This window comes from Malania oleifera, chromosome 6 (assembly GCF_029873635.1).
Source record: "Malania oleifera isolate guangnan ecotype guangnan chromosome 6, ASM2987363v1, whole genome shotgun sequence".
Lineage (NCBI taxonomy): Eukaryota > Viridiplantae > Streptophyta > Magnoliopsida > Santalales > Ximeniaceae > Malania > Malania oleifera.
Window position 1 is genome coordinate 26,555,999 of NC_080422.1, and position 108,824 is coordinate 26,664,822.

The following is a 108,824-nucleotide window of genomic DNA, read 5'->3' on the forward strand; positions in this document are numbered from 1 at the left end:
AAGACATGAATGGGTTGAAAGCCAAGGAATATTAAAAGATCCAAAGAAAGGTAAAGTGATAAAGCTCAAAGAATATGAAAGTTTGAAGAAAAGATGGAAGCTTGAAGAAACAAAGCATGAAGACTCAGGAACCTAAAATGAGAAAAGTTTTAGAAGTTTTCATGTAAGTACTTTAATGTTTAAAATATCGTTTGAAATATTTTCAAGCTCTTAGGTTAACTTAGACCTAGATACTTTTTAAAATACCTGGAACATATTTTTATAAGGTCAAAAATTATTTTAAAAAGGTTAGAGTCATTTTTGGAATGAAAAGCATCAAAAAGAGTTCTTCCATTTGCTGTCAGTTTTTCTATAGCCGTATTCAGGTGAATTTTTTACTATCAAAACCTCATTATTTTGAAAAGTGGTCAACATGAAAGTTATAGGATTTTATCTTAGATTTCATTTGATACTAAGAAAACTTAATTTGGAGTTACACAAAAAAAGTTATGGTAAAAACACTGAAGCGGGGTCACTGCAGACAAAGAACAAGACAGAACAGGCAGAGAGTTGCAGCAGCAAGTTCTAACGACTGAACTTGCGACTTCAGTCATCTGAACCTGCGACATCAAATGATTGAACCCTGATTTCAGTCAACTGAATCCTGTTCTATTTTTTAAGGGGTTAAGGAACTTCAGACGACTGACCTCGACACTTCAAATGACTGAACACTGTTCAACGGGAAAATTTTTTTAATTCTAATGATTTAAAATATAGTCGTTTGAGCTTCAAATTTTCTAAAAACTTGGGAAACTCTCTAAGGAAACTTTTGCAACATGGAAAAAGGTTTGAAAGCCTATAAATACATGGTTTTGCAAATCAAAACCCATCCAAGAATTGAAAAATCTGCTTGTAAAGATGAAAGCCCTCTTGTTCTTCCAAAGCTCTCTTGTTCACTCATTGAAAAATTCTTTTGCTAAGAATTCTGAAGTGCTGATCCTTCTTTCTCTGAGTTCCTACTGCTAATCCTGTTCTAAGAAGGATATTGGTGAATTCTACACTTGAGCTTCATTGTGTTTCATATTGATATTTTACATTCAAAGTATATAGTGCTGAAATTGTACTAACTTGCTCTTTGAGAGAGTATACTTCTACGCAGATCTTATCTTGTGTTTTTTATAGTTCTTTGACGTACCAAGGGTTGTTTGGATTGTTAGCTAAGTAAGGGAACATTGCTTAGAGAGGCGGGCTCGTAAGGAGTGACCGAACGAAGGAATATCGTTTGGAGAAGGCGGGCTCTAACCTTAACCAAGGAGTGTTATAATCGGTATTGTTCCACCAGTCAATGGAACTGAACTAGTGAATCCTTTGGTGGTTTGCCAAAGGTGAGGACGTAGGCTGGGTATAAGCCGAACCTCGTAAAAATCTCCATCTCACTCTCTCTTTCCCTATTCTTTATTTTCAGTGCATATTCAAATTGCATGTATGGTTTAAATTTGAAAATCATATAAACTACGTATATTTGGAAATCAAACAAACTTAAGGTTTAATTTTGATTTGGGTTGCGGAAACCGAAAAGGAGTACGTTAGTTACACCATATCTTGCGGAAACCATACAGGAGTACGTTACTTGGTTAACATCCCAAAGATAAATTTGCCAACAGTTTATTTGAGTTCTAAATATTTCGAAAGAGTGATTGGATTCATCTATACGGGGCTTTACATCAGCAAGCATAAATTCTCATTCAACTACAAGGCTTACAAATTCATAATCACAGGGCTTATATAAACAAACAAACTATCTCAAGATCTTATATTACCAAAGTGCTGAATACTTTATATATTGGTTTGGTTGTTTGTTGTTTAACTTGTACTTGACAAATAAATTGATTGGTTGGCTTGAAGATATTGTTTAATTGATTGGTTGTTTAATTGTGTTGTTGATTGGATAAAAGAATTAAGTTCTCGATTGATTAAAGAATTAAACAAACAAGGCAAGAATTGGTTAAAAGAAATAAAGGAAGTTTAAGGTATCTCAAAGGAATTAAAAGAAATTTTTGAAAGTCAATTCACTCCCCCCTCTTGGGAAGCTATTTCTAATTTCAATAGCAATATCTCACTCCCCCATTACCCCATTACATTGTCACTCCCTAACACTTAGCTTTTTCTCTTCTCAACATCATTTTGAAGGTGACTTCTTAGCTTTATCAACCAATTCAAAAATAATAATTACTCCTTCCTCTATTCATTGCTAATCCATCTGGCATGGAATAAGACATTCTGAAGGTGAAATTTGAGAAAATATATTTTTTTATCTATTTCTTTATGAATTCATTAAAAAAAAAAAAAAAAAACTCCTTAAATGTTTGCCAAGCAACCATGTAATGATCTTTAGATATCATCCCTTCCTCAACAACTTGTAAGGCTCGTCTATGTAACTGGTCAAACCATTGAACAGGATTTGTAATATCTACATTGTTGTAGCCAGATCTGGTATGTATAGGCATTTAAAATCCTTCCTCCATACTGAATTGGGATTTCCTCCACACCATTGTAGTTAAGAATACATAATGCATGTCGGCATAATAGCCTTTGAAGTTAAAGCAATTGCAAATGTAGCGAACGTTCACTCCTACGTTGTGTTTTGTTATTTTGGATTGTAATATAAGGACAGGGAGCTTTGTAATTGTGTTTGGGACAATTAGATCTCTAGTAATGTATTTTGAGATGGTTTGTCTTCCGTTACATAATTATATTTTCAGTTATGGACAGGAATTCCCAGGACCCCAATATGGACAGGAATTCCCAGGACCCCAATATGGACAGACGGGTTGTGTATTTATGGTATTAGAGATTATTATAGGAATTTAGGCAGGTTTTCTACGTGCACCCCGGGCCCCACGTGGCAGGTTCGGGGCGCCACTCTCTCTCTCTCTCTCTCTCTTCTTTAATCTCTATTTACTCTATACCTTCCCTGTTTCCTCTAACACGAGTCTATTAATTCATTGCCCAACCTCACCCACACTTTTCACTCCTTCTATAATTTTCTACAATGTCTATGATTCTAATATCCTATTTCACAAGGTATTATTTTGTGAGATAGAATAATAATTTCCCTTAAATATCTTATATTGGCAAGAATAAGATCTCAAACACTCCACTTTTACCATCTTTTCATAATCAATCATATCCATACCTTAAAGAAAAGGTCTAATAAGGATATTGTGGACATGTTTGCACATTAAAGTACAAAAAGCATTATTTTCCTTTTAAGTAGCATAATAATAATATAGTAAATTTAAAAAGTCAAATTGATAAACTAAAACAACTAACTAGAAGGGTATATATTTAATGAATATATATATATATATATATATATATAGAGAGAGAGAGAGAGAGAGAGAGAGAGAGAGAGAGAGAGGGAGAGGGAGAGATGGATGGTGGATGTGAAGTCTACAATGACGTGTACAAAACCAGCTTGAGATGCTAAGGGGTAATGAAGACTTTCGAATGGAGTTTTTTTTCTGTTTTATCTTTATTTTAAAATAACATATTAAATAATATCTTGTTTGAGAAAATATTTTTTAAAATAATTTTAACATAATCTTACTGGACCAAATAACGAAATTTAAAAAATCATGACAGTTGAAATGACAACACGTGACAAGCAAATCTCGTTGGACCATTGCACTTTGATCATCTGTCACACGTTGCATAGCCTTATCGGAAAGACCCGGCAACGGCAAAACCAGCGAACTCACTGGATTCAAAATTAATCTTCAAAATCTACGGCTCCTCCACTTTCACTGTATATATCTTTTACACATCCTCATGGGCTCTCAGGAAAGGTGCTTCAATTTCTTTGTTTTTTGGCTATTCAATTCCTACCTTGCAATCAAACCACCTGTCTCAGAATAAAAAAAAATCTTCAATATTTTTTAGAAGCAGGAAAATTGACATATATATATGGGTGTTTCCCTTTCTGGGGGTGTCTTCCGTTTTGCTTCTCTTCTCTCTCCTTCTTCTCCCTTTCCTGTTTTACTGCTGTAGCTCAAAAACAGAGGCTGAAGTCGTCACCATGGATGTTCATGACGTCCAGTGAGTACTCAGGCCGACCCCAACTATATATATATATATTGAATTGGGTTTCAAAATTTTTTGTGAGAACCTGGAGTCAATTTCAGCAAGTCTCGTTCGATCAGGTCAATTGTTTTCACCCTTTAAATCTCACCGCTTCATTTAGTGAGATTATGTCAAAATTATTTTGAAAAATATTTTTTCAAACAGATATTATGATAAAAAAAGAAAAAAACGCCTTTTGAATAAATTTTCATGCTAGCCCTCTAATCTAAAGAATGCATGTGTGATGTATCAAAGTTTCATGAACGCATCATTTTAACCAGTAGATTACCAATACAACCAACTACATTATTCATCTCTCTCTCTTCTTTTAATCTCTATTTCCTCTCCCCTTTGTTTTCTCTAATATGAGTCTATTCATTGCCCCCCTCCAGCTCCACTTCTCTCTCCTTCTATGATACAATTTTTTTTGTAATTTTTATGATTCTAATATCCTATTTCACAAGGTATTGTTTCATAAAATAGGTTAATTTTCCTTACACGTCTTATGGTGGCAGGTATACCAAACAATATCACCCACCCCCCAAGAAAAGGTTTAAGGAGAAGTTTTGAACATTCTAAGGAGTAGTATCCTGTATACAGAGAGACAGAGACAGAGAGAGAGAGAGAGAGAGAGAGAGAGAAGGAGGAGGGAGATGGAAGGCGGAGGGGATAAGGGCGCAGTTTGTGTGACAGGGGGCACTGGATTCGTAGCATCATGGCTGATCATGAAGCTCCTTCAGCATGGCTACTCTGTTCGAGCTACTGTTCGGTCTCCCCCACCAGGTACCCCCTCTGTTTAATTTCTTCTTCTCAATTCCTAATCTCACCCCTCACCTCTCACTCAGCCCGAGAGTCCCATATTCACATCTAGCTGAAAACAGAGGATACCCCTTCATCATTTGCATGTTTCTTCATGGATTCTGTGGTGAGATGGACAAAACGCTGTGTCAAATGTTATCATTTCATCAGAATAAATGATCGGAAAAATTGAACCTTTTTGAGAATTAAAAATGCAGTCATTGAAAATTGAATCTTTTGGGGATGTATCATGCATGTTCCATGATCGATCCTGTTTGGAATCTGGGACATATTGGCCTGCTTTGTTTTGGGTTTCATGTTTGATACACAGACAAGCTGCGAAAACAATTCTTCTTTTTTTATTTCTCTCTTTTGGGAAAATTTTATCCACAGAGTGCCCTGTTCATGGCACCATATATCCTAAAATTTATGTTAATTTATGTTAACAAGGAGGCAAGAAAGACATCAGCTTCCTCACAAGCCTGCCAGGCGCAACAGAAAAGCTTCAAATCTTCAATGCAGACATGAGCAAACCAGACAGCTTCGACGCGGCCATCGAAGGCTGCGTGGGCGTTTTCCACGTCGCTCACACCACGGATTTCGAGAGCAAAGAACCCGAAGATAAAGCCACAGAAAGAGCCATCAATGGGACTTTGGGCATCCTAAATGCGTGCCTGAATTCAAACACAGTAAAAAGAGTTGTGTACACTTCCAGCGCAGCAGCTGTGGAGTTCAAACGTGACAGCAACGGTGTTAATGAGGAGGAGGAGGTGTTGGATGAGAGTGCATGGAGTGATGTAGAGTTTCTCAGAGGCTGGAATTCTAAAGCGGCTGCTTACATGATTTCCAAGACCTTGACTGAGAGAGCAGCTCTGGAGTTTGCAGAGAAGCATGGGTTGGATTTGGTGACTGTGATTCCTTCTTTTATTGTTGGCCCTTTCCTCTGTCCTCGCATTCCTAGCTCTGTCTACACTTCTCTGTCTATGATTTTGGGTACGTGTTCTTCGTTTCCAACGCAAAGTGATACCTTAATTTTTCGCAAAATATGTTATAGTTATTTGGATATGCATCATTTTAATGTATGGAATAGAAAGCAAAATTCTTCAAATATTAGATTTAGATTTGGATGGATTTGAATAAATTTTAATATAATTTTGTATTATGTTTTATCCAAATCAAATACAAAGCTAAATTCGAAATCTCTTCAAACATGGAGTTACTCTATGTGTGGGAGAAAATTTGGATTTGAATTTGTATAAATTTATATAAAATATAATATAATATTATATTAAAATTTATCCAATCCACTCAAATCAAATCTAACCCTCAAAATCTATGCTCCCAACCACGTTGTTAAGTAGCATTTAAGGGCATGGATTTCAAGTCTTGACTTTTGATTTGTATGGATTTAGATTTTGTTGGTGTATTTTAATATTATTATTTTATGTATTATCTTGGAAAAGAGCATATATCCTCGAATGGATTATGTATCTACTTTTAATTAGGTCTTCATTCATGTATTTCATAAATTCATAAGATTAATTATGTGAGTGTATCTTAAAATTGAGTGTATACCTATTTAATATCTATACGTCTTATTTATTAAGTGTATTGAAAATGAAAAGTCATTTTGTGCATATAAATAAACTCTTAAGGCATTGACACTATACGTCAATCTTTTCATATCATTCTCATCGTGTCATCCTCCTTTCGAGTCTAGAGAGTTTGAAAGGCAAAGAAAGTTCCTTTTTGTGGAGCTTTGGAGTCCTCCATTTGTATAAAATTGGAGAGAGTCATATGATTCAGTTCGGGTTGTTGTATCCGGGGAGAGGCAAGTCTTGAGGAGTTTCATTGCACCGGTTCGTGGGGTAAGCCAAAAACCACAAAGGGCTTGAATCTCCTTAAAGAGAGCGAGATATCTGGGTCTCAATCTATTTGTGAATCGTGTTTATATCTGTATTTATATTTGTGTTCAAGTTTAATGTTTATTTGATTTTATTTTATATTAAATTTCCTAATATTTTTAAGGAGAATCAAAATATGGAGCCTACAATTGATAAACCGAATAAAAATGTTGGAGATCTCAACAAGCCTTTTCGGTTTAAAGGAGCCTACTCCAAGAGATGGAAAAAAAAAAGGTACTCTTCTACCTTAGTCTCCTCAAAGTTACTTATGTTCTCACCGAAAATGAAGATGAGTTGGTCGATCACCACGAAAAATTAGAACAATGCGAAAAAGATGAGTATAAATAATAAGTATAATAGCCAATTTTTTCGCTATCAAATGATGGACAAAAAATCAATTGTGGAGCAAGCACAAGACTTTCAAATGATAGTGGCAGAGCTTACATCAGAAGGGATCAAGATTGGAGACAATCTCATTGTGGTTGGAATTATTGACAAGTTACCCCATCTTGGAGAGAATTCCATATCAGCGTGCACCACAAATAAAGAGGTGTGTCTCTTGAAACCTTGATCACTCGAATTCACATAGAAGATGAGGTAAGAGGACAAGATGCAATATGCAATAAAATGGTAATACAAACAACGGTAATACCACAAAGGTAAATTTAATTTTTTCTGAACATAATACTTTGCTCAAAGATCTTTTTCCTAAAATAAAATATATAAAAAAAAAACCCGCTTAACTAAAGCCTAAGAGGAGAAATATGAAAAATAATAGTAGACCTCAAAAAATGAATTGGGGCAACCCTAATCAAAAGAACTTGAACCAAGGACCCCCTTACAATCAAAACAAATAAAATAACAATGTTTATTATGTTTGTGGCGAAAGTGGGCATATTGCTCGAATTTGCAAATTTTGAAAACATGGGTCTATTCCTCAATCTAATATAGTTAAAGAACCATTTGTGATGATGCTTATTGATATAAATATGGTCCACAGTATTGAGGGCTGATGGGTAGACTCAGGTGCTAATAGACATGTCTGTTATGATAAATCTTGATTCAAAGTGTACACTCCTTTTAAGGAAACCAAAACCATGCTCCAAAAAAGATTAGATGAAAGATTTAAGTGACCTAATGTTGTTTTAGGCATGAAAATTACAAGATTGTGTGATGGTATATTTCTTTATCAGTCACATTACATTGAAATTTTTTTTGAATAAATATGGCTATAATAATTGCAAGTATGTTACTACTTCTTTTGATTCAAGTGATCACTTATTTCCTGTTAAGAATGAAAATGAAGTGGTTAATCAAGAGAAATATAATAGCATTATTAGTAGCTCGAGATATGTAACTGATTTAACCAGACTTAACATTGCATATGCAGTAGGAATACTTAGTAGATTTTCGAGCAAGTCAGGTAGAGAACATTGGAATGCTCTTGAGTGTGATGAAATACTTAGTTAATACAAAAAATTATGGCTTATTTTTTTTACTAAGTATCCTGTTGTACTTGAAGGTTTTTGTGATATTGTTTGGAATACTTTGTCAGGTGATTCTCTCTCTATTACTGGTAATATTTTTACTTTAAATGGTGGTGCTATTTGCTAGAAATATAAAAAATAAAGAATAATTGCTAACTCAACTATGGAAGCTGAACTTATTGCTTTAGCATCAACTAGTGAAGAAGCAATTGGTCAAGATGTTGTATAAAATTTCATTTTGAGAAAAATCAATACCACCTATCCTAATTAATTGTGATAGTACTGCGGCAATTGGTAGAGTAAATAACTGTTATTATAATGGTAAATCTAAACGCATAAGAAGAAAACACAGTACTGTGAGGTCATATTTGAGCAATGACATCATTAATGTGAGTTATATAAAATCTTCTGAAAATCTTACGGATCCATTAATTAAAGCCTTAGTAAGAGAAAGGGTCTGGAATATATCCAAGGGATGGGATTAAAGCCCATAAAATCATGAATCACGTATGAAGATACCCAACCTAAGGACTAGAGATCCTATAATTGGGTTTAATGGGAAGAATGAGTCATATGGTGATCGTAAGAAATGCACTATTATTTTTAAACACATCCTTATGTTGTAAGTGCATATATCCTGTAATGGAAGAGGTTAAGTTTTTAAAACTCATAATGATAATATGTGTCTCTTATGAGTGGGGTGTTAGAGTTACAGGAGCACTCTTGACAGATTTCACCTATGTGAGCATGAGAGTAGAGTCGCTCTCTATGAGAATTAGGCTTATTCTCAAATATGCTCATGAAACTGGGATTAACACAAGGCCGAAACGTGTTGGTTGTTAAAGCTCATGTCAACAACTGAATGATTATGTGTGAGCAGTAATACTTTATTTCCCTTAAGTAGTCATAGTTCAATTCTAAGACCACTAATGATTCTAGAGTAAAGGTTATTGTTCACTAAGTGAATATTTAATGCAGAGCACACCTTCATTATGCATAATTGTTGATATTTGATTGTTAAACTCTTTACGTGCATGGTACATACATAATATTAAAATGAGAGGGGAATTTTTAGTATATTTTAATATTATTATTTTATTTATTATCTTTGAAAAGACCATGTATCTTGGAATGAGTTATGTATCTACATTTAATTAGGTGTTGTGATATGTGGCTCATATAAGTGAGTGGAAGGCATGCACAAAGAGAAAACATGGTGAAAATCAAGATGCTGAGGAAACCGTCGATGATAGCATTGTAAACGTCAATGATTTGGCCCAGTTTCCGATAGATTTTTCTCTCTGGCTAAAATCACCAATAGTATGTTTACAAACCATCGACGATTTAGCTTGAGAACCCGATGCATATTTTCAAATTTTGAATTAGAACGTTAATTTGGTTGGGTTTTGGAGGGAGAACCTCCAAAAACTTTATATATATGTTGTGTATGATGTATTTGTAGATGATTGATGTATTGTTCATGTTATTTGGACAAGAAGATAGTGAAATTGTTGTCATTTGCTCCCATGGATGTAGGCATTGCCGAATCTTTTAATTCCTTGTGTATCTGTTGTTATTACTTTCATATAATTGTTGTGGATTGTTTCTGTATAGTTTACCAATGAATGTTGTGTTTGTATGATGATATATTCCGTTGTGCAAATTCAATTTACAACAATTGGTATTAGAGCTTTGCTGTAATGGCCTCTAGAACTTCGTCTACAAAATTTGATTTTGTCAAATTTGATGGAACCAAAAATTTCGGTTTATGGCAAACGGTTCCGAGCCGTGCACATCCCCATCTGATAATCACCACCGTCATAATACGAGCCATGGAACATCTAGTTGATAATGTGGTAAATTTTAGTGGAATCATAATGGGCCATGGGATGTCATCTATCTCACCATACAGCCAGGCCCTATCGATCATCTCAGCCGTCATCTTAAACATGATCCCCTAAACCACAGTGCTCTAGGTGCTAGTAGAGGGATCATGCTTCACATTTTTATAGAATTCCCGCACCAGCTCTGGATGAATAGAAGTGGTCAGCGGGGTCATATAATCATCGAACTTCCTTTTTTAAGGACATCGATGCAGCACTTCTTCCTCAGATGGGCTCGAGTCTCATCAAACTGGAATGTGTACATCGGCTTGAAATCGTAATCATCGAGGTTCATCCTCTGAGCCCTTTTCCCTTTGCCCTTCCTCTACTATTTTTTCTAGGCCGCTTAACCCTTCTTCTTCAGTTGGATCGGTGGATTTCGATCAAAATCGAAAGTAGACTCATCCACGGGCTGATCCTCAACCCTCTTTCACTTGGCAGTGGCACGAGAATATTGGAGCTGCGTAGAAGCAACTCGAGAATCAGTGCGGCGTATCAAGGTTCAAAGCTTCCTAGAAGGAGATGATACGGATGTGGCGAGGGTAGAAGATGAACAGACAACGCCTCCTAGAAGAGCCCTCGATGTGTAGACGAGTGAAACAAAGAGCAGGGATGGAAGGAGGCACACTAGAGAAGATCACCAAAGCTAGGAGAGACACTAGCCAGGGTCTCCGGAGGTGATTAAAGATGGTGGTGGCTTGGGTGACTAGGTTTAGGGTGATGCGATGAAGGGTAGTGCAAAGAAACGAGGGAGGAAAGTGTTAGGGCTTCGGGGGTGAAAAGGGATTTAAAATGACTTTTATAGTCCTGAACAGGTTGCACCAGCTTGGTACTAGTTGACCACTTGATCAACCCCCAACTTAGCTAGGAAAATGGGTTGTCGACCAGGTCACGCCAGAGTGGAGTGCTGGTTGCGCCCAAGTTGAACTCTTTTGGAATTTAGAGGGTCAATAGGAACTCACATACTCAACTAGGTCACACTTTGTGACTTGCTAGTTGAGCCCTGGTCAACTTATTTTGTGAAAAGGGCTATATTTCCCTAAATAAAGAACATGAAGGGTGGGCTTGGTTGCACCCACGGAAGCCCTAGTCACACCTCAGACTAAGACATTAACCTAAGACCTACTCTAAGGACCCTAGACTCTAACATACCCTATAATGTACAACCTAAAGACTCAAGGACTAAAGAAAACAAGAAAAACAAGTGGATTGCCTCCCAGAAACATTAAGTTTATTGTCTTTAGCCAGACACAATGAATTCTCATGTCAAACTCACCCAGGTTTGATAATAGGAATCTCCTCCACCATTCCCTCACTAACCCTCTTCTCACATGTCCAAAGCCTATTCTCTAGGCTAGAGGTTAAGTCATAAATAGCTGAGATATGCTTATACAGGTCCTCTAGACCAAAGAAGGAGGGGTAATCAAGCTGCAGCATAGCCTCAAGCAGATCCTTCAAAAGAATCGAAGGGGAAACCTCCTCAACACACTCATCGATCATATCCACGTCCACACATTGGACGTCTTAGGATAGGTGTTGGGAGGCATGAAACACATTCAGCTGGAGCTTCATGTTGCCAAAGGATACATCCATAATCTTGATCCGAAACTAGATTTAAGCATTGGTCGTAGCTAAGAATGGTCGACCTAGAAGGACAGGGATCGGATTATTGGTCGGGTCGGTAGGTTCCATGTCTAATACAATGAAATCAACTGGATCATAGAACTTATCGACCTTTACTAGGACATTCTCAACAACACCCCGAGGCCTTTTCATAGATCGGTCAGCAAAAATCAAGGTGACCAGGGTACACTTAAGCTCTCCTAGACCAAATTGCTTGTAGATCGAGTAGGGAAGTAGGTTCACACTCGCTCCTAAATCTAAAAGGGCCCTATCCATGGTGTAATCACCGATTTCACATGAGATGGTGGCAGCGCCAGAGTCCTTAAGCTTTGGGGGAATATGACCTAAAAGAATGGAGCTCACACTCTCAGTCAACCTGACTCTTTTTTTCATGTGTACCCGAGATTTGCGCTTTTGGATGCACAAGTCTTTGAGGAATTCGGCATACGCAGGCACTTGCTTAATGGTATCTAAGAGGAGAAGATTAACCTTTGCTTGCCTAAACATGTACCTGAAGAGCTGCAGGATATGGCACTGTAGGGACATAATGGGGTAATGCTCCTTCATCGGAGGAGGTGAGCATCATGAGATTACTCACCGAATTTGAGAAAAAGAGGATGCATGGTTCAACACAAAGGGCTGACTCGACAACTTGCCCTCATCCTGCCTACTTAAAGATCTAGCTAGTTGGCCCATGGTGACCTCTAACTTCGTTATGGATTGAGAGTGGGAATGGAGTAATTGCCGATCAACCTGGCGATTGGTGTAACACCCCAACCCGCCACGTGGGGCTCGAGGTGCTACTTTAGTAGCATTTGTATTCCTGATACCATATTCATCAAATAAAAGCAACGGAAATAAATGAAACATTCTCCAAAACATTGCCGGAGTTCTAAACTAATATTATACATAGGGGTTCCCAGATACCTATATCACCATCTAGAACTAAAGGTACACTATCTCAGTCCATACAACCATATTATATATCCAATTACTTATGACATAACTTACATACAATAAAGTTCTTACAAACACTCACACAAAAACTAGCTACCGCCCTGCCCCAGAGCTTACTAAGCTCGATCTCGAGATGGTCCTGAAAAATGATTTGTATATTAAGGTGAGACACTTCTCAGTAAGGCAGATTAAGTTTATATTAGTGTGTGGCCAGCATGAGTTTTAGTGTATATAGAAACATCCCATTCTCCATTTAACCAACAATAGCATTTTTTTCAAAAATATACTCACACCTATACCTCTGAAGATATGCATTTGTTTCACAGTATAAAACAGTTCAATGACTAGAAATACCACTTACATAAATTAATATATATGCGTAAAAGACACTTCCTAAGACTAAACGACATGCTTAACCCCCATGACGGGTTGTGCAGCCTGAAGGCCAGACTTAGCCTTGGGGGATCAACCCATATAAAGTCAAAGTAACCATATGCTAATACGTCTATAAACATCCACAACCCAATTGCAGTTCTGATTGCCTTACCACTTCCTGGTCCGGACACTAAGGAAAGTACAACACCTCTATGTAGGCCAATCGGCTGAAACCACCCTACACTTCCACTACAGTGTGGGCGCACATGACCAAATAATTCCCTAGCAACGGTATCGTGCTCACAATACAACTAGTCCTCAGGGTTCTTATACCATATCATGCAATTTAAGTAATGAAAACTGTAGTATAAATCTCATTTCGTATAAAATATGTCATTTCACAATAAAACCCGACTCTTAGCTGTCAAATAAAACTCGGCTCTCAACTGTCAAATAAAACCCGGCTCTTAGCCGTCAAATACAACTCGTCTCTCAGCCGTCAAATAAAACCCGACCCTCGGCCAGCAAACACAACCAAACCCTCGACCGTCACATAAAACCCGGCCCTCGGCCATCAAGTAAAACTTTGCTTGCAACCATAATATCAAAATCTAGTATTTTACATCAACAGTTCTAGTATTTTTCATAAACAGTCCAACATTTTCACAACCATATACAAATTTGGTTATACAATAAACCATACCAATTATTCACCCTCCACACGATTTCCGTATTTGAACGTAGTCATTTAAACAACCAAGAAGCACAGCATATGAAGTTCGTATGATAAAACCAAACTTTCCATCATTCATTTTATTCAAAATACCGTATCATATATCCTATGTCTGTAAAGTTTATTTTGAACGGTTGATTTTCGAAATAACCTTTGAAATCATAAGTATACATATATATAAAGCAGTTTAATTAGTTCAAATTTAATAAAAAACTGACTTAACTTAATCCCCTTACCTTTTTCCGGAAATTACACCTAAATGGTTCGGAAACGGCAAAACCCTAGCTTTTCCAACCAATAGAAATACGAGTATTAACTAGCCTTGAGGAGGGATAGACAATCGGGAGTAAGAGAGAACTCGAAAGAGCTTTTTAGTGAAGAAAATACGAAACCTTAGTAGAGCAAAAGAGAGAGAACTTGGATTTTCTCAAAAAAAAAAATGAGCTCACATCTATTTATAGGTGAGCAGCACAGGACAAAACTATCGACAGTTTTCCTGGGCTCCAAAAAACTATCGACGTTTTGGCCCTGCCAAACTGCCCTTCTCTTTTTTTTCCCCCTTTCCTTTACTTCTCCCTACTTTATTTATTTTCTTTTATTTTTCAGGTTCAGGTTCTTACAATTAGCCTCGATACCCTTAAGGGCTTTCAACACCGTCTCCTGAAAAGAACGATCATATTGGGATTGCTGAGAAGGTGGTTGTTGATAAGCTGATTGATGAGGAGCAGGCATGGAAGGATTCTAAGGATTTGAATTCTTAAATGGTCGAGGAGGTGCCGCATTGGGTGATTGCTGAGGTCTTTGGGCTGGAAAACCCAAAGCTTATGGCCTCCAGGAGAAGTTAGGATGTCTACTTCACCCAGGATTGTACTTATTGGAGTATAGATCATTGGTAGGCATGTCGTACCAATTATGGGTAGATTTAACTTCCTCCTGAACAAACTCAGATGTGGGAGGCGCATGGGGGAAATTATAGCAGGTATGGGATGGGTTTGAGCATATGGCGCACAACTCTACACGCGTTACCTGCTGAGGTGGTTGTTTTAGGGACAAGACCTGATCGAGTTTCTTAACAATGGTGTGCAGAGTGGGTCTAAGGTCATGGCCGACTGCTAACTCATAAAGTACCTCAACATGATGCATCGACCATGGATCTATCGCACTCAGCTCACCCCTCATAGAAGGTTGAACTAACTACCACCTAGGGACTTGATGGTGTGGGCATTTACACAAAAGGTCCCTAAAACGCTCCCATGTCTCAAAAAATTGCTCACCATCTATATATGAGAAACTGGAAATAGTCTTCCTAAGCTGGTTAGTCTTCCCGATGAGGAAGTACATTTTGAGAAATTCGTGTTGCATGATGGCCCAGGTGGTTATAGAGTTTGGCTCTAAAGAATTCAGCCAATACTTGGTTTTGTCCTTAAGAGAGAAGGGACATAGCCTTAAACAGAGGGCATCATCACCGAAATCAGGTATGCGGATGGTGGAGCAAATTTCATGGAACTCATCCAAATGCTTATATGGATTTTCATTTGAATTCCTACAAAATTTGGGAAGCATGGAGATAGTTGAGGCCTTGATTTTGATGTGCGTCGCCTCAACATCCGAGAATCAGATGCAAGACGGCAACGTGTATGCATTGGGTGTGAAATAATCCCTAAGAGGCTGAAGAGGTTGCTCCTCTACCACAAATTAATGGGGAGCAAGAGGTTTCGGGTTTTGGTTTTGATTATGGAAAGTGGGAACCGATTGGCATTTGACCATGATTTTAGGTTCGGAGGACTCAACTAACTCTGGACTAGAAGTGGATTTCCTAACCGACTTATGAGATCTCCCTATATCAAAGTCTATAGGAACTAATTCGGGATCCAAAGATCTCAAACCCTGCATGCACAATTTAGCACAAAATCCAAAACTTGAAATACAAACAAAAATAAAAACAAAATAAAAAATAAAAATCATGTAGTAAACTAACTAATCCCAAGTTCAGTAGAACAAGGAATGAATTTGGTGTCGATCTCAGGGACTTAGTGCAGCTGTTTACCAATTTAATCTAGTTTACTACGCTTGAACAATAATAAAAGAGTGAATTTTGGTTTTTCTATTAAACTATGAAAGCAATTAAATTTGAATTAAAGTTCTTATGAAAAAGCAAGTCCTTGGTTATAAATCCACCCTGGTTGATACGCGATAACTAGGTTCGGTCAATTATCCATACTAGGGTTTCAACGGTCAAGCAATCTGCTCAAGTAGCATAGCATAGCCAGGTTCGCACCAATCGTCTGGAGCATGATCGGGAGAATGGGGTATACCCTATCCAGCGAACACAAATTCCTCTCAAGCAATCATACCCTATTATACACAATTGACTGAATCCTAGCTATGTTGTGCTTACCTAGGGTTTCATCACAGCCAGAAAACTAAAGAAATTAGCTACTCATAACAGTCGACCTAGTCACACCCTACATTCTCTTGGTTGTGCCTTGGTCGAACCATTCTGGAAAATCTTCAATTTATTCTTTGTTTAGTTGATGGCTTCGACGACCTGGTCACACGTCTAAAGTCTCTTGGTCGCGCAATGGTCGAAGCATTCTATGAATCTACTTGTTAATCAGCACTTTGGAGTCTCCTTATCTTGACCTGGTCGCCCCTTATGACTACTTGGTCGCACCACATGGTCGAGAATAGGGTTATGCTGCTTTAGCTGAATCAAGGCCTTGGAGACCTAGTCGAGCACTTGGTCGAGCCTTGTGCTTCTAAGTTGCTTCATTGACTCCTTGCACTGCTTAACTCTTTAGTTTAAACTCCAATTTCCTGAAACTTGAAACATACCAAGTGTAACTTCGAACAATAATAAGAAGGGATAATTACAAAGTAAATAAGAACATCACATAGGTAAATGGGGGCCTAAAATATCATATTTGAGGAACACATCAGGGACCGGTGAAGATAACATCACGGGGTGGACATATGGATTTCTTGGGTTTATCATGAAAGGTCTCGGTGTATCTCATGTGGCACAAGTCAGAAATGTTTACCAAGTTTAACTTGTGGTTAAGGTGGAAAACTAGATGAGGAGAGAGATCCTCAGGTCAGACATTGGGACTGGGTACGCTAGTTTTGTTCTAGGAGTTTTGTGAGCATGGCAGGTTGTATGCAGGGCTTGCAAGGAACTTCTTAGTGAAGTCCGTGAGTATGGTGTGTTTCTCATTTAACTGATCACCAAATGTATCACTAGAGGGAGAGTGGCAGGAAAATTATCGGCAAGTTTTGTAGTTGACTATTATGGTTTGAGTGGATGTTCACAGGTGCACGTTTCTAGCGAGGTGAGATCTAGATTTGGTGTAATGTCCGGACAATACATCTTTCTAGTGTAGAAGAAAAGTGGGTTCAAGATGAGTGATCTAATGACAAACAGGGTGGCGATCAATGGAGACATGGTTTTTGGTGAGAAAGTCATGGTACAGTATACTCAAGTAAAGGAAAAAAAAAAAAATAGATGCCAGAAAACTGCAGCAGTAATGAACAAGTGTTGCGGGTGAAGTTACAGACTCAAGGTAGAGATGACATTGTTCATAATGTGAGATATTAGCAAGAAAACAACGGGTCCAGATGCACTATCAAACCATCATTCAGGTATAAATTTGATGTTCTAGTGTTTTATGCATTCATTTCTACCAGCAAGGTTCTTACTATTTTTCAAGATGCGGTGCACAACAAATGGAAAAATAGATTGATGAGTGCTATGGTGGAGGAGATAAAGTCATTGAACTGAACCAAATGTAGGAGTTGGTAGAACTTCTAAGATGGCAGAGGGTGATAGGATGCAAGGGGGTGATGTATCTGTTGTCTGTGGATAACATATTATTTGCTAGAAAGGCTTTGATTAAGGCTAATCAGTTGGAAACTCTGTTGAGAAAAGGTTTTGACATTAAGGTTTTGGGTACGATCAAAAAGGGTCTTGATTTGAAAATTCGAAAAGACAGAGCTGCAGGGAGATTGGTGTTATCTCATGGTGGCTTTGTGAACTGAGGTGCATGGAAATTGGGGTTATCTCAGGGTGGGTTTGTGGGCAGAACTGCAGGGAGATTTTGTTTATTATCTTAGGGTGGTTTTGTTTACAAACAATATAAATTGTCTACCGCTCGGTACCCAAGGATGAATGGTGATGTCCAGGATATGTCAAAGGTCCCCTATTCTGGTGCAATAGGGTGTTTCGGTAGACAACAGAGCGGTTTATTAGTTGTGAGATTTGTTGATGCAGACTATGCAGGGGGCTTTGATGACAAAAAGTTTACAACAAGGTTTATGTTTACTGTTGTGGGAAGGCTTACTTATTGAAAGTCTAGGGTACAGTCTCTGGTTGTAAGATCTACAATTGAATCGGGGTTCATGGCAGAAGGCGAAGCTGTCACTGACAAGTTCAAGCATTGCTTGGACTTAGTTTTTGTCTCCAATTGCTAGAAAGGAGACGGTCTCAACCTAATGTCCCAAGATCAAGGTGGAGCAACGGGTTCATGTTTTCGATTTTCTCCTAAGGGGTATATATTCGCCAAGGTGGATATTTTTGTGATATGTGGCTCATATAAGTGAGTGGCAGGCATGCATAAATAGAAAACATGGTGAAAATCAGGATGCTAGTGTCAACAGGGGAAACCGTCGATGGCAGCCCTGTAACCGTCGACGGTATGTCTACAAATCTTCGACGATTTGGTTTGATAACCTAGCACAGATTTTCAAATTTTGAATTGGGACGTTAATTTGGTTGGATTTTGGAGGGAGAACCTACGGAAACTTTATATATACGTTGTGTATGATGTATTTTTAGATGGTTAATGTATTGTTTATATTATTTGGGCAAGAAGATAGTGAAATCGTTGTAATTTGCTCCCGTAAATGTAGGCATTACCGAACCATGTAATTCCTTGTGTATTTGTTATTGTTGCTTTCATATAATTGCCATGGATTGTTTTTGTATTGTTTACCATTGAGTGCTGCCTTTGTATGATCATATATTCCACTATGCAAATTTAATTTACACAATATTAGGTCTTCATTGATGTATTTCATAAATTCATAAGATTAATTATGTGAGTGTATCTTAAAACTAGGTGTGTACTTATTTAATATATATACATCTTATTTATCATGTGCATGGAGAATGAAAGGTCATTTGTGCCTATAAATAAATCCTTAAGGCATTGACACTACACACCAATCTCTTCATATCATTCTCATCGTGTCATCCTCCTTTCAAGTCTAGAGAGTTTGACAAATGAAGAAAAGTATTTTATTTTTTTTTCTTTTTTTTTTTGTGGACCTTTGGACTCCTCCATTTGTGTAGAATTGGAGAGAGTCACACAATTCAAATCGGACTGGGAGACAAGTTTTGAGGAACTCTACTGTACGGGTTTGTGGGCTAAGTCAAAAATGGCAAAGGGTTTGAATCTCCTTAAAGAGAGCGAGATGTCGATATCTCAGCTTATTTGTGAATCATGTTTATATTTGTATATTTATTTGGATTTAAGTTTAATATTTTTTTTTATTTATATTAAATTTCCTAACATATTTAGATGAAACTTAATACAATTTATATTGAGTTTTGTCTAAATTCACATAAATTTAAATTTAACACATAAAATCCAAGTTCTGAAACGTCGAATTTATCTTCATTGGAAACCATTTTCTCTTCATAATTTGCTTTAATATATATGTATGCATGCATGCAGGAGACCAGGATCACTATACATATCTCATTAGTGTAAGTATGGTGCACATAGATGATGTGGCCGCTGCACATATCTTCCTCTTTGAACATCCTCATGCCAAAGGGAGGTACAATTGTTCTTCCCATGACATAACAATTCATGGATTGTCTGAATTTCTTTCTACCAGATACCCAGAATTCAAAATCCCAACTGCAGAGTGAGTCCTGTTTCGCCTTTCCCATTCTCTGCACGGTTTTTTTTTTTTCCTTCTTTTTTGCCTTTTAATAGTCTTCCAAGTTACTGAAAAATACATGGTTAACCTTTTCTGGGTCTTTCTCTTTTTTGGTTTATTCACAGTTATTTAAAAGATATTGATGGTTACAGAACAAAAGGGCTCTCATCCAAGAAGCTATTGGATTCTGGGTTCAACTTTGAGTATGGCCTCAATGAGATGTATGATGGAGCCATCCAATGCTGCAGAGAAAAGGGGTTTCTGTAGTTGTTGTTTAGCTCATGTTCTATCTTTTGAATCGCTATCGTGTTTATAATGTTGTGGACTAAGCTCTCTCTCTCTCTCTCTCTCTCTCCCCTTTTTTAATCTTTTTTCTCTTTCCAATGCTTGAAAACAGACTGGAAATTGGACAAATGTATGGATGAATCAATTAATGTGCGGGTTGAGCAATGATCAATGGATTGGTTTTTGACCCACTGATTCTAATTGTTTAATGGAATTAGGATACCTAACAAATGGAGGTAAAGGAACTCGCATTAAAGAACTGTAGATAGGAAAAGAAGAGTTGCTGTTTGAATTTAAATTTATATAAATTTAAATTCATGTTTGTTTTGATCTTTGGAGCATAAATTTTGGATCCTTAATTTGAATTCGTGTAAATTTGAACAGAACTCAATACATTTTTTTATTACATTTTTCCAAGCTAGTATTTGGGAGTATGAATTTAAAAGGTTAGGTTTAGATTTATAAGGATTTGAAAAAAAAGTTAATATAATTTTATATTATATTTTATTAAATCCACACAACTTCTAAATTTCCGCTCCTAAATATAAGAAAAATTTATACAAACTTAAATTTAGTATCGAATTCCTAGTCCCAAAAAAAAAATAAGATTGTGTTGTGGTTTTTTATTGGATATTTTGTCTGCGGACTTGGTTAATTTTGATGGTGCTGTTGGAGAATCAACTAATGTGGGTGGAGTTGGAGTTACTGCTGGTGAACACAATGGGATTGTCTTAAAAATTGTAAACATCTTCTCACCTGCTTGCAACAATTGCTAGAGTAGCAGTAGAGTTTGCTTTGGAGCTTAGCTTTTTTTCTTCTCAACATCATTTTGAAGGTGACTTCTTAGCTTTATCAACCAATTCAAAAATAATAATTACTCCTTCCTCTATTCCTTGCTAATCCATCTGAAGGTGAAATTTGAGAATAGATATTTTTTTATCTATTTCTTGTTATGAATTCATTAAAAATATATATATATTTATGTTGTCGTTATAATATTTTTTTAAATATCAAGATCTAATCATTCATTCTTAAGAAAGTGTTATGCAAACCAAGCATGATTGACGACGTTGTCGGTGCACATAATTAATTTTTTTTCAAAAAATTTTATTTCCCTTCATTTCCGGCAGTATTGATAAGCTGTACCTTCCCATCTGGCAAAGCCCACACAACCAATCCATCTTCTGCTTTTTCTAACCAAAAACTGGTTCAGCTGGCTATTTATGTTTCTGAAAAAGATTGTCACTAACATATACAATAGAGAGTTCTAATTTTGACAGCAGCCATGTGACATGAGCCATTTACAAACTCAGAAAGAGCTTAATGGATGAACTGAAAAATAAAAAATGCTACAAAGAATTTACAGCTGAATGTTACCATTTATAAAGGCTTGTCTGCCGCAAGACGAACTTTGTTCAAAGACTCCTTAAATGCTTGCCAAGCAACCATGTAATGATCTTGAGATATGATCCCTTCCTCAACAACTTGTAAGGCTCGTCTATGTAAGTGATCAAACCATTGAACAGGATTTGTAATATCGACATTGTTGCAGCCAAGATCTGGTATGTATAGGCGTTTAAAATCCTTCCTCCATCGCGACAAAATATTCTGAATTGGGATTTCCTCCACACCATTGTAGTTAAGAATACATAATGCCTGCCGGCATAGATAGCCTTTGAAATTAAAGCAACTGCAAATGCAGCGAACTTCCACACCCACGTTGTGTTTTTTGTTTTTTGGATTGTAATATAAGGACAGGGAGCTTTGAAATTGTGTTTTGACAATTAGAACTCTAATAATATATTTTGAGGTAATTTGTCTTCCATTGCATAATTATATTTTTAGTTATGGACAGGAACATTCAGGACCCCAATATGGCCGGACAGGTTGTGCATTTATGGTATCAAAGATTATTATAGGAATTTATGAAGGTTTTCCTATGTGGCACCCCGGGCCTCACGTGGTGGGTTCGGGGCTTCACTCTCTCTCTCTCTCTCTCTCTCTCTCTCTTCTTTTAATCTCTATTTACTCTATCTTTTCCTTGTTTCCTAGTCTATTAATTCAATACCCAACCCCACCCACACTTTTCACTCCTTCTATTATTTTCTACAATGTCTATGATTCTAATATCCTATTTCACAAGGTATTATTTCGTGAAATGGAATAATTTCCCTTAAATATCATATATTGGCAAGAATAAGATCTCAAACACTTCACTTTGACCATCTATTCATAACCAATCATACCCACACCTTAAAGAAAAGGTCTAATAAGGATATTGTGGACATGTTTGCACATTAAAGCACATAAAAAGAATTTTAAAATCAAAATAAATAGCACTCTAAGGATGGCTTGAGAATTTTAAAACTTACCACATAAGGGTATACAAAAAGCATTATTTTTCCTTTTAAGTAGTATAATAATGATATAGTAAATTTAAAAAGTCAAATTGATAAACTAAAAAAACTAACTAGAAGGGTATATATTTAATGAATATATATATATATATATATATATATATATAGAGAGAGAGAGAGAGAGAGAGAGAGAGAGAGAGAGAGATGGAAGGTGGACGGGATAAGGGCGAAGTAGATTCAGTAGCAAAAATCATGTCTTGAGCTTCATGGATAAGCATTTGGGCTATAACCAAATATTTACATATGGCCTACAATGACGTACACAAAACAGCCAGCTTGAGATGCTTAGGGGTAATGGAGACTTTCGAATGGAGTTTTTTTTTTTTTTTTTTCTATTTTATCTTTATTTTAAAATAATATCCTATTTAAAAATATATTTTCAAAATAATTATAACGTACACTCCCTGGACCAAACAACGAAATTTAAAGGGGCTGGACAATTGGGATAACAATAGGTGGCAAGCAAATATCGTTCGACCCAGCGAGACTTGCCTCAAACTGATTGCATCCATTGGTCATCTGTCACACGAGACCACGTTGCATAGCCTTATTGGAAGGACCCGGCAACGGCAAAACCAGCGAACTCACCGGATTCGAAATTAATCTTCAAAATCTACGGCTCCTCCACTTTCACTATATATATATATATATATATATAGAGAGAGAGAGAGAGAGAGCTTCAATTTCTTTGTTTTTTGGCTATTCAATTACTACCTGGCAATCAAACCATCTGTCTCTCAGAATAAAAAAAAATCTTCAATATTTTTAGCAGCAGGAAAATTGACATATATATGGGTGTTTCACTTTCTGGGGGTGTCTTCCGTTTTGCTTCTCTCTCCTTCTTCTCCCTTTCCTGTTTTACTGTTGTAGCTCAAAAACAGAGGCTGAAGTCGTCACCGTGGGTGTTCATGCTGTCAAGGATCTCGTCCGTTCCGGCCACCACCGTTACCTGGACGTCCGGTGAGTACTCAGCCCGGCCCCAACTATATATTTATATATATATATATATATATATATATATTGAATTGGGTTTCAGAATTTTTGTGAGAACCTGAAGTCAGCAAATCTCGCTGGATGTATTTTCCTAAACAAGGTATTATGATAAAATGGGAAAAAGCTCCTTTTAAATGGATTGTCACGCTAGCCCGCATGTATGATGTATCAAAGCTTCATGAACACTTCATTTTAACCAGTAGATTGCTAGTACAACCATATTTGGACTGCATGTATTCATCTCTCTCTCTCTCTATTCTTTTAATCTCTATTTCCTCTCTCCTTTATTTTCTCTAATATGAGTCCATTCATTGCCCCCCTCCAGCCTCACTTCTCTCTCCTTCTATGATACAATTTTTTTGTAATTTTTATGATTCTAATATCCTATTTCACAAGGTATTGTTTCATAAAATAGGGTAATTTTTCTTATTGTTTCATAAAATAGGATAATTTTCCTTGCACGTCTTATGCACCCTATATCGAATGGCACCACCCGAATACATTAAGATAGACTTTTTAAATGAAATTCAATTGGTTTCGCACGAACGTGCATATGTGCATTGGAAAGCAAAGCGAATTTAACCCTGCGTTTTTCCAACTTGAAATGCACAGAGCAGAGCAAAGAAATGGATATCCCCACAAAACAAAAGCTAACCATCTGTATACTCTCCTAGTTTAAACACACTGACTGCCGAAAGGCTAAATCTTCTTCATTAATGCATGTACAAGACTAGACAAGACTCCCTCCCAAAAACCGAACAAGTCTGCAAAGAGGATCAAGTGCACAGCTGCCATGATTAAGGTTTGAAGCTTTCTGCCAGCAGAAGACGATTCAACTTCTCAATCCAGTAGTTCTAACAACTCCCCTAATTAACGTTGCCAGGAAGAAGATGATTCAGACTCCACCCATGGTGGGATCTAAGATATGAGAATTTAACCAATTATGGGAGAGAGAGAGAGAGAGAGAGAGAGAGAGAGAGAGAGAGAGGGAGAGCTCACCGAAGAGAACGAGAGTGGAAACGAAGACAACTCCTCATATTTTCCGTTCAGGTTCACAAGGGGTGAGATCGAAAAAACTCTCCCACATCGGACAAATGAAAGAAAGAGAGGAGGAGGTCAGTGTATAAAATGCGCGGGAAGCAGAAAGGTCAACATACTTACCTGGACGGGGTCTATGGCAGATCAAGAAGGGTCGTGGCCTCCATTGCACTCGGGAGGGGCGTTAACCTAACATCTCCCCGAGTGGGAGAGTGTACGTCATGATTTGTTTAAGTGGGGGTCTGCGTCCGTACGGAAGGCGATTTTCTTTTAACATACCAATTTTTAATTAAAGAGGATGAAATTGAGAATTTGGACACACAAATTTACATAAAACATAACACAAAATTGTATTAAAAATTTTTAAATTATATAAATTTAAATCTAAATTTCAAATTATGTGCTCATAATTGTATTTGTGATGTGATTGAGGAGAGCCTGTTAACAACTTTTAACGCTTGGTCCGGAGTGAAAGGGTAAAATGTTGAATAGGACAGCTGCATTATTGAAGTCAGGATGTGGCATCCGATGTAGACTTTATGTAAAGGTGTTAACAAAGTGAAAAAAATTTAGGCATGCAAAGGATTACTGAAAATTCAGCTTTGGAAGCTCCTCTTTCTTTAGTACCTAAGTGGGAAGCTCACAACCATCGTGCATGTTGCCCAATATTTGATAGGGATATTTTGGAGAAGTTTTGAACATTCTGAGGAGTAGTATCGTAGAGAGAGAGAGAGAGAGAAACGGAGGGAAATGGAAGGCGGAGGGGATAAGGGCGCAGTTTGTGTGACAGGCTGCACTGGATTCGTAGCATCATGGCTGATCATGAGGCTCCTTCAGCATGGCTACTCTGTTCGAGCTACTGTTCGGTCTCCCCCACCAGGTACCCCCTCTGTTTAATCTCTTCTTCTCATTTCCTAATCTCACCCCTCACCTCTCATCCAGCCCGAGAGTCCCATATTCACATCTAGCTGAAAACAGAGGACACCACCATCATTTGCATGTTTTTTCATGGATTCTGTGGTGAGATGGACAATACGCTGTGTCAAATGTTATCATTTCATCAGAATAAATTATCGTAAAAATTGAACTTTTTTGAGAATTAAAAATGCAATCATTGAAAATTGAATCTTTTGGGGATGTATCATGCATGTTCCATGATCGATCCTGTTTGGAATCTGGGACATATTGGCCTGCTTTGTTTTGGGTTTCATGTTTGATACACAGACAAGCTGCGAAAACAATTCTTCTTTTTTTATTTCTCTCTCTTTTGGGAAAATTTTATCCATAGAGTGCCCTGTTCATGGCACCATATATCCTTAAATTTATGTTAATTTATGTTAACAAGGAGGCAAGAAAGACATCAGCTTCCTCACAAGCCTGCCAGGCGCAACAGAAAAGCTTCAAATCTTCAATGCAGACATGAGCCAACCAGACAGCTTCGACGCGGCCATCGAAGGCTGCGTGGGCGTTTTCCATGTCGCTCACACCACGGATTTCGAGAGCAAAGAACCCGAAGATAAAGCCACAGAAAGAGCCATCAATGGGACTCTGGGCATCCTAAATGCGTGCCTGAATTCAAACACAGTAAAAAGAGTTGTGTACACTTCCAGCGCAGCAGCTGTGGTGTTCAAACGTGACAGCAACGGTGTTAATGAGGAGGAGGAGGTGTTGGATGAGAGTGCATGGAGTGATGTAGAGTTTCTCAGAGGCTGGAATTCTAAAGCGGCTGCTTACATGATTTCCAAGACCTTGACTGAGAGAGCAGCTCTTGAGTTCGCAGAGAAGCATGGGTTAGATTTGGTGACTGTGATTCCTTCTTTGATTGTTGGCCCTTTCCTCTGTCCTCGCATTCCTGGCTCTGTCTACACTTCTCTGTCTATGATTTTGGGTATGTGTTCTTCGTTTCCAACGTCAAAAGTGATACCTTAATTTTTCGCGAAATATGTTGTAGTTATTTGGATATGCATCATGTTAATGTATGGAATAGAAAGTAAAATTCTTCTATGAGAGCATGCATTTCGAATATTAGATTTAGATTTGAAAAGATTTGAATAAATTTTAATATAATTTTGTATTATATTTTATCCAAATCAAATACAAATCTAAATTCAAATCTCTTCAAACATGGAGTTACTCTACATGTGGGAGAAAATTTAAATTTGAATTTGTATAAATTTATATAAAATATAATACAAATTTATATTAAAATTTATACAATCCACTCAAATCAAATCTAACCCTCAAAATCTATGCTCCCAACCACGTCGTTAAGTAGCATTTAAGGCCATGGATTTCAAGTCTTGACTTTTGATTTGTATGGATTTAGATTTTGTTCGTGTATTTTAATATTATTATTTCATTTATTATCTTGGAAAGGAGCATGTATCTTGGAATGGATTATGTATCTACTTTTAATTAGGTCTTCATTCATGTATTTCATAAATTCATAAGATTAATTATGTGAGTGTATCTTAAAATTGAGTGTATACCTATTTAATATATATACGTCTTATTTATTAAGTGTATTGAGAATGAAAGGTCATTTTGTGCATACAAATAAACTCTTAAGGCATTGGCACTATACATCAATCTCTTCATATCATTCTCATCGTGTCATCCTCCTTTCAAGTCTAGAGAATTTGAAAAGCAAAGAAAGTTATTTTTTGTGGAGCTTTGGAGTCCTCCATTTGTGTAAAATTGGAGAGAGTCATACGATTCAGTTCGGGCTGTTGTATCCGGCGAGAGGCAAGTCTTGAGGAGTTTCGTTGCACCGGTTCGTGGGGTAAGCCAAAAACCACAAAGGGTTTGAATCTCCTTAAAGGGAGCGAGATATCTAGGTCTCAACCTATTTGTGAATCGTGTTTATATCTGTATTTTTATTTGTGTTCAAGTTTAATGTTTATTTTATTTTATATTAAATTTCCTAATATTTTTAAGGAGAATCAAAATATAGAGTCTACAGTTGATAAACCGAATAAAAATGTTGGAGATCTCAACAAGCCTTTTCGGTTTAAAGGAGACTTTAAGAGATGGAAAAAAAAGGTACTCTTCTATATTAGCATGCACCACAAATAGAGAGGTATGTCTCTTGAAACCTTGATCACTCGAATTCACATTGAAGATGAGGCAAGAGGGCAAGATGTGATTATGCAATAAAATGGTAATACAAACAACGGTAATACCACAAAGGTAAATTTATTTTGTTTTCTAAACATAATACTTTGCTCAGAGATCTTTTTCCTAAACCCCCCCCCCCCTTTTAATTAAAGCCTAAGAGGAGAAATATAAAAAATAATAGTAGACCTTAAAAAATGAATAGGGGCAATCCTAATCAAAAGAACTTGAACCAAGGACCCCCTTACAATCAAAACAAATAAAATAACAATGTTTGTTATGTTTGTGGTAAAAGTGGGCATATTGCTCAAATTTGAAAATTTTGAAAACATGGGTCGATTCCTCAATCTAATATAGTTAAGGAACCATTTGTGATGATGCTTATTGATATAAATATGGTCCATAGTATTGAGGGGTGATAAGTAGGCTCAGGTGCTAATAAGCATGTCTGTTATGATAAATCTTGATTCAAAGTGTACACTTTTAAGGAAACCAAAACCATGCTCAAAAAAAAAATTTAGATGAAAGATTTAAGTGACCTAATGTTATTTTAAGCATGAAAATTACAAGATTGTGTGGTGGTATATTTCTTTATCAATCACATTACATTGAATTTTTTTTTTTTGAATAAATATGGCTATAATAATTGTAAGCATGTTACTACTTCTTTTGATTCAAGTAATCACTTATTTCCTGTTAAGAATGAAAATTGAGTGGTTAATCAAGAGGAATATAATAGCATTATTAGTAGCTCGAGATATGTAACTGATTTAACCAGACTTAACATTGCATATGCAGTAGGAATACTTAGTAGATTTTCGAGCAAGTCAGGTAGAGAACATTGGAATGCTCTTGAGTGTGATGAAATACTTAGTTAATACAAAAAATTATGGCTTATTTTTTTTACTAAGTATCTTGTTGTACTTGAAGGTTTTTGTGATATTGTTTGGAATACTTTGTCAGGTGATTCTCTCTCTATTACTGGTAATATTTTTACTTTAAATGGTGGTGCTATTTGCTAGAAATATAAAAAATAAAGAATAATTGCTAACTCAACTATGGAAGCTGAACTTATTGCTTTAGCATCAACTAGTGAAGAAGCAATTGGTCAAGATGTTGTATAAAATTTCATTTTGAGAAAAATCAATACCACCTATCCTAATTAATTGTGATAGTACTGCGGCAATTGGTAGAGTAAATAACTGTTATTATAATGGTAAATCTAAACGCATAAGAAGAAAACACAGTACTGTGAGGTCATATTTGAGCAATGACATCATTAATGTGAGTTATATAAAATCTTCTAAAAATCTTGCTGATCCATTAATTAAAGCCTTAGCAAGACAAAGGGTCTGGAATATATCGAAGGGGATGGGATTAAAGCCCATAAAATCATGAACAACGTATGAGGATACCCAACCTAAGGACTAGAGATCCTGTAATTGGGTTTAATGGGAAGAACGAGTCATATGGTGATCATAAGAAATGCACTATTATTTTTAAACTCATCCTTAAGGTGTAAGTGCATATTTCCTGTAACGGAAGAGGTTAAGTTTTTAAAACTCATAATGATAATATTTGTCTTTTATGAGTGGGGTGTTAGAGTTATAGGAGCGCTCTTGACAGATTTCACCTATGTGAGCATAAGAGTGGAGCTGCTCTCTGAGAATTAAGCTTATTCTCAAGTATGCTCATGAAACTGGGATTAACACAAGGCCGAAACGTGTTGGTTGTTAAAGCTCATGTCAACAATTAAATGATTATGTGTCAGCAGTAATAATTTATTTTCCTTAAGCAGTCATAGTTCAAGTCTAAGACCATTAATGACTCTAGAGTAAAGGTTATTGTTCACTAAGTGAAGATTCAATGCAGAGCACACCTTCATTATGCATAATTTTTTATCTTTGATTGTTAAACTTTTTACGTGCATGGTACATACATAATATTAAAACGAAAGGGGAATTGTTAGCGTATTTTAATATTATTTTATTTATTATCTTTTAAAAGATCATGTATCTTGGAATGAGTTATGTATCTACATTTAATTAGGTGTTGTGATATGTGGCTCATATAAGTGAGTGGAATACATGCACAAAGAAAACATGGTGAAAATCAAGATCCTGGGGAAACCGTTGACAATAGCGTTGTAACCATCGACAATTTGGCCCAATTTCCAATAGATTTTTCTCTTTGGTTGAAATCATCGACAGTATGTCTACAAACTGTCGACGATTTAGCTCAAGAACCAAACACATATTTTCAAATTTTGAATTACAACGTTAATTTGGTTGGGTTTTGGAGGGAGAACCTCCGGGAACTTTATATATATATCATGTATGATGTATTTGTAGATGATTGATGTATTGTTCATGTTATTTTGGACAAGAAGATAGTGAAATTGTTGTCATTTGCTCCCATGGATGTAGGCATTGCCGAATCATTTAATTCCTTGTATATCTGTTGTTATTGCTTTCATATAATTGTTGTGGATTGTTTCTGTATAGTTTACCATTGAATGTTGTGTTTGTGTGATGATATACTCTGTTGTGCAAATTCAATTTACACAACAATTGGTATTAGAGCTTTGTTGTAATGGCCTCTAGAACTTCGTCTGCAAAATTTGATTTTTTTCAAATTTGATGGAACCAAAAACTTCGATTTATGGCAAGCAGTTCCGAGCCGTGCATGTTCCCATCTGATAATCACCACCGTCATAATACGAGCCATGGAACATCTAGTTGATAATGTGGTAAATTTCAGCAGAATCGATAACCGGCCATGGGATGTCATCTATTTCATCATGCAATCGAGCCCTATCGATCATCTCAGTCATCATCTCAAACGTGATCCCCTAAATCACAGTGCTCTAGGTGCCAATAGAGGGATCATGGTGCACATTGTTGTAGAATTCCCGCACTAGCTCTGGATGAAACGAAGTGGTCAGCGGGGTCATATAATGATCGAATTTCTCTTTATAAGGACATCAATGCAGCACTTCTTCCTCGGATGGTCTCGAGTCTCATCAAACCGGAATGTGTACATCATCTTGAAATCGTAATCATCGAGGTTCATCCTCTGTGCCCTTTTCCATTTGCCCTTCCTCTACTATTTTTTCTAGGCCGCTTGAACCTTCTTCTTCGGTTGGACCGATGGATTTTGATCAAAATCGAAAGTAGACTCATCAACGAGACTCATCCACTGCCCTCTTTTGGTTGGCAGTGGCACGAGAAGACTAGAGCTATGTAGAAGCAGCTCGAGAATTAGTGCGGCGTATCAAGGTTCGAAGCTTCCTAGAAGGAGATGATACAGATGTGGCGAGGATAGAAGATAAACAAACAACACCTCCTAGAAGTGCCCTCGATGCGCAGATGAGTGAAACAAAGAGCAAGGATGGAAAGAGGCACACTAAAGAAGATCACTGGAGCTGGGAGAGATGCTAGCGAGGGTCTCCGGAGGTGATCAGAGATGGTGGCGGCTTGGGTGACCCGATCTAGGGTGGTCTGACGAAGGGTAGTGTAAAGAAACAAGGGAGGAAAGTGTTAGGGCTTCGTGAGTGAAAAGGGATTTAAAATGACTTTTACAGTCTCGACCGGGTCGCACCAGCTTGGTACTAGTTGACCACTTGGTCAACCCCCAACTTAGCAATGAAAATGGGTTGTCGACCAAGTCACACCAGAGTGGAGTGCTAGCCACACCTTGGTTGAACTCTTCTGGAATTTAGAGGGTCAATAGGAACTCATATACTCGATTAGGTCACACTTTGTGACTTGCCGGTCGAGCCTTGGTCAACTTATTCTGTTAAGAAGGCTATATTTCCCTAAATAAAGAACATAAGGGCTGGGCTTGGTCACACCCAGGGAAGCCCTAGTCGCACCTCAAACTAAGACATTAACCTAAGACCTACTCTAAGGACCCTAGACTCTAACATACCCTACAATGTACAACCTAAAGACTCAAGGACTAAAGAAAACAAGAAAAACAAGCGGATTGCCTCCCAAAAGAATTAATTTTATCGTCTTTATCCAGACACAATGAATTCTCATGTCAAACTCACCCGAGTTTAGTAATAGGAATCTCCTCCACCAGTCCCTCACTAACCCTCTTCTCACATGTCCAAAGCCTATTCTCTAGGCTAGAGGTCAAGTCATAAATAGCTGAGATATGCTTATATGGGTCCTCTAGACCTAAGAAGGAGGGGTGATCAAGCTGCAACATAGCCTCAAGCGGATCCTTCAAAAGAATCGAAGGGGAAACCTCCTCAACACACTTATTGATCATATCCACGTCCACATATTAGACTTCATAGGATAGGTGTTGAGAGGCATGAAACACATTCAGCCGGAGCGTCATGTTGTCGAATGATACGTCCATGATCTCGATCCGAAATTGGATATAAACATTAGTCGTAGCTAAGAATGGTCGACCTAGAAGGACAGGGATCAGATTCTTGGTCGGGTAGGTAGGTTCCATGTCTAAGACAATGAAATCAACTAGATCATAGAACTTATCGACATTTACTAGGACATTCTCAACAACACCTCGAGGCCTTTTCACAGATCGGTCAGCAAAACTCAAGGTGACCGGAGTACACTTAAGCTCTCCTAGACCAAATTGCTTGTAAACCGAATAGGGAAGTAGGTTCACACTCACTCCCAAATCTAAAAGGGCCCTATCAGTGATGTAATCGCCGATTACACATGAGATGGTGGCAGCGCCAGGGCCCTTAAGCTTTGGGGGAATATGACCTTAAAGAATGGAGCTTACACTTTCGGTCAACCTGACTCTTTTTTTCATGTGTACCGGAGATTTGCGATTTTTGGTACACAAGTCTTTGAGGAATTTGGCATACACAAGCACTTGCTTAATGGCGTCTAAGAGAGGAAGATTAACCTTTACTTGCCTAAACATATGCCTGAAGAGCTGTAGGATATGGCACTGTAGGGATATAATGGGATAATGCTCCTTCATCGAAGGAGGTGGGCATCACAGGATTACTCACCGAATTTGAGAAAAAGAGGGTGCATGGTTCAACACTAGGTTCTTCCCTCATCTTATCCTTACCCTTACCTTGGTCTGACTTCTCCTTGATCTTATTATCTACCTCCCTACCACTCCTAAAGGTGGTCACAGCTTGGGCTCGCTCATGATATGTCGAGTAACTAGCATCTGGCTCACTCTCTACCCCGTACTGGCATTTTGGGTTAATAAGGGGCTGACTCGACAACTTGCCCTCATCTCGCCTACTTAAAGATGTAGCTAGTTGGCCTATGGTGACCTCTAACTTTGTTATGGATTGAGAGTGGGAACGGAGTAATTGCCAATCAACCTAGTGATTGGTGTAATGCCCCGACCCACCACGTGGGGCCCGAGGTGCTACTTTAGTAACATTTATATTCGTGATACCATATTCATCAAATAAAAGCAGCGAAAATAAATGAAACATTCTCCAAAACATTACTAGAGTTCTAAACTAATATTATACATAGGGGTTTCCAGATACCCATATCACCATCCAGAACTTAAGGTACACTATCTCAGTCCATACAACCATATTATATATCCAAAGACTTACGACATAACTTACATACAATAGAGTTCTTACATACACTCACACAAAAACTAGCTACTGCCTTATCCCGGAGCTTACTAAGCTCGATCTCGAGATGGTCCTGAAAAATGATTTGTATATTAAGGTGAGACACTTCTCAGTAAGGCAAATTGAGTTACTATCAGTGTGTGACCAGCATGAGTTTTAGTGTATACAAAAACATCTCATTCTCCATTTAACCAACAATAGCGTTTTTGCAAAAATATACTCACACCTATACCTCTGAAGATATGCATTTGTTTTATAGTATAAAACAGTTCAATGACTAGAAATACTACTTACATAAATTAACATATATGCGTAAAAGACACTCCCTAGGACTAAATGTAATGCTTAACCCCCATAGCGAGTTGTGCGGCTTGAAGGCCGAACTTAGCCTTGGGGGATCAACCCAAATAAAGTCAAAGTAACCATTTGTTAATACGTCTACGGACATCCACAACCCAGCTGCAGTTCTGATTGCCTTACTACTTCATAGTTTGGACTCCAAGGAATGAACAACACCTCTATGCAAGCCAATTGGTTGAAACCACCCTACACTTCCACTACAGTGTGGGCACACATGACCAAATAATTCCCTAGCAAAAGTATCGTGCTCACAATACAACTAGTCCTCAAGGTTTTTATACCATATCATGTAATTTAAGTAATGAAAACTGTAGTATAAATCTCATTTCGTATAAAATCTATCATTTCACAATAAAACCGGCTCTTAGCTGTCAAATAAAACTCGGCTCTCAGCCGTCAAATAAAATCCGGCTCTCAGCCGTCAAATACAACTTGGCTCTCAGCCATCAAATAGAACCCGACCCTCAGTCGTCAAACACAACCCGGCCCTCAACCATCACATAAAACCCAGCCCTCGGCCATCAAGTAAAACCCGGCCTGCAGCCATCATATCAAAATCCAGTATTTTACATCAACAGTTCTAGTAATTTTTCACAAACAGTCCCAATATTTTCACAACCATATACAAATTCGGTTATACAATAAACCATATTGATTATTCACCTTCCACATGATTTTCATATTTGAACATAGTCATTTAAACAACCAAGAAGCACAGTATATGAAGTTCGTATGATAAAATTAAACTTTCCACCATTCATTTTATTCAAAATACCGTATCATATATCCTATGTTTGGAAAGTTCATTTTGAACGGTTGGTTTTCGAAATAACCTTTGAAATCATAAGTATACATACATACATACATACACACATACATATATATATATAAAGTAGTTTAATCGATTCAAATTTAATAAAAATCTAACTTAATTTAATCCCATTACCTTTTTTTGAAAATTACACCTAAATGGTTCGAACATGGCGAAACCCTAGCTTTTCCAACTGGTAGAAATACGAGTACGAACTAGCCTTGAGGAGGGAGAGACAACTGAGAGCAAAAGAGAACTCGAAAGAGCTTTTTAGTGAAGAAAATCTGAAACCCTAACAGAGCAAAAGAGAGAGAACATGGATTTTCTCAAAAAAATAAAAATAAAAATGAGCTCACATCTATTTATAGGTGAGCAGCACAAGACAAAACCATTGACGGTTTTCCTGGGCTCCAAAAAATCATCGACGTTTTGGCCCTACCAAACTACCCTTCCTTTTTTTTTTTTTCTTTTCCTTTATTTCTCCTTACTTTATTTATTTTCTTTTATTTTTTGGGTTCGGGTTCCTACAATTAGCCTCGATACCCTTAAGGGCTTTTAACACCGTCTCCTGAAAAGAACGACCATATTGGGATTGCTGAGAAGGTGGTTGTTAATGAGCTGATTGACTAGGAGCATGCATGGGAGGATTCTAAGGATTTGAATTCTAAAATGGTCAAGGAGGTGAAGCATTGGGTGATTGCTGAGGTCTTTGGGCTGGAAAACCCGAAGCTTATGGCCTCTAAGAGAAGTTAGGATGTCTACTCCACCCAGAATTGTACTTATTGGAGTATAGATTATTGGTCGGCATGTCGTACCAATTATGGGTAGAATTAACTTCCTTCTGAAGAAACTCAGGAGTGGGAGGTGCATGGGGCAAATTATAGCAGGTATGGGGTGGGTCTGAGCATATGGCACACAACTCTGCACACGTTACCAGCTGAAATGGTTGTTCTAGGGACAAGACCTAATCGAGCTTCTTAACAATGGTGTGCAGAGTGGGTGCAAGGTCATGGTTGGCTGCTAACTCATAAAGCACCTCCACATGATGCATCGATCATGGATCTATCGCACTTAGCTAACCCCTCATAGAAGGTTTGAACTAACTACCACCTAGGGACTTGATGGTGTGGGCATTTACACAAAAGGTCCCTAAAACGCTCCCATGTCTCGAAAAATTGCTCACCTTCTATATATGAGAAACTGGCAATCGCCTTCCTATGCTGGTTAGTTTTCCCGATGAGGAAGTATATTTTGAGAAATTCATGTTGCATGGTGGCCCAAGTGGTCACAGAGTTTGGCTATAAAGAATTCAATCAATACTTGGTTTTGTCCTTAAGAGAGAAGGGAAATAGCCTTAAATAGAGGGCATCATCACCGAAATCGGGTATACGGATGGTGGAGCAAATTTCAAGGAACTCATCCAAATGCTTACATGGATTTTCAGTTGAATTCCTACAAAATTTGGCAAGCATTGAGATAGTTGAGGCCTTGATTTTGAATTGCGCCACCTCGACATCCGGGAATCAGATGCAAGACGACGACACATATACATTGGGTGTGAAATAATCCCTAAGACGCCAAAGAGGTTGCTCCTCCGCCACAGATTAATGGGGAGCAAGAGGTTCCGAGTTTTGGTTTTGATTATGGAAAGTGGGAACCGATTGGCATTCGACCATGATTTTAGGTTCGGAAGACTCAGCTAACTCTGGACTAGAAGTGGATTTCCTAACCGACTTATGGGATCTCTCAATATCAGGGTCTATAGGAACTAATTCGGGATCCAAAGATCTCAAACCCTGCATGCACAATTTAGCACAAAATCCAAGACTTGAAATAACAAACAAAAATAAAAACAAAATAAAAAAGAAAAATCATGTAGTAAACTACACTAAGATTTGGCTCACTACCATAACAAAGTTCCCGAAAACCACACCAAAATTTGGTAGGCTCACCAAGGCTTAGGTCCTTAACTCCAAAGGTAATATTTATAAAGCCTAACTAATCCCAAGTTCAGTAGAACAAGGAGTGAGTTTGGTGTCAATCTCAGGGACTTAGTGCAGCTGTTTACCAATTTAATCTAGTTTACTACGCTTGAACAATAATAAATGAGTGAATTTTGGTTTTTCTATTAAAATATGAAAGCAATTAAATTTGAATTAAAGTTCTTATGGAAAAGCAAGTCCTTGGTTATAAATCCACCCTGGTTGATATGCGATAACTAGGTTTGGTCAATTATCCATACTAGGGTTTCAACGGTCAAGCAATCCGCTCGAGTGGCATAGCATAGCTGGGTTCGCACCAATTATCCGGAGCACGATCGAGAGAATGGGGTATGCCCTATGCAGGGAACACAGATTCCTCTCGAGCAATCATACCCTATTATACATAATTGACTGAATCCTAGCTATGTTGTGCTTACCCAGGGTTTCATCACAACCAGGCAACTAAAGAAATTAGCTACTCACAAAAGTCAACCTGGTCGCACCCCAAATTCTCTTGGTCACGCCCTGGTCGAACCATTCTAGAAAATCTTAAATTTATTCGTTGTTTAGTTGATGGCTTCGTAGACCTGGTCGCACGTCCAAAGTCTCTTGGTCACGCAATGGTCGAAACATTCTATGAATCAACTTGTTAATCAGCACTTTGGAGTCTTCTTATCTTGACTTGGTCCCCCTTTGTGATTGCTTGGTCGCACCACATGATCGAATAGGGCTATGCTGCTTTAGATGAATCAAGGCCTTGGAGACCTAGTCGAGCACTTGGTCGAGCCTTGTTCTTCTAAGTTGTTTCATTGACTCCTTACACTGCTTAACTCTTTAGTTTAAGCTCCAATTTCCTGAAACATGAAACATACCAAGTGTATTTCGAACAATAATAAGAAGGGATAATTACAAAGTAAATAAGAACATCACATAGGTAAATGGGGGCCTAAAATATCATATTTTAGGAACACATTAGGGACCGGTGAAGATAACATCACGGGGTGGACATATGTATTTCGTGGGTTTATCATGAAAGGTCTCAATGTATCTCATGCGGCACAAGTCAGAAATGTTTGCCAAGTTTAACTTGTGGTTGAGGTGGAAAACCAGACGAGGAGAGAGATCCTCCAGTCAGACAATAGGACTGGGTACGCTAGTTTTATTCAAGGAGTTTTGTGAGCATGGCAAGTTGTATGCAGGGTTTGCAAGGAACTTCTTGGTGAAGTCAGTGAGTATAATGTGTTTCTCGTTTAACCGACCACCAAATGTATCACTAGATGAGAGAGTTGTGCGAGAATTAAAGGCAGGTTTTGTAGTAGACTACTATGGTTTGAGTGGATGTTCACAAGTGCACGTTTCTAGCGAGATGAGATCTAGATTTGGTGTAATGTCCAGAAAATACATCTTTCTAGTGTATAAGAAAAGTGGGTTCAAGTTGGGTGATCCAATGACAAACAAGGTGGCGATCAGTGGAGACATGGTTTTTGGTGAGAAAGTTATGGTGCAGCGTACTCAAGTAAAGGAAAAGAAACAGATGCTAGAAAACTGCAGCAATAATGAATAAGTGTTGCAGGTGAAGTTACAGACTTAGGGCAGAGATGACATTGTTCATAATGCAGAGAATTATAACTCGGGATACCAGCAAGAAAACAATGGGTCCGGATGCACTATCAAACCATCATTCAGGTATAAATTTGATGTTCTGGTGTTTTATGCATTCATTTCTACTAGTAAGGTTCTTACTATTTTTCAAGATGCAGTCCATAGCAAATGAAAAAATAGATTGATGAGTGCTATGGTGGAGGAGATAAAGTCATTGTATATGAACCAGATGTAGAAGTTGGTGGAACTTCTAGGGTGGAAGAGGGTGATAGGATGCAAGGGGGTGATGTATCTGTTTTTTGTGGAAAACATATTATTTGCAGGAAAGGCTTTGTTTGGGGCTAATCAATTCGAAGCTCTGTTGAGAAAAGGTTTTGACATTAAGGTTTTGGGTACGACCAAAAAGAGTCTTGGTTTGCAAAGATAGAGCTGTCGGGATATTGGTGTTATCTCTGGGTGGCTTTGTAGACAGAATTGCAGGGAGATTTTGTTTATTATCTTAGGGTGGTTTTTTGGATAATCAATGTAAATTGTCTACCACTCAGTACCCAAGGAAGAATGGTGATGTCCAGAATATGTCAAAGGTCTCTTATGCTAGTGCAATGGGGTGTTTCGGCAAACACCAGAGCGGCTTGTCAGTTATGAGATTTGTTGATGCAGACTATGCAGGGGGCTTTGATGGCAGAAGGTTTACAACAATGTTTATGTTTACTGTTATGGGAAGGCCTACTTATAAGAAGTCCATGGTACAGTCTCCGAGTGTAGCATCTACAATTGAATCGGGGTTCATGGCAGAAGGCAAAGCTGCCACGGACAAGTTCAAGCTTTGCTTGGACTTAGTTTTTATCTCTAGTTGCTAGAATGGAGACGGTCTCAACATAATGTCCCAAAATCAAGGTGGAGCAATAGGTTCATGTTTTCGATTTTCTACTAAGAGGTGTATATTCGTCAAGGTGGAAACTATTGTGATATGTGGCTTATATAAGTGAGTGGAAGGCATGCACAAAGAGAAAACATGGGGAAAATCAAGATGCTGGTGTCAACAAGGGAAACTGTCAATGGTAGCCCTGTAACTGTTGACGGTTTGGCCCAATTTCAAAGAGATTTTGCTCTCTATCTGAAACCATCGACGATATGTCTAAAAACCGTCGATGGTTTGGTTTGGGAACCCAGCGCAAATTTTCAAATTTTGAATTGAGACGTTAATTTGGTTGGGTTTTGGAGGGAGAACCTATGGGAACTTTATATATACGTTGTGTATGATGTATTTGTAGATGGTTGACATATTGTTTATATTATTTGGACAAGAAGATAGTGAAATCGTTGTCGTTTGCTCCCGTGGATGTAAGCATTTTCAAACCATGTAATTCCGTGTGTATTTGTTGTTATTGCTTTCATATAATTTCTATGGATTGTTTTTGTATAGTTTACCATAGAGTGCTTCATTTGTATGATCATATATTCTGCTATGCAAATTTAATTTACACAACATTAGGTCTTCATTTATGTATTTCATAAATTCATAAAATTAATTATGTGAGTGTATCTTAAAATTAGGTGTGTACTTATTTAATATATATACATCTTATTTATCAGTCCTTGAATCTATCAAAAGAAATGGTCCATGATCGCATAAATTGGCGGAAAATGATTCATATAGCCGACCCCACTTAGTGGGACTAAGGCTTGGTTTTGTTGTTGTTGTTGTTTGTTGTTTGTTGTTGTTGTACATCTTATTTATCAGGTGCATGGAGAATGAAAGGTCATTTGTGCCTATAAATAAACCCTTTAAGGCATTGACAGTACACACCAATCTCTTCATATCATTATCATCGTGTCATCCTCCTTTCAAGTCTAGAGAGTTTGACAAACGAAAAAAGGTATTTTTTTTGTGGAGCTTTAGACTCCTCCATTTGTGCATAATTGGAGAGAGTCATACAATTCAGATCGTACTGTTGTATCATGGGAGACAAGTTTTGAGGAGTTCTGCTGCACCGGCTTGTGGGTTAAGTCAAAAACTACAAAAGGCTTGAACCTCTTTAAAAAGAACGAGATGTCTGTGTCTCCGACTATTTATGAATTGTGTTTATATTTATGTTTTTATTTGGGTTTAAGTTTAATGTTTCTTTTATTTTATTTTATATTAAATTTCCTAACATGAAACTTAATACAATTTTATATTGAGTTTCGTCTAAATTCACATAAATTTAAATTTAACACCTAAAATTCAAGTTCTGAAAGGTAGAATTTATCTTCATTGGAAACCATTTTCTCTACATAATTTGTTTTAATATAAATGTATGCATGCATGCAGGAAACCAGGATCATTATACATATCTCATTAGTGCAAGTATGGTGCACATAGATGATGTGGCCGCTGCACATATCTTCCTCTTTGAACATCCTCATGCCAAAGGGAGGTACAATTGTTCTTCCCATGACATAACAATTCATGGATTGTCTGAATTTCTTTCTACCAGATACCCAGAATTCAAAATCCCAACTGCAGAGTGAGTCCTGTTTCGCCTTTCCCATTCTCTGCACGGTTTTTTTTTTTTTTTTCCTTCTTTTTTGCCTTTTAATAGTCTTCCAAGTTACTGAAAAATACATGTTTAACCTTTTCTGGGTCCTTCTCTTTTTTGGTTTATTCACAGTTATTTAAAAGATATTGATGGTTACAGAGCAAAAGGGCTCTCATCCAAGAAGCTAATGGATTCTGGGTTCAACTTTGAGTATGGCCTCAATGAGATGTATGATGGAGCCATCCAATGCTGCAAGGAAAAGGGGTTTCTGTAGTTGTTTTTTAGCTCATGTTCTATCTTTTGAATGGCTATCATGTTTATAATGTTTCCTTTTTTAATCTTTTTTCTCTTTCCAGTGCTTGAAAACCGGTTGGAAATTCGACAAATGTATGGATGAATCAATTCATGTGCGGGTTGAGCAATGATCAATGGATTGGTTTTTGTCCCACTGATTCTAATGTTTTTAATGGATACTTGGAGGAAAAGAAACTTGAGTTAAGAACTTAGATCTGAAAGAAGTTGCTGTTTGAATATTAAACAATAAATCTAAAGTCATGTTTGTTTTTGGAGCATAAATTTGGGATCCTGAGTTTGAATTCGTGTAAATCTAGAGAATCTCAAACTCACTTATTTCTAACATGGGGTTTTGAAAAAGTGAGTTTAGATTATATTTTGAAAAAAATAGTATATATTTAATATTAGTTAAATCCACACAATCGGCTTCTAAATTAAAAATTATACATACCTAAATATAGTAAACGATTCCATGGTCCCAAAAAAAAAATGAGATTGTGTTGGGGTTTTTTAGTGGATATTTTGTATGCAGACTTGGTTAATTTTGATGGTGCTGTTGGAGAATCAACTAATGTGGGTGTGGAGTTGGAGTTACAGTTGGTGAACACAATGGGATTGTCTTAAAAATTGTAAACATCTTCTCACCTGCTTGCAACAATTGCTAGAGTAGCAGTAGAGTTTGCTTTGGAGCTTAGCTTTTTTTCTTCTCAACATCATTTTGAAGGTGACTTCTTAGCTTTGTCAACCATATCAAAAATAATAATTACTCCTTCCTCTATTCCTATTTTTTTTTATCAAAAGGTAAATGTATATTGATCAAAATGCTTACTTGGGCATCCCCAAGTTGTTTGGAACCTTGTTCCTCATCCAATTAAAATCAAAGAAATATTTCAAACCTGGGCATACCCAGGGGCTATAAAAAGCCAATCAGATACCTATCAATACTCCAATAATCTAGATAACCTGTGAGAAGTTAATCAATGGAATACAAATTAAATTTTTCAAAGACCCTCATGTATGTGAATTTTTGTATTACATTAACATTTCAGGAGAGGAAATGTAGTGTCCCTCAAATCTAGCTCTGTTTCTGAAGTGCCACAGGAAATACACCGAGGCAGCAAGACCAATTCTCCTTCCTGCAGCAAGAAAATTCTTCCCTTTTTCTTCTTTGCAAAGCCATTTCACTGAAGGTGAAATTTGAGAATAGATATATTTTTATCTATTTCTTGTTATGAATTCATTTAAATATATATATATATATATATTTATATTGTTATTATAATATTTTTTTAAATATCAAGATCTAATCATTCCATTCTTAAGAAAGTGTTATGCAAACCAAGCATGATTGAGGACGTTGTCGGTGCACATAATTAATTTTTTTTCAAAAAAATTTATTTCCCTTCATTTCCCGCTGTATTGATAAGCTGAGCCTTCCCATCTGGCAAAGCCCACACAACCAATCCATCTTCTGCTTTTTCTAACCAAAAACTGGTTCAGCTGGCTATTTATGTTTCTGAAAAAGATTGTCACTAACATATACAATAGAGAGTTCTAATTTTGACAGCAGCCATGTGACATGAGCCATTTACAAATTCAGAAGAGCTTAATGTATGAACTGAAAAATAAAAAATGCTACAAAGAATTTACAGCTGAATGTTACCATTTATAAAGGCTTGTCTGCCGCAAGACGAACTTTGTTCAAAGACTCCTTAAATGCTTGCCAAGCAACCATGTAATGATCTTGAGATATCATCCCTTCCTCGACAACTTGTAAGGCTCGTCTATGTAAGTGATCAAACCATTGAACAGGATTTGTAATATCAACATTGTTGCAGCCAAGATCTGGTATGTATAGGCGTTTAAAATCCTTCCTCCATCGCGACAAAATATACTGAATTGGGATTTCCTCCACACCATTGTAGTTAAGAATACATAATGCATGCCGGCATAGATAGCCTTTGAAGTTAAAGCAACTGCAAATGCAGCGAACTTCCACTCCTACATTATCATACATTACCTCAAAGTTCCTAAAAAGATTTCCGTCAGCCTCTCGTTCTTTAATCACATATGTAACAACTGGTCCGTTGGAATGAATTTGAGTTATGCTTAAACAAGAAGACATCATCTCGACCTCATCCTGAAACCTATTAAATATTCCTTTTGTATACATTTTAGACAGCTGCAGCTCATAATAGCATCTTGTTCTTAACAAGGGACCCAAATCTCTGGACTCAAAATCATCAATCGTTTCATTGTGATATCTTTCTGATAGAACTGATTCATAAATATTAAAAAAATCTTTCAAGGAAGTCTGTTTATGCACATAACCGCCAAAAAATGGGCCTAAGGACTCATCCTGTAGAAAAGCAAACATTCCAGCAAAAGATGTGTCTTTCAAATAAACAGGAGCCCATCGTTCTCGATCTTCATATAAAGTTTGAAGCCACTCATGACCCCTAATTCCAAAGCGCTGGATCATATCTTCCCAAGCTATTTCAAATTCATCCACTTTTATAGAGTCATAGACTGTTCTATTCAAGACTCTTTGAAATGCTTCAGATTCCTGCAATTCTCCTAAATTCTCAAGAATGCTTTGAATGACAAGAGACAAACAGAGGCGGTGGTGAGCCCTTGGAAACACCTCTGCAATTGCATTCTGCAAAGCCTTACCCTGGTCTGTAATGATAGTCTGAGGAGGTCGACCGGACATACATGTAAGCCATGCCCTGAATAACCAAATATAAGTCTCTACTGTTTCATCAGCCAGCAAACCACAACCCAATAAAACAGGTCGTCTATGGTGATTAACCCCAACAAATGCCAATAGTGGAATCTCATATTTGCTTGACAAGCCTGTCGAGTCAAATACAACCACATCACCGAAGTAGCGGTATGCAGCCCTAGACCGAGAATCAATCCAAAAGACATTTCTCAGATGCCCTTCATCATTAAGATCCATCAAGTAAAAAAAGTTAGGATTTGTCAGCTGCATCCGACAAAAATAATTATACATGACTTGCGAATCTCCTCTTTTAAGCTTCAAACGCTTCAAGTGCTCAGCGTGGTGAGTGATTTCACTTTCATTTGAATTTGAGCTTCCACAAGCCATTGAATCTGCAACAGGTGTTCGATACAACTTAATTGTTCGTACTTCAACATCAAGAGCAGGTTCCATCTTTCTTTTGGCCCCTGCATCCATCTTCTTGTGTGACTTGGAGTTTTGGGCTCTTTGAGGATCAAACAAATGGTTGTGTTCAAGCTTAACTTCATCCACCCTCCACCTGTTGGATTCCACTAACCTCAACCTTATCATTGCCAAACAACCAGTTCGCGTCTCCTTCCTTCGACTATTAGCTTCTTTGACCATTTTGAAACCCTCACAATTGCAGCAGAGTACTGCTCCACGTTTCTCTTTGCTGTTACGTTTTGTCCATGAAGATTTCACTCTAATAGCAAATCCCAGATATCTTGCATAGCAATTATAATAGTTATAAGCATCATCATATGATTCAAACTCCATCCCGACAACTGGTGGGGGGTAGTCCTTTCCTTGAGATAAACCATTTTGGCCATCATCTATAGCTATATCACAATCTCTATCATCCTCATGGTTATTGCCTTCAAAATCAAGCACTTGTTCACAGTCATTATCAAGATCGTTGCCTTCATTCTCAAGCAGTTGCTCACTGTTCTGAGAACCTTCCTCCATCTGGAATTTAGGGGAGGAAAAAAAAGTTGACCCAAAAAAAAGAAAAAACTAATAACTAAAAAGCCACAAAAAAGATATAAAAACCAAAGATTTCTAACCAGCCTCACTGATCCTTCTTCATTGTTATCTTTAAAGGGATTTTGTCAAGTCTTCCACCTTATTCAGTTAGACGGCATATTCAGTTCATCTTTGATTCATTGAATATTTAAATACTAATCCATATATTATTTACTTAGTATTATAGGGCCAGCCTTGACTCAATCGTAAGGGTTTACATCCAAACCAGAGGGTCAGAGATTCAACTCACACAAACAGTATCTCTAGGCCTGGAGGTAAGCTGCATGAATCATTCCCTTCTCAGACCCCCGGATGGCATGGGAGCCTCCTGCACTGAATTTATGTTTATTTTGTACTAACATTCCCCTCCACATGGTTTTTTTTATAGTGAACTTTTTAAACAACTACTGTAAGTGTTGTAAATATTTTTTATCAGTAAAAATACAATAGGAATGTTTTTTCAACAGATTGTATCCAGTCTTTTTTGGGCATCACACTCAATTGGTGGCTGATGAGACATGAGGGAAATGTAAACTTGGAAGCTTATACTGCACAGGGGTAGAAGCTCTTGCTGTAACTTGTCAGCTCTCAAGTTACATTCCCAGGACTTCTTAACTGAAAATTGACAATAATCAATTAATCATCTATTTCCAGAACCCTCTCATTGCAAGTCAAGGAGCATTACGTATAGAATGCTCCCAAGAAGGGGACTTCAAAGCTTTATGAGCAGTCATTACTTGCATCTAATCAGTGTGCAACCATTTTACTTTTATTACTAAAGTTATCAGTATTCCAGCTAAAACTTATTGCCAGGCAATGATCAACAGCACAACAAATAATTTACAGAATTTTGAATTCACGAGGAAAATAAAGGATGATCAATAAAAGGAAAGAAATAATTAATCATTATGACATTGTCTACAGAAACAGGCATAGAAACTATACATATGGCTAGGTTTTTCCTTTTACAATTTCCTTTTCCTTCTTGATTATTTCCCCTACCCTAGCAATTACCTAAAATCAATTCCATCAGAAAACCAGATATTCATTGTCTTCCACAAAGACTAAGGGCACGGGCCCATTTGGGATTTTCAACTAAAAGTGATCCCATAGGCCATAGTGCAAAACTTTTTTGGCCATAGTGCAAATTTTTTCTTTTAGTTTAGCTTTCAATAATTTGTTTAATCACACTCTAGGAATTGAAAATTGAGCTGATTTTGAACCAAAAATTACATTGGGAAGAACGTTGGTAGTTGAAGCTTCCTCCCAAAATGATTTTAGATTAAAGATTATTTCCCAACCAGAGACACAATCACGGAATCACCTATTCTAGGTGCTGCTTTGATCGTTGGAGCATAATTTCTGCTTGTGCAGAGGGTGTAGTGAGAATCAGCAGATTGATTTTCATGAATCCACGATTGATATGTCAAACTTGCCGATTTATTCAAAGTGATTTTTTCTCAACTGAAAATGTCAAGATTATTAAAGTTACCAAAGAGTAATCTGGCTTTCAACATTTCAAATTGAAAAACCTTCCATTTTAAATCTTTTGCAGCTCATATTTTTGGAGGGCATACTGCATTTCATTCCACATCCTCTCCTGTTGTGCTAACCCCATCCATCTCACAATTTTGGGATAGTTTGCTTGAGAACAGTGACAATTTTGGGTAATGAGACTAATCTTTGGAAATTAGAAGAAAGCACAATGGATCTTTTGTTTGAGAGCAGTGAAGCTGATAGGGGATAATATTGGGAAATGGGCCCAATCTTGGGGGATAAGGAGTGAGGGCAGATGCCAGATGGAGCAGTTTAGTGAATAATCTCGAGCCTCCTTCTATCTCCTCTCCTCACATCCCCCCGTCATCTTGCTTAAAATTTGTAGGACTCCCCTCACAGGCCAAGACATATTCTCCATGCCATCCTTTTGCAAGCCTCCACCCATTCTCCCCTCTTATTCCCAATTTCGCAGTTGCTGCACCTTTCCCTCATATCCACGCTCCATCTTGCCCTCCATCATCACATCCAAAGATGGGGATTTCCACTGTCAACGACCCTACCTACTTCACATCATTCCAGTATTTGGAAATCTTAGACCTAACCAGAAGTCTTACCCGCATCAGTTCAGATTGCAATCACATGCTCTCCCATTATCTTCATTAACACTCACACTATCAACATAACTTCCACTCTTTAAGAGGGGGTTGTTGAGCACACTCTCATAGTGTGCCCACAGCTTATGTGTGTGTGTGTGTGTGTGTGCAAATATACTCTTTATAAATTATAATAGTCAATCAGAAAATGAATAATAATCAACAACAAAACCAAACAAGTTTTTGTACTACTTTTTTCCATTATTAAAATATCTTTAAAAATTATAACAACAAACCAAGCCTTAAATCTCACTAGGTGGGGTCTGCCACATGAATTCATTTCTGCAAATTTACATGATATTCGGCAATTTCCTCAGACAAATTTAGCGATATTAAATCCTTGCTCACTATCCCATTCTAAGTTATTTTAGGATACGTTGTGATTATGCTGGGAGGATATGGAACAAGTTATTTGGTTTTTTAGGGGAATGTTGGGTGAGTTAAGAGGTGGTGGAGGACTTTTTGGCAGTTTCTTTTCTTGGTTTTGGCAGGAATAAGGATAGGGCAACACTCTAGCAATGTGCCTTTTTTGCTGCATTTTGGGGGTTGTGGATGGAGCATAATGTGCCTATTTTTTAGGGAAGAAGTTGTTTCATCTGTTGGTTTGGAAAAAGATATATAATTTGGATTCTCTTTGGTGTGTGGGACGGGAATTTTAAGGGGGTGAGCTTTTCTGATATTCAGCGTGATCGACGCTTTGTGCTGGACTGTTAGTCTGTGATGGTTTTATGTGTTTTTTTAGTTTTACAATTTTTTCTTTGTTTTTTTATCTGGATCTTTCCAGATTTTACTAAGCAGATATCTTGTTCTCCTGGCTGTACATTCTTAATCTATTAATGAAGTTCTTCCATAAAAAATTCTAAAAAAAATTTCAAAAAAAATATTAAGACTACCCCTACCCCCTTCTACTACCATTAACAATGACTCTAAACTGGTACATTATTTGGCTTACGCTGCAGGTGCCCAAACCATCTCAGCTGCCCCTCTCTTATCCTATCTTCTATAGGTGCCGATGTGCTATCCCTAACCTACAGCAAATATATTTGTTCCTTCATTTATCTTTTAACATTATACCACTCATCCACTTTAACATTCTCATTTTTTCATAATTTTCAGAATTTATTATTATTTTATTATTATCATTAAATATTCAAGGATAGTGAGAAAATATTTGATTCAATTAGAAGTTGTATATTACATATATAATTAAATATATACACAAACAGCCATATGAGAATAAATATATTATACATTTCCAAACACAGTAGCATCAAATGCAATTTCATGCAATCGTCAGTTGGAGTGCTCTCTTTCATGAGGCCTTAGGTTTGAGCTATCTCACGAACTCAAGTAACATTTCTTATGCATTTTTTCTGTATAAAGTGTTGGGTCAACCTAGCCTATTCACCAGGTCTGGGCGAGTCAGGCCAAGTCACCAAGTTTTGGCCAGGGTTGAGTTGGTTGACTTCACTTTCCTTCAAATCTGGTTTTGTGCGATCACCCAGACCAGTAAGGGAAGGGGGGGTGTTCAGTCAACCTGACTGCCCGGTCAGTTCAAGTTTTAAAACCATGCTTCCCCTTCCTCTACAAATCTTCAACAAGAAATCACAAATCTGAAAGAGATCCTCGAACCCCGAAAAGAGAATCAACAAGGACAAAACCCCACCGCCTTCTACTCCTAACACTATCCACATTGATTTTTTTTATTTTTTTTTAATAGCAAAAGAAACTCATTGATAGATTAAGAATGTACAATCAGGAGAAGAAACATCTTGATCCTCTCACATTGATAAGATCACTATCCTCTCACTGCCCTGCACCACTACTCTTTCTTTCACTGCCATCACTCAAGAATCAAGTTTGATGATACACTAACACCAGGTTCTACCGAGTTGAAAGCTCTTTCATAGACGATGTGTGCAAATGAGTTGCGAAGTTATTATGATGCATGGTGATGACCTTAGTTACAACATTGTAAACATAACTGTAAATGATAAAAATTGTCAAAAAGTATGTTTGCCTATAATTATGTTTTCTCAATAGTGAAACTGGTGTTGCTGATAGAAAATGCAATTTTGGGCTATTTTTTTGCAATGAATCTGTGAGTTAATAATCAATTATAGAAGCATCCAACCGGAAAGCTAAAGAGTGATTATGGGCCTCATAATTAATTCAATAATAGGACCTTAGTTGTCGTTCACAACCCCCTTTTTGAGTTGTTGTAAATTCGCTTTCTAGTATTTTTCTTATTTTGGATAAAATAGCTTACAAGTAATTTTACACTAGGGAATCCCTTCTACACCAAAGCTATCCCAAATGATCCCCAACTTGCAACATCAGGTTCAGCCTATTGATTGCACATTACATTTATTTCATTATGTCCATTAACTACTCAGTTCTAGAAACCAATTGTTAATAAGAAAAATAATGTTAAAAAAAGAGAAGGAAGCAAGGAGAGGCAAGAAAAAGAGGTGTGATCTTCCTAGGCAGAGAAATAAAAAAAAAAAGATTAAGGGCGTAAAGACAATATATATATATATATTATATAAACAAGAACATTTAAAAAAAAAATTGACAAGCATCAATGGAGGAGAAACCAACCAAGGATTTGAGAGATATAGGACCCTTAGAAGACAAGGATTTTAGAAATAAAGAACCCTTATAAGAGTTCAAGCACTGCTAGTTCCTATTTACAACGGATGGTTTCATGCAAAGCAAAAAAGAATTGATCTTTAAATAAAAAAGGAGGGAGAAGTGGGGAAGAAAACACCCTACCATTTGCCCAATGGAGAAACCAAGTGTAGGTGAAATTCAAGATCCAGGCTATAGCAACTTAGTTTATGTTAGATATGTTGCTCAGTCTTGCAAGGAGAATTGCATGTCATATGTTATGAAGCACTTTCATGGAACTTTGCTCACATTACCTAATAGAGTCAGGAAGTTATTGTGCTACTCTATATCTCAGAGATATTTTGCCAAAAAGTTTCTAACCATTTTACGTTGGAAAAAAAAAAAATTTTTTTTAAAAAAAAAAAAAAAGCCCAAGTGATTTAGTAGGAAAAACTTCAAAAACGGAAGCTTTAAACCAAAGGAACATTGTCTAAATAAGAGAAATTCAAAGGGCATTTGTTTGATCTAAATGGCCTCTGAATAGAGGCTATGTTTGAATTAGGAACCAATTAGACATCAGACCGTTTGGTGGCAATTCTGAATTTTCTTAAAATTCATCTAAGAGAATCAAACTTGGAAACACATCTAATTTGGTAAGTGGAAAATTCAGAGGTCTCTTTTTCAATTTTATCCTTTCTAAAAGTTGAAAATGACAAAATACTCAACACCTCAGGGATTAAAATTAAAATAATAAATTTCATTTTTTGTATAAGAAAAAATTATATTATTTGTATTTACAATTACTAGTTGAACATATGACAATAAAATATTATTTATATTAAATTAAAAACTTTAGTCTATGTTGCTTTGTAATCTTATCAAATATGCTCCTAAAAGTTGAAAAGGCTAAAATTGAAACAACACATGTTCAAGTATTAGATACCAAACAGCTAGAGAATATTCACAATTTAGATTCAATGACCAGTTCAAGTTCAATTCAGAACTAGTTCATATAATCAAATTTGAATCAGTGTTCAGCACTTAATTTTACCAAATGCTCCCTCTGAAGGAAAGTAAATTATTAGTAGTTTTAGGCATAATACAACTTAAGTTAGAGGATCACTTGCGAATGAAAAGGAAGTAGTGATTAGTGCCTTCAGTTCATTTCCTGATTTTGTGCCCTCATCAGCTTAGACATAAATTTTTTTTCACCAACATCATCAAAGAATCATGCAAGAGTTCATGTAGAGGCAAAGAGGCAGCTTGTGAGGGACCAAAATGACAGTTCAGGCTTGTACATACGTGGTAAGGATATTTGTAGATGTACTATAGTTATAGGTTGAGGGCGAGCCTTGGATCAACGGTAAGGTTGCTCCTTTGTGCCCGGTTTGATCAGGGGTTCAAGTCCAAGGAAACAGCCTCTCTTGCATAAAAGTAGAGATGAGCCTGCATATATTGTGACGACCCTCCCCCTACTCTCGCAAAGCATGGATCCTTGTGGCCAAGGATGCCCTTTACTATAGAAATACGTTGAGGGGGGAAAGGTGAAGTAGCAATAGTTTTATAAACTTCATCAGTTAGGATCCTCTCGTTTTGTAATGTAAATTGCACTTCTCATTCAAATTTAAGGTTGATTTTATGTTTCTGACAGAATTAATTTAACTTCTGAATGACATCTGGTAAATCAGCCCTAGCAAAGATTTGTGCTTGATAGCATTCATTTCCATTTTTTCCATCCAAATACATTTCTTTTGTCATCTAAAAATATATATTGATATTATCTCCAGTGTCTCTTACTATGTCTACAACACCAACTTCTTGATCTAGCTCACATATCAAATTTACAAACAAAGCTCAAGGCTCCAAATACAGGGCTACATTTTCATGGTAATTGCTCATTGTGTAACCTGCAACCAAGCTAACTGCATTTTTTATAACCCCCTGGTCCAGTTATCCACACTGCAAAGTTGGTTAGAGACCTAGAGCCATTTTGTATCATTCATGACTTAAATGTTTTATACTCTTATCAAAAAAATCATTTATGGGATTTAATTAGAAACTCAGAGACTTCACACCAATTCACCTCTCCAGTTATTCTTCTCAACTAGTACCTGGACATTTGGACAGAGGAACCATCACTAACGTGACATATGATAAGTCCGTCTTGCATCAGTCTTCTAACGACAAGGAAAAATGCAACACCTTAGGTTCTGGTACCTCTTCACATTTCAACTACAAAGTTTTGGAATGTTTTAGTTGTTCAAAGAAACATACAATTTTTTAAGACAATACAGTTCAGACACAGAAATGAATAAACGGTTCTATAATGAAAACAGTAATGCGTTTCATCAGCAATATGTGGGAAGGTCTATGTCTATCAATGAGGAAGGAGCTGTTTGGCGGACTGATTGATGGCGAACTCTATCTCGTCATGATAAAAAGCATATAGGAAAGTATGCTTGGATGCTTTTTGGTCAAAGAAAACACACCTACTATTGGCCCGAAGATGGCAAGAGGCTCAAGCATCCATCTATTCAAATTTAATTAAGCTTTTCGCTTAAACACTCAACAAATAAAATTTTTTTCAACACATCAAAGAGTGTAAATAGAATTTTTTTCATATTTTTCTCCTACAATATTTCCCTATTCTGTTCATATAATTCCAACTGATTCACTGGATCTTCAATAGCAACTAATACTGGATTTCCATATTCTATTTATGGAATATTTAGCTATACCTTTTTTCCTTCCTTAAGCAAAATCAAAAAATTTTAAAGTGCTTTAAACTGGAATAAAATTACAACATGTCTAAGAAAAAAAATTTCATGCTTTTATCCTACAGAATTTCCCAATGCTGCTAATTCCAACTGATTCACTGGGGCTTGATTAAACAACTAAGTCTGGATGTCCATATTCTATTTCTGGAACATATTAGCTATTCCTTTTTCCCTTCTTTTGTTTAAGCACAATGACAAACTTTGAACTGCTTTAAACTGGAATAAATTTCCAACATGTCTAAGAGTTGAGGAAAAAAAATTTCGTACCTTTGTTCTACAAGATTTGCCAATTCCGTTCATATAATTCCAACTGATTGGCTGGGGCTTGATTAATGCCTATTTCTAGATTTTCATATTTTAGATTCTTTAACTGCTGAGAAAATGCAAAGGAGAGAGAGAGAGAGAGAGAGAGCACTATCCCAAAGCACAAATTCGTCACCACTTAGAACCCAATAGAAATCCCCATATGCAGCCTAATGCAACTACTCAGCACAGTCTAATTATATGGCATTTTATTTTTAAAAATCAAAACAACATAAGATGTGAGATTTTAAATTTTATTTTCATTTTCCTATGCTTTCTCGGCAACCAAACAGATATTTCACAATGGACCCTTAACCAGCTTCTACGTTTGACTCGACATGAAAAGAGAGCCTTTTGAATTCGGGAAAAAAAAATCTTATTAAAGATTGTAGGGGTGATGATAAACTGAAACAAGCAGTACGAAAATTGAGCGGAGAAAGACAAATTGAAAATAGGAAGAAAGGCACTCACGGAGATTTGGAGGTTTGACGGCGGCGATAAGGCTTCGCCGGCCTGAGTAAACGGACCGTCGGCGGTCATCGATGCCGAGAGTTTCCCCCTGGTTGCGTCAAAGTATGAGAGGTTAGTTTTGCCCTAAGCAACAATTGTTTGTTATTTGAAATTAAGTCCTCAAGTTTTGCTATATTTTTTTGGCTTCCCAAGGGATTTAGAATTCAAATATTAATGGGGCTGCAGGCAGCTTTTCTTTTTCTTTTTTAAGTGGCCCAAATTTCCAAATTCAATTTTCCTTTTTTAAACTTTGCTTTTCCAGCTTTTTTTTTGTTATTCAAATGTTGAATTTTTCTGAAAAATTTAAAAATAGAGTAAAAATTTTGCAATTATTTAAAAAAAATTAAATAAACAAATAATATTTTGGCAAGTATATAGGTCCTAGGGATCTCATGTCGAAAAAGCGGAACTGCTTGACGTTGCATATTAATCTCTTCTTTTTTTTTTCTTTCTGGCTCAACTATCCTAGCCAAACGAGTCATTCTCTCTTATCATTTTTGTGAAGCAGTCACTCTTGAAATAGTGTGTAATAGCTAATTAGTGCATTCATTATAGTTAGCATTTTCACTATCAAGGTTACTATCATCAATATTTAACTCGTTACAAAGTTAATTAATACTAAGTTAGACTGATAAGTCAAAAGTTACACATTAATGCAACTCTCTTTTTTTTTTTACTATATGCTTTTTATGATTATTTTTATATAAATTATTGACTTTTTGAGTACGATCCCTGTTTTGATGTTGACAAAGCACAGGTTATCTTATGTGTGTTTAAGTATGTGAACATGTCTTAATTTTAGCATACATAAGACCAAATGACTTGGAAGCTAGAAGAAACTTCAAGATCATATGTATTTGGCGCATTCCATGAAAACACACGAGCAAGAAGATTTAAAACATTTGTTTTTTGAATGACAAGCTCAAAGACCGTAGTCAGACCTTAGGGACCAACATCATTCATCAAAAACCTTTTCTAAAAATACTAAAATCATAACAAGGTTTTCAAAATGAATTTAGGATTAAAATTAATTATACAAAGACTACGGTCGACTAACGTTGGATTTTTGGGCTTAATTAAAAAGCCTAAGTCATGGACTGACCTTAGGATCCAATGCACATAATGAAAAATCATTTAAGCTTAAATATCACATTTATGCATATAGGGATAAAACTTAGGGTCATAATTAGGGTCAAAATTATGTTTGTGAATAGCCCCGGTCAACCGAACACTTTGTTGGCTGAGAAGTCAAATGTTGACTAAGTCTCGGTCAACCGAATCCCTAGCAGTGTAAAAGTCTTGGTCGACCGAACCGGTCAGAATCTCATGGTCAACTGTTCTAAATTTAATGTACTGTCCTAGGTTGACCGAACCATAAGGTGACTGACCCCCCAGCTTCTTGGTCGACTAAATGTATAGTTCATCTTGACCACGGTCGACCGAACCTAGATAAGTAGCCGACCATCCTTTGATTTGGTCGACCAAACCTACGAAGGGTTCGGAATCATCTTGAGACAGTCGACCATATCCTTAGTTCAGAATTGCCACGGTTGATCGAACCTGTTAAAGTGGTCAACCAAACCTTTTATATAGTCGACCGAACGTCTCGAGTTGGTCAATTTTTTACTGAGATAAAATGAGATTAATTTTATTAATCATCATTAAACTTTTTCCAAAATGCCTCCTATGTCCCCAACGGTCATATTTTTAGCAAAATCTATATATACCTCCCCATTGTCTTAATTAGTATAAGATTAGCAAATTGATTAAGGAAAAATTCTCTGAAATTTTTGTATTCATACTCTTCTTTTTGCTCAAATTCTTTCAATCTTTCAAGCATACTACTCATTCTCCTTACACATTGATTTGAAAATCCTTTTTAGAGAGAATTCATTTGGGCATTGATTCTTCATTCTAGGCATAATACTCTCACTCATATTTATTTATTGAAAATCCTTTTGAGAGTATTGTTAGAGGTTACCCCATATATTTTACTTGATAAATATCTTTGGGGTGATTCTGTTCTCATTGCAAAATTATATTTGAGTAAGAATCCTAGTTCCCCTAAGTTTTATTTGAAAAATTAGTTTCGGGAAAATTCTTGGCATATTGAAAAGAGTACCTTGAGCATAATTTTCTTTTAATATCTTTACTTGGAAGGTCTTTTACTCTCTGTTAGTAAGAAAACTATTTTTCACCCCTAGTTTTTTTTTAGAAATATTTTTGAGTAAAAAATACACATTCTCACATTGAACTTTAATTCATATCATACGTGAGTGTATTGATCATATTATTGTACATCATCTGCTTGTATTAGAAGCATTACAACTGTACACAAATTATTTGATTATCTGTTGTATTTTTGACGGGTGGTCGGAAGAGGGAAACTAGCCCTATGAATAGTCCCGACTGCTCAAACTCGGTTAGGAGAGCACCGGACTGGTTTAGACTCTATTAGGAGAATTAGGTGCACCATCCTGATAAGGTGTTGTAAAGGTTGGGGTCAGCCCTGTTAATCTAACCTAGGGTATTCTCTTGCCCAGTAAGGAAAGGGAGGTTATAGATGGTGTCACTCCACCTGCAAGTGAGCAAATTTAGTGGAATCCTCTTACTTTTGAGTTTGAGGCGGGGATGTAGGTAGTATTGGCTGAACCCTGATAACATATCTAATGCAGCTTTTATTTTTTCCACAATTTATTTTTCGCACCTACATATTATTATTTATTACTCTGATTGTTTTAGATATATGCACTGAATGATTGATAATACTGAGATTGGTTTATTAGGTTAAATATTTGCTCAGCAGTTTATTTGTTCTATTGAGAATGCTTAGACGACCTTAGGTTGAGTTATACTACTACTGGTTAGTTGACCTAGGAAGAAAATTTTAAAATACTCAATTCACCCTTCTCTTGAGAATACACCAATTCTAACAAAAAACACTACTAAAAAATTGAAAATCAAAATTACTTTTGAATACTTTGAATTAATTTTTATTACAATATATAACATTCAAAATTTATATGTAATTACTGAGTTAAATGCTTAGTTTGGCACCAAATTTTCAATTGTTTTGGTCATTGAAAAAAATTAATTTAGTCATTATACTAGTTGAATAGTTACAACATAGACTAATTGCACTATTTAGTCGTTGACTTAGGTCAGGTTGGGAGAGAGATCATTACCTATTTTCTATGGAAGCCTTTAAGCTAATATGAAATTTTTTTTTTTTTTTTTGGCAACACAAGAGATGAGGTGCAAGAGGGAGATCATACAACTCATGTCTAGGGAAGAGGGCTCTTAATTACCTTAGAAGGGACAGTTCTTCTTCCCTGATTCAAGTCTCAAATATCCTAACTAAAACATCAATTTTCTAGCAATCAATTGATCATAAGTAATTCAAAATTAGATAGTGTCATTTATCTCAAACTCCTATAGAGGTGGCAACATTACTATGGAAGATTGTAAATGCGAATTCTGATTGTGGGTATTGACCTCCATGATAATGCAATAACTAATCAAGAGGTATGCTATTTGTATGTTTTATAAGGAAGGTGTGGGTCACACCATTAAATAGATAATCAATCATGTGACAATTTTAAAAATAATGTCTCAAAATTGATAGAAAAATTAAAATTTTAGAAAAGAAGAAATTCTAGTAATATAGCAAGACACTCGTTCAAGATTGAGAGGCTAAAACAAGAAATCGAGAGGTTCAAGGCAATGGTCAAGAAGTTGGAGATGAAGAACTAGAGCTTTAAGAAATGCATAAATAAGAGAGAAGGTTTTAGTGATTATAATTGTCATTCTACTAATTATCGGGTAGAAGGATCTCATCTTTGCTACTTTAAGTTTGTTTTCCCCTCCTTTTCAATGGATATGTACGCAAGATGTGCTTTTGGATGGTTTTTCTTTTACAGATTTGGCGTGGAATGGTAATGTTTACTAGCTTGTGGTTAAGGTTTTTCTATTTTTTATTTCTTTGGTAATTTTACTTCTTACTTACTATTTGCCCTCAAATGTAGTTGCTTTCATTATAAAATGAAATAAATGAATTGGACAAATTCTTATACATGTCTTAAAGTTTTATGGATTTTTAATGAGATGTGTTTTCTTTTTTAGTTAGCAGTTTGATTACCAACTTATGCCTAAGGTTTTTTTATTTTTTGGTAATGGTACCACCTGCCGTCTAATGTATCTGCCCCTATGTTCTAAAATGAAAGAAACAAATTAAAATGTTTCCTAAAAAATTTTGCACAATGTACTATCATTCTTCTTCCTCATCCAAGTGGAGAAGTAAGATTAGATTTGGATTTCAATTAAATAGAGTGTTTGTCTCAATTAATAAATAATGGTAAGATACAAGGTCTTTGTCAATATCTCAAATGGGAATAGATTATAGTGGACTTGAAGTCAAAGAACATGCCAAATTACCATTGAAGTAAGACAAGCCAATTAGAAGGATCGTTGGATTTGCATTTTGACTTGATGTGTGTCACACATTAAAATAAGATAGGATTTTCCAAAACTTTGAACACCACCCACTATATGGAATGCTTCCATTGAAAATAAAATTTATGAAATCAAAATCATAAATTAGACAGAAGATATCCAATATTGGACTTCCATTTGCTACTCAACTAGCTTGCCATGATAGAGTGCAAAAACCATGATATCATAAGATATGCACAATGCCCTCTCCTACCCTAAAACTACTAGTTAGTGGCCTATACACTTGTCCAACGTTAGGCACACTTTTTGGTTATATGTTCACACCTTGGCTTGACACTCTAGTAGTTTTTTTTTTGGTTGGGCGGGGGGGGGGGGGGGGGGGGGGGGGGGGGGGGGGTCAGACCTTTGGGTCTTGGTGAGGGAACATATAATGATTGATGAGACATAAAATATTCAAAAGCGCCTCATCATACACATTTGTGTCTAATTGCAAAAACCATGATTGATGAGACATAAAATATTCAAAAGCGCCTCATCATACACATTTGTGTCTCCTTTTATTCCCTTCCTTTTTGTTAGACGTCCTAGCCCGGGAGTATATAGTCCAGAGGGGGGTGAATGGACTCTTTTGTGGAATTACAAATTTTTTCTACAAAATAAAACACTTGACAAGATGCAAGTAATTATATCATAATATATGAAATTTAAATCATACACAAGACAAATAATAAAGAGTATAGAAAGAGAAAATCAACACCGATATTTTTACGTGGCTCGGCACCAAGCCTACATCCATGCCTTGAGACCAACTCAAGGATTCCACTATACGATCTCCTTCACCGGCGGAGAAGCCTTACAATTCAGGAACAAATTCCTACCCGCTCACCAAGAGCCTCTTCGGCTCACAAAGAACCTTCACCAAATGGTCCACAAAGAACTTTACAAGAAGATGATAGAAATATAATATGATGCTCCTTAAATGAGCAAATATTAAATACAAAGCAAACCTCACACTATCTCTCAAGTAATGAATCAAACACAATTAAAGAGCAAGAGAGAATGAGCACTTGTGAATGAAGAACAACAATGCAAAGTGCTAGGTGCTTAGGTTTTGGTGTAAAAAATTTTTTTCACTAAGAATGATCAAAAGCCTTCAAAACCATGTTAATACAAGTCTAATAGCTTGTATTTATAGCCCAAGAGCCTTAGGAGCCGTTAACTAGCTGTTGGGGGAAAGAAAAGATATTTTATTTGGCAAACTAGCCGTCTTCCACCCGTTAGCGTCATTCTGCCCGTTGGACTCTTCGACGAATCCCCTGTGTTCGTCGACGAGGTCCCTGAATCAGAAAAAGTCATTAAAGTGAAAGTTGTGGCATTTTGTCTTAACTTTCCAAGGACACCAAGATCGTCCCATTTGGACTTTTTAAGAAAAAGTTATACCCAAAATACAGTAAGATGTTTAGGACTCAAGGCTGCACTACGGTAGTGCCAATTGCTTTGTTTTTCCTTGTCAAAAAGTGTTTTAATGACTCAAAACATTCTTGGAAAAAATTATATGAAATATATTAAGTCTAATGAAGATTAAAATTTGTCCAAATGAGTGTCCTTTTGAATATAAGATATCTTAAATTAATAAAATACGTTTGAAAACCCATTTTGATATCTTATATGCTTAGTATGTCCTTTTATAAATATACTTGACTTTATTTAAACCTTTAAGACACAAGACTTGTTTTGATAAAACTGGGACTAAATATGAAGATATTCAAAATACCAAGATGTTTGAAAACTTGTCTCTTTAGAAAACATATTTGAGTTTAGGATTTATTTAACAAACTCTTTAAGTTTAACTTTGAAAGTCATAAAAGGTGAGTTTGTGTTTATGTCTTTATTGCAATCTTATAAACTCATGTGTCCTAGTATGCATGTGCTTTTCTCAACTCTTACTCAAAAATCATGCAAGAAACACACTCGCAAGAGTTACAAAACATACTACTTCACACAACTTTTATTACAAATAATTCTACAATTAAGCTTTCTTTGGTTGTGCTTGGGTCATTCCGAGTACGTGTCCATTTGATTTTTCCTTCTTGACATCTACTCGGTCCAATCTTTGCCTTCGATCCAATAATTCATGTACGAGTACCTGTACTAAACATGATCTACAAAGATAGGAAAACACTAGGAACAACATATAGGTTAATATCATCAAAACACATTAAACAATGATGGTGTAGCCACTAAAACTAACATTCTCCCCCTTTTTGATGATGTCTAACCTATTACTAATTTACTTAATCTTTGCATTTATATTTATACTAATCATGGCTTGATATGCAAAGATAAGCTTACCTAGAACCACTAATGGTTTGTTATCATCAAAACAATGCAATTAAGCTCACATAACCTCTAAGGCTAACACTTTTTATACCCCATGCTCCATCCTTGTCTCTTTATAAAAGTCTTCCCCTCCTCTCCTTTCAATTATTCCTCTTTAATTGCTAGCTTTGGTGTTCTTATAACTAGTTATCAATCATTTGTTGTTACTATAATTGATTGCTCACGTATGGCTTTATTTAAGAACATTAGCTTGCATATGGAGCAGTGCACTATTCCGCCAAACCTACTCAAAGTTTTATTCTTCTTTAGGTCCTCGTCCTACTCCCCCCTTTTTCATAACCTATTCTCTTCCACATACTTTTTTTTTTTTTTTTTGACTTGATTGAGTACAATTATGTTTTCATGTAACTTGCCTTCTATAACATACAACAACATAAGATTTAGGTTCCCCTCAAAATTACAATCACAATATGTGGACAAGACATTCTACTAATGTCATAACTCTAACGAGTGTAGGTCTTGGAAGGTAGCTTCACAACATAAGCATCTAGTCTATATTTAATTTGAAATGTGCCAATGCTAGCCATTATGTATTTCTTCTAAAATCTATGTCGATCCTTTGGACTTATCTAATTTCTCTTGGAACATATAACACAAGATGTAAGTCTTAATTGCAATTCTTCATTTCTCAAGGATCTAGCCATAAAAGATTCCCTTATCTCCTTTAGCATGAACATTATTAGTTTTGCCTATTCCTCTTTAATATACCCATTGAAGAAATTTGACAAACTTTTATCCATAATATCAAACTTTGAAGTTGCTATTAAAATTTCTGTACATCATTACTTTGGATTCCATTTGGTTAAATCAACAATTTCCTACATAAAAGCTACCTTAGTTCTTGCATGTTATCTTCATATTGGTGGTAGTTGCCATGGCTATCTGCCATAATAGGCTCCTGCAAAGTAGTGCCCTTAAACCTCTCCCTTTAGTTTACGTACATGCCTTGCACAACAATTATGTTCTATATATGGATGGCATCAAATTTCCAATGACTTGCATTAGCCCTTGTTAGCAATTAAAGAACAAATTACATGTACAGCTATGAGGCTAAATAGTGCAAAATTAATACGAATGGGATATCAATAAACATATACTCATATAAAATAATGGTCTATACTTTACCTAGGGCCCAACCTTAAACCTTTAATTAATAGCTAAAAGAACTAACTTTGAAAATCCAACTTCTCCCTCAAAAATATATCCTATGCCATTTCAAGAATATCTAGTTATTGCCATCTCTATCTATAACTTCAATAAATTGCCTATTCCATTGGCATTTTAGAAAGCACACATTTATAGAAAGGACTCCTCAATCATTCTAAAAGGTCTCTTAAACAAGTCCAAACATATGTAAAACTCTTGAAAATTAAAAGATTACTTGAGCTGCCCTTATAAAATCACAATTTTATAGTGTTGTTTTTGTTTGAGTAGCTCAAATGCATAATCATTAATTCTAATGCACCACCTTGTGAAAATCACTCTAAATCATTTATAGTCCTTTATTTCTAGCCCTCTTGCACTTTATATTAGTGCATTTGATCCCTGACATCTTTCCCAATTTTTTTTGTTGAATAATCGTTGTTTCTAGATTGGAGAGGCTACGATTTTATCTAGGCAATGTTGTGCCAGAACTGTAACTTCATCCTTTCTACTCTTAAATGTTTTGTTGCATGTGTATGACTTAAAAAGGCTCTTAATTTGAACATTATTCTCATTCTGCATCCCAAAGGCCTATACACTCCATTTGCAATCATTTACCATGCACATGCATGGATTCTAAACTAGTCATTTATATAGTCATCTTCGCATAATGTCCTTTGCTTATAGAATGGTGTTTCTCACCTCTTTGAACAAAGCTTTCTTTATAAATCTCATTCCAACTCCTAAATCCACTTAGTCTAGTTTGGTTTTAGGTTATACAATAGGTAACAAAATTGTTTTTCCTTGCCTTAACCCTCATTAATCATCAGTACTTCATGGACTATTAGCATTTGGTGAATCATTATATTCAGTTAGGCTAATAGCCCTAATTAATATAAAACCTTTATATTCTTGATCTACTTGCTCTCTTGAATCAACATTGTACTTTTCTTAACCTTCACCCTTACTTGAATCAACTCCTCATCAATTGAATAAAGTTTTATATTGGGAAACTCTTCATCACATTCTTTAAACTTGTCTTTCATTGGTATAAATGGTGGATTCCAGTAAGTTCCTACTATAAATACACAATCATGGTCGTCTTTGTTTTATTTTTTCTATTGTTGAACTTTTTAACTCTAACTCACCACCAAAGTGTAGTTGCTTCCTCATCTTTGCATAGAAAGGGGTTAGAGGTCAAGATCTTAGATCATAATAAGGGGAGATTATCTTGAATGAAAAAAAAAAAAAAGTTTCAACTTCTTTTTGAATGCAATTGAGGTATGTCAGCATCTCACTTGTTGTCACTGAGGAGTTTGTTGACTTCACCATTATTAAAGTCCATACAACTCTCCTCCACAAGTTTTGTGTCTGTGTGTGCGCACATGTGGTTGTGCAAGTTTTCAAAAACACTACTAAGTTTATATTGCTCCTTCCCCTCTAGACATTTTTTTTTTTTTTTGTCTAAACATATCTATTCGAGATAAATTACAACAATACCTCACCTTTTACCTTTTTTATCATTTAGTTAAGGAACCTTTATTTTTATCTACTTAATGTATGTACATTCCAATCAAAGGGGAGGGAGCCTACCCAATTATTGTCTTCTTCCCCAAGTTCTCTCTTTTATACCTACACACGCACAAGTGTGTGTTCGAACACACTACCAACTACTACCTCTTCACCTCTTAACAATTTTTTTCCTAGAAACATTTATTTGAGGTACTAAATTACAATAATAACTCACCTTTAACCTTTCTATCTTTTAATTAATGACACCTTTCCCTTTATCTACTTAATTATGCATATGTGACCACCCGAAAATTTCACTGCTTTGATATCATCTGTAATAAATATTTTCATACAGTGGAAGACCTCAAATACAAATTACCAAAGTACTAAACTATCTCTTTATGACAACAATATTTCCAAATGACACAATAAACATTCCTAAAATTCTAAACTCATTACAACACAATTAAATTAATAACAATTCTAAATAAAACCTTCTATCCCACCCACGCTTCCACTGTGCTACTTTGATTACTGTTATACTCCTCATGACATCTAAAAAATATTAGATAATGATGGGGTGAGGCACCTCTTAGTAAGATGAAATGAATTTTTTACATAAGCAAAACATAGCCTTTAATTTAACTTTAACTGAAAATGCATCTGTATATATATATATATATATATATATCATAACTCACACCTCTGACATTTAAAATACACATTTTCTACTCAAACATACTTTTGACTAAATAAATAATTATGTTTTCATAAATCTACATATATACGTAGAAAATTTTCCCCTAATTGGACTATCATATATTATCATGTATAATCCCCTATGATTGGGTTGTGTGACCCGAATGCTGGACTTAGCCATGGCTGGCCTATCAGGCTAAGTGATATCAGGCTAAGTGAAAACTATTATGTCTGTAGTACGATTGCCCACCCAACTTGGTCCGGACCCCGTGGGTAACTTGTTCCTGCAATACATCACTCCAGGGCCAATCGACTGCCATTTGCCTACACTTTATCTGAAAGTGTGGCTGCATTGCATGTCATGCTAGCTACGGTATCGTACTCTGAATCATAACAAGTCCGTTAGGGTTCTGATACCATATAATACAACTCATATAATAAAACTTTAACATGATCTCATTTTCATAAGTTTGTATAAAATCTGACTTGTTCACAATTTTGTGTAAAATCTATTATATCATATCTCTATATAAAATTGTCATTTTATATCTCGACATAAGCCGTCTGAATTGAACTCGGCATAAATTCATCTAAATTGAACTCGGTATAAAGTCGTCTGAATTGAATTTGGCATAAAGTCGTCTGAACTAAATTCGACATAAAGTCGTCTGAACCGTCATTTTATACTAAACTCGGCATAAAGCTAGCTGAACTGTCATGTTATAATTTTGTATAAATCTGTCATATCATTATTCTGTATAAAACTATACTTTGCTGTATATTTTCATAAAATATTCTAATAGGTTTATTTATACAGTAACATATTCATTACTCATACCACACAATTTGAGTGATAATTTATAATATAATAATCTGCATAAGATAACTATATTCTTCTGCTGAAATATAATGGTATAATAATCTAATAATCTACCTAAGATAACTATATTTTTTTCCTAAAAAATAATGGTATAATCATCTCTAGGGTTTTACTTAAACTCAAATATCCAGTTTTTCTCAAAACATACATATAATAATTCAAAATTTTCATTTCCATATGCCTGAATACTCAGAAAAACATATATATTATTTATGTAATCACATACTAAAATTTAATTGATTAAATTTCTAAAAATAACGGATATAATTTATTCCCCTTACCTTAACCCTTGAGTGGTGCCTAGGACGCTCAAATGACGAATCCACTCTAATTAAAGTGTTGAGGAGCAGAGCTAGGACTCGGATGTGATGTTTATTTTTTTATTTGACCAGGAAATAGCCGAGAATTTTAGAGAGAGAGAGAGAGAGAGAGCTCACGGTTGCAGGGGGGTTCCAATCCAATTTTAATCGTGAAGCCAGAAGCTTCAGGATACATTCCTATATATATATATATATATATATATATATATATATATATATCATATCACCTTATCCACATATCTGTATTATACTATTTTTTTTATTATCTCATTTAATTAATCACCTAATTAATTAATTAATTAATCATATTTTTTTATTTTTTTTAAACTTACATGTATATTAGTTTTCAGGTCGTTACATTCTCCCCTCCTTATAAAATTTGCTACATATAACTTTGAATAAAATCTTTTATAAACCCAGCAAGTTTGAGTTGCACTCGTAAACAATTTTATTCAAAACTGGTAACTAACACAAATCATTGGGTTACTCATCCTATCTTAATACCCCTTGTCTCAACACCAACACTCAACAACTTTAATTCTTATTTTTAGTTCCCAAAGATCTAACACCAACATAACCTTTCTTTCTCTCAACAAATAATATATAATGGATTTTTCTTTAAAAATGGTACCTACAAAATTCAGTAACCAAATTACAATACGGTTAGGATCCTTAGTAACCACCCCCTTATCATCCTTTAGCTCCAAAATAAAATTCCTTCTGAATAAAGAGGTATTTAAGGCTTTTATCGTCTGAATACAGTTCAAATTTGTTTCCATATAAGTATGAACGGTATTGTTGGCCTTAGAAGACTTAACATCTTGTTTTAATGCTAACAAACAAGTGAAACTTAACATATTTGGTTAAGTAATGATATTTCAGGATTTAAGAATGAGAATACCAAGTAAAATGATCACAAAGGTAAGTCAAAGCATGATGCAAAGATGATATCTATTAAAGCTTGAAGATCATGAGAGTGTGGATGTTAAAAAGAATGTTCTAAAAGCTTAAAACTTGAAGACAAGAGAGCCAAAGAAAAGCAAAGCAATAGAGCCAAAGAAAAGCAAAGGGAGAGAGCTCAAAAGACAAGCATGAAGACTCAAGCGCCAAGAATGTCCAAAGTCCTAGAAGTCTTTATGCAAGTGCTTCATATTTTAAATATCTTTTGAAATATTTTTGAAGCTCATTAGGATGCATCATAGACTTAGAGACCAGTTTTGAAAAACCTTTGAAAATGTTTTTGACAAGTCACATTTAAGTCTTTCAAATAACAAAAAGTTTAAAAATAAAAAATGAAAGTTTTTCAAAAAATGAAACTGGTCGGTCGACTGACCAGAACACACTAAGAATGGTCAGCCGACTGACAAACACCAAGAATGAATAAACCTGCTCAGCCAACTGACAGTTTGAACTGAGATCAGTCAGCCAACTAACAAGGCCAGCTGACTGATCATTTTGAACGTGATTGAGCTAACCGACTGACAAATTAATGGAACTTATTTCTGGTAGACAAAAGGGTCTCAGCCTCCTATCCAGCCGAATGACTTTGAGAAATGAACTACCCAGTCGCCTGTCCAGCCGATTGACTCCACAAGATTTAAAATTTTTAAACTTCAACATAAAAATTCTAAAAATTAGTTTTTCAAATATGAACATTATAAAAACTTGGTGGACAATCCAAGAAACTTGGGGAATAAGGAAACTAATCCTAAAAAGTCTATAAATACTCCCTTAACCCCAAGAAATTAATAACCAAGCAATCACACAGCATTCTTGTATTCAAACTCTCAATCTCTCTCAAAGTTCTTTATTGCTTATACTCTTTTTGGGAGAATTCATCTAAATAACTGCTGAATCACAAGCCTATGGTTCTAATACTGAGTTTTCTCAATCACTAAAGAACCCTTGGTGATCTCTTTACTTGAGCTTCAATTCTATTTCATCTGGATATTTAAATTCTTGAAGTATGTGATGCCCCGATTTTCGTACAAATTTTTTTTTCAATAATAAATAAATAATCACACATCATCCATAACATTCACAAATCAGCCACGTCAACAATCCTACTATCATTCGTACGACCCGATCCGCATTGCGTACCGGGTAAAAAGTTATTTTATTATACAACCTAACAGTGGAAGACAATATATACATATCCGTCGTAATACAATACCCAAAGTATCAATATACAAATATACACAATGCTATCTCATACCTAAAAACAATACAACCCTAATCCAAACTCACCCTGTATATCAAGGTTCTAGCTCCCTACTATCACGGAGCTCTATCACTCGGTCAGTCTCTGTTCCTTCGAAAAATTTAGATAAATTGGGTGAGACACATTTCAGTAAGAAGGAATAAATTATTTACAGTGTCTGGTCATATGAGTTCAATTATAATACACTTTACTTTTCAAATCACCATTTCATCTGAGAAAATACACTGATATACACATTCTTATAATCATATAGATATACAACACAAGCTTTTATAAGTTTTAAAAATCATTTCTCAAAATCAATCATTCCAACACATTTTTACCTACGAAGTTCCTAAGAATAGGGAAGATTACCTGCCCATACAGGTAGCTTCCCTCTGCCTTAACACATTATGCAGTATGGCCACACCTGTTACCTATTAAGGCACTCACCTTGTAGTAATCGGAAAAAATAAAATTTTAAAAAATAATAATAATAATAATAAAATAATAAAATAAAATTAATTAATTAAATTAACAAGTAAAATGAATAGTATGATAAGGAATATATATATATATATATATATATATTGAAGCATGTATATATATATATATATATATGTGTGTGTGTGTGTGTGTGTGTGTATAAGTAAGTTATTATGATATGCATTTAATATATAGGTTAAAGGTATATATATATATATATATATATATAGAAAGTGTGAAAGCTTCTTCAAGAAGCTTTACTTTAATTAATGATTGCTATATATAAAATATAACTCAAGCTTCTTCAAGAAGCTTGCTTAGATTTTTTGGAAGTTCTCTCTCTCTCTCTCTCTCGCTCTCTCTCTCTCTCTCTTCTCTCTTTCTCCTACGCGACTCTCTCTCTCTTCGATTTCGGGCTAGTTTTACACCGGATCGACAAACCGAAGCCACCACGACGCTCTTGGCGAAGTTCTCTACAAGTCTGCCGGAGCGGATCTTCAGGGAAACGAAGTTGGATTTCATCCCAAATCCAAGGTAAGGCTTTATATTCAATATTTGGATTTTTGATAGTTGAAGAAAGTGATATACGTGTAAAAATACTAAACTTTAATATTGAAAATTTTCAGTTCCAGGGGTGTTGATTGGGAACGTTGGGAATCATCCCTAAGTTGAGGTAAGATTTTTTAAATCGAATTTGACTTAGTGGTAGTTATAGAAAATGTTGTACATACGAAAATACTAAACTTTAATTCTATGAGTTTTCATTTTCAGGGTATTGAGTTAAGAACCTTGTGAGTACGGGAAAGATTTTCTTAGTGGCTTTTCAAGAATCAAGTAAAAGGATAAACTAAGCTAATTTTTTTTTGAGAAAATGCATATATATATATATATATATATATGTAGCATCTGGTTTCAGGAAAAATAAATATATTTATATATATATGATTTATATTTGGAAAATACTGTTTAAATGATGATATGTTGAATACGTGGAAAATTTGTTTAGTGTGGCATGAGTATAAAAATGTTGTGAAATACTGTTTTCTAGGAATAGGGACGATATGGATTTCTATGATGGAAAACCGGCGTACGGGTCGAGATATTTATATATATATATATGTGTGTGTGTGTGATTTGCCGGCGTACGAGCCGTGCTATGTGGATATGTTTGCTGGCGTACGGGCTATGCTATGTGGATGAGGTTTGCCAGCGTACGGGCTGTGCTACGTGATTTGCTGGTGTACGGGTCGAGCTATGTGATTTGCCAGCGTACGGGCTATGCTATGTGATTTGCCGGCGTACGGGCCGAGCTATGTTAAAATGTATAATTCCAGCGTACGGGCCAATGATTTTCATGAAATATGTATATGTGAAAAATGATATGATTGATTTGATAATTATTGATATGAGATATCCATGTATCACGATTTTAGTATATGTATATGATATCAGAACCTGGTTGTCTTGGTCTAGGCTAGCACTTGCACGGTACCGTTGCTATATGTCCATGGTCCTCGTGATCATGATATCTGTGTTAAAAAGTGTGAGATTGGATGGTCGATGTGGTTATTTTCAAGAAGTGTGCTGTTATCGCCCCTGGTGTACGGACCAGTCTGGGTAGACCCATCGGACCTACAGACTACTGTTTGACTTGGCAGTGGTCGGCCAACCATTGTCAGGTCCAGCCTTCGGGCCACACAACCTAGTCATGTGGGGGTAATACATGACAACAGCCAGCTAACCTACTAGGATTGTTTTTATGATATTATTATTATGATATGAGATGAGAAATGTTTATGAAAATGCAGTATGTTCTGCCATGTTTTGATATGCATATGTTTTCCCTGATTTGATAAACAGTATTGAATATGTTATGTATGGTATATGTAGAACACAGAATACTCATGTTGCCACACACTAGTATTAGTTTATTTCCCTTACGAAGAGGTGTCTCACCCCTAAATCTTATACATTTTTCAGAAGCCCCTGATAGGAGAGCGGGAAAAGCCCCGCTGATCTAGATCAATTGTTTGCCCTCTTTGGAAGGGTAAGTTTTTGGTAGGGACAGTTAGGTTTTGTGGGGATTGTCCCTAGATTTCATTTTTGAGATGTATATACTGTGAGATAGAAATTGTAGTGACTTTGGTATGTGTTATGCACATTATGATGAGATGTATATGATTTTATACTTTCTGCTGCGTAGGCTTCTGCTGTATGTTTTGTTATATCCCTGGTGTCCACGGGCCTAGGTGGATTGTGACCTGTTGAGTTGGAATGTATGATGTGATGATAATTTATTTATAAAATATATATATATATATATATATATATATATCTATGTGTGTGTGTGTGTGAAAAAGGAGCTGGTCGTTACACACCTTACTCAGTAAGCCCTCAGGTGGAGAGTTTCACTTCGCCTCAATTATATATGTCATTAACTCATACAGTTCATTTATCATATTTAACATTCTTTATTTCTCAATTTCCATTCTTTCATTCCTTTCTCATTTTAGCCAATGTTATCATTCTTTTACTTTTGGTTTCCATTTTACTTTCCGGCTCATGAATATCCTCGGTATCAAATACCAACATCGCGTCTGTAACTCATGGCCACCCTGAGGATCTTTCTATACCCGCCATGCTTCCGCCCATGGTCAAGGTTGTGCGGCCCGAAGGTTGGATCTAACCACAATTGGCTGACCCGGTTAGATCAAATATCATATTACATATCGCGTCTGTAGTATGACTGGCCGGTCTATAACCCTGATCCAGACTCAGGGGGCCCAACAAACTTACACAATGGCACAGTCGACTGTCACGCCACACGCTCCAAGAGTCCATGTGGTTGCACTAACACCACTAGCAACGGTATCGTGCTCAATATCATAACCATCCAATAGGGTTTACAACCACATACCCATAATCATTATGCGGTATTGACATTTTATCATTCATATTGTACGTATTTCCACATTTCTCATTTTCATATTGCAGAATTAACATTGCAATATTTTCATTTCACATATTCACATTTCAATATCAGTATTCTCAACACATTTCATCATTTAAACGATATTTTCTCAGTTTATAATTCATCTCGTCACATACTATCATATACATATCTTAATATTTTCTCAGTTCATAATTCATCTCGTCTCATATTATCATATACATATCTTATTTCACAATTACTCAATATTTCTCAAAACACATTTCCATATTTCACCTTTCTTCATTTTCTCAGAGAATACATTTCTTACACATTTCACTTTCATCATTTTCTCACATTTCAACTCTCATATTAAAACACATTTCAGTATCACATATTTCACAAGGTAAATCGTCTAACTCAGTTTAAACATTTCTCAATACAAATCATATGCCACACAAATTTCATCTGATATTTATTTCATAATAAATTTCGGTTAAAATAGCATACGCCATTTTCACATATTTCTCAACCCATAATTTTCATAAAAATACTATTATAATTTATTCCCCTTACCTATCTTACTGAGAGTCTCGCTAAAATCCCAAATCCTACGCCTTTGACGCCCGAAATTCAACTCCTGCAATTTACATTTTCCCTAGATTAATTAATCTATTTCTTTAAAATAATACTCATCTAGCCTTCCCTAGGCTCCATATACCTCAAATTAATATTTAAACTATTATTTAACACCCCCACTTAATTTTTAGAATTTTTCCTACGGGTCCCAAAATTACACCCGCAGTGCTCAGCCGAGTCCTAAATTCCAGAAATCCTACTTTAGCCCTAGATGCTCAATATTTTAGCATTTCTAAATTATTACTAATTAATTAAAAATAAGCCCCTTAATAACCCCTGTACCCCAAATTTGGGGTTTTGGTTCGACACCTCCACGAGAATTTCGTCCCGTTAGACTTATAGAGAATCATCCCTAGATTCTCGTGGTGGTGTTTGTTCATCAATTGGGCTTATAATTTGAAAAAAATTAAAGAAAAAGGAAAAAATGGCTTACCCTAGGGAATACGCCTACGTCGCTCCTACCACTGATTCGCTCCGGTAGAAATGACGGCAGCAAAGAATGAAGTCTAGTGGTATTTTCAGATTTTCGATTGGGCGAAAATCCATCATGATTAATTATTATTATTCCTATTATTTTTTTTTTTGGAATCAATCCACTAATCTTCTATATCCCTTTTTGGGATTATTACAAAGTACATAGTGCTGAATTTATACTTATCTGCTCTGTTTTGAGAGTGTTCTTATACGCAGTGTTTATTTCATATTTCTTGTAGTTCTTGGACGATTCAAGGTGTTTGGATTGTTGACCAAGCGTGGGGTATCGCTTGGAGAGGTGCAACTCTAGTCTATTGAAGGAGTGACCGAGTGAGGGATATCACTTGGAGAGGCGGACTCTAGCCTACTAAAGGAGTGTGTAACGGTGTTGTTATGCTTGCAAAGCAACTGGTTTAGTGGAATCCTTTAGTGGTTTGCCAAAGGTGAGGACGTAGGCTGGGGATAAGCTGAACCTCGTAAAAACCCGGTGTCACTCTCTTTCCCTTACTCTTTTTATTTTCAGCACACATAAACTGCGTGGATGATTTAATTTCTTAATCATATAAACTACGTAATTTGGAAATTAAGTAAATTTAAGTTTAATTTTGATTTGGGATTGCAAAAACCGAAATGGAGTACATTGGTTTATCAATACATTGCGGAAACCTCAAAGGGAGTACATTGATTGGTTAACACCCAAAGATAAATAAACTAAAAGTTTATTTAAATTCTGAGTTGTTGGGAATTTGAGTTGTGGTTTACATTGAAGAATCAATTTCATTCTCTATAGGGTTGCATAAAATTTCATATACATAGGGCTGTTAACAAAAGCTGAAAGTTGAATATTAAGTTTTGTGGTTTGAACACTTTTATTGTTGAATGATTGGTTGATTGTTTAAGTTTTATTTACTTGTGTTGTATTGGTTACTTTGTTGGTATATGGTTGTAGATTGAATATTGTTTTAAGTTTTTGTTGTGATTGTTAAATCAACAAGAGGTTAAGAATCTTAAAAAGAATAAAAAGAAAATTTTAATAACCCAAATCACCCCCCTCTTGGGACTACACCTTAGTTTTCAATTGGTATCAAAGAGGGGTTATAGCAAATCTTAATTAGTAGTTATATAAAGATCTAGATGACACACTTAGGCGTAGCTCCCTTTGGAGAGGGACAATCCTCAACTAGGCCTCCTATTTTTGTGGTTTAAACTACACATTTTGGAAATAATGCATGAGAATCTATTTTCAAACAATGGATTGGAAGGCATGGAAGGTAGTCACACATGGTGACCTTATCCCCACTAAACTTGTAGATGGTAAAGAAGTACCCAAAGAAGAAAAAGAATGGACCGACCAAGACTATAAGATGTTACAAATAAATTCTAATGCTATGAATACTTTATATTGTACTCTATACATAAATGAATTTAATAGGGTCATGGCTTGGAAATCATCCAAGGAAATATGGGATAAACTAGAAGTAACCTATAAAGGTACTATTGATGTAGGGGACAATCGAATCGATATGCTCACTAGCGAGTATGAAGCTTTTGGGGTGAACTCGGACGAAACCATCACTAGTATGTACACTAGGTTCACCCACATAATAAACTCCCTCAATGCATTAGGAAAAACTTACACCACTTATGAAATGATTAGAAAAATTCTTAGAGGGCTGCCACATATATGGGAACCAAAAGCCACAGTAGTAACCGAAGGAAGAAATTTGAAAAATACCTCCTTAGATGAACTTAAAGGTTCTCTCCTCACATATGAAATGGCAATGAATGAAAGAAGTGGAAAAACTACAACCCAAGAATCTATAGCGTTCAAAGTTTTAAAAGAAAACTCTAGTGGTGAAGATGAAGAGGATGAACTAACTTTCATATCTAAGAAACTTGCACGAATACTAAGAAGGAAAAATAAATTCAAAAGAAGAATCCAAAACTTAGAATCAGATGAAGGAGAAACCAATACAAAGAAATAAAAAAATAAAATCCCCACATGTTATAATTGCAAGACGGATGGACACATAAAGCCGGAATGTCCACTACTTAAGAAAGATTCCAAAAAGAAAAAAAAAAAGGCAATGAAAGTCACTACTTGGGACAATATGAGTACAAGTAGTTCTGATAATGAACCAAGTAACCAAGAGGTTGCTTGATATATGGCTTGGGACGATGAGGAAAGTTCCTCATCCAAATCCTTAAATAGTTCTTGTGATGATTCAGCAGAAGAATCCAATGATGAGTGTATGCCATTTTATGAGGAAATTCAAAATGATTTATTCAAGGTACATAAGAAGTTAGTTAATATGACTAAACGATGCATATCATTGAAAAACAAGAATGAAGGAGTTATGAAAGATTTAGAATCCCTTAAACTTGCAGAAAGAGAAAAAGATTGAAAAATTAAGAAAATAGAAAATAAGAATGAAGTTGTGATAAAAGATTTAGAATCTAAAATCTTGCTGAAAAAGAAAAAGATTTGAAAATCAAGAGATTAGAAAGCAAGAATGAAAAGTTTATGAAAGAACTAGAAGCCTTAATATCCCAATCCTCTATGGAAAGTGAGAAAGATCTATATATTTCTAAATTAGAGAATAAAATCAGCAAAACATCTCAAAATCAAGAAAAGGGCAAAAGTATACAAAATTCAAAAATATATGATCTTAAGAAAGAAATTGAGGATCGAGTCAAAATCATTTACAATTTCATTAAAGGGAAAATTTTTTTTTATAAAATGATTGACTCACAAAGAATGTCTTTAAATAAAAAAGGCATAGGATTCAATGGAATTGAATCCTATTCCAACCCTTTCCAGTAAAATACACATCGGTATATCACAATTCATTATGTTCATTATTTCAAATCTCATATCATCACAATTCAGTATATAAACATAACTAGGTTTCCCTTATCTTTATTTATGCATAAAACATTTCAACATATATATATACACACACACATATATATTGTCACAATCCCAGTACACAATATTATTCACATTCCTCATGCCACACAATTTCGTCTGATATTCACAATACAATATTCACAGGGAAAATATCATAATTTTATTTTTACATATTTACTCAACTAGTAATTTCAAAAATAATTGTTATAATTTATTCCTTTTACCTGCTTACTAAGAGGCCTACTAAAAATCTCTAAACCCTTGCCCGCGGTGCATGGAGCTCAAAATCCTAAAATCACATTTTCTTCAATTCAATCAACTTAGCTCCAAAATTACAATTATTTTTAACATTTGTTTGGCTCACATGCTCCCATTAACCAATTAAATTCTAAAAATGTGGGTTTGATTCGCTTCCCATATTTAAATTTAATTTCTAACATATTAAAAATACCATTATGATCATATCCCTGTAGTTTAATCTAATTCCAAAATATTCTCCAAAATTTTCATTTAATCAATTCCCTACAATTTAACTTAATCCCAAAAATCTGATATAATCAAATACTGCAATTTAATAATCACCTATTATAATTTAATCGGTTGATTTTCTAAAATAATTGACATAATTTGTACTCCCCACCTTAACCTTGTAATGGTGCCTAGGATCCCCAAATCAAAAATCTGCTCCAACTAACATGACGAGGATCAAACTTAAGACCCTATGGTGGTGTCCTATCATCAATTTAGTTAGAAATTTGAGAGAAATTGAGGAGAGAGAGAGAGAGAGAGAGAGAGAGGGGGGGGGGAGATGACCTTATCTCAGGAGTGGTACCTACGACGCTCCTACGACAAATCCACTCTAGTTAAAATGTCGGTGGCGGAGAATGGAACTCAGGGGTATTTTTCGTTCTTTGATCGACACACGTTTGGTTGAGGAAATTGAGGAGAGAGAGTGAGAGAGAGAGGGAAGGTGTGAGGGGAGAGAAGGAGAGTTGGGACGGAGAGAGAGAGAGTGCTAGAGAGATTTGGCGAGAATCATGCAGGGGGGCATTCTCTGATTTCAATTAAATTGAACTTTACTTTAATATATATTATAATAATATTATATTATATTAATATATTAATATATTATATTATTTAATTAATAATAATTTAATTAATTATTTTTATTTTTATTTTTTACATTTCCATACATATTATTTTTGGGGTCATTACATTCTCCCCTTCTTATAAAAATTTCATCCTCTAAATTTGTTAATTACCACCCAAGTAAAATCCATCATTAACCTAACAAGTTTTTAGTTAATTTTTTAAACAACTCTATTAGAATTGGTAACTAACCTAAGTCGTTGGATTATACATCTTGTCCTAATACACTTTACTAAAGCACCAATACTCAATAACTTCAATTTTCATCTCCAGTCTTCCAAAGATCTAATACCGACATAACCTTAGAAGAATCAACAGATAACTATCTTTGATTATGACATGACTCAAAAATTTTGTATTAGTTGTCTAGAACCCACATTTCCTATTTAGCATATAACTGATGCTCTCATAATATTTGTAAAATTATTCACAAATGTTGTTCATGCTCTTCTTGAGTCTTTGAATACCCCAAAAATCATCCATAAAATTGTAATGAATTGATCCAAGTATGGTTGAATAACTTGATTCATTATATCTATGAAAATGTAAGGTGCATTGGTAACCCCAATTGGTAACACAAGAAACTAATAGCGATCTTACTATGTACTCAAATCTGTCTTTGAGATGTGTAATTCCCAAATCTTAATTAATGATAATTTAATTGCAAATCAACCTTAAAAAATTTTGGGATTTTACCAATTAATCAAATAATCCACCAATCCCTAGAAGTCGATACCAATTTTTTTTTTTTTAATGTAACGTGATTCAACTTCCAATAATTAATGCATAGTCTCAAGGCCCCATTATGTTTCTTAATGAATAACACAGGTGCAACCTATGATGATATACTAGGTCGAACAAATTCCTTGTCGAGGAAATCTTCTAGTTGCACCCTAGGTTGCCTTAGTCCAATTACTGTCTTTTTATATGAAGCAGTCGACATAGGCTCCGCTTCTAGCGCCAAATCAATATTAAATTTAGTCTCTTCTTGGAGGTAACCCTGATAAATCATCTGGGAAGAATATTTAAAAATTCATCACCTATGAGTAAAGGAGTTTGGAATTTGTTAACTTGTATATTTCTTTCATTGCTGTTACAACCCCAGACATGTTGTAATAACCCAAGAAACTAATCGGGGCCTTATCAACAAACACAAGGGATTTGTCAACGAGAGTACATGAGGATCTCGTCGACGAGAAGATACCGAGAAGGAGTTTTTGGCAATCTGAAATTCGTCGACGAGGGAACAAATTCATCAGCAAACTTCTTCAGGGACTCATTGACGAGATGACGTGTCTTGTCAACGAACCCGATGCTATAAATAGCAAAAACCTGGATTTTTGGCATTATTTTGGTGCAGGAAATCCTCTTTCTCTCTCTAGAATGTCCCTCTCCCCTTCTCTCTTCGATCCTGGCTCCATTTCTCTCCGGATCGACGATCTGAGGTCACCACGATGCTCCTGGGAAAGTTCTCTACAAATCTACCAGAGTGGATCGTTGGTGGGAGTGATACAAATTCCATCCCAACTTCAGGGTAAGGCATTTTGTTCAGTATTTGCCTTTCCTATAGTTATATAAAATGTTGTACATAGAAAAATAGTGATGTTTTATTCTGAGAGATGTTGTTTTCAGGGTGTTGAGTGGGAAACCCTGCGGGTGTAGGACCAAGCATAGTAAGGGGCTTTCGCAAAAATCAGGTAAAAGAAATATGTTATGCTAGGAGTTTTAACCATGTTATCAAAGATTTTATGTATATACATGTCTACCAATTTATTATTTAGTTTTTACAGAATAAGTGTTTTTAATGTTTGTGTGGCCTGAGTAGATATTTACCTGATATAGAATTTATACAATTTTTCCAACATTTCATGTTATACAGTATACACAGATATAGAAAGTTATACACAGATAATTATCAGACAAATATTACAGATTTTATTCAGTTCAGTATATTACAGTATCTACAAAATGCCATGTTTCCTAATGCTATAACAGTCAGATTATACAGACAAATTATACAATTATAGCATCCAGATGCTATAGTTATATTATCTACATATTACAGTATTTTCAGTACAAAATTATAGTGTTATGGTTATTTTGGAAACATGATGAAAACAGGTAAAGATAATTATAGTATATATATTTATATAGTATCAGATCCCTGGGAAAATAGTATAGACAGCTATAGTTTACAGAGCACGGTACCGTTGCTATTTACATAACAGAGTGCAACCACATATCTCAAATAATGTGTGGGTACCATCAACCGCGCTCAGAGTGGACACAACTCCCCAATTTCTGGGTTGAGGGGGCCTAGTTTGACGAGGTAGCAATCCAGTTCTATGCCTAGGAGAGGATGCAATTTGGCCAGGCTAAGGTAGTGTAGAGTACAGTGACTTACCTGGTAGGCCAACCAGAGTTAAGTCCCACCTACAGGCCACACAACCCTGTCATAAGGGGTCAAATCATGACATACAGATTTTCAAGGAAAAAACACTGTTATATATTTATGTATACATCATTTTATAAATATAGTATGATATTAGCAATATGAAAAATAGAAAGTTCAGATGATACAATTATATTTTAAGCTACGATAAATGTAAGATATATCTTTACTAATTTGCCAGCTTATACAGTTTCAAATGTTATTATTATAGTTATGCAACTTGGTCACCACACACTAGTAATAACATATTTCCACTTACTAAGCGTCGACTCATCCCATACTTTAATATTTTTCAGTTGAACTAGTTAGGCAAGTTGATTAGGCTCGCAGATAGAATGGCCCCTTGTTTGCCCTGTGTTAGGGTAAGTGTGTACAGAGGGATGATTTTTTTAGGGAAATGGAATTGGCGTATGTAACTATGACATGAGAAATACCGAATTCTGATATTGTATGTACATATATGTCGTTATGAGATATATGTTTTTCGCAGCGTAGGTGTGCCCATTATATATAGATATACTTCAGTGCCTATCTGAGGCCTGAGTGATTATAGCAGGAATATCAGAGTAATTTATTTATTTAAAAAAATGGTGAAATTTTTGGGTCGTTACATTGTGGTATTAGAGCCTAGGTTGCTAGGCTCTGTAGACTCTAGAGTGCAGCGGAAAACAATCCCAGAATTTAGAAATGTAATTTTAAAAAGAGTGGCATAGTGAGTTAGTGAAAGTGATGCTGGAGAAATTACAAAGAGAATTAAGGGTTTGTTTTGCGGTTTGGAGGTAGAGTTTTGGGGTGGTTTCTGTGATTTTCCTGAGGTGACGATTCCAGGAAAACCATAGTAAACTATCGATGATTTCTATTTTCATGCAATAGGGCTCAACCTTAAAATGGTAATGAGAGAGCAGGAGTATTTTAGTTAGTATAGTATTGTAGGATTCGAATACTCAGACAATTTGGTAATATTGCAGGATGGACCCAAGAGGTAGTAGCGCTCACGCTAGTGGTGATGACGGAGCGGGTCCATCTGGCATAGGAGGCGGGGATTCAGATGCTGTGCTACACAGTGTGGCTCAGCAAGTTATGACTGAGATAGAACGTAGTTCTAGAGAGTAGGGAAGTCCATCTCCACCTCAAGGATGTACTATAGAGAAATTTATGAAAATGAACCCGTCGGCATTTTCAGGAGCGGTTGACCCTGTAGTTGCGGAGAACTTGATGCAAGAGGTAGAGAAGATTCTGAAAGTACTTCACTGCATTGATGAGCAAAGGGTCCTATACGCTACATATAAATTGGCAGGGGAGGTCGAGAGATGGTGGATGACCACTAGACTATTAGAGGAGTAGAGGATGATTCTAGTGTCAAAGACCTGGGCTCGATTCAGGGATGTATTCTTTGATAGATACTATCTTGCCTCAGTCAGAGAGGCTCGAGTACAGGAGTTTCTAAGCTTGTCCTAGGGATTATTGACCGTTCAGAAGTACGCGGTGAAATTTATTGAGTTATTGCATTTCTGCCCTTATATCGTTCCAGATGAAGTTAAGAAGGCTAGAATGTTCGAGAGAAACCTGAGGCGTGATATTTACAAACAAGTGGCAGCATTGAGGATACAAGATTTTTCAGAATTGGTTGATCGGGCTATTATAGTAGAGGAGAGTTTGCCGAAAGAGACTGAGATATAGAGCCAGAAGAAGAGGACCGCACCCTCGAGTTTTCAGGTGGGTCCCAGCTGAGGCTCTTGGAGAGGAGGAAGATCTGGCGGGGGTCAGAGGTAAATGGTAGAGCACGATGGATCTCAGGGTGGACAGCCTCTTGCCACTTGTCCCAGATGTGGACGGAGACACCCAGGTGAGTACCAACTGGGGGAGAATGTCTGTTATACCTGTGGGAGGCCTGGCCATATGACTCGATCATGCTAGATGATGTAGAATTGTGTACCAGCTCCCAGACCATTTCGAGGTGGATACCAGGCACCCCGTGGAGGTCAGCAGAGGAATACTACGTCGACGAGAGTCTATGCATTGACACTAGGTGATGCTGAGATGGCCGGAGACGTAGTCACAGGTACCCTTATTGCTTTACCATATAAAGTTATTATTTTATTTGATACATGTGCCACTCATTCCTTTATATCAGCGGGATATGTAAGAATAATTGGGGTAGAGACATAGCTATTAGATGTAGAACTATTTGTGGGAACACCGACGGGATCTATAGTAAGATGTAGAAAGGTGCTTCAGAATTTCCTAATAAGTATTCAGGAGAGAGTACTACCAGCTGATCTCATGGTCCTAGATATGCAAGGGTTTGATGTGATACTGGGTATGGATTGGCTAGCTACTTTTCCAGCATAGATTGTCATCAAAAAGAGGTGATTTTCAGACCCTTGGGTGAGCAAGAATACCGATTTGTGGGTTCACGTGTGCGCGCCTCGCCACAGCTGGTGTCGGCTATTCACGTGAGGAAACTGCTACAAGGTGGTTACCAGGGGTATGTTGCATACATAAAAGAACTACCAAAAGAAGAATTAAAACAAGCTGATATACTAGTGGTGAGAGAACATAAGATTGGTTGTAGTGGTTTATGCTTTAAAGATCTGGAGGCATTATTTATATGGTGGGAAGTGCGAAATTTTCACAGATCACAAAAGTTTAAAATATTTCATTACCCAGAAAGAACTAAATATGAGGCAAAGAAGGTGGTTGGAACTCATTAAGGACTATGACTACACTATTAGTTACAACCCAGGGAAAGCCAATGTGGTAGCAGATGCTCTGAGCGAGAAATCAGTGGGATCAGCGCTGGCAACAATGGAAGTTCAACATCCAATCCTGATGGATCTGGAAAGACTTGGTGTGGAGTTGGTAGAGGATGATCCACAGGCATAAATCACCAGCCTGGTTGTGCAGCCCACGCTATATGAAAAGATTAAGGCCGCTCAGAGTGATGACGTAGAATTAATAGAGGTTATGGTTAAAGTGCAGGAAGGTCAGGGAGAGGAGTTCAATATCTCTGATGACGGAGCTTTGAGGTTTCCCACCAGATTGTGTGCGCCTGTAGATGATGGTATTAAAAGAATGATTTTATAGGAAGCTCACAGATCACTATACACAGCTCATCCTGCCAATACTAAAATGTACATGGATTTGCGAGAGTATTTCTAGTGGAGTGGAATGAAGAGGGAAATTTTTGAATTTGTACAACAGTGTTTGACATGCCAGCAGGTTAAGGCTGAGTACTAGAGACCAGAAGGACAGCTACAGCCACTATTCATTCCAGAGTGGAAATGGGATCACGCCTCTATGGATTTCGTTACTGGGTTACCACCAGTTCGACAGGGATTGAATGCAATTTGGGTGATTGTTGACTGTCTGACGAAGACCGCCCATTTCATCCCTATTAAAGTATATTATTCCATGAACATATTAGCAGAAATATATGTTTAGGAAATAGTTTGCGTCTATGAAGTACCACTATCCATAGTCTCAGACCGAGATCCTCGGTTTACCTCACAATTTTGGAAAAGTTTTCAGGAGGCTATAGGTACACAGTTAGCATTCGGCACTGCTTTTCAGCCCCAAACAGATGAACAGTCTGAGAGGATGATTCAAACATTAGAGGATATGCTTTGTGCTTTTGTGCTTGATTTTGGGGGTAGTTGGACCCAATTTATGCCGTTAGTCGAGTTTGCTTATAATAAGAGCTATCAGGCTAGCATCGACATGACACCTTACGAGGTCGTTCTCCTCTGTTCTGGGACGAAGTAAGAGAAAGATGAGTTTTAGGTCCACAGATAGTGTAGCAGGTTTATGATAGGGTCTAACTAATTAAAGAAAGAATCAGTACCGCTCTAAGTCAGCAAAAAAGCTACACGGACACTTGCCACCGAGAATTAGAATTTGATGTGGGGGATCAAGTATTTTTTAAGATAGCTCTCCTAAAAGGAGTTATGAGGTTTAGGAAGAAGGGCAAGTTGAGCCCTAGGTATATTGACCCTTTAAAGATACTAGAGAGAGTGGGTTCAGTTGCCTATAGGCTAGCTTTGCTCTAGCTTTGTCTAGAATACATGACGTGTTTCATGTTGCTATGTTAAGGAAATACGTCCCAAACCTATCCCACATAATCAGCTATGTAGAGATAGAGCTTAAAGATTCACTAGCCTATAAGGAAGCACCAATACAGATCTTAGATCGGAAGACATAAGAATTGTGTACTAAAGAAATTTAGCTAATGAAAGTTTTGTGGAAGAACGATGCTATAAAAGAAACTTCATGGGAGCTTGAAGATGAAATTAGACAAAAGTACCCACATTTGTTTAGTGGGATATAGTAATAGTTTGTAAGTTCAAGAATAATAGTTTTATATTGCTTAATGTAAGATAATGAATGTATAGTTAAATTTTGTTTAGACTTTAGGATAGGTAGTATTTTGGTTTTGGGAGAATTTTCTTTTATAGTTGTAATCTCCCAAGACCTTGAATGTAACCCTGGTATTCCTCCGCCATAAGTGAGGGTAAGTAATGAAATAAGTAGATTATTTGCCTCTAGGGGATGGTAAATTGTATGGATGATGTTCAATGCAGATAGTAAATTTCGAGGATAAAATTTTATAAGGAGGGGAGAATGTAATAACCCAAGAAACTAATCAGGGCCTCGTCGACGAACATAGGGGATTCGTCAACGAGAGTACAGGAGGATCTCATCGACGAGGACACGTCTCGTCGATGAGAAGATACCGAGAGGGGGTTTTTGGCAATCTGAAATTCATTGACGAGGGTGCAAGTTCATCGAAAAACTTCTTCAAGGACTTGTCAACGAGATGATGTGTCTCGTCAACGAACCCGATGCTATAAATAGCTAAAACCTAGATTTTTGGCAGAATTTTGGCGCAGGAGAGCCTCTTTCTCTCTCTAAAACGTCCCTCTCCCCTTCTCTCTTTGATCCCAGCTCCATTTCTCGCCAGATCGACGATCTGAGGCCACCACGATACTCCTTGGAAAGTTCTCTGCAAATCTATTGCGTGGATCATTCGTGGGAGTGATACGAATTCCATCCCAACTTCAGGATAAGGCATTTTATTCAGTATTTATCTTTCTCATAGTTATTTAAATGTTGTACATAGAAAAATAGTGATATTTTATTTTGAGAGATGTTGTTTTCAAGGTGTTGAGTGGGAAACCCTATGGGTATAGGACCAGGCATAGTAAAGGGCTTTCACAAAAATTAGGTAAGAGAGATATGCTATGCTAGGAGTTTTAACCATGTTATCAAAGATTTTATGTATATACATGTATACCAATTTATTATTTAGTTTTTACATAATAAGAGTTTTTAATGTTTGTGTGGCCTGAGTAGATATTTACCTGATATAGAATTTATACAGTTTTTCCAATATTTCATGTTATACAGTATACACAAATATAGAAAGTTATACACAGATAATTATCAAACAAATATTATAGATTTTATTCAGTTTAGTATATTACAATATTTACAGAATGTCATATTTCCTAATGCCATAACACTCAGATTATACAGACAAATTATACAGTTATAGCATCCATATGCTACAGTTATATTATCCAGATATTACAGTATTTTTAGTACAGAATTATAGTGTTATGGTTATTTTGGAAACATGATGAAAATAGTAAAGATAATTATAGTATATATATTTATACAGTATCAGATCCTTGAAAAAATTATACAGACAGATACAGTTTACAGAACACGGTACAGTTGCTATTTACATAACAGAGTGCAACCACATATCTCAGATAGTGTGTTAGTACCGTCAACTGCGCTCAGAGTGGATGTGGCTCCCCAATTTCTGGGTTGAGGGGGCCCGGTTTGACAAGGTAGCAGTCCAATTCCGTGCCTAGGAGAGGATGCAGTTTGGCCGGGCTGAGCTAGTGTAGAGTGAAGTGACTTACCTGGTAGGCCAACTAAAGTTAAGTCCCGCCTACGGGTCGCACAACCCTATCATGAGGGGTCAAATCATGACATACATTCAGGAAAAAAAAACACTGTTATATATTTATGTAAACAACATTTTATAAATATAGTATGATATTAGCAGTATGAAAAATAGAAAGTTCAGATGATACTGTTGTATTTTAAGCTACGATGAATGTAAGATATATCTTTACTGATTTGCCAACTTATACAGTTTCAAATGTTATTATTATAGTTATGCAACTTGGTCACCACACACTAATAATAGCATATTTCCACTTACTGAGCGTCAACTCATCCCATACTTTAATATTTTCAGGTGAACTAGTTAGGCGAGTTGATCAGGCTTGCAGAGAGAGTAGCCCTTTGTTTGTCCTGTGTTAGGGTAAGTGTGTACAGAGGGTTGATTTTTTTTGGGGAAATGGAACTGGTGTATGTAACTACGACATGAGAAATACTGAATTCTGGTATTGTATGTATATATATATATATACATATGTGGTTATGTGATATATGTTTTCCGCTGCATAGGTGTGCTCATTACATACAGATATACTTCAGTTCCTATCTGAGGCGTGAGGGATTATAGCAAGAATTTGAGAGTAATTTTATATTTTTAAAAAAATGGTGAAATTTTTGGGTCATTACACATGTGCCCAAATTCTATCCTTTCACAAGCTCCCAAGATATCAAATATGAGAGCTTATTAGTTGGAAGGAAACCATCACTCCATTTGGATATCTGAGTACTACTTTCTTTTGAACACAATCAACTAGGTGTATGATAAATAGGTAACCACCAATGGTTAGCCTCATCTTTAAACAGATTACTTGCAATGATGACTCATACCCATCAAGGACCATACTTACTGGGACATCTCAGACCAGGATGTGTAATCATTTTCCTGTCAGATCAAATGTATAAAAGGCACTTCAAAATTCTCATTATAACTTTGTAGTTCGTTTCAGTAAAAATTATATGAGCTTCTAAACATTCCCCAAAATTCTAATAATCCAATTCCTTTTCAATTCCAAACTAATGCATAGGCTTATACTTTTAAATCAGTGTAAAGTATCATTTTCCTACTAAATTGGCTCCTAGATTTTTTTTTTCTTACTTTAAACAGTTTTTAAGGCTCAACTTCTAACCTATGGTGGCACACGTTGAATATCAAAACATAGTTGCAAAATATCCTCAATGAAAATCATGGATTACAATTATGGCAAGTCTAAGTCCTAATATACTAACTTCAAGTCAACCATGATCTTGCTCTAGTGTCTGGAAAAATATGCAATAAACACGTGTCTTGGTTTTTTTTTTTGTTTAGAATGCAATACTAATGAAGTTGTGTAGTCAGTTATGATCAGTGATTGGATATTGCCTAGCAGCATAAATCTTGTAAGAAATGGACCAAGGAGGAAAGGGTGATATTCATTTGTGCTAAAAAGTTGCCAAGTAGGATTCGCACAGGATAGAGCGAAAAGATAAAACTCCAAGTCCTACCATGTATGGTTTTCCTTCTAGATAGTTGATTGTGTTAGCTTTGGTGTATTCCCAAGAGGGGGGGGTGAATTGGAATTTTAAAATTTATTCCTAGTTACAACTAATCTAACAGCAGTATATTCGCAACCTAAGGTGTAACGACCTGCTATTTAGCTGGGTTTTTTTTTTTTTTTATATACTGTAACATTTATAATGCTCTAATACCAAACTGAATTAAACCCAACCATCAACCTAAGTAGCGAGAAGCAGAAATCAAATAAACATAACCATATGTAATTATATACAATACCAGAGTGCTAAAAGGTTTCCCAAAATATACATATATGACTGCTTCCCAAAAAATACCCTCAACTGGGTTAGGGCTATACAAAAATACTCCCAAAAATACTCACTCAATTATCAGGGCAATACTAAGGCTCCTCTATCTGCGAGCCTAATTTGCTCACCTACCTGGATCACCTGAAAAATGTTAAAGTAATGAGATGAGCCAACGCTCAGTAAGACAAAATATGTTATTACTAGTGTGTGGCAAATAAGTTACAGTATTATGAAAATATGTTACTATATAATCATGTATAACTGAATATGTAAATACAATACAAGTAATATCACCACCATCTTTTCCTTGTTGCTTAATAATCTGTACTTTATGTTTCTACTCAAAATACTTCTAATATGTATATAAGTATATTTTTTGTCTCTGTAAATCTGTATGTACATAATAATAACTGAAACCTTCCTTGTGGATAACTGTGTGTCATGATTTAACCCCTCATGACAGGGTTGTGTGGCCCATAGGTGGGATCTACCCTGGTTGGCCAACTAGGAATAAATCACTATACTCTATCAGTCTGATCAGCCCTCCTCAACCCATATCTAATGGGGAGCCTATCCACTTGTGGGCTCTATACGATCGACTGTTATACCACGTATTATCTAAATAGGTGGTTGCACTCTATATACTGTATGTAGCTACGGTACCATGCTCTGTAAACTATAATGGTCCAATAGGGCCTGATACTATATAATATATCTCTATATACAAGTATTTGTTTTACCATGATTCTGTAATAACTATATAAACCATGACGCTGTAGAAAACTATATCTATATCAACTATATTTCTGTAATTAACTGTAAATATGAATGTCATGGTACTGTAAAACTGTATAATCATGGTATTTCTATAATTGCTGTAAAATATATTCACTATCTGTTTATTCTGTAAAACTTATCTCTAAAAAATACTGTAAAGCATGTTTCTATACTATATCCATATTCTCAAGCCACACAGTAATTTTAAAACATATTAATCATGCTTGATAAACTGTATAAATCTCTACTGTGAATAATACTCTGTTAGAATATATATATATATATATAAAATTTTATACTAAAATCATACTCGAATAACCTAGCATAGCATATTTCCCTTACCTTATTTCTGCTAAAATCTTCATACTGTAATGGGTCCTACACCCGCAAGGTTCTCCACTCAACACCCTGAAAATAACATTTGCCGGAACAGAATATCAATATTTCTTTGCTTACATCATTTTCTACAACTACTTGAAGGCCAAAAATTGACTAAAAGGCCTTACCCTGATTCTGGAAAGAAACTCGACTCAATCCCACCTACGATTCGCCCCGGTAGACTTGAAGAGAACTTCGTCAGGAGCGTCGTGGTGGCCTCAGATCGTCGATCTGGTGAACGACGAGGCTGAAATCAAAGAGGGATGGAGGTGGAGCCATAGGAGAGAGAGAGAGAGAGAGAGAGAGAGAGAGAGAGAGGAGAGAGAGAGAGAGAGGGTTTCGGTGAGATTTCTGCGTAAGAAAATGAATTTAGCACTATTTATATTACGGGATTCGTTGACGAGCCACGTCACCTCGTCGATGAGAGAGAGAGAAAGAGAAAAAGAGAGAGAGAGAGAGAGAGAGAGAGAGAGAGAGAGAGAGAGAGAGAGGGGGGTTTCGGTGAGATTTCTGCGTAAGAAAATGAATTTAGCACTATTTATACTACGGGATTCATCGATGAGCCACGTCACCTCGTCGATGAGTCTTGTAGAAAGTTCATTGACGAACCTGCACCCTCGTCGACAAATTTCAGACTTCCACAAATCCTCTCTTGGTATCTTCTCGTCGACGAGATCCTGAAGAACCCTCGTCAACGAAACCCTTGTGTTCGTGGACGAGGCCTAGGGAAATTTCTTGGAATTATCACCTCTAAAATGCAATGTCGTCGATGAATGCAAAGCATTCATCCACGAAGTCGACTACCTCCTTCTGTTACTATTTCCATTTTCCCCCTTCTTTATTATTTAAATATCATTATTCTTCGGGTCGTTACATAGGGTCTGGCTGTACAGTTCCAAGTGCATAGATAAATATAACGTGCAAAAATTAAAATTATGTGCAACATTCACCAACTATAACATTCATGTGCAGAAATGTAAATTGCAGAAAAATAAACAGTACACACAAGATATGTTATCGTGGTTCGACCAACTGTGCCTACGTCCCCGCCTCTAGCTCGCAAGCCTAAGGATTCCACTAATGGCTCACTTAATATGTGAGTGGCACCGATTACAACCAAGTCAATTAGCACAGGGCTGACCTCAACCTTTACAAATTCTCCTTGCGGGGCGGAGAAGGCCCTAAGTCAAATTCACAGGGCTAACCCCAACCTTTACACAATCCTTACCGGGCTGGATTACCGCCCCCTCAGGCCACGCTTGGAAATAAAACAGATTTGCTCAATCAAATGGTATAGTGATGATGCTTTCATGTAAAACATATTTGTACCCAATACGTGCAATCACATACACCACCAAATGATATAATAAAGTAAACTCAATGTGGTCTAAGATATCTACTCTCAATTTTATTTTTTTTTTGCAAGCGTTGTAATCAGTGTGTGAGAGTGCAAATAATACTGTCTTTGTATCACACAATATATTTAATCACAATGCTCAAACAAAGATAATAGCAACAATTCAAATATCTCAACAAATGATATTTCTCAATATAAAAGCCTCAAGAGATGTATAGCTTTTGTTTGCAAAAAGGAGTTTGATCTTTGTGTTCAAAAATAATATGTCTCAATGAATAATGCAACAAAGATCTTTAAAGCATAAACAAATATCTCCTCAATAATTTTTCTCAAAATAAAGCACACGAGATATTTGAAAATGATTTGGGAAGATTTTTAGCAACCAAAATCAAATAAGAACTTCTTAAGATATTGCAATGAAATTGCAATACTTAGAAGCTCAAGTGAAGTCTTTTTAGGAAAGACTTATTAATGAAGTCCCCTAAGAAAACTTAAGGTCTTGCTCTCAACCAAAATAATATCAAACAAGCACAAACTTGAGAGAGCAAACCTATAGAACAAGAACTCTCAAATCACACTTACAAAGATATTTTAGCAATGAAATCTAGTAAGAATAAGTGTTGAAGGCTAAAAAATGAGTATTATAGATTTTTGAATTTCAAAGAATTTTTCCTAATTAAGATTGCTAACCCGATGCTAATTATTCCAAATGAGGGGGTATATATAGACTTCCCCAAAGATATACCATTCAGGACATATATGGAATAATTATAAAAGTTTTAATATATTTTAATTAATTTAACCCCGTTTAAAAATATTAACTGTGGTAAAAATATTGGGGCAACCCAAGAGCACCGGTCGACCGAAGGAAGTTCGGTTGACCGAGCTATGCATGGTTTGGTCGACTAGGAACAAATTGAACTACAAGTTCGGTTGACCAGACATAAAGGTCCAAGGATAATTTTTTCATTTAGCACGGTTCGGTCAACTGGGAACCATTTGAATTAGATAGTTCGGTCGACTAGACTGTTAAGTTTTACACGTGGGAACTCAGTCGACCAGGTAGTCAAAATGTTGACTCCTAGGGAGTTCGACTGACCGAGTATAAATGAACTGGGTAAGTTCGGTCGACCGGGAGGAATTTGTACTTGGGAGTACGGTCGAATGAATGTGCACATTTAGTGCATTTCAATCCTGTTTAAGTATGCAATCACCCTATTCAAATGATCACATACATGTGTGTGTGTGTGTGTGTGTGTGTGCGTGTGTGTGTGTGTGCATGTGAATGTTCTAGGGTCATTGCAGGCCTTCTTTAGGACACCAAAAAAATCAAGTGTCGGTCAACCTCCCTAAGGTCCAACTACGGTCTTGAGCTTATCCTTCCTGCCATGCAGGTGATGCATATGATTATTACAATTCAGACCCTATTTACTATTACAGACTCTTTAAATGAAATTATGAAATAGAATATAATATATATTGGGTCTTTAGCTTCAATTCCTCTTTGTGCTATCATTATGATCTACCAATTAGAATACCTGCACATAATCTCAAACATGCATCAAATACAATAGGTATTTGTCATTATCAAAACCGGACATGACATATAAGGTCAACAGATTGCTATAGGTCCGAGTGTCAATATGATTTTTCTTCAAGGTAAGTTGCTAAAAAGGATTCTATTAGGTATTATTTGGTTCACATGATCCTTCGGAATACTTGGCAATGTGATGGCCATGACATCTTATTCTCATGTTTGTTTTCAGATTATGGTGATAACATCACTTCCGAGGGAATAAAGAATTTCCACAAAACCTAGGAGTCCAATTGTTGCCCACTTAGTATCTTACATTTTTTTATGGACATCTTAATTTTGGGATTAAACTGTCCCCACTATTTTGGCCGACTTATGGAAATATGGAAATATGTAGTTGATGCACATTCTCATCGACCCATCTTTCTTTTTCACAAACGATACCGGTGCTCCCCGGGGTGACACATTGGGCCTGATAAACCCTTATCTAATAATTCTTATAGTTGTTCCTTTAACTCTTTTAATTCCGCTGGTGCCATTTTGTACAACGCTTTAGAATTTAGCATTGTTTCCGGAGCTAGGTCAATAGCAAAGTCTACCTCACGATCAGGAGGTAGTTCCGGTAAATCCTCAAGGAATACATCAAGAAAATCCCTCACTACCGAGATATCCTCTAACCTCAACTCCCCTTCTAATACTTCCTTCACACAGGCCAAATATTCCTGATAACCCTCCAGCAACAATCTCCTCGCCTGAATGACGGATAACATCTATAGTGGGGTGCACATAGATGACCCCACAAATCTGTACTCATGTCCTTTTGGAGGTTTGAATACTACCTCTCTTTGATAACAGTCTATACTGATGTAGTTAGTAGCTAGCCAGTCTATTCCCAGAATTACCTCGAACACATGCATATCTACAATTACCAAGTCTGCTGGTAAAGACCTCTCCTGAATCCAAACTGAACAATTCTTGAGTGCCTGTCTACATAACACTACAACCCCAATCGGCATAGACACTGACAAACTGATACCTAACGACTGAGTTTCTATCCTAAAAAATTTAAAAAATTCTCGGGTGATAAAAGAATGAGTCACCCATGAATCAAACAAGGCAATAGCTTTATATGACAGTTTTGAAGCAATACCTGTCACGGCATCTTCTACCTCCTCAGTATCTCCTAGCATCAAAGCATAGACTCGTGCTGAGGTGGTATTCCTTTGCTGACCGCCTCGGGGTGCCCGATGACCTCCTCGATATGGTCTAGGAGCAGGCGCAAAAGCTAGTGGTGCATGGTAGTCTCTTGTCATGTGGCCAGACTAATGACATCGATAACAAACCATCTCTTTGACTCGACACTCTCCTAGGTGTCTCCTATAGCATATGGAACAAAGAGGGGGCATCAGTATGTCCTGTACAGCTTGACCTCCCATCCCACATCTCTGACCTCCTCTTCTATCTTGCCACCTCCACGGCGCTCGGCTGGACCCTGCCTGAAAATATGAAGGCGTGGGCCTCTTTCTCTGACTCTATGCCGCAGTTGTAGGCCACTCTCAATCACTGTGGCTTTATCAACTATCCTCGAAAAAGTCTGGGCCCGAAAGCCTACAACCTGCTCATACAATCCCTGACTTAGGCCCTCCTCAAACTTCCTTGCCTTCTTTTCCTCGTCTGGCACTAAGTATGGGGCAAACCGGGATAGCTCGATAAATTTGGTTGCATACTGTTGTACCGTCATATGCCTTTGCGTCAAGTGCAAAAACTCCATTGCCTTCTCGCTTCTAATAGTAGCGAGGAAGTACTGCTTGAAGCAAAACTCCTTGAAGCTGCTTCAGGTCATCGCTAAAGGCTCAAGTCTCTGCTCCTCTAGTATTCTCGCTGATCTCCATCAGTGTTTTACCTCTCCAATCAACTTGAATGCAGCAAAGGACACTTTTTTACTCCTCAGTACAAGGGAGCATTGCCAACATGTCCTCAATATCCTGGACCTAATTCTTAGCCACTAATGGGTCAACCCCCCCAGAAAACAACGGGGGCTTCATACGCATGAATTGCTCAATCGTGGAGCTCCGCTCCCCTGAACTCCTAGCCATCTTTGTCATCACTTGCTGGGTGATGCTATGTAACACTGCATCGGGGTCATCGCCACCCATACTGGAAGGCCCTATCTCATCACCTCCAATATGTGTGCTACTACCCCCAGGCTCTCTGAAAATAATACAAAACTGTCTTAGAATTCTATCCCCATAATACCACTAATACACTTAACAAACTATGATCCATAAAATAATCTTCTATAACCATTCATTTATCATCCTCAATCCCAATTTAGGATTCAGTCCTACCACTCAGAAACAAGACCCAACAATAGTTTACTATGGTTTTCCTGAAGTCATCACCCCAAGAAAATCACAAAAACAACCACGGAACTCCTGTCTCCAAGCTGCAAAATAGAACCCTAAATTTCAATTTCATCCTCTAACAACAACTGACTCATATCTCAATCTACCCATCTCATATTCTCCTCATAATTCATTCCTATACTTTGGTATTGTATTCTGCTGTTTACTAAAGTCTGCAGAACCTAACAACCTAGGCTCTGATACCAAACTGTGATGCCCTGATTTTTCTACCATTTTTTTCTCTATTCCTAACAAATAATAAATATTAATCAAATCATCTGTCACGTCACAAGCTTTGATACCATTTCAATATAACCCGACCCAAAATAAAGTACCGGGTAATCAGACTATCTCATACAAACATACCTAACAGCGGAAGTCAATATTTACATACCATCCATAATACAGATACCATAGAACTATCCATCTATATATACACATATCTATACACATCTCCAAAATCAACAACATACTCTAGGGGATTACACAAATACATCCCCAACACGAAACACATACCCTGACTATCAGGGTTTCCAGCTCCCCTCTATCTCGGAGCTCTATCTCCTGGTCTGACATAGTTCCTTGAAATATTTAAATATTTGAGTGAAACACCTTTCAGTAAGATAGAATAAATTATTCATAGTGTGTGATAATATGAGTTTAGTTATATCATAATATACTTATTTAAGTGATCACATCATTTGAGAAAATATATAGATATGAACTTATGATCATATAGATATATAACATAATCTTTTATAAGCTTTAATTCCATTTCTCAAACTCATACACATGCAACCAATACTCATCAACGAAATTTCCTGAGGATAGGGGAGATTACACGCCCATACATGTAGCGCCCCTTTGCTCTGATTTCGTTTGTAACCTTGCCCGAATAGTTTGGGTGTGGCTAAAACTGATACTTATCAGGACATTCACCTTACTCAATAAACCCTTAGGTGGAAAGTTTTACTTTTTCCTAATTATTTATGCAATTAATCTCACACCTATACAACTTAAAATACACATTTTCTTCCTCAAACATACTTTTAACTAAATAAATAATTCTATTTTCGTAAATCTACGTATATGTATTTTCACATCAAAATTTCCGTACTGAGTGTTGATTAAGGTGTAATCCCAAGAGAGGGGGGGGGGGGTGAACTGGATATTAAAAAAATTTAGCTACTTAATTTTCTTTCACACACTTCTTATAAGTTTACCAACTACTTCTAGTTGCTCAATTACGTGTCAATGTGGCAATCCTATCTATGTATGCAATATACTTGATTTTAAATATAATGCGGAAAATAAAGAGTAAAATGAAGAGAGAAGACAAACGCAATTTTACGAGGTTCAGCCAACCCAGCCTACGTCCTCGCCTTGAGTAACCACTCAAGGATTCACTAAAAACCTTGCTCTTTAAAGTGGGACGGAGCTTCCTGTACAATCTGCTGCTTACAAGAGGTACAGCTTCCTCCTACTCTGCTGCTTACAAGAGATACAGCTCTCTCCTCACACACCAGTTCACACACCGAACCTGTATACAATAGAATCTGTAAAATAACACTCAAAACAATGCTTCTAACAAAAGCTTGTGAGTACAATTCAAATTCCTAACACATTAACATATGATATAACTTGAAGCTCGTGAATGTATGAAAAACGATACAATCGTTTTATGAATGATTATGTGTCAACACACAAATCCCGATTTTTTCAAAGCTCCCAAGTTAAAATATATTTGAAATGCCTTAGAGTTAACTAGGGTTCTTCACTTTTGTAAAGATGCAAAAGTATGTTTGAAGTGAACTCGTTAACAAAATCTTTGTCTTGAAAACAAGCTTAATCAAAATCACAAAGCTTTATTTCATGTATTCTATCACAAACTGAGAATATTAATTTTCAAAAAATATCCCTCAATTTAGAAATATAGTTATAAGTAGCAAGGATATTTAATCAAGCTTTAATATATCAAAATATAAATCCTTTGAAGAACACCCACTTGAATCAAAAATCAATCAACCAAGTTAAATAAGTTTTCTCAAGTAATGATCTTCTCAAAAATATATTTTATATGAATTGATACACTCAAGATCAAAACTTTGCAATACTTAGTCAAGAACAAGCAATGAGATGAGAATTTCTTAAGAATATAAACTTGAAAGATCAAACCTCAATACTAGATTGAAGTACAGTAGAGTAAACAAGTTCCCTTTGAGAATCTGAGTTGATTTGCTCAAACTTGAAGATTAGAGATTGAGAAGTAAGCAATCATATAGCACTAAGAGTAGATTTTCAACGTTCTCTCAACAAGGTGTGTTCTTTTCTTTCTTGTGTGTCTCAGCTACGTTCTAGGGTTTAGACATTTAATATATATAGTGTATGACCCTTAGGATTGATCTCAATCGTTGGATCAATCAGATAGCTCACATGTTTTTAATAAAAATATGATTTTTTAGGCTTTCCCGCAAGTTCAAGCAACCAAACTGGGGTTCAGGCTCCTAAAATGACAACTTCTGGCGCCTGAGGTTCTAGGGTCAGGTGACCAAAGTACCTCTGCCAGGTTTTGTCTTTCCCATTTAATTCTTTAGGCGACTGCACTTAATCTTCAGGCTACCGAACTTATTCTTCAGGCTACTGAAGTAAAGTTCAGGCGACCGAACTCCCCTTTTTCTCAAATTTTTTTTTTCTAAGTTAAAAATCTACTTTGATTCTCTTCTTGGGTCTTTTATAAATCATATTTTTCAATGATTTGAAAACATTTCTAAGTTCATACAGGTTCCCTAATGATATACATAAAATGCATGAAACCTAAAATCACTCTAAGTTATATTTGAGCTTCAAAATAAATTATATGACAATGTAAATACATAAGCTCTAAATACCCATTCCCAAGAGATTCTTGAACTTTGTCGCTTGAATCTTGATTCTTGTACTCTTTGAGTTCCATGGTACTTGCCAAGATGTGTAAGCTTTACTTGAAGGCTTCCATGACTCATTATCTTTCCGTGCATGTTTAATATAGTTCTTGTTCACAAACTCGATGCACAGATCAAATACCAAGTGATTTGTCATTATCAAAACAGGATTGGACTCGTAGTGTCAACAATCTCCCCCTTTTTGATGATGACAAATGCACGAGCAAAAAATATATATAATGGGTTACACCTAAACAAGGCTTCCCCTCAATTAATGCATCAAATAATTAATAAATGTCAATATATTCATAATGAATGTAATATGCTAGATTTCTCCCTTTGACTATCTCACCCTTTGCAAATTAGTTTTGCCAAGACTTTGCTTCCATTTATTATTTTTGCTTTTCCAGATTTTCTCCCCCTTTTGACATCAACAAAAAGGTGTAAACAAATAAAGCATGAGTAGAAAATGAATGGATCCAAATGTTGATACCAAAATTAATAATATTCACTTCCAAGTGATTAAGTTGTGGGAGATGTTGCTCCCCCTGAATTATATCATCTAACACTCTTCTAAGCAATCTCTCGGCTATGCATGAGACCTAATTCACGCCGAATTTGAATAAATCTATCCTCCGCAAGTGGTTTCGTGAATATATCAGCCTATTATTCATCCGTGCATATAAACTCTAATGTTACATCCCCTTTGTGAACATGGTCATGCAGAAAGTGATGTCGTATTTCTATGTGCTTAGTTCGTGAGTGTAATATGGGATTCTTCGAGATATTTATTGCACTCGTATTATCGCATCTTATGGGAATTGTTTCATAACTTAATCCAAAATCCTTCAGTTGTTGCTTCATGTAAAGCGTTTGTGCACAACAACTACCTGCCGCTATGTATTCAGCTTCGGCTGTGGAAAAAGCGACTGAATTTTGTTTCTTGGAAAACTAGGAGACTAAGGAGTGTCCTAAGAAGTGACAAGTACCACTAGTGCTCTTCCTATCCACTTTACTACCCGCATAATCAGCATCTGAATAACTGAGAATCTCAAATGATGTGTGTTTAGGATACCATAACCCAATGTCCACGGTTCCTATCAAATATCTAAGTATACGTTTAACAGCTAGCAAATGAGACTCTTTTAGAGCAGACTAAAATCTTGCGCACAAACATACGCTAAACATTATATCTGGTCTACTAGCAGTCAGGTATAACAAGCTACCTATCATTCCACGATAAAGTTTTACATCTACTGGTATACCTTGTTCATCTTTATCTAATTTCAATGAAGTGCTCATAGGTGTGCCTAGTATTTTTCCGTCTTCAATGTTAAATTTTTTGAGTAGGTCTCTAATATACTTTGACTGATTTATGAAAATTCCACGATTTGCTTGTTTAATCTGAAGTCCTAGAAAGAAATTTAGTTCACCCATCATGCTCATCCCAAATTCATTTTGCATTGTATGGGCAAATTCATTACACAACTCTTTATCGGTAGCGCCAAAAATAATGTCATCTACATATACTTGCACTAGGAGAATATCATCCTTCTTAGTCTTGATGAACATGGTTGTATCTATCTTTCCTCTTATAAATCCATTTTCTAACAAAAATCCGCTTAGCCTTTCATACCAAGCTCTAGGAGCTTGCTTTAAACCGTACAAGGCCTTTGTTAGTTTATAAACATGATCTGAATTCTTATGGTTTTCAAAACCTGGGGGTTGTTCTACATATACTTCCTCATTTATGTAGCCATTTAAAAATGCGCTTTTCACGTCCATCTGATATAGCTTGAAATCCTTAAAAGCTGCGTATGCTAATAACATTCGTATAACTTCCATCCTAGCTACAGGAGCAAATGTTTCGTCAAAATCTATACCTTCTTCTTGGTTATATCTCTGAGCTACTAATCTAGCCTTATTTCTCACAAGTATTCCATTTTCATCTTTCTTATTCTTATATATCCATTTGGTCCCTATGATTGACTTATCCTCTGGTTTGGGAACTAACGTCCATACTTTATTTCTTTCAAATTGATTTAATTCTTCTTGCATAGACAACACCCAAGATTTATAGCTTCACTCACATTCTTAGGTTCTTCTTGAGATAAAAATGCACAATGACTCATCATGTTCCTAAGAGAGGAGCGAGTGGATACTCCACGTAATGGTTCACCTATTATTTGATCTATGGGATGATTCTTGATGTATTTCCATTCTCTAGGTGGTGCATTTACCTCAGTTGTAGATTCTTCAATTTCAATGAATGGTTCCCTAAGTTCATTTTTCTTTTCCGGATCATTTTCAATTGATAGTTCTTTTAGTTCCTTGTTTACTTCAGGTTCATCTTCTTCAATTCTTTTGGAAAAAGGATTTGTCTCATCAAACACTACATGAATTGATTCTATGACCGTCAATGTTCATTTATTATACACTCTAAACGCTTTACTATCTAAGGCATACCCTAGAAAGATACCTTCATCAAACTTTACATTGAATTTTCCTAAATGCTCATTATCTCGAAACACAAAACACTTACAGCCAAAAACATGAAAATATGATATGTTTGGTCTATGGCCATTCCATAACTCGTAAAGAGTCTTATTAAGTGATGGTCTAATTAGAACTCTATTTAGTACATAGCAAGCGGTATTCACTGCCTCGACCGAGAAGTATTTGGGTAATCTGTGTTCGTTAAGCATGGTTCTGGCCATTTCTTGTATAGATCTATTCTTTCTTTCAACTACGCCATTCTGTTGTGGTGTTCTAGGAGCTGAAAAATTATGGCTAATTCCAAATGAGTTGCAATAGTCTTCCATGCCTTGATTTTTAAACTCTCTACCCCTATCACTTCGAATTTTGGTAATTGTGTATCCCTTTTCATTTTGTACTCTCTTGCATAGATTTATAAATTTTTCACATGCTTCATCTTTATGACCTAAGAATAGTACCCATGTGTATCTTGAGAAGTCATCAACTATGACAAAAACATATGATTTTCCTCCTAAACTCTGAATTTGATTTGGTCCAAATAAATCTAAGTGCAGCATTTGAAGTGGCCTAGTAATGGAGATCTCTTTCTTCTTCTTAAAGCTTGTTCTTGCTTGTTTTCCTAGTTGGCATGCATCACAGATTTTATCTTTCACAAATTTTGTCTTGGGCACTCCCTTAACTAATTCTTTCTTAACTAATTTTGAAATTAAATCCATGTTTGCGTGTCCTAGTCTCCTATGCCAAATCCAACTTATTTCATTCATAGCTGATAAACATGTTACACTTTGTGAAGTTAAGTTGTCAAAGCTTGTGGTGTATACATTTTCATGTCGCTTAGCAATGAATAGAATCTTATTATCAATTTTGTGTTCAACTATGCACTTGTCATGCTCAAACGATACTTTGTAGCCTTTATCACATAGTTGACTTATGCTCAATAAGTTGTGCTTTAGATCTTCAACTAATAAAACATCATCAATAATGAGTGAGGAATCATTACTGACTTTACCGACACTTGAGATCTTTCCCTTAGCATTATCACCAAAAGTAACAAACCCTTCATCCTTGAGTGTGAAGGATGTGAATTTTGATTTGTCTCCGGTCATGTGGCATGAGCATCCGCTATCCATATACCATCTATCTTTTGAAGCTGTGGATCTTAAGCAAATCTGCAAGATACAATTAAACAACTAGCTTTGGTACCCAGATTGTCTTGGGTCCAGGAAGGTTAGTGCTAGATACACCTTTAACCTTCCATACTTTCCTAATTTTTACATCTTTGTTTTTGAAAGGACAATCAAATTGTATGTGACCCAACCTTCTACATTTGAAGCATGTAGTATATCTATAATGATTCTTAGTTGGAACAAATGACTTTGATTCTTTTGTGAAATACCCCATGTAAAATTGTCTTTTCCTTATATTTTCTTTACCATTAAAACCGAGCCCTTCCTTTTCTAGAGAATTTCTCTGAGATCCTAAGAGCTTTTCAAAGTTGTTTTGTCCTTCAGTAAATTTGTAGATAATTTCATATTTTTCTTTCAAGTCCTTTTCTAACTCCTTAATTTTCAAATCTTTATCTTTTACAAAAGATGTATGAGATTCATTTTGGTTTGCAATTAGGTTTGAAAGTATTTTGACTTTGCTTCTCGACTCATAAATTTTCTTTGTTTTCTTTTCAAGCATTTTAATAGTGTATAGGTATTCTTGTTTCAGTTCATCATACAACATCATATCATTTTCATTTTCAAATTCACTAGAACAGTACGAAGATGATGAAAAAGTTGATTGCACCTCCAAGTCATCATGTGCCATAAGACACAGATTTACAACCTCATCGTCGTTGGATTCAAATTCTGAACTGCTAGTGTTGTGTGTATCCCAGCCGACTTTCAGCGCCTTCTTCTTTTTCTTTGAAGCTTTTATGAGCTTGGGGCACTCGAGTTTGATGTGTCCAACTTCTCAGCAATTGTAGCATGTTGGTGGATCCTCTTTCTTTTTCTTCATGCTTTGCTCTCCTCTTTCTGATTTAGAGTTCCGAAATTTTCTATTGAACTTTTTGTTCTTCCTCAAGAACTTTCCGAACTTCTTAGTTAGCAAGGCCATGTTATCATCCAATTCGGAATCGCTTCCTTCACTTGAATAGTTTGATGATGTCTTAAGTGCAGGGACCTTCTTAACTTTGCTTTGTTCATTTTTCCTCTCGTTTATCGCCAGCTCATAGGTGATAAGTGAGCCAATGAGTTTGTCCACCGACATCTCCTTGAGATTTCTCCCTTCTGCTATTGCCGTAGCTTTTGCTTCCCACACTAGAGGTAATCCCCTGAGTATTTTCCTAATCAACTCATAAGTAGGGTAAGTTTTTCCAAGAGCATTTAACGAGTTAATGATGTGTGTGAATCTAGTGTACATGGATTGTATTGATTCATCAACTGTCATTTTAAATGCTTCATATTCACAAGTGAGCATGTTTATCCTGCTATCCTTTACTTCCTTAGTGCCTTCATATGTAACTTCTAATTTGTCCCAAATTTCTTTAGCTGAGTTACATGACATTACTCTATTAAATTCATAGACATCTAATGCACAGAAAAGTATGTTCATAGCAGTGGCATTAATTTGAACTGACTTCCAATCCTCTTCTGTATATTCATCTTCAGTTTTAGGTACATTAATCTTATCAATTACTTTCATGGGAATGTGATTTCCATTAGTCACGATTTTCCAAACCTTCCAATCTACGTTCAATAGATATATACTCATCTTACATTTCCAATAGGTGTAATTTACACCGTAGAAAATGGGTGGTTTAGTGGATGAGTGTCCCTCACCGAATGGAGTTACACCAATGTGTGTCATGTGATCGTTTTACCAATTAACTATCAAGTCTAAGTAAACCCTCTTTGATACCAAATGTTGATTAAGGTGTAATCTCAAGGGGGGGGGGGTGAATTGGATATTAAAAAAATTTAGCTACTTAATTTTCTTTCACACACTTCTTATAAGTTTACCAACTACTTCTAGTTGCTCAATTACGTGTTAGTGTGGCAATCCTATCTATGTATGCAATATACTTGATTTTAAATATAATGCGGAAAATAAAGAGTAAAATGAAGAGAGAAGACAAACGCGATTTTACGAGGTTCAGCTAACCCAGCCTACGTCCTCGCCTTGAGCAACCACTTAAAGATTCACTAAAAACCCTGCTCCGTAAAGTGGGACGGAGCTTCCCGTACAATCCGCTGCTTACAAGAGGTACAGCTTCCTCCTACTTTGCTGCTTACAAGAGATACAGCTCTCTCCTCACACATCGGTTCATACACCGAACCGTGTATACAATAGAATCTATAAAATAACACTCAAAACAATGTTTCTAACAAAAGCTTGTGAGTACAATTCAAATTCCTAACACATTAACATATGATATAACTTGAAGCTCATGAATGTATGAAAAACGATACAATCGTTTTATGAATGATTATGCATCAACACACAAATCCCGATTTATTTAAAACTCCCAAGTTAAAATATATTTGAAATGCCTTGGAGTTAACTAGGGTTCTTGGTTCACTTTTGTAAAGATGCAAACGTATGTTTGAAGTGAACTTGTTAACAAAATCTTTGTCTTGAAACAAGCTTAATCAAAATCACAAAGCTTTATTTCATGTATTCTATCACAAAATGAGAATATTAATTTTCAGAAAATATCCCTCAATTTAGAAATATAGTTATAAGTAGCAAGGATATTTAATCAAGCTTTAATATATCAAAATATAAATCCTTTAAAGAATACCCACTTGAATCAAAAATCAATCAACCAAGTTAAATAAGCTTTCTCAAGTAATGATCTTCTCAAAAATATATTTTATATGAATTGATACACTCAAGATCAAAACTTTTCAATACTTAGTCAAGAACAAGCAATGAGATGAGAATTTCTTAAGAATATAAACTTGAAAGATCAAACCTCAATACTAGATTGAAGTACAGTAGAGTAAACAAGTTCCCTTTGAGAATCTGAGTTGATTTGCTCAAGCTTGAAGATTAGAAATTGAGAAGTAAGCAATCGTATAGCACTAAGAGTAGATTTTCAACGTTCTCTCAACAAGGTGTGTTCTTTTCTTTCTTGTGTGTCTCAGCTACGTTCTAGGGCTTAGACATTTAATATATATATAGTGTATGACCCTTAGGATTGATCTCAGTCATTGGATCAATCAGATAGCTCGCGTGTTTTTAATAAAAATATGATTTTTTAGGCTTTCCCGCAAGTTCAGGCAATCGAACTGGGGTTCAGGCTCCTAAAGTGACAACTTCAGGCGCCTGAGGTTCTAGGGTCAGGCGACCGAAGTACCTCTGCCAAGTTTTGTCTTTCCCATTTAATTCTTCAGGCGACTGCACTTAATCTTCAGGCTACCGAACTTATTCTTCAGGCTACTGAAGTAAAGTTCATGCGACCGAACTCCCCTTTTTCTCAAATTTTCTTTTCTAAGTTAAAAATCTACTTTGATTCTCTTCTTGGGTCTTTTATAAAACATATTTTTCAATGATTTGAAAACATTTCTACTTTCATATAGGTTCCCTAATGATATATATGAAATGCATGAAACCTAAAATCACTCTACGTTATATTTGAGCTTCAAAATAAATTATATGACAATGTAAATACATAAGCTCTAAATACCCATTCCCAAGAGATTCTTGAACTTTGCCGCTTGTATCTTGATTCTTATACTCTTTGAGTTCCATGGTACTTGCCAAGATGTGTAAGCTTTACTTGAAGGCTTCCATGACTCATTATCTTTCCGTGCATGCTTAATATAGTTCATGTTCACAAACTCGATGCACAGATCAAATATCAAGTGATTTGTCATTATCAAAACAGGAGTGGACTCGTAGAGTCAACACTGAGCACACCTCCCCCACCAGCATCAGTAAAAACTTCATAACATAATTTTTGTACTGAGCATACCTCCCCCACCAGCATCAGTACAAACTTCATAACATTATTTTCGTACTGAGTATACCTCCCCCGCCAGCATCAATAGGAACTTTATAACATAAATTTCCGTACTGAACATACCTCCCCCACCAGCATTAATAGGAATTTCATAACATAATTTCCGTACTGAGCATACCTCCCCTACCGGCATCAGTAGGAACTTTATAACATAATTTTCGTACTGAGCATACCTCCCCCACCGGCAGCAGTAGGAACTTCATAACATAAATTTCTGTACTGAGCATACCTCCCCCACCGGCATCAGTAGGAACTCATTTTCACAATTCGGCATAACCACATTCTCTGTATACAAACATAACTCAGTATATATTCATAATTCAGTATTCACAATTCAGTATTCGCATTACAGTATATTTGTTCATCTCATTACATCAGTAATATTTTCATCATTTTCTATTTCATTCTCATAATTTTAGTACACATTCTATTCTCATAATAGTATATATCTCATTTCACATATTTCAACATTTCTCAATAAAACATATTAATATTTCTTATTTCCTCATTTATCATAGAAAACATTTCTATACATACATATCATATTCCAACCCTTTCTAGTAAAATACACATCGATATATCATAATTCATTATTTTTATTATTTCAAATCTCATATCATCACAAGTCAGTATATAAACATAACTTGGTTTCCCTTATCTTTATTTCTGCCTAAAACATTTCAGCATATCTATATATTTTGTCACAATCCCAGTATAAAATATTATTCACATTCCTCATGCCCCACAATTTCATCTGATATTCACAATACAATATTCACAGGGAAAATATCATAATTTCATTTTCACATATTTAGTCAACCAGTAATTTCAAAAATAACTGTTATAATTTATTCTCTTTACATGCTTACTGAGAGGCCTACTAAAAATCTCTAAACCCTCGCTTGTGGCATACGGCGTTCAAAATCCTGAAATCAGATTTTCTCCAATTCAATCAACTGAACCACAAAATTACAATTATTTTAACATTTCCTAAGCTCACACGCTCCCATTAACCGGTTAAATTCTAAAAATGCGGGTTTGATCTGCTTTCCATATTTAAATTTAATTTCTAACATATTAAAAATACCATTATGATAATATCCCCACAGTTTAATTTAATTTCAAAATATTCTCCAAAAATTCCATTTAATCAATTCCCTACAATTTAACGTAATTCCAAAAATCTGATATAATCAAATACTCTAATTTAATAATCACCTATTGTCGAGGCGTCCCGGGAGCGCGTGTGCCCCGGGCGACAAAATTAGAAATCATTTTAATATTTCAAGGAAAACATGGAATTTTGGAGTCGCCACTAACCTTTAGTGCGGTTAGAACACATGATTACTACCCCGTTAGGGGAAGAATCGGTCTACATTACCAGAGTTGGGGTCGGGAGTTCGGTTACGCGAGGGGAAGGTACGAGCACCCCCTACGCGCCCGTTCTTACAAACGGTACCTAATTAATTTGAAATTATCCCTAAGTTAATCTAATAAGTCTTTAAATTACTCCTTTTAATGAATTTATAAATACCTATGAAAAATAAATAAATAAATATATACATATATTCCCTCAGAGCTTAAGGGTACGTGAAGCCCAAAGGCTAATACCCCCCGCAATAAAATCATAAGGATTATAAAAATAAAAAATATTTAATAAATAATAAAATATATATATATAATAAAATAAAATAATAATAATCATTATAATAATGAACATAATAATAACAATAATAATAATAATAATAAATAACAATAGTAAAAATAATAATAATGGTACTAATGATAATAATAATAATAATATTGATATTAATAGTAGTAATCCTATAATGACAATAATAAATAATATTAATACGCACATATTGACAATAAATACATATTCTAAATATCATAATGGTAACATAATAATTTCACACATGATAATAATAATAATACACTATAAATAAAAGGTAATAACAATAATCTTCCTAATGGTATATATCCCTAATACCCTATAAATACCTTTACATCCATATGGAAATAATTGATAAAAAAGATAAACCAAAATTCAAATTAAAACATGGAGACCTATGCACAAGTAAATAAATAATGAAATTATGGAAACAAGGTATTGCTGAAAATAATAAATACAAAATGGTTGTCAAAATTAATACACAACCCTAGCTATACAAATATTAAATACAAAGTGAGTACAATAATGACCAAAAACCCTAAGTACATAATTTATGTGGAAGCAATTTCAACCCTAAAAGTACATCAAGATACAATAAATCAAAATATGAGAATACAATAAATCAAAACATGATATACAATGTTAAGAATATATAGTAGTAATGCAGCAATTTTAAATATACCCTAATATACAATATAATAACATAATCTCAAAATACTAAGGTTACCAAGATAAATGATATTGTGTACATTAAAATACTACAAATATGATAGTAATAAATATATAATATGTAATATCCATTATAATATTGAACATACCTTAAAACTAACATGCTAAATACACTAAAATACTAAACACAATATTATTAGGTATATCAACATACTAACCATAACCAAAATATAAAATATGCAAATCAACTATATAAACCTAAACGTAATAATGAAACAATCTACATAATAAACACAATAATAGCATATAACAATAATAAAACAATCTACGTAATAATAATACCAACTATATACAAACAATAGAATATTAATACTAATAAAATCAATATGATAATTAATATAATAATAACATCCAAACCATACCGTAATTTCACTAATAATAATATACAAACCAATAATATAAGAATAACGCAATCATGTAATTAATAATAATATACAAACTACGTAATACTAATACTAATATACTTAATATAATAACAATGCTAATATTAATAAACCAACTATATAATAATATTACTAACAATGATATATAAATCATATAATACTAATAATAACAATACACCTATGATGGGATGACAATATTAGAAATATTATACAAATCATATAATAATATTATTAATAGTAACATACGAACAAATCTAACAACATTATTAATAATGATATATAAACAATATAATAATATAATATATAAATAATAATAATATTACTATCAATAATATACGAATAATAATACTAATATGGTCAATATAGCATATACATATAGATGCAAATATATAAAACATTTAAACTTTAAGTATTAAAACCCCAAACAAAACCAATATATACGTATATATATATATTAACACTAATAAATATATAAATATATATATGTATTGTGTGTGTGAGAAACAGTGTTCATGGGTTCCGTGTGCGTGTGTGTGTACAGGACGGCTTACAAAGGTGTGAGTGTGTCACCGTTGCTGGGGAAGATGGCCGTGAAGTGGTGAGTCGCCGGAGTTTTGGCGATGACTGTGAAGATGGCGTTTGCAGAGGGCCTCTCGAATGGACGGACTGGCCAGAGATGCCGTGGTCCTCTCGGATAAGCTGAGCGGCCGGAGATGCAGTGGTTGCTGGTGGGGTCTGCGGGAGTCCATGGTGGCCGCTGCTGCGTTGCCGGAGAAAATCGGGTGTGCAGCAGAGGGACTTCAGGACTGGATCGCTGGAGGTCTGAAAGGCGGCTGGAGCAGAGGTGCTTAGGCGCTGCTGTGCAGAGGCCGTTGTTGCGGGGGTGTTGCTGGCGGTGGCCGCTGGTGCTGGTGGCTGCTAGGGAGGGAGTCCGTGGACTGCTGGGTGTGCGTGAGCAGGAGGCTGTCGGAGGTTGGTGAGGGAGAGGACTAGAAGAAGAAGAAGAAGCCGAAAAAAATTTCTTGGCCTGGTTGTGCGCTGCTGGCTGCGCCCCCGGCTGTTTTGGCTGAGATGGCTAGTACGCTCCTGGCCAGCCGTGGAGAGTGGCCGGGAATAGAGGGAGAGAAAGAGTGATAGAGGGAGGCTGATGGAGAGATTTTGCCGGCAGCCGAAGAAGAAGAAGGAGAAGAAGAAGAAGAAGGAGGAGAAGAAGAAGAAGAAGCCCCCGGCCCTTTGCAGCGCAGCGCCCCCCCTCCTTATAAAAATAAATTTGAAAAAACCCTAAAAACATTTCCTTTTTGGTTTATGGTATTTTTATTTTTTTTGGAAATAATATATACTACTATTATAGAAATAAGGAAATAATAATAATAATAATAATAATAATAATAATAACAAAGATAAATAAATAATAATAATAATAGTAATAAATAAAGGTAAAAATACTAATAATAATAATAATTAAAAATAATGTAAATAATAATGAAAATAATAAATAATAATAATAATAATAATAAACAATATAAATAGAAATAAAAATAAAAGTAATAATAATAATACTAATGAAAAAATAATAATAATAATAATAATAAATAAAATAATAGTAATAATAGTAATAAAAATACTAATAATAATGATAATAAAATTAAAAATAATAATGAAAATAATAAATAATAATAATAAAATAGACGTAAAAAAATAAAAATAAAAGTAATATCAATAATACTAATGAAAAATAATAATAATAATAAAGAAAATAATAATAATAATAATAATAATAAGATTAGTGAAAATTAATAATAATAATAATAATAAGAATAGATAAAATAATAATAATAATAATAATAATAATAAAATAACAATAATAATAATAATAGTAATACATATATTGGACCTGGGTAAAAATGGGGTGTCTACACCTATTATAATTTAACCGATTGAATTTTTAAAATAATTGACATAATTCGTACTCCTCAACTTAGCCTTGGAGTGGTGCTTAGGATCCCCAAATAAAAAATCTGCTCTGATTAACATGATGAGGATCGAACCTAGGACCCTGTGGTGGTGTTCAATCGTCAATTTGGCTGGAGATTTAAGAGAAATTAAGGAGAGAGAGAGAGAGAGATTACCTTATCTCAGGAGTGGTACCTATGACGTTTCTACAACAAATTCATTTCAGTTAAAATGTTAGTAACGGAGAATGAAACCTAGGGGTATTTTTCGTTATCTGATTGACACATGTTTGGTCGAGGAAATCGAGGAGAGAGAGAGGGAAGATGCGAGGAGAGAGAAGGAGAGTTGGGATGGAGAGAGAGAGTGCTGGAGAGAGTTGGTGAGAATCACGTGAGGGGCATTCTCTGATTTCAATTGAATTGAAATCAGGAAGTTTGAGGACCTTCCTAATTTCACTTTACTTTAATATATATTATAATAATATTATATTAATATATTATATTAATTAATTAATTAATAATAAATTAATTAATTAATTAATAATAATTTAATTAATTTTTAATTTTAATTTAATTTAATTTAATTTTACATTTTCATGCATATTATTTTTGTGATCGTTACAGTTTACCTCGTGCAAGCTCTAATTTACTTAGTATTCTTTCATTTATATGCTTGATATGATGTGGATTGTGCCACAGGAATACAATATTATGTTTCATAAAATTCAATTCATGTAGCATTAGTTTGAGCATTTTCTTCAAAGCTACATGAGCTACACAAAGGGAGGCAACTTGTCTCCCATCCAATAGCCTTTCCTCCCCTCCTATCCCCCCTAAAGATTCAAACATGAAACTCCTAAACTCAAAATCTCAAGTTTTAATCATGAGTATTTTCAACTCACTAACTTTTCCATGCTATATACAGAGTTGATTTGATTAGGTTCACTAGTTTCCACACAAGAAATACATGTTGATTTTGTCACTGTATTGCTGTCATTTGTTTTTTTTATTTAGTATGTTTTTTTTTGTCTTCCTTTCTTGTAACCTTGACTATTATATTTCACAATCTCAATAACTATTTCTTATTCACCAACCCAAAAAATAAAAATAAAAATAAAAGGAAAGAAAACTTCACTCAACATTATTTATAAAACTAACAAAATATAGAAATTTTAAAAATTTTCTTCGAGAAAAAAAGAAATTTATTGTCTTCATAAATGATATATTTTAGAAATACCCAACACTGGAATAGTCCTAAGATTTGAACTTCTACCCCACTCTCGTGCTGTGCATTTTATAATAGTCTTGGAATATAAAATTTCAAAAACCTAATTGAAGGGTTTTTATTAAAAAAAAAATAACTTTTTACTTAAAAAAAAATACATCTACATGATAGTCACCAAAATATAAATAGAATTATTCTAAAGTGTAACTCACTTTTTAAAAATCGATAGGTAAAAAGTCAACCGCTGGTTCCATTATTTTTTATTTATTAATAAAAATGTTTTATAAAAATAACTAAATAGATTGAAAGATCTACACATATATATTAGTTAAAATTAATATTAATATATATTTTTGAAAAGTAAATTATGTTTAATATACAAAATAATGTTGTTAATCTCAAAGCAATAAATATTTTTTAATTTTTAAACTATTTAATATCCACCTCGATCATAAGGAGGTAGTAAAAATAAATAACGATACGAATACAATAATTAAAAAATTTGAATTTATGAGTCCATTACATGTTGCAAATCAATAAAGTCCTCTTGAAAATTATTTGACAACTCAATTAGATGAAAAATAATTTAATTTAATTGATATATTTATATAAATGAATAAGT

General features: G+C 35.8%; 3 protein-coding genes, 2 non-coding genes and 1 pseudogene across 6 annotated transcripts; 5 read left to right on the forward strand and 1 right to left on the reverse strand.

Annotated features, from left to right (window-relative positions):
- The first annotated feature begins 4,686 nt into the window (after nt 1-4,686).
- On the forward strand, nt 4,687-20,273 carry LOC131157785 (vestitone reductase-like). The gene is made up of 4 exons (XM_058112174.1): nt 4,687-4,884; nt 5,350-5,892; nt 19,594-19,789; nt 19,930-20,273. Exons 1-4 carry the CDS (start codon nt 4,755-4,757, stop codon nt 20,069-20,071), a joined length of 1,011 nt encoding a protein of 336 aa, XP_057968157.1. The 5' UTR covers nt 4,687-4,754; the 3' UTR covers nt 20,072-20,273.
- LOC131158967 (small nucleolar RNA R71) lies at nt 15,069-15,174 on the forward strand. The gene has a single exon (XR_009137583.1). It is a non-coding gene; the product is annotated as a small nucleolar RNA R71 (small nucleolar RNA).
- Nucleotides 20,274-24,652: 4,379 nt separating the features above from the next.
- LOC131158945 (U1 spliceosomal RNA) lies at nt 24,653-24,790 on the forward strand (annotated as a pseudogene).
- Nucleotides 24,791-25,127: 337 nt separating this feature from the next.
- On the forward strand, nt 25,128-40,965 carry LOC131157787 (vestitone reductase-like). Of its 2 annotated transcripts, none has more exons than XM_058112176.1 (4): nt 25,128-25,417; nt 25,883-26,425; nt 40,317-40,512; nt 40,657-40,965. In XM_058112176.1, exons 1-4 carry the CDS (start codon nt 25,288-25,290, stop codon nt 40,796-40,798), a joined length of 1,011 nt encoding a protein of 336 aa, XP_057968159.1. In that variant the 5' UTR covers nt 25,128-25,287; the 3' UTR covers nt 40,799-40,965. The 2 variants fall into 2 exon arrangements, with proteins under 2 accessions (XP_057968159.1, XP_057968160.1); XM_058112177.1 differs by having other exon boundaries at nt 25,177-25,417; nt 25,886-26,425.
- LOC131159017 (small nucleolar RNA R71) lies at nt 35,535-35,640 on the forward strand. Its single transcript, XR_009137631.1, has one exon. It is a non-coding gene; the product is annotated as a small nucleolar RNA R71 (small nucleolar RNA).
- Nucleotides 40,966-42,293: 1,328 nt separating the features above from the next.
- On the reverse strand, nt 42,294-53,048 carry LOC131157786 (protein FAR1-RELATED SEQUENCE 8-like). Its single transcript, XM_058112175.1, has 2 exons — nt 52,899-53,048; nt 42,294-44,530 (listed from the first exon to the last, which is right to left on the reverse strand). Exons 1-2 carry the CDS (start codon nt 52,965-52,967, stop codon nt 42,485-42,487), a joined length of 2,115 nt encoding a protein of 704 aa, XP_057968158.1. The 5' UTR covers nt 52,968-53,048; the 3' UTR covers nt 42,294-42,484.
- Nucleotides 53,049-108,824: the final 55,776 nt, after the last annotated feature.

Excerpts from the sequence above, each read along its gene's own strand:
- LOC131157785 (XM_058112174.1), top strand. The coding sequence starts at position 4,755 with ATGGAAGGCGGAGGGGATAAGGGCGCAGTTTGTGTGACAGGGGGCACT. Across the intron at positions 4,885-5,349 it reads TGTTCGGTCTCCCCCACCAG|GAGGCAAGAAAGACATCAGC; the intron begins GTACCCCCTCTG and ends TATGTTAACAAG. Across the intron at positions 5,893-19,593 it reads TTCTCTGTCTATGATTTTGG|GAGACCAGGATCACTATACA; the intron begins GTACGTGTTCTT and ends GCATGCATGCAG.
- LOC131157787 (XM_058112176.1), top strand. The coding sequence starts at position 25,288 with ATGGAAGGCGGAGGGGATAAGGGCGCAGTTTGTGTGACAGGCTGCACT. Across the intron at positions 25,418-25,882 it reads TGTTCGGTCTCCCCCACCAG|GAGGCAAGAAAGACATCAGC; the intron begins GTACCCCCTCTG and ends TATGTTAACAAG. Across the intron at positions 26,426-40,316 it reads TTCTCTGTCTATGATTTTGG|GAAACCAGGATCATTATACA; the intron begins GTATGTGTTCTT and ends GCATGCATGCAG.
- LOC131157786 (XM_058112175.1), bottom strand. The coding sequence starts at position 52,967 with ATGACCGCCGACGGTCCGTTTACTCAGGCCGGCGAAGCCTTATCGCCG. Across the intron at positions 44,531-52,898 it reads CGTCAAACCTCCAAATCTCC|ATGGAGGAAGGTTCTCAGAA; the intron begins GTGAGTGCCTTT and ends CCTAAATTCCAG.